Source organism: Buteo buteo, chromosome 4, assembly GCF_964188355.1.
Source record: "Buteo buteo chromosome 4, bButBut1.hap1.1, whole genome shotgun sequence".
Classification (NCBI taxonomy): Eukaryota; Metazoa; Chordata; class Aves; order Accipitriformes; family Accipitridae; genus Buteo; species Buteo buteo.
This window is the reverse complement of record NC_134174.1, coordinates 58,135,655-58,261,073: the sequence shown is the minus strand read 5'-3', so window position 1 is coordinate 58,261,073 and position 125,419 is coordinate 58,135,655. Positions and strand designations below refer to the sequence as shown.

General features: G+C 40.8%; 1 protein-coding gene across 7 annotated transcripts; it reads right to left on the bottom strand.

The window, feature by feature from the left end:
• Positions 1 to 7,734: 7,734 nt before the first annotated feature.
• ADD3 (adducin 3) lies at positions 7,735 to 110,502 on the bottom strand. 7 transcript variants are annotated; one of them, XM_075026347.1, is made up of 16 exons: positions 110,241 to 110,502; positions 74,265 to 74,309; positions 35,800 to 36,023; positions 22,363 to 22,501; positions 20,704 to 20,855; positions 20,501 to 20,581; positions 19,255 to 19,404; positions 18,220 to 18,363; positions 18,033 to 18,131; positions 16,860 to 17,042; positions 15,788 to 16,045; positions 14,574 to 14,693; positions 13,204 to 13,293; positions 11,881 to 12,004; positions 10,843 to 10,938; positions 7,735 to 10,140 (listed from the first exon to the last, which is right to left on the bottom strand). In XM_075026347.1, the coding sequence occupies exons 3-16, from the start codon at positions 35,992 to 35,994 to the stop codon at positions 9,842 to 9,844; spliced, it is 2,130 nt and encodes a 709-aa protein (XP_074882448.1). In that variant the 5' UTR covers positions 35,995 to 36,023; positions 74,265 to 74,309; positions 110,241 to 110,502; the 3' UTR covers positions 7,735 to 9,841. The 7 variants fall into 7 exon arrangements, with proteins under 7 accessions (XP_074882448.1, XP_074882447.1, XP_074882449.1 ...); XM_075026346.1 differs by lacking the exon at positions 110,241 to 110,502 and adding an exon at positions 109,847 to 109,994; XM_075026348.1 differs by lacking the exons at positions 74,265 to 74,309; positions 110,241 to 110,502 and adding an exon at positions 109,847 to 110,000.
• Positions 110,503 to 125,419: the final 14,917 nt, after the last annotated feature.

Genomic DNA, 125,419 nt, shown 5'->3' with positions numbered 1-125,419 from the left:
TAAATGATTTAATGCCTCTGTAGATATAATTAGCATGCGTAATATGTATATACAAATATACATAATATATGTAAGTATAGGTATTGGTGTTTGAGAGAGTTGTCTAGCCACATGGCAAGAGTAAGTACTGAAAACACTTTTCTCCTGCCCGCTAGAGAGGGATGTTTGAAGTCACTGGAATAAGAAATTGGTACTTGATGTTTGGGGAAGAGAGTTATTGCCCCATGTTCCCCTTCTGCCGAGTGGATCTGACAGCCAACTTCTTTGTTTTGTCCATCCACTTAAAGAGGAATTGGGGCTGGAAGCGTCCGACATCCAAGGGCAAAGCACTGTGTATAAACCGCAGCTGCTGCGGTGTGTTCGCACCATCTCCTGTAGGTCATTTTTGGCTCCCAGTGAAGACATAACTTGGGAAACGATGAGGCTTTGGTCCCCTGGAGCATCTCCGAGGCCCCCACGCAGCACCTGCCTGGGTACACATCCGCACGTTATCACTCCAGGTGATAAAGCGGAGTCCGAGCTGCGTTTTATCCGAGCTGCGTTTTATCCTCCCTGCTCTGCCGGGCTTCTGCTTGGCTCACACATCCCTCCGCACGAGTCGCTTGTCCTGCAGAGCCCAGAGACACCTTCAGCTACGCAAGCTGTGCTGCGAAGGGCTTACCTGCCCCTACTGCCTTCCCTTCTCCATCCCAAACGCCTCGCAGGTGGCACACGAGAAGCAGCAAGGTAAACGTCCTCCATTTCATGACCCACCTGGGCTTCAGGCTATAGCGTGGGCAAGGCAAGAATTAGTCCTTGCGCCTGGTCTTGCTGACAGGGAGATACCACGCGATTGCTCGCGCAGCTGATGCGTGTGCAACTGCACATATTCAATGCATTTATTTTTCAGTTTTCTCAAGGCACTGGCTCTAATTTCTTTTTAATCAAGTCTGATGTTTGGACTTTGGGTTTCATGCCCAAGGAGCCTGCAGGCAGACGGCACCTCAGCCCACGGAGGGGCACGGTGACGGCCTCCGACACGCAGGCAATGGCGCAGAGGCAAGGCAAGTCCATCCCACCGCCTCAGGTTAGAGAGATTTCTTTATGAAAAGTATTTTAAAAGCAAGCTGCCTTCACAGGCAGGTGCAGCTTGGGACTGATTTTATACAAGTTTAACGAAGTTTTGAAAGCTTGCGGAACCTCTGTTATTCAGCTGTTACAACAGAGGGAAAAGGAAGGAGGTGATGTCCCACCAGCTGCTTTATCGCACCGCGTGGCCGTCGGCGCGGGGACTCAAAGCGTCCCCACGCCTCAGTGCCGTTGCACCAAGCGCCAGCTCGTGAGACACGCTGGGGCAGGTCCCCACGCTGCCATTAACGCTCGGAGACCCTTAACTCAAAGGCGCGTTCATGGAGGGTCAGTTAGCGGCTCTCAACACCTTGGATACAGAAAATCAGCCATCTGCAGCAACCTCCCCTTTCCCATCCCGGCAGGGGCACGGAGGAGAGGGAAAGGGCTCGGCTGCCGGGATGTTCACCGGGAAACTCCATCCCCGTGAGGTCCTCAGGCACGACAGACGGTCACCATGCTGCTGGGTCTTGGGGGCTGCTTTTCCCCGTGCAGCTCCGGGGTTATTTGGCTCTCGATGCATCAAGCTGAGGGCTCAACAAGCAACTTGCTCTTCTGCAGCTCTCCCTGGCATTGGCAAACGTGCTCAGCCCTTTGAGAAAAATCAGGCTGTTACTTCAAGCACCTCATTTTAGGGGATGTTTGAACTTCCCGTACCTTTGGGAGGAGAGGGACGAGTGCCGTGCCTGGCGAGGAGGTCAGAGAGCAGCCAGCAGCTGACGTGCTGAAGGTCAAAACCAGCACCAGCCGGCAGCGTCTGCTGGGGAGCAGAAGGCTCCTGCTCAGAGCCGTGCGCAGGACAACGCCACCGCCCCAGAGCATTTCAGTTATTCCTTGGAGAGTTTAACTACTCACCGTCCAGATAACCCAGAGCACAAGTTTTGGTTTTGCAAATAACATTTGCAAATTAAAAATCTGCAAAAGCTACAGCAGCGTCCAGAGACACGCAGTTTTGTACCAAGCTACTGCTGCAAATGCAAAAGGAAAGGTGCCTGGAAATTATGACTCTGAAGTAAGCAAGACAGAAAGGTGCAGAATTCTTCAGCATCGGTGGCTACTGCATATCTCCCCCCGGAGGGATGGGGAGCCCTGGGAGGGGCATTCAGCAGCCCCTCATTCCTCTGGTTTGGGGCAGGCGAGGGGCCAGGCAGCTCTGGCACAGCCGGGATGAACGTCTCAAGCCAGTCGCTCCCCACATCCCGCCTGGGATTGACACAAAACACTCCCTCCAAAAGCAGGAAGACAAGGACACAAAGCCAGGAGGGGACGTCACCTTCCCCACGTGGCGATGGCAGCCATGCACCAGTTACGGCAAATATTTCCAGGCAAGGCGCTCATCCCCCACGCAGGCAGCTGAAGCTGACACGTCCTCTTTCCCCAGTTCCAAAACCCTCCAAAACAAAAGCTCCCCCAGGAGTTTGGCAAAAGATCGCTCAGTGCAGACCATGGCCATTTCCATGGCAAAATTTAAATGCAAGAGTAGGTTGGAGCTCCTAAAACATGAAACCGAAGAGGGAGTTTCGCCGCCCGGTGAAGCCCGAGCTCAGCCCAGCTCTCGGCTCCGCGGTGCAAACACCCCGGCTCCGGCGGGCTGGCTGAGGATATTCAGGATCCAGCCCTGAGCGCCAGCCGTTGACTGCTACGCCGGCATTTGAATCACAAAACCCCTCGCAGAAACTCCGGCAGCATCTTAATGATGAAAAAATGAAGTGGAGTCAGCCTGAAGAGACACTTGCGGGGGAATCACCGCGCTGCCGGCCCTGTGCAACTGCGGTGGGAAGCTTTTGTGCACACGCCAGCAGCCAATTCAGCCCCTAATTGATTTTTTTCCCCCCTTTTGCATTGTTGATACGCAGCTGTTCTCACACAACTATAAAGGACAAGGCATTTTTCGCTTAACTTCTTCAGTCGGAGAAGACAGGAGGGAAAAAAAAATTAAAAAAAAATAAAAATCAAACAGCGGAGAGCAGCCCTGCAGCATCAGCGTTGGGAGGGCCCTGCAGGCAGGCGGGTAGTCCGCTGGCCAGGGCAGCAGGATTTGGCCCATTTCCATTGCTCTGAACCGTGGGGATGCCATCTGAGCTGACACGTGTCTCCTGGAGTCCGGGCAGCCCGGCACAGCTGCAGGGGTGGGCAGCAGGGTGGGCAGTGAACCTCAGCCCTACGTTTGCTGGCTGCCAAACTTTATTCCCTCTCGCTTCACTTCATATAACTTACCTTAAAATAAAACAATAGCCGGGAGCTGCTGGCAGCAAAGCGACGTGAATGGCGGGGCGCGGCGTTGCCGAGGCCCCTTTGGGCACACGTGGGGCTCGGCCGCCCTCCGGGGTGGCCAAAGAGGTGGGATGCCAAGAGGGGCACAGCCTCTGCTCACCCGGGCTGGACTCCCGGAGCAATGCTCCCCTGCGCTGCCCAGAGCTTCGGCAGGAGAGGGGGGAGGACAGCCGCACATGGGGGCGAACGGCACCTTTACCTCCACGGCGCCTGCGCCCGCTGATAGGGGCGCGCGTGCAGCCCCGTGCACTTACCCTGTTGTGCGGTCAGACCCCGTGTGGAATGCAGCTTGGGACTCTGCCAGGATGACACCATAGGTTTTCCCTGTTCGGCCCACGGCACTAGGTCTGTGGCACGGCACAGTTTGATTTAAAGGCTGAGGACCTGCGTGATATGGATGCACTAATGTCACACCTAAGCATAAGATCCTAGAGGGGAAAACACCTGTATCTGTCTCACGTGAGCTTGAGCCTTTGGTTTTCTCTGCCCGAGTTTGATCCAGTACAAATGTTGACCAGGGATAAGGAAGGAGAAACTAGAAAAGTCAGGCAAGACAGACCAGGAAGTTCTGCTAAACACATGCTCCAGATGCTTCCAGCCATCATTCTTCCTTTACGTGCTTCATTTACAGGCAGACCCCAAGTAACACACTGACGAGGCCTTCCACTTTTTTTTAGAAGTCAAACGTGCCTTTTTTTTGCTCTGGGAGGCAACTCAGGGCATCTGTCCCTTTGACCTCTCTTCCCCCCCCGCCCTGATTTTCCATGCACAACAATCAACAGCACAAACAGGTTTAGTCCGTCCCTTCCCAAGTTTGACTAATACAGAAAAACAACTGTAACAAATCAGAACGAAGGTCCAGCTCGCCCAATATCCCATTTCCCACAAAGGCAAAGACACTTGCAGAAAAGCATAAGAAGAGGGCGAGCATGCAGCGATGCTTCACGAGACCTTGCCCTCAGCCTCCAGCACCGTGCAGTTCAGAGACCAAGACCGAGACCAAGACCGAGACCAAGGTGCCGAAGCGTGCCTTTGGCAGAACGTGTCTGCTGAAGAGCAAGGAGACACGAACAGGCCAGCAGCGGCAAAGCACACTATTCCCTTTTAAAGAATTATGAAGATTTAGTGCAATCTTCCAAACTGGCATGGTTGAACTTCCAAAGCAGCAGGTTTTTCTAACACTTTTAAATATCTTCCTTCACCGTAGACCTTCCTAGAGACGCAGCTGCCATGACTCCTGGCTCTCCATTCACATACCCACAGCTCACCCGAGGGGGAAATCAGCAAGGTTCTGCCCTGACCCCAAGAAATCTGAAGCTCTGCTGCTTCTCAGCCCTGTCCCCCCTGCACACGTTCCATCAGGGACTCCTGTCACTTCTGCCCCAACCATCCAGAAATGCTGAGAGCCCTCTGGCCTGTGGGTAAGCTTGCTAGAGAGAAAATATTGAACATAAGGATATTCTTCTGCTCAGTGGAGTGAGTTTACAAGTGCAAGAAAAACCAACCCCAAAACCCCAACCAAAAAGCCTCCTAACTAGTTGCAAAAGCGTAAGAGGACCGAGGGGAGCTGGAGGAGTCTTGCCTTCCGGACAAAGCCTGCTCCATTGCTGGATTTTGAAATGAATCAATAAAGAAAATGAGTCTGACAGCCAGATGTCTGCTTTCATCTTGCTGAGCTGGAACTGGAATAAAGCCCACAAAATCTCCACCAAAATACTTTCTTTGAAAGCTCTTTGTTAATGGCTTTCTGACTGCAGGGAGCAAAGGCAGCAAACGTGAAAGTCTGATGCCATCTAAAGGCCACTTGAATTTTCACCTTTCAAAGGCTGCATTTGACTTTGGGACTCAACCGCGGTTGCAGAGTGTGAGCTCTTGTTTGCCCTCCAGTTCTCATCATCAGGCTTTGTTTTCTTTGCTTACAAGTTGATGAAACTTGACTGAAACTTTCCATGCTGTGTGCTGGTCCAAGTGAAACCTGCTTGGGCGTGTTCACATGTACTGCTGGGCCACATAAAATGTAAAGCTAATGTTATCAAACACATCCGAAGAACAAGGATGTGGAAAAATACAAGTTTCTCCACATTACATTCCGGCAATCTTTTCTGTTAGAAACCTAAATTGCTGCTGGCTTTGCAACCGAGATTAGAAATTGCGGCAAAGGACTAAGCAACCTTTATATTAGGGATGGGCTTTCTACTACTCCTCGAAGAGTCTGTGCAAGTTTGGCCAATCTGCAACTTGCTAAAACCAGGAGTTTATACAGGCGCTGTGACAGCTAAAATGTCAGAAGTGCCCATCTCCCCCGAACACCCTCCTGGCCTTCCCCGCCGGGCTGCTTACGCCATTTGAGCCATGCCATGCACATGGCAATGCCCACAGCCAGGCTGCCTGCGCTCCGGCTGCCTGCACACACAACGCCAGGCAGTTTCTAATTAGTGCTTTTCAATGAGTCCTCCACCTCATTTAACATACAGGATCACCAACGGCCTCTGAAAGAGCAAACACCAATCCATGCAACAAACCCGTGGGCAAGGGGATGCATTTCCCTGCCAGTTTGCAGGATGGGAGAGGAGGAACATCAGTGCTCATGTTGGAAGTTTCCATTGGACCCGCATGCCCAGTTTGGGACACAGTGGACCTTTCTCCCTGTCCTTGGCTACTTAGCAGTACATTGTGTTTGAGAAGTTTCCACAGGCTGAAACAGTGAAAACTCAACAGTTTTGCAAACTGGACTTCCACTTCCAGAAAACAGAAAATCCTCAACTACTGAGCACCAGAGAAAACAGCAATTTATACTACATGTTCAACAGTGTACAATAACTCAACTGGCAAGGCAGGAAAATATCAGTCAAAATGGCCTATTACAGCCTTCACCATGACATTACTCTGTCTCCTTGCAGCATCTAAAACCTGATCTAAAGTATACCTTGTTCTGCCATTTTTGCAAATCAAGTGAAATCTGGTTTGCTATGCAACACTCGTCTCCAGAACTGGTGAGAGTCTGTTAAACGGCGGCAGGTGATCACCCAGATCACAATACAGATTTTAGTATGGCCATGCATAGACAAAAGTGAGGTAGAAAGACGTACAACTTCACAAATCCTTTGTTTTCCTTTATGAGGTTCTTGGGTGGTAGCTTGCATGTAATTCCTCATAGCATACACCACTGCTTCTCTGTATTGCTCGCTCTTGGGTTAAGCATCCTAATGGTAATAATTATTTCCTATCATGTCTATGATCTGTTTTGAAGCTCATCTTTCCAAGGGCTCCTACTTCACAGGATTTAAGCCTTCATGTATGTTATGCCTGTTATGAACATCTACCTCTTTCCACACTTTGGCTTGCAGAATCTCAGATCCTTCTTGTAACACTGTGAAAGAGTAAGATCTAAGTGAAAATGAAGGGTCTGCTGTGGTTTGTACACTCTTCAGAATAAAGAGAGTTCAAAGAAGAAAACTATAGATGCACTCAGCCTTGCAGTGTAAGCTCCTCTGTGTTGGTATAGTGTCACGTTAGCGCAGCACTAAGCAGACTGTCGATGTGCCTGGAGATAAATCATAGTTAGAAAATTACTTGAATCTTGGTTAAGATTTATTTAAAATGCTGAACCAAAACTACCCTCCCACACGGGGACCGAGTTCATGAAACTGCCACCAGACTCAGAGGGCTGGATTTTGGCTTTCTTGTAAACAGAAACAAAAGGCTGATTTGTGGAAGGACAATGAAAAAACCTATTTGTCAAAGTCCTTAAAGACATTTCACAGAGTTGATATAGCGATAAAAACACTGCAACTTCTGCAGCCTCAGAGACTCTGAGGTATACCATATGCTGGCAGGGCATGACACAGATGTCTTCAAATAAATTTGCATTAAAAGCCTTCCCTACGAAACTCTTTGTTTTCATTAATAAAACGAAAAAAATAGTAATTTCCACAAGCTACTTCCCTGCTGTGTACTTACAGAGCACTTAAACCACTTGAGTCCTATGTCTCAGGCCATCATATGTAAACCCATGCTGCAGAGCAGAACACACAGAACAAGATGATGGGGAAGTGTGCCCTGGGAGAGGAAAGCCCGCAGCACAAACTCAGCTGGGTTCAAACCAACTGCCTGACAACACCGTGTATTTTACCAGAGGCCTGTCCTCTTTTATCTCCAGGATCTGTGACAGAGAGAACAACTGTTCTCTAATAAGAACAGACTATTTTCTTGCATAGCTTTCAGAATAAGCACAAGCAAGAAGCCATCTTCAGCATAAATTCTTGAGAAGCAATGTGCATAATCAAAGCATCTTTTCTACAAGCGAGAGATGTAAGAGCACTGTATAAACAAAAGGCTGCTATACAAAATCCATCTATTTAAAATACTGTTTATTTGTGATTTAACATTAATTAGCATTACATCTATGAGCAATTTCAGATAACATTTATATATTTTCCACAGGACACAAGAGTTGGCTGGCTCATTCTTTATGCCAAAGCAAGTAAATAGAGGCATTAGCAAAAGGTGCAAATAGTTCACGGTTGCATTTTAAAAAATATTTATGCACATTGCATTCATTTAGATATATTTTTAAAAAAGTTATGAAAAGGGTAGTTCACAGGTTACTGTTTCTACATATGTTGTAATACAACACAAATAATGTAGAACATAAAAAACAAAGTAAGCAACTGAAAGTTTCCACTATGATTAAAAACACTGATTCCAGTATTTAGTGATAGCTAGAAAATTGTTTCCAGGATCCATTCCAACATTGCATTATCACACTTACACGGTCAAAGCTAACCAGCCCCCAAACATGCTATAATCAACATTTTTGCATGCCAAACCACTCTCCAGCCATATTTAACAATTATATATTGAATAATATTTCAACCAGCATTTTGGGAATCACATGGATCTTTAAGATGTACTTCCTATTGCGATGACTGATTTACAGACGATTTGACACAGCGAAGAAAACCCTATGTTAATTTCTATGTTTAGTTTGTATTTACAATACAGTAAAAGTACTAAAATGACAATATCAGTAAAAATGAGTAAGTGGCAGTACCACCCTTACCCACGACACTAGGCTCTGATTTGCTCTGGGTTCATCCAAAGGACAACACAGATTCATGAGACCCTCTTACAATTCAAATGAAAGTGAAGAAAAAAACACAAAGTGTTGCACTCTGTATGAATCCATACAAATTATTTAAAATGCCTAATATGGAAATGTCACTTTGCTGATTTAATAAAAATATCCCACAATCCATATCATATATTTAAAAAAAATAATCACCAAACTTTTACTTTCTTTGTCTCCTCCTATTTTCTTACTATTTCACTTTCCCTTTTAACAGTTTTGTTTCCTTCATTTGGTTATGTTAAGAGATTATTTTTCTTCATTCATTAGCAATACCATGAGAGAGAAAAAAAACCCCACAAGTAATTTTTAAACATGAATCCAGTCCAATTTTATATGCTTTTATCTTTTGATTTCTAAGTCCCTGGATTCCTGAATTATATTTAAGTATATTCTAAACCAAGCATTCTTAAATACACTCTACTATTAAATGCTTGGTTCACATGCTTATAATACCTTTATACTGAATGGTATACAAACATTTGAACATATAAAATCTTCTTTTTGTTTTGACAGTTAAACTAAATTATCAATGTTAAGTGTATAAAATCCCCTTTCTTGAAAAATAAGGGTCCCCCCCCCCCAACTGATAGAATAAAAAAGAAGTCTTCAAAAATTATATTTCACTAAAATGAAGTATTTGGCAAAAAAGTTATTGAAGAATGGAATTCTTTAGACATTTTGTATAATTCCAAATAAACTTTCTCTTACACAGTTTTCCCCCTAATATTATGTGCCAGTGTATAATATTTCTATATGATCTAATCTTAAAAAAGATTTAAAGGTGTGCTGTTAATATGCACCCACTCAAACAGGGGTACAGAAACATAAAATATATGGTCAAAATCACAATACAAAAATGTATGATCTGGTTACCAAATGAGACAGCAGTTTTAAAAAGTCATATGATCACTCAACAGTAACTTTAATAAAGACTTGAACTGTACTGAAAATTTTAAGGTCTGCAAAGTACTCCAAGCAGAACTTGCTGCTGCATACTATGATGGTATTTGATCTTGCTATGATGGTAATTGAGCACCTGCCAGTGTAGTTCTACATGAAACTAATGAATGTTTCCAACCCTCATAACAATTTTGGACACAGTTAAGTGAGACATGAATTCATTTTCAATTACACGAAAGGGTTGGTTTTGTTGTTTTTTGTTGGTTTTTTTTTTTTTTTTGGTTGGTTGGTTTTTTTTAAAGCAAAACCTCTTCCAGTTCCTTTTTGTTTAGGTTAAAAGTCCAGTTACTGCACACCCCTAACACTATGCTGTTAATGGTCAACTTAAACATTTAAAATGTGCAATGTCTCCTCACAGCAGAACTGCACTTATGCTTCTACTTTCTCCTTCTTTTTACTCTTTTTCAGGAAAGATGGGGTGCGGAATTTCTTCTTCTTCTTTGATGGGGATTTGGAAGGTGACCCTTCAGGGGACAGGGCCTCTTCTATTTTTTCAGAGCTTTTAATTGTAATCTCTACGCTCTCCACAGTACTAGTGGTTAACTGACTGACCCTCTTGGTGAGATCTTCTTCCACGTCATGTGCATCTTCCTTGCCGTTCACCACCACAACTGGCAACTCCACAGATATCAGGTTAGCATTCTGGGTATAGAGATCTTCATGATTTTCTGAAAGAACAGACAATTTTGCAATTATTTATGTACACTATCATGCAAAAAACGAGTATTGAAACAAAGTCTGTGAGGCTGGACTGTGATCCAAAGAATGAAACCCGAAGTGCTTAGATGCGGTTTTTTTCCCCTTTATCTATAGTCCTACTTGTTGTAAGCAGACAACACTGTGAAAATGTCATTAAAGGAAAACGGGCTGAGAAAGCTAACAATATCTCTGCCAGGTATATACACAGCTCAAGCTGTATACAGTATAAACAGTCTACACAGCATATACATATACAGTCCCAAGCACACTCATAATTATGCTTTACTGCAAGACACTAATTTATGAAAATGCAGCCACTCCATACAGAAGTCTTTGGAGAAGTAGCCTTTCAAAATGCCTTCTTAGAGTTTGCTGGAAAAGTCTTAGGCAAAAACCCTAATCTTAACACTTTCAGTAAAATAAAAATATAATATCTATTTCTTCCACCTTATTAATACCTATGTTTGCCCTGCATTGTTTTCTGTTTGTGAGAATTGTGTATTAGAAAAAACTGGGAAAAACAGTTTTCCGGACAGAGTCCCACCCAGACTTAGTAAAAAGAGGGCTCTTTTTGGCTCAGTTGACTTCATGCAAATGTAAGAATGCAGCACAAGAGTGAATGACTCGGGTTATCAGAGCCATTGGCATTGTACAGAAATTGCATGGAATACCTTCTAATTTTTCTGGGATATTTTGCGGGGATTGAGTTTGTGACTGAATTTGTGACACAGATGAACCGTCATCTGAGAATAATTCCTGTACAGCATCTGCAGGACAAGATTTGAATTAGTAGCCATGCAAAGGTAAAAATCAAACAAGAATGTCAGTGCTAGTGCTACAAGATTTTCAACTCTGCTAGCATTGTGTTGCTCATGCTGACAACATCAGGAAGTTACAATACACAGTTTAAACTCTATAGAATTATGGATTTACATGTTTTATCTACTAACAATCATTCTATATTAGTTCTTTAATAGAAAGCACTAAAAAGGGTGGCAGGATTGCATTCCAAGTAGCATGCCCCATGGTTCTATCTAGCTGTAAGTCACACAGCTTGCCGTTACAGTAAGCTATTATGCTATGACCTGAATGTGATATATAGCAAAATTGTTTTATTACGTAATATTAGTGAAGAAGAATGCATAGTATTACTGTTGAAAAAAATAAAAATAAAAAAATCAAATCAACCCTGAATTAGCAATTCCCTGTGGAACAGTAGTATTGGAAGAAGATGTAAAAAGCGAAAGTAGGTAAGTCTTGCGCACTGGGAGAATAGAAGAAAAATTAAAGAAGCCAAGACCAAACATCTCAGTAAACTTTTGCTCAGCTGGGCACAGACCTGAGCAACTTGATCTAACTTTGGTATCAACTTTGAGGAGGAGGTTGGACTAAGATGACCTTCACGGGCTCTTCCAACCCAAGTTATTCTACGATTCTGACAAAAAAAGCCATTATGTTAAAGTGTTTTTTTGTGAACCCCATTTCTGTGCAAACCTTTCATTGCTTTAATTTTAACAGTAACCGAAGTAAAAAAAAAAAACCCCAAAACATTTAACAAAAATTCTACCACCTCAAGGAATGATTAGTTCTCAAGTAGTTGCCAACAGTATAAATGTTAATTATTAGCATATACATTTTTTACAGTAGGTATTTTCAAACTAAGAATGAACTCATTAAAATGTAAACCCCAACATGTACACACTACTGACCTTCCAACCCTTGCTGCTTGCGCTCAATTGTTTTCTTGTACTCTTCCAGTTCCTTTTCTGTGAGATGGCTGAACGGGTTGGGTGGTGCTGGTGGTGCGTGCTCATCATCTTCAAATTGCATTGGCTGGAAAAGAGAAAACCACAAAATTTAACTGTTAAAAAAAAGAAGCAAGAAAGATATACATGGTTAATGTCTCTTTTTTGCCCAAAGTTTGGTGACGCCAGGCTGGCAGGGAATACAGAAGAAAAACATATGCATCCAGACTAAAACTACCCTATTTAATATGCTTTCACATAGTAATGAACACTGACCACTGAGCTGTAAATCACCATCCTTTTGCAGCAGCACACTGATTATTTGAGGGTTTTTTGTATCAAGGGGGACAGCTTCAGGAGTAGAGACCTGCCTCAACAGCTTACACTTCAGGGACTAATATACTCTTCAGATAAGTGAAAGTTCTTTAACAACAGGGATTAAAAAGTAAGGTTTCCCATATTTTCTGCAAATGCCTCAAGTTTTAGGATTTTTTTTTTTTTGTAGGAAAGTAACTGTGTTCATGCTCCAATTTAGGAATCCAACTGGAAGAGCTCTTCTGAGATGAAACTCACAATGACAAAAAAACCCATTATTTTCATATTGCAAGAAAACTCATTCAGAAAATATTCTTTTTGCCTGAAATAAATAAGCAAACTCCGTGTTATCTCAAAAGAACGTTGGAAACCAAAATGAGGAAACAGATGCACTAACCCATGGCTGGTGGGAAACTATAGAATTCCTATTACAATTCAGCACAGTTTGTTAGGTACATTACTAGGGGTATCTGTACTGTTTGGAAGTAAGTATATTCTACTCAAGACAAGATGGTGTAGACAGGTAAGAAACTGAAAACCCTCCCTCTCAATAAGAAGCTTGTTTCTAATGAAAGCTGCCTTCTACATGGTCCCATCCTACCTTTTAAACTCAGTTATTTCTGGGCCTCAATCATTTGCTTTAGCAGCGGTTCCACAGATTGATGAAAGGATTATTTTTGGCACCATGCATTGCAAAGTTCATCACTCATTAGCTTAAATGGTCTTAGACAGGCATCCTACTTCATTAATATTAATGGCAGGCAGACCTACCATGCATATCTCCATTTGAAACTAACATTTTAAACCTCTGAAATGAAGCATGAATAATATGTATCACACATCCAAAACCTAGCATTAAAATAATCACTTCTAACAAAGCATTTAGAAAGAAAATGGTCCACAGTGATGTTTGAAAGACAGGCAGCCAAATAATCCAAATATATGTATATCAATTAATTATGTCCTACTCACTGGACTCGGCTTTTTATCCACAACAATCCCAGCGAGCAGCTGAGACTGTGGTCCTGCTGTCTTTAGGTCATATCGGTTTTGCTCCCTTATCTACATGGAGAAAAGAAACTGGGTTAGAAACAGGTATTTCTCTTTAACAAATCCTTTGCCCATCAGCTTTGCAAAGCCAGTAACACAGGCAGCAGTGAATGCCTGGAGGATCAAGCTGTATGCTGCTGCATGTAAAAATTAACATCTCTCCTTCCACCTCTGAGTGCACTACATATGTTGTTTAGACCTTCAAGTACTCCCAAATATCCATGCTAGCCCCAGCTCCTGCACTTCATGCAAGCCAGTATTTAGAAATAAGCTCTAAGGAATAGTATGTCTCATCCTGTCCTCTCCATCCCCCCTAAACAAGTGACCCATCTTAAGCTATTAGAGAGATCTCTGATCACAAAGGTTGGTGAAGTTTTTCCTTCTGTGAATACTTCATTATTTTGCCCAAGCCAACAGCCCTAGCTTCACATTGTCAGTGCTTAAGAGATTGACGGATCAGATAAAAAAAAAAAATTCTACAGCAGAAAAATATGAGCAAACTATCTAAAGAGATAGTGACATGCATGAATTTAAAAATCATTGTCTGGGACTTGTATGATTAATCTCTAGATGATTAGAGAGTGCCTTTCCTGTTCTAAGGAAGGGAGTTGCTCCTTCTGACTCCAGCTCAGTCCCCACGGATACTGATACAGTGCTTTCCAAGAAAGAAAGAAAAAAAAGTAATCAAATGGAAAGTATCCTGAATATCTGTTAATATAGTTATGTCTAGGGTGGAGTATTTGGTCAGTCTGACAGTCAGCGTCTTATGTGCTGGACGGGAAAAGCAGTGAGATATTTGTGTTTACAGAGAGGTCCAACAATAACCTCTCATTTTCTTCACTGCCATTAGGAAGTAGACTGGACCATAGAAACTCTGGCTTAGTAAGTGCTAGGAGGATTAATACAGAACAGAGTGAGATTACCCTCTGAGATTGAACCATGCTGTAGATAACGCACAGCAATTTGGTGCACGTTGACACCTAATTATTCACTAATTATAATGCTAAATAGCAGGGACTACTATTTCCAATCTATCATTTCCAGAGTTAATACTCATCCTTCATCAAACTCGCATTCAAAATTTATATATATTGCATATGAATCTACAGACTTCATGTATATCATATATTTAAATACATGCTTTTTAGTACCAAAAATCACATACAGTGTAAGAAACTTCTCAGTAAAATCAGAACACTTCAAAATGTTATTCTACCGCTGTGTTGAACCATCACTTGAACATACAATTTTATCTGGAAATGTTACAGTTTTCTTTGTTACAGTTGTTTTACCTTATTTCTCTTTTCCAACACTTCACTTGGGTTTGTGTTTAGAGGAACAAATTGGTTTGGATCTTCAATTTTGATTGGTGTTCCTCCACTGGTCTTGGAGGAGTCATCAGCTTTCATCCACTTAAAGAAAAACAGAAAAAAAAAAAGCTAAAAACTCCAGCATGATGGGCAGGAACAATTCTCAGTGTTGTCTTACTGTTACAGAAGAGATATAAAGAAAGGACTTTCTGACTTTACTTCAATTCCACATGACACTCACAGAATAATCCCAACTCCTTACAAGTTTGTATGTCTGCCCAAGAGGCTTTAAGTTGCCTTGAACACGTATCATCAAGATTACTTTTTGTAAACACTGAAATACATTCCTGAAAAATGCAGTACGAACTGCTTACTAATGAAGTCATATTTAGAAAGGATCACACTTCCAGTAACTGGCATATAGATCCACCAGCTCCAGAGTCCTTGCTCATGCAGTCAAGTTCCACCTCTGCTAACCCCACGTTTTGTCTGCAGTATTTTTCCTTTGTAAGTAGGGTTTTAAATCAGTTGCTGAGGCTGTTTCTTCCAAACGTAAGTTTAGAAACTCGCTAGCCTGCCAGCAGGAGGAGCTGATGCTTTTACAATTGCACTATGCAACTGGGGGTATCAAATAACATGCTTCATAGTCCCACGAGAGCCACCTCTCTCCAGGCTGGAAACACAGTGGAAGCATCGTGGTGAGCCGAAGGAGGAGGAAAAATCTTGATCATTAAAAGTAGCAGCATGAACAGACTCTTCGAAGTCTGTTTTCAGGAAACTCACAAACAGGAAAGGGGCAGTTAGTGATTAATTAGAGCTTGTGTCTCCCTTGTGTAGAGAAGAAAACAACCCATTGGTGATTTAAAACCTTACTGTGTTTGGTGGATAATTAATAGCACAAAGAGATATGGTAGAAAAACTGTTCTCTACTTCAGGAATCAGAAGAGCTAGTAACAAAAGGGAAATAATTGTTAAATTTTATCATAAACTGTTAACTCTTCCAGTTCCAGAACCCTCACCCCTCCAAACAGAGGGGGGGGCCTTAATACTAATGTCATTTAGTCTCCCCAAAGCCTGTTTTTATTTGCTCAATGAACTTATTTGCTAATCCTATTAAAGATTTCCTCATATAAACTGTGTGTAATTTACTTTCAAGTAGTGCAAAAACTAAGTGACTGCCTAAAATATCTACCTACCGTGATCTTAGTCCTGGGACTGGTTTCCCCATTCCAGGACTCCTCAGGCACATTAACTTTCAAGTATGTGTTTGGAGAGTTCAGCCATCTTGTCTTTTCCCTCTGTTGCCTCTGTGCCAGGAATTTCAGGGGGGAAAGCGGGACTGTATCGTCTTCAAAGGAAAAGGCAGTCACAGTCGCTGGGATCTCAACATCACTCTTATGTCTGGGTTTTTCCCTGACTAAGGGTTGCCTATAGGCATAGCCAGTTCTGTATCCCTACAAAGGAGGAAAGGAAAAAAAAGAAAAAATGGTTTTAAATAAATAAATAAATCAGAAAAAGCTATCCAATGAAGTCATGGAAGTTTTGTGCTGCCCTATGTGCATTAAACAGGTCCACTGAGCTCTTCAGAGAACAGGCTAGTGGTATCATCCATCATTCATTCACACTATTAACATTCAAGAGACCCATTTAAAATATAGTACAGTAGCAATCGGACAGGACCTCACTCACACTTCACAGTCCTCCCACCGTTGTGAACGCGTGACCACAAAATGATCCCCTGCTCAGGTTATGACTTAGGCAGCGTTCATGAGGACATTTATCTGTACGCACAATGGCACATCCCATGACACTCCCCCATTGCTCAGTCTATTTGTATTGAAGGCTGTTCCAGAATTCATAGTGCAGCAAAATGGACATTTCAAACAAACAACAAATTATCACCTTATTTCCTAATATTAGAGTTAATAACAAAATATACAGGGAATATACTATGTCTATTTACTAGGTGGTGATCAAAATACATTTTTACTATTAAGCTTCTATGAAGAGCAAATATGTTTGTGAGATGGGTTGGACAAAATCAAGTTCAAAACATAAATTCTTATCAAGACAGAATACTACCGTCAGATACACTGACATAAAAGCTAAACCAAGCAGAAGAGGTTTCATATACAATAAAAGTTACTCTGTCTTCATTTCCGAACTCACAAAGAAACTAGAAAAAAATAATTTGATTTACAGAAGCTAATCCTACACTCTCAGAAGCTTACAGAGACTACATGGACAACGCCATCAACGTGTTCTCACCAGGTTGTCCAGCATGCGCATAAGCGCTTCAAATTCTTGCTCCCCAACTTTCCATTTTTGTTGTGAAGCCATATTAACTCCACCTCCTCCAGTTGCTGCCACAGCGTGCGTGGAAGGCTTAAACTTCTGCAGATCCAGTAGTAGGAGATTGTCTATCCCACCTGCTCCAGCTAATGCATGAACCTAGAGACATCAATGAGTGTATTTCATTTGTGGAAAAGCTTTTGAATTCTCTGCTTTTCTGAATTCATAGGAGAAACATACTTACACACATGCTGCAGTTATTTCTCAGGCTAGTTTTCTACTGTGCAAAAATATATTAAAATATATAGCAAGTGATTTGTATGGAAAGGATAATAATATCTGCTAATAATTGCACTTTAAAAGGAGTAGACTTAAACACTAGCTTTCAGAGTACCTTAAGGTCTTTCTGCATCACAAGACTAAAAATTTTTTATTTTTATATTCATTTCAAAATGAATGAGTGATTGATCTCAAAAAGAATGGCAGGACAAGGGAGGAAAGGATCACTGGAGAACAAGTAAGAGCAAAGTGAGGAAGTTTCTGGTGATGGGCTTAAGAGTTATGGAAAGTGAGGGCACTTTTAGTGGTCTCTCTCCACAGGTTAAAGATAATATCTAGGTACCTAACTAGGTAGTTAAAGTTAGACATAACGGAAACAACTGATTTTGGGACTCAAGTTATTTTTAAATATGCTACCCTCTACCATTGCCCCCAAAACCTTTTGTTTATTTGGTTTTACAAATCTTTGTGATCAAAGGGAGAAGCTTCTTGTCACAACATTCAGCTTTGATAAACGAGCTGGATGTCGAGAGATCTTAAGTCACACTTCCACATGCAGCAAGTACCACCGAATCTATTATCTGACAGATTCGCTGCATGAAGCTCACTCTCCGCAGCATGGAACAAAACCTGTACCCTTCAGAGTGTAACAACACTGATACTCGTTCTAGGAAGAGCGATACAGTATTTGTGCTGTTCATTCTATGTCTTCCTGATTATTCCAATTTCTCCAACTTTGACCTGGCATATGATTACTGGATTCCACAACTCCAAGTATTTTGTAATATTAGAGATCTTCCCATCTGGGATGTAATCTGTAACTCAGCAGCATAAGTGTTTGAAATTAAATACAGATAAAGTCCCTCTCACCTGTGTTTCACAGGCCAGTTGCACATTGAAAATATAGTGGAATGCTTCTTCCAGTGTCTCTCCTAGTGCTACCACACCATGGTTTCTCAAGACTAATACCTAGTAAATGAAGACACTAATGTTAAATGGTAGAAACTGGCGCAGTACATGAAAATTGTTAATGAAGAGCGTGAATGAGCTTGAATACCTTGCAACTGGGTCCAAGAACTTTCTGAAGCTGAATTCTCTCTTCCTGTTCATCAAGAGATCCCTGGTAGTTGTAATAAGCAACATCTCCCAGAATCAGGGCCTCTTGTGATATGGGAAGGATGCCACACTTCATAGATGAAACCTGTTTCAAGAAAATGAAATACTGATAATTAGGAAAAAATTAAACTCTTAAACCCCACATCTCAACCGCAAAGCCTTAGCAGGATGTACTTTGTATCTTTGCTAGAAGAGAGAAAACTCTCCATAGTGAAAGCTTAGAAATAACACCCCCACCCCCCCCCCCCCCCAAGTCTAATTTGCAATAGGGTGACAGAGCTGCTGCTACCCAACCTAGGGACAGATGCATTATAGGAAAAGACAAATTATCCCAACTAAGTTAATTTTAGTGAGTTTTATCCATTTTTAACTCTCTGCATAAGCCTACTTAATAGTTTTTCCTTTTTTCCCACATTTATAACTTCACAAAGCTAGTATAAAAGAAGTTATCCATTCCTTTTTTGTCTGTAGTCAAGGAATGCACATAGATGCATTTATATATAAAATAAAAGAAATTTATCTATTTATCTCAAATCAATTCTTTCAAGTCTCCTTACATTTTTATCGTTATATAGATCTTTTTTAACTTGTGTTAACTATGTCTTTTTAATAGTGAGATAAATCCAAACTGACCATAACTATAATTAAGCCACTTAAAAATGAGAGTTGCATAATGCACATGACGATGTATGCAGCATGTTATATGGTCTAAGCCATTATAAATGAAGCCTGTGTAAACTAGATATGTTACAGCCTCCTCAACCTGAGTACAATTGTATCTAAGCATCAGTTTATTCCTATCCATTTCACTGTGGTGGCCCAGCCCTCTTCCTCTGCTTATTTGATAACCTTACACCTTTCTTTACCACTGTAGAGTCTATGTTAAAAACAAAAATAAAACTGCCACAAGCAGTGATTCAGATTCAGAAATGTTCTCCAAGTTTCTTTTACTCTTTGTGCTAGAAGGAAGACTTACAGCTGCTGTTGCAGGGGTATGTATGTGTATTACACATCTGACATCAGGGCGTGTGGAGTAGATGGCCACATGTGGACTGAATCCTGCATTGTCAATACTTAGAGTTGTACTTCCCTGGTCAACTACATCCCCTAGGATGTTTACTTTAACCTGGAAAAGTCAAACAAAGGAACGATATTCAAAAAATTTGCAACAACTGCCATTACCTATAAACTACCCTCCCTTTCTTACTTGGTACCAAATTTCCTCCCACATACTTAGAGCTCAGAGCATGAAGAAAAGTAGGAGAGCAGCCATGAATCTGTGTGTCAATAAACTATCCTGGTGTCCAAGGCCTTGATAGTTGTTGGAAGTCCAACCATGGAAGAAGTAAAGATAAGACCCTGACAGAACATATATTCCTCTTCGGTCTATCTGACCTTTCCTTGTTTCTGACTTTCAAAATGAGTCTCCTTAGCATTTCCTACATCTCACTAACATTTCCTGCCTTTTAAATATGAAGAAAATTCAGCCTCTGAGAAATTTCCAATAAGAAAATTAAATGCATAGAGAATTTTCAATTTCATGGGAACGTTAAAACAGTTATTCCAGGATCAACAAAAAACAACAGCAGGGTCATATCAGATCTTGTTCTCATGTTTGTATTTTGGTTCTGTGTTTGCTGGTGTAATGCTATCGATCTCAATCTGCTACCCTTTTCAACTGGAGGTAGTTTCTTTACAGATCCATACTGACATGAAGAACATATGGCAGGTTCTGCACCAAAAGATACGTGATTTAGTAGCTACCGTTGCCTAAAAGCCAATCTGTAACTTCACCCAGCTCCTTTGTTGGGCCTGGGGAAGATTACTCATCTTTATTTCCCCACTTATAAAAATAAGAGCTGATTCTACTAACACTCCTCCTACAGAGTAATTTCGTATGTATTACCATATTGTCAGGTTATAAAAGGTTGCTGTTACACTGAGGCTATTTGATGAGCTTCATCACACAGGAAAACAAAACTTTGCTGCTCCACATTTAAGCTGAAGACAAAGCAACAGAAAGCAAAGCTAAACCCAAAAAGAAAAGCTGAGGACAAAGGATGCTAGTATCTAAATAGTTAATCAGCTTTTCAACTGGTGGGTAAAGATTAAAAAACAAATAACAGCATGATTATAGTTTAGAAGTCCATTTTAGCAGCCACAAAAGTCTCTTAGAAAACAGGCTGAGCCTTGCTGGTTATTACAGCAGGTGAATCACGTACCAAATTAGAAGCTGAAGCTTCAGAAAAGGACAGACCTCTTGGAATGATTAGAATATGGTCATGTTCTTTGCTTACTCTTACCTGCAAAGGAGGAAGAAAATGGATTACTGACCTATTTTTGAATTTATATATTTAGGGGGAAAATTTACTTGAATGACTAGGTAAGATTTCAAGTAAAAAAATTTATTCTATAAAATACTTACTGTGATATAGGCATTTGGTAAATGTGCCCACCCAAACAAGTCAGCCAATCTATATAAACTTGCTAACTTGCAACGCGTAAGTTTTTCTCCCTTAACAAATGTGGAAGTATCTATCCCAGGTAGATCATTGATGGGTGCAATCATTCCATGGCCTGAAAAATAACATAAAAAAAAAGATGACGGCCAGTTGGACAATGAAATAACTTCTACCTATGCCATGATCTTCCAGAAGCAGTCTATTTAAATTGTTAGCATAGCAGTACCAGCAATTATTAGACTGGAACTGCACTGCTGGGATTTCTAAGGCCTTTACTGAAACATCTGTTACTTTAAGACAGTAGGAACCATACCCTGGATTTAAGTCTTCATCTCTTTAATTCACCTCTCTTGTGCTTGAAAAAGGTTTCCTCTGAAGTACCATTAAGGTTTTGAGCTCTCTCCTGATTCAAGATCCTATATAAGACTGGAACTGTGCTTTAAGACATTTGCCACTAATGAAGTATCTTTACATGTTACTTTGAAAATTACAGAAGAAACATTCCTGCTGGACTTCTGACACTAGTATAACTAATCTGAAGAGATCTGTCAACCTTAGCACTTTAGTTCTAATGAAGAAATGAGGATTACTGCCAGGGTTCTCAAACCCTTAGACAGAAGAGATCACCTCTTAACAGAGAAATCACAAAGATCAATTGATCTCTTTGATTTATGACTACACAAACATACCCTTTTCCTCTTCACAAATGCATGTTATCCCTTTTGAGAGCTACAGCCTCTGCTTACAGGGAACATTACAACCAGAAAAGGTAAGTGTCATTTTGGTTTTCAACAAAAAGAGTAAGCACTTTGAGATTAGTCACCCTATCTGAGTCCCTGGGCAAACGCAGCACAGACAACAGTCGGACCCACAGTCTCACTAACCAACCAGAGATGCAGAGATGAGATTATTTGGGCTCTCTGTTGTTCCCTTCCACTTGTTTCGTTAAATGAACTCTGAAGCGCCATTTTGGGTCCAATTCTTAAAAGATGCTGAATGCTGACAGCTGCCACTGTACTTCAGTCTTGTAAGCTCCCATATGATGTCCACCCACAGAACTTAAATCGACTTTAACATTTCAGTGCTTCATGACTTGGAAAGAAGAACTTGGGTGTTAACTGGAAAATCCTAGTGATATCTTTGTAACTACAGTGCATACTACAAGCTGTTTTTAACTGTAGGAGCTGTTTGCGTAACGATTCAGTTTGCTAGGCTATTCTCCCCCCTCGTTATTTTTTTTTAATAGCAACTTATATGCAAGAGTAGAATAATAAACAATCTAAATGGTTACATATTTCACACCTCAGTTTATGCTCATGTTGAACTGCTGATAGTAATGGGGCACAGCATTTTGCTCCCTATCTCATTTAAACTTCTATTAGCAAATTCTAGAATAACTGAGCGTGAGGACTCCAAACATTTTGGATATCATCATACAAATCAAAGAATTTGAAAGAAGCCTAAAAAGGAAAGTTAAGGCCACCATCTGTAGTAATTCACAGCTTAAGCAAGCTCTGACAGAACTTCATTCAAAGAAAGAGGAGATCCCACCATTGCTAAGCCATGGTGACGATAAAAAAAACAGAAGAGAAAAAGTGCAATTATGTGTATAATTTACTTACTGAGTGAAGATGAGGAAAAACCTGCAAAAGAGCTTGCTGTAATGTATTCAGCAATCTGCTGTAACGCAAGCAGTCCAGTGGGGTTATTGCCCTTCTTCATCTGTTCTTGAATAAGGCATTCCAGATCTTCTCTAAAAGCCTGCAGAAACATTTGAGAATCATCAAGGAAACCTGGCTTTGATAGAAATAAGATTATTATAGGTGGGGCTGGTAGCTTTGCCTGTTATTAATGTTACATGAAACTTCCCCTTAGACCTTGTTTTTAGCTGCTTATAACTTTGCCAAACTTTAACCATCTGGCCTAAACTTTGTATGCTAAGTATTGGCAATCTGGGGGAGGGTGGAAGGTGTTTGGTCATAGAGGGTTAACTGTGTCCCATAACAAGACAAGATAAAATGCATTTTTGTAAATGATAACAAAACCCATTTTTATCAATAATTAAAGAGTCCTCCATATTTTGGAAGAGGTACTTGAAATTCGATCAGGATGTGTTGCTTTTAGTGCTGGATATTTTTTAATTCTGTAATCCCTCTGAAAATCCATCCACATTTGATAAAGCTTTAAACAACTGGAAAACTGGAGCTCATCCATACTCAAGTAGTATCACAGCCATGCAAAAACTAGAAGGAACGCCAGGATGTCACCTCGTCTCTATTTCTTTCCTTCTCCCAAAGGGAAAAAACCCTTTCCCTCTCCTCCTGTGTAAAATGTCCGCAACCCCAAGAGATAAACTCTTGCAGAATATATCATGAAAAAGGTTTTCACGGTATCAAATTTAATACACTATACACTGTGGATGATGTGTGTTCCTTCTAGATGATAGACAGGTTAACCACTATCCACAACAAATGCCCGTCCTAGGACTACTTCAGTTCTGACATTTCTAGATTAAGTAAATTCTATTCCTTTAAACTTTCCTTGTAGGCTGTATTTTCTAAACCTCTCATTATTTCTTGGCAGCATCTTCCAGCTTTTTTCTGAACCAGCAGTATGCAAAGCTGCACACAACATGAGCTGAGGTGTATTGCGAATGCTCTTGCTGGTTCATTCCAGAAAGACATTTGGTGTCTCTACCACGCAGCTGACTCCTATTATAACTCCAGGCTATTCCCTGCATGTAATTGCTCCTTTCAGTTTGCCTTCCTTAGCAGAGTACTTGCTCTCAATTTAAAAAGAAAATAGTTCTATATGACAAATGTAATTTCTTCACTGAATTTTAATTCAGTCCTCCAAAACACCCACTTTCTTGGGTAAAATCCGCCGATCTCATGACACAGTCTGTTCATCAACAGGTTTTGACTCTAAAAAAGAGAGTGCTACCAGACCCCCCCAAAACATCCTCAAGACTCTACTCAATACAGCCTCTGAGTTGGACAGCTGAGCATCCATAACTACACTTTAATTTCTAAGTTTTCAGACACCTGTGCTCCTCCTTGGAGTAATTTTGTCAGGATCATGTGTGCCTGAGACTTGCCAGATTTCCACAAGTAAAGCCTCTAAAAATTCACATGGACTGACTATGCAGTAATCTGTTACATGGATCTCTCCATGTAGACCAGACTACGCACACAGCATCCCTCAAACAGCTGGACAACCTCTTGCTAGCCTGAAGATACACAGGCAAAGTCAGATTCTTCTCATTAGTAGCTGCTGTAGGTAAGATCTATGCAGCAGGGGAAGGAAGCAGATGGGGAAAAGGAAAGAAACAGCAGGGAATCGAGTGAGGAAAGGAACCTAACTGGGACTGGGAGAAAAGAAGTGGAGGTATGGGAGGTGCATCAGCACTGGGAGACTGTAAGGGAAACTAATGGGAGGTAATCATGGGAGGTAATTGCCAGGAAGGCAAACAAGGATTTGTGGGAAACAGCAAGTGGTTGGAGCAAACATCCTGACTTTTATCCTCCATCTATCAGCAGATGACTGTGAAACCTACTCGCTTCAATCTGATTCAGCTCTGACGATGGCTATCATCATCATGACTCCGTGTGTTCCAATGGCAATGTGGCTGCCACCCTTACTGACAAAATAACGAGCACTGTCCCCAGCCTGGAACCCGATTGCGGCCGCAAGCCCAGACTGCTGGAAGTCAGACATGCAGAGGATGTTTCTTTGCTCCTCTTGCACACAGAAAATAATCTTTAAGCATACCACAGTCATCCTGTCCCCATGCCTCATTTGGCACACAGTGGCTAGTTCTCACTAGAAAATAAATTCAGTATTTTCTCCTCTTATCACCGCTCAGAACGTGGCCCTGTGCCTTTTTTGCATGCTACTCATACTCTGCTGAGATGACAATTATTATCTATCTGACAAGATTTTCTCTGGGCAGATAATTGCTGTAAATCCAAGTGCTTCACAAGCATTAACTCACTAATCCCCGAAACATGCCCTTAAGGTGCAGCAGGGCCCTGTCATCGTTTCCACAGAATAGCAGCAAGGAGGTCGAGGTCGGATGCTTCCACCAATTTGGGACATTCATTCTGAGAGGCCCAGAGCCCCATTTGCAGAGCACTGGGTGGTAAGTAGCATCTTACATACTCAAAGCACAACTCTCAGTGAAAACTCAAGTGCAGCACTGAGTGTTTAATGTGCGGCCGTACCTCAGGGTAACAAGGGGGATACACAGAAAATCACAGTCTGAAAAACCAGGAGACAGCTGATTCAGCATCACCCATGACAGCCCATTTTAAATCCCTCAGGTTGGTTAGTACCTGAATCTGAGCATCTCTCACTACAACCAAAGTGGTTTTGAATGAAATTCAGATGTGCGTGATTTATACAATCCCCTGTAGAAGACATAAGGATTTGTAACATAACGAGAAGAAAGCATTTTGGTGGTCAAACAGCTCACAATGCATAGAAAAAGGAGCAACCTTTATGTTCTACCAACCCGCTTGAAAGTGCAAAAAATGTAAAATAACAACAGAAATACTTCCTTGGCCCTTTGCACATCCCTCACGTTACAGAAGGCTTTCCCCACCCCAAATAAAAAGACCCAAGCCACATAAAACAGACTTTCAAGCACCAGCCATCCCAGTGCCAGCTTGCTTTTCTGCTAATGGTTCACCATGAGGCTATGCTTTTATGGCACTTTCTCCTTCAATTACTGTGATCTATTAAGATTGCAGAAACGACTGGCCATATATTTCATCAACAAGCTATACTAACACTTATTTTCAAATTCTGTCATCCCAAGATATTCAGTTACTTCTCAAATATTCCTGAAAGAGGCCCCCTGCAAGAAAGCTCTGCCATTTCACACTCTGCAAGGCTGAAAAGCTCTTTCACTCTTGTTTACAACATGTATATAAGGAAACTGCGCATCTGCAGTTTCCCAGGGGCCACGTGGAGGACAGAATTCACAAAATTCATGGAAGTATTTGCTTGGGAGGAGATGGAGAAAAACAGTTATCTGTATTACATTAAATCACTCTCACTTCAATTCAACAAGGACTATAAAAAAGATCTGCAAAAACATTTGCAGTAAGCTCTTGTTAGTCATATTCAGATTATTTTTTTTGAAACCTGTATGAATAATGTTACTTCTATAGTAGGAAAAAAGTAATGTATTTCAGGCAATTTTTGACAGAAAGATTTTTTTGGTTTATTTCTTATTGTATTTTTAATTCTTCTGCTTTCTGATCATGCTATTTTCATTCTTCTGAGCTTAGTTTTGCTCTCTGATGCTAACAGTAGCGTATTATACACTTGCTGAGGTTACTATAGATGAGGATTTAGTCTTGTATCAACAATTTTGTTAAACTGAACAAGCAGCTTTCCTTAAAAATAATTTTAGAAATAACAGAAGATAGGTAAGAGCCAGGGCAAGTATCAGATATGGAGGTTAGGGATAGACTGTAAAACAGAGATGAGGATATGGATGAAGTGCGTGAAATAAAGTATGCAATTTATATATATGCCAGTGCGCAACAATGTTTTCTAGCAGACTGCAGCCTTCAGTGTGTCACACACGTGACTCACACACATTGCTCCATGCATATTTATGAATATTTCAATACCTTTCATTCACTGCTACAGACCTTTAAAACTCAGATCTCTATGTCCTTAGATGACCATCCCGCATGCGCTAACACAACCTTCCTCCGTTTCTGATAATTCCTGATGGGCTCATATGAAGGGCATCAAATTCTCCTTTGAGAATCAAGTTTACCTTAAATACTAGCAATTAAATGAATGATATTTATTGGAGCTTTCACTGTACAGCACTTATTTCTGTAAAACCACTACCATGCAGGGCTCCAATTTTGGGATCTGACCCATTCAGCAGCAGGAATCTGCTTCTGAAAACCTAACTGCAGCCTGGAGACCAAGCAGTTTGGTTTTGCTTTAATTCATGAGACTTTATATATAGAGATATATATATATATATATATATATATATGGCATTAGACTGCAACTGCCCACAAGTGACCAAGTAAAAGTCATGCTTGAGAGATATGTTTTCAAAAAGACGACAAACACTCTGACACAAAGCAGACATTTTTCAAGCAGAAAGGTCACTAATAACTTCATAAATAGTATTCAACAAGAAAATGCTGACAAAGGAAAAACTGTACTGTCAGATGAATGAAAAATTATTCAGCTGTATGCTCAGCATTGCTCAATAAAAAGAAAGTTTCAGCTCTGGGATTTAAATAGCTCTTTGGGTACATGTGGGGTTTTTTTGTTTGTTTTAAAACACTAGAACTCTAGACATAAGATGATACAATAAGAGCACTGACTTCTTACAGTGGGGTACTGAGTCCCAAAGTGAGAAGCACAGAACCTCATGGCTGCCCATACTGCCCGTCAACACGGTCACCCTGTCAACACAGCTGCACCACTTCTGGACTCGGCCAACCTGCCTGTGGCTGCACCAGTGCTACGGCAAGGCCACCACCTGGATAACCCAGCCCACCGTAGCTGAGAATTGTTTCCTGTTTGCACAAGCATTCTTCTGCCTTCAGTGAGCCCACCTGCCCAGCTCAGCAGTATCCCCCCTTGTTTTTGCTGGAACAGCACCTCAAGCATCCTGCTGAAAGTTTTCATACAAAACAGCCTGTGGTACGAAAACCGGGGCCATGACAGCTATTGGAAATGAGGTAAAGCAACATTTCAGATAAGATGCACAATTAGGGGCAGAGCTTTTTACTCACCTGGCAGCAGAGAGGCACCTAAGCGAATAGCCTGACCTCGCAGGCTGCAAACTCCCCTTCCACAACTGCCAGTTGAGGTTGTTCTCTTCAAAACTGCAGTGAGCTGAACTACACTAAGTTACACCCGAGGAAAACATAGTTTTGCATTTACACCATGAACCAAAGCATCCCCTGCACAGCCAAGCCTGCCAGCTGCTGACCTGACTGCCCTGAGCTGGTGACGCCTGGCTGCTCTGCTATCTCACCCACCTTCTGAATGCCACTCCACTACCTTGCACTGACATGAATTTCCCCACAACTCACCAGTAAAAAATACACAGGGCAGCTCAGCCTGTTCCTAAAACCCTTTCTAGAACTCCATTGTTTCTAAACTTCCTAATTGTTTCTAAAACTCCAGTCAGCTCTTTTACAGCAGCTTAGACAGCCTTACATGGTACTGCAGCCTGCAGAACAGATACAGCTTTTCTTGATAGAGTCATTAGTTGCATGATTAGGTCAAGGCCTTTCTAATATCATAAAATTACTTCTCCAGAAGTATTTGCAATCATCTTCCAAACACACATCATAAACTCAAGCAGTTTAGATGCAAAAATCTTTCAACTTAGACCTGCAAGGGCTCTCTGAAACTCAAGAGTGGAGTTACAAGACTCAGTTCTGACTTGTTTACTTTCATTTTCTTTCAGGACAGTCCAAGTGTGAGCTGACAGTGTAAAGTGGGGCTTTAAAGAATCAAAGCAACATTTGCATGTAGCAGTTGACAACTGGTATCTTTCAGTCAACATAAGCAGAAAAACTAGAATAACCAACTTGCTAGAATAACCTATTCTACATGTATACACATCTATATATAGCACAGAATAATAATGTTGCTAGAAAATTTTAGTATTAATCTCTTCATCTTGGTAGGCAGCTCTCTGAGGATGTTAAGAAGTAAGCAGGCTCATAAGTATTTTCACTATCTTTCTATGCTGTTTCCGGTTTGTTGACCATTGATTTCTCCACATAGTCCTTATCCACCCAAAAGAAGTAGAAATAAAATCATAAGAAAAAAATTTCCTTGTAAATAGAGAAAACAATGGTATACAGGTCATCTACAAATACTCCACATCATCTCTTACTTAACTACACTCCACACTGAAAATACTCCACACTTACTTAATTACAGTAACGTCCAAACAGTTTGATATGTCAGTTTCCAGGAAAGTGGCTAGAAAAATATGTGAGGTCCCTACATTTAATAGCAGCACTGCTGTTAGCCTAAAAGCTGCAAAATAATACAACAAACCCCTTCACCCATTTTCACTTTTGCCCATTTTTGATCAGTGTTTGTATGTCTTAAATCCATTTTTAAAAAAGGTCTAATTCAACGTATCTACATATAAATGCACCCACGCAGCGTCTCTAAGCCAAATCACCACCACTGAAGAAAAGTTTCAAAACTTAACTGGTATTTTGGTCTTGAGAGCGAAGAGACCTTAATTTTAAGTCCTGTGCTGTAAACGCAGCTGCCCGCAAAGAGGAAGACCTTCACCAAAACAGGCCATACGACTTTGTAACAGGCTGTTTCAAGACTGAAGTTTAGATACAAACAACCCATGCCCTAAGTCAAAAAGGGTGGAGCTGGCCACAAAAAAACCGCCAGTGAGTTAAGGCTGGTGGGGAGAAGATAAGAGTCACAAAAAGTGTTTGTTAACCCCATGAAAAAAAAACAACCAAACAGGGGAGTGGGGAAACTTCTTTGTCAAGATGGAAAGAAATAGGCTCAGTAATAAATATGGGGAATTAGGTAAAGTTATAATAATCTATTCACTTGCAGTATCTGGGCTGGATTCAGCGACTCAATCAGCAGCAAGTCAGTCCCCATACAGAGCTCAGACTGCGCCGGTTTTTCTGGCTCCTCTAACCTGGTGCACGCTAGCTTCCCTTCCTGAGCTGAAGCAGCGTGTTTTCTCTTGCGATAAGCAGCCTAGAGATACTCTACAGTTAAAGCAAAACCTGAAGCGCCAAACTCCTTTGCAAAACCCATCTTCAGCACACCCCGCTTCCAAAGTCCCAGCGCCAGCAATCTCCACACTCACACACCCGCTGCCATGAATGGGGGTTCTGGGTATCTCCCTCGTGTTTTCTCATGGAGTAAAGCCACACTATGCATCTTGCTAGATGGAATATAACTGCTGAAACTTAAAACGCTAGAAAAAAAAATTTCAGCTTGTCACGGGTCTTATGCATTTCTGAGCATAATTGTTTTTTCAGTAAGCGCAGGACTAGGGAGGGCAGGAGCACACATAGTGGTGATGCACCAGGACAGATGACGGGCAGAGCTCTTGCAGGGCATTCTGGATGCACGTGCTCCTGCAGCCAGGGAGGAAAGTCATCAGTCACGACTTTCCAGGATTTTCCAGGGACTGTTAAGAACGCGTACTAAACCAAAAGATTATTTAACAGCCAACAACAACAAAAAAGGACTTACAAATGAATACCGCTAAGTCCTTTTAATTGTTTTTCATTACTTCTACTGCAATGGAAACCCCTCTTCCTGCTCTCACCAGACCAATTTGATGCCTTTATTGGACAGAATTTACATGATTAGTGAATGAAAGAAAAACGGTGGCTTTTGTTACAATGCATGTTATTTTATATCTCCTGATCACTTACCTAGGGAATTAATTCAGATCAGAGTGTTATTTACAGTTAATAACTTCAAATTTATAGGACCATAGGAAAGTCGTCAGGCAAAGGAAGATGGATCTGATTGTTTAATGATATGAATAATCTAAAGAATATGGCGCCGAAAGTACAACAGGATCTGCAGACACACCCCAAGACAACAAAAACCCAAACCCAAGCAGCAACAACCAGTAAGAAGATCAGAAATAGGGGGAGGTGGGGTGGGGGGGGGTTGGTAGGGGGTGGAATCAATTTGGAAACTGTTGGCATTTATATCTAATGAAAACCACAGTTCGAACTGAATGGAAAGCAGCAATATGGAAATAAGAGAGGGGTGAAAGGTAACTCATTTTTAGTGTAAGGAAGTAGGGAAAAACTCACAATTGCACTTGTGGTGCAGGACATGGGCATGAATTGACCGTGCACTGTTGCAGCTATAGAAATGGAAGTTAGGCAATAGGATTGTGTGGATGGCCTTGATTTAAGACAGCATTACGTTGAGGACAAATTCCCCCTCACTTAAAATGCTGAACTTGCCTGGCCCCCCACTCTGCCCTGGGCTCAGCAGGATATTGTCACGGCTCAGAGGGGATCTTTAAGGGACATTTTGTGGCATGTCTTAAATGATGTGCCAAGCTGAGCTTATCGCCCCTGGTGAACGAAATGCTGCACTGGTCGTATGATGAAAGCATGCAATTAAATGAGCTATTCCCCAGCAGGAAGTCAGGAAGATGTCAGAGAAGACTGAAGCCAGAGGAGAGAGCTGCAATGCGAGAGGCCTGCCCAGCAAGGAGGTTCCCCAGGGTATGTAGAAGATTGTGAACCCTTCAGGGCCAAAGGGTGACTCTCCTGAAGGATCTGAAAGGCTTTTGAACTTGTGAGGAAAGAGCAGTGGAAGCTGAAATCTGTGAGGAACTGAAAGGACTTTGATATTTTAAGAAAATAAATTGCCCTAAAAGGGAGTGGTGTTGCAAAAATACTGCACGGTCACTCAATACAAAATAAAGCAAGCTAGACAACTGCAAAAGCTGGGGAAAAACATAAATCAAACCATCCTTCATCTCGATCCTGATGGTTTGAAAATAACATAGATAACATAGTCAGAAAAAAGATGGAAGTGTGGGTGGGTTTGCTTGTTTTTGAGGAGAAAAATCTGCCTGCGTACTAAGGCAGACCTCTGAATAGATGAGTTGCTAAACTGGACTGTTATCTCCCCACTTTCCTGGGCAACACCAGCTGGCGTGGGAGGCAGGGGTGTGTGTGCATATACAAGGCAGGAAGGAAGAAAGGCACAGGAGAGAAGTACATTTTTAACCTCAGCATAAAAAATGCCTGATTTTGCAATCCGGTTGGCTAGACCTGAACCAATGCTCTCACGTAATGGCAGCACCGAGCCAGAATCGCCCCAAACACCCTGCAGAGCCATGATGGATTGGTAAGCGCTCTCTACATCCAACATGAAATTAAAGCAATGCATGGTGAGATCCCGCCAGCAAATTGCTCAACTTAAAACCAAACAAGCTCCAAATAACTGTGTTTCATATGTAAAAACAGCAAGTGCACATTTAATGGGTCTTGACAAGCCACATGAAACTTTCACTTGTAAATTCAAAACATAAACCGGGCATTTAAATTCCAATAACTGGGCATTTTTATGTTTACATATTTCAGCTGTTCAACTCATCACTTCATACACAAATTTGACTACTCCAACTTTTTCTTACATCAGTAAAAATAATGAAATATATCTCATATAACAGTATATCTTATTTATAAGAATGCATCCTCTCCCATTTCCACTCTGAACTGTAGCTTTTCTTCAAATACAGTGATACAAAGTGGATGTAAGGTACTCCTTGATGCAGTTTAAGCAGTGATCATAATTTCCTGTCAGGTTACACACACAGTCCTGTTAGCTAAGGCCTGTAGTTAGCTTTCCTGCTGGTTAGATAATTGTTTCACATGATCTCACTTCAGTGGCACCAGTGTGGCATTGCTGCCTGCCTGCAGAAACACCCAACACTTTCCCTGGCCACTCCAGAAGGGCTGCAAGGAGTTTCTCCCTTCTATATGTTCATGCAGCTCCTCAATGCTGAACTGACTGTTCAGTCTTCACACACCATAACTGCGCAACCATTGCCTTTTTTTTAAAAAAGTGTTTTTGAAGCTTCTGGTTGCCATGGTGAGGGCACCAGAGAAATACCAGAAGGACTTGTACACCATAACTGAAATAAGGGTTTTGATGATACAGCCAACAAGTGTTCACTCTTTGAAAGAGATAGTTACTCTGCGTAACAAGCAATATATTATTGTTTAGCATATAAAGAGACAAAACTGTTTCTAATTTCAGAGTTAAGCTGGAAAATCTAAAAAAAACCCCAAAAAAAACCCCCTACAGCCCCATCTTTCCAAATTTTGGATGTACTTTAGGTCAAGTATCTCAGACACCATGTAAAGCAATAAAATTAATCCACTGCATAGATGGAGTACCTTTCCTTTAAAAATAATGACACAGTACGTGAACCTTTTCAATGTGCAGACATTACTGAAATAAACTTAAATGGCTTTATCTTAAAGATTGGCCAGCAGTACCTCTGGATGCTATCAGGCTGCTCAGACCCAGCTGATCTTACTTTGTTTCCACCTTTCTAACAAACACAGAACAACAAAGGCACTAGTCCTATCAGATTCTCCAGGCTGTCAGATGCTCATAGGTTACATGCAGCATTAAGCAAACATGTCTGAGAATTCACTGATAACGTCAGGACATTCTTCATGGGCAGCAGTCATAAAACTCCTATAATTTGTTTAAGACTTATTATGAACAGACTCTAAGACATTAGCAAACATGGGAGGTAATGGGAATAGCTTTCCAGTAGCTTTTAAATTATTTAATTTGGGAAAAGGAAATTGCACATCAGAGAGGAGTAGTCAGATTGCACATCAATATGTGCATTAAACAGCACATCAGAGAGATGCAGCAGTTTGATGTCTGAAGATGTCTGGTCAGGGCTGTAGCCCTTACGATAACATGCACTGCACAAAATATACCATGGTTCGTGAAATATATTCTCTAATTTATTTTCTTGCTAAAGGATTTAGATTTTCCTACTTGAAAGAAAGAAAAAAAGCTTGTTAATAAAACAGATTAAATCAGTACCTAAGCTTCCTAGTATATGACAGTGATTAACCCTTTCGTTTTACACCATAATCCTTGGCTCAGAGAAAGCGCATGTTCAAACAAGCTCATCGCAAGTCCATACATGCTTGTGTAAGAAAGGTATTATCCTTGCTACTTACACCTCATATTTACTAATACTTGCCAGAAGATGAGTCAATGACTATTTCTCTGATCTAAATGCATATATCTAAGACTGGGTGAAGACCAGCAAGCAAGCTCTTCTTTAAAATGTGTCTGATAACCTCTCTTCCTCTTCTTCCAAACACCTTCAAACCATTTCTTCCTTGTTGACTGGAATAAACCAGAGAAGGAACAAAGTTCTGTGCAAACTTCTAATGCAATGTAATTCTGCAGCTATAGAACAAAAACATTGCGCACAATACTTGTTAGTTCAATCCTGAATCTGTGTTACACAGACTAGTAACAGGAAAAATGCTTTCTGGCTCTTTTGTGACAAATATTATATTCAGGAGGAGACAAGGTAATTGGTTTCAGTCCTGACTCTCAGGAACACTATGGCACATCGCACCTGAAACCTGGAAGAAATAATGCTGTTTCTATCCCCAAATCAGTCATAAAGTTTGATGGACATTCAGCCACAGATACTGTATTAAAAATGCTTTTATTTCCTCACATGAGAAATCATAGCAGGGTTCCTCTGAATTTTCCTGTATCAAGAAAAGAAACAATAAAAGGAGATACTTGAGGGGAACTAGTAGCTCAGACATCTCCTCTTTTTGCCTGATCACACACTCAGCTCCCCTGTTCCTGCTTCTCCCTGGCAGATGCCAAAAGCCAAGCAGGCAGCAGGCCCCTGGCTTATTTGGACAACTGTTCCCTTGCACAACAAAAACTTGCAACTTACTGGCAGTTCCAAACAGCCAGTTTCCAAAAAGTGCTGGGCTCAGCTTCTCTTGCGGCAGGACACTAAAAGCAGCCCAGCGGCTCTTTGTCCCCTAACCTTCTGTTAAAACAGTCACCTAGACTCAGGGGTTGCTCCTCTTCATCCCCCTTCCTAAAATCTGCATGCTGATGCTGCATCTATTAAAAAAAACAGAGGCTGTGGCAATGGTATATTTATTGCGTTTGGCAGACTTGGCAAAAGGTCCCCCAAAATGTTAAGGAAACAGTTATGCTCATCAGATTCAATACTGCCATCGAAAGGACCAAAAAATAACACACATACTAACCTAAACAAGATCTAACTTATTTTTATCTGTTAGGCTAAAGATCTAGTCCTTCCTGTGAGTCCTGGCTACTCATAATGTGAATATTTTAACAGGAAGGAGCAGACTGAGATCACATTTTACAATGGCATGTTTAACATAAAATTATCATGATTAAAGCATTATGCAATACCTCCTTAGAGTATTTTCTTTATAAAAGAGCTTGGCTACAAAACCAAGCTTGCACAAATTGACTTGAAAGTAATAAATTCCTTAGTCAACAGGTTCACATTATACTCAGAGCAACATGCAGATCCAAGAGACACTCCACAACACTTCAGCAAACAATCCTGTTATTCATGGATGACTATAATAGGGTGATTACTAACAGCTGTTTGCAATCTCATTACATATGGAAAAGCTTCAAAAAAAATTACAGAAGAAGCACCCCAACTTACAGAGGAACTGAAGAGAGAAGAATCTGTAAAGCTTCTTAACCCCTTCCCAGTCCTGTTATCCTCATTACTCGTGTTACACCCCAACACCCCCAAAGACTCACCCTAGCAGCCCTTAGTCACTCCCTATGGCTTCAAAATACTCAAGGCAACAGTATTACTTTCCAATGCATTCATCAGGTTAAACCCAAAGCATACATGTATTAAAATATAAATTAAAACTAATATTAAAGTGGTTCAACAGATTTAATAGTTTTATATGTAGCCTACACAAGTACTGAACTTACACAACCAGTAGGTGAGTGCTAATATGGCCAAGTATAGGTATGATCACTCCCAGGGACATGAGAAGAACACATAGTCTAGCTTTTAAACAAACTTAACCCAATTATAAATGTTAATTAAAGCATTCCTGATGCAAATGATAGGTTAATATTCAAACACAGAAAGCAGAACACCACGTAATGCTCTAATTTGTTCCTATTTGACCAGTGACTCCTTCACTCTCTTCCCTGCCCCTAAGTTTTAATTAAGTGCCCTGCAGCCAGCCAGATCTTTTTGTAATACTGCAATGAAGCAATGAAGAATATAAAAGCATCAGGAGAAAAAAACAACACAACAAAGGCTGCTTGTTCACAGACAAAACACTATGCAAACAAAATGCTGGATAATCTATTTGGTGACTCTTCTTAGAGGACAGTCCAGAGATATTCTAGCTAGCTGTGACGTAGATTTCTAAGTCTCAAAAAGTTAATCGGGAATCTCAGAAAATAACACTCTCTTGTTCTCACCCCCCCTTAATCCCACTCACAGGGCTCTGCAGTATCTGAGTGACCCTCTTCCTTTGCTCCATCATATTGAAGTCCTGTCTCAGGTCAGGAGACATATTTCTCTCCCGAATATACTCTGGGTCATTCTCATTGATGCGATCAAAGTACCGCTCTTTGTGAGGCATCGTGGCTGGGGGAGGAGTAGTGATCACCACCTGACTGGCATCAGTACTCATGCTTCAACCCTGCAGATGGTAGGCTTCACCTGAAACAAATAAAAGAGGGAAGAATGATTAACCATCCAAAGGAGGGCATTGAAACTAACTTCCAAGTCTGGACACAAATAATGTTCTTTTTCATCTCTGCAGAACAACATCTAAAATGAGAGGAGAACAAGTGAATAATTATCATTATTAGAAAACCAAGGAAAAATTCTAGAAAAGTGTTTAAAAACCATTCATGAGTTCTCTGATACCACTTAACCATCTTTATTCAAGTTCAAATAAAAAAAAAAATCAACAGCATACAATTAAAAGTTATGACATTTGAAATGACCATAATATATTTTACAACAAACTTCCCTGTATCATTTTATATTGCACTCATCACCCCCTCAAGGTTTTTATATAGCTCTCCTTCCTGACATGTTCAAGGAAACACACCCAGAAGACGGGGCCTCTGTTTAAAATCTGCTCAGAGCTCATCTCCCAACTCAAATGAAGACATTCCTCACATACAGCATTTCCAAAGCATCTCGTAACCCCAGCTTAAAGACAAGACAGTGGGCCACTGAAAGGCTGCTAGGGGATCTCTGCAGAGTACCAGCTGGTGCCTGCACTTTCAGGAGACACTCGAGACACCGAGGGAATTGCACAAAATATATGTTGTATGTTAGGTTGCACAGGACTGAGGCTGCATCCACGGCAAATAGCTGAGTTTTAGATTTTCTCCTCTTGTGTGCAATTGTATGCAAAGATCCTCACTGAAGCTCGTTACAGTAGGAAAAAACCAACAACAAAACCCCCCTTTCATGTCTTGGTAGAAAGCTATGCTTAAAATGTCATTAAAAAAACCCTGATAAGCATTTGTAAACACAAACAGTACTGGATCAAAAGCAAAAAAGCAGACACCTGAATTTTCATACAAAGAATCAGGCTCAGAAGCACACTTAGGAACACCATTCCTCAAATGGGTACTGAAGAAGGACGTTTTTCTCAGGTTTGAGGAACAAAGAGAATCAAGATTTGTAGGAAGAGATAGTGTATTATGAAAATACATTTTAACATGCAAATATCTGCATTCAATAATATATTTAATATAAAAATATTTGCATGCAAATGTATTTAGTACATAAATAATTCACATCTTCAGAGGAAAAAAAGCCAAACATGAAGGAATGAGAGTTGTCGAGCAGTATTAAACAGTGTGGTTTGACATTATGGTATCAGTGGTTTAAAGCGTCCTTGCTCCATGGCACAGTTCACCCATTCCTCGTTTGGGTCAGTACAACTACTGTTTGGGGTATTCTGCGAATAGCAAACTGACATGGAGCAACTGAGCTCCTCCAACTACAACCTCGCGTATCTTCCAGACGAAACAACTAGAAGCCCTGTTAAAACCAGTTTCAGCAGCCCAAGCCCTCCTTCTGCCTGCAACAAGCCCTTTTGGTCCTTATGCTGCACCCTCAGCTGCTCAGCCATGTCATGAACCAGGCTGGCAGGAGGATGCAAATTGGTTTTCAGCCAGTTTCCCACACTGACACCCAAATGGCTTTGCTGGCACGCTGCAAGGGAGAGCGCAAGGATGAAATCCTGGGGCACTGCAGCACTGTACCAAATATGAAACCCCAGACAGAAAACCAGACAGATATCAGCTACAGAACAGGGATAGCATTAGCAGGTAAGGTGTAAGAAAACCATGTCTATGATTTTCTCATGTATTACAGATTACAATAAAATTTGGGATTGAGATGCAATACAACTAACACCCTTCTAAAAAAACAATCACTACAGGTTGTAATTGTTTTTGTTCTTATGCCCCCCTGCCCCCCCCCTTTTTTTGAGGGAGAAAACACAATCTGGGATGCAACATTATCCAGCTGCGCACACAGAGCTTCCAGGAGGTACCTGGCATGCTGAATGAATGTACCATGTACTGGGATGTATAATTCGCATCCTGGAGACAAGCTCCATGGACTCCGATGACTTTGTTTCAGAGGCTGTGGAAGCGTACTGGTGAGTTTTGCATTTGCTGCTTGGGTGCAGTACAAGTTCGTTCAGTATTTGCTGACTGACCACCAGTAAGCCCTCTACATGTGATCAATTTGGGGATGCTGGGGAGAAGATAAGGGACTTGCTTCAAGGAAGTGAGGGTTTGGGAAAAATCTAGTAGAAGTATAAAAGGGGCTAAAGTTTTTCTAAAGAATGAACTATTGCCTTTTCTAGCTGGGAACACTGAAGCAGAAGGATAAACCTCTTGGGACAGCATTTGGGGATATGACCACAGCTCAGCTTCCCTCTGTTCAAGTTAGAATAGATACCCTTATAAATGTTACTGTATTAACATTAAGGTCTTCTCCCCCTGCCCCAAATGGCAGGGTTTAAGAAGCAAAAGAAAAAAAGCATCATGAGAAGACACAAGATGATGGGCACACTCTCCAAATGCCACAACTTATGAAGAGCTTGAGACCAGACCTCTCAACCTACACTGTTCTCCATCTGTGTTGGGGTAAATACCTCCATCTGAGTCAGAACAGACACCTTCCAGCACCTGCTGGTAACTGAAAGCAATCTAGAAATGCAGATGGCAAGAACCTTGCTTGAATCCGTGACTCCTGCTCTTCAGTTACATCTTCCCAGGAGTTACCTTATCCAACTGTTTTTCCTAAAATGCTCCTGAATCCCGTTAACCCCAAGTGGCAAACTGTTGCTTAACTGCTGATCCACTTGGCTGGCTGCACCAACTACACGCATGTCTGAACTTCAAAAAACTTTTATAGTTATTATTGTAGGTTTACAGAGCATAATTAGTTCAAGTCCGTTACTTTACAATTCATTCTTACAGTGACAGAAAAGCTCATTCATCTGTAAAAAGACACAAATGTGGCTGGCAATACCTAAAATCCACAAAAGAAATTTTTCTAATTGCTTTGGGACTTAATTTTTTCCCCTTTCCTTTCAGACTGGTTTGTTACCTCTAGCCATTAAGATTACAACATTAAAGTCCTTGGACTACAAAAACTCCTCCATTACTGAACATAATATGGGTATTGGGTCCAGTTGTTCTTACTAGGTCCAGTTCAATGCCTACTATGTTGTGCCCAGGCTGACTCTCATATAACCCCTACTATTTGACTGGAAAATTTTCAAACAAATCAGCCATTCTTTTATTATTTATTTGCATCTTGCATTGATTTTTTCTTTTTTTAAAGAGGATATTTGTTAAAAATGTGCTCAGCTTTTGGGGATCTAAAAATCTGTACCTCCTTCTCAGCACAGGACTGGCAATGACATAGAAGTAAGTATTTACAGAAAATCCAGAGCTCAAAATCTATGAATTGTGATAAAGGATTCTCTCCCCCTCCACATTTTTGGGGAAGATTCTTTTGAATAGAGAAAAAAAAAAAAAAAAAATCAGCTTTCCTGCAAGGCTACTTTTGGCTTCCACCCCTTCCAGCGATGTTCATAGATTACAGAAAATGAGCTACCATCTTCCTGAGCAGTACTAGCTGATGTTTCTTATGCATGCTATATGGCATAAGTATAAGTGGTTCCAGAAACTGAGGCACAGGTGGAAATGAGAGACCATACGCCCCTATAGCAACAAGACACTGTATCTAGACGGGTCAGAAAGGACAAAGATACACAGAGAAATCAAACCTAAACTGGGATCTGATTTTGATCTGGTGAGAGCCATCACTCTTACTCAGCTGAGACACATTTTAGCCCACATTTTGGCCTAACATGCATATGCTGTCATGTCAAAAGAGATTCCAAGTATACAGAAGAGCAGTTTTCCCACCTATGGTTCAGCTACTCCAATGGGGGGCAAAAGAAACTAAGAAGAGCAAGTCAGCATGTGTAAGTTTTTGTTATACAGAATCTCCATCTCTGCTGAAAATACTTTTAGGGACCTGTGAAACAAAGAGGCTTAAAAGCTCTTACTACAGGGTAACTTGTTAATCTAACTCTTGCTTCCTCCTGTCTAGTTATGCCCTCCTGGTTCATGCTGAACTGAACTCTGATACTGCTACAAAAGAAAACAGGTCATGTCCTCCTGTGCTTTGATGCCTTACATAGCGCTCATGGGTTTTGGCCTCCATGTTCCGTTCTGTATTTTATACCTGTAACTGGGCTACAGAGAGAAAGTAGAATGTTCCACCTCTGTCAGGAGGCTATACATTTCTCTGCTTAGAAGTAAGTTTTATTTAACAAAAGCTTCCAATTTATTCCAGGAACTTGGAACTGTTGATTTTAGGCTGCAACATTAAGTTCTGAGCATCCCCACCTGACACTTTGTAAAGTCCAAGTAACATGCTGTGCTGCTTTTGTTGGAATAACTGTTTTCAATGTCAAATCAGAAAAGCAGCTCAAAAATAATAACGAGGTCAGAGAAACAAGGAGTACTGAAGAAAAAAAGAAAAAAGCAAAAGACCAGATGCAAGGAAAATTCATCTTGCCAAAGAACAGCCCAGAAAGCACTGACTTGATATATTTATATATTTCATAATGTACAGAATATATGTAAAAATAAATACCACCATCAGACAGACCAACAGAAAAGCAATCAAATCATTAAATCACCTAGCAACGAATCATTAACCTACCTTTTATGCTGATTTTTTTATGGCTGGTTTCAGACATCCTCATTTTCTCTATGCAGTACAATCCATCTGTTTGAGAGTTTCCAGCACTGCAAACCAGCAGTGTGCACACTGTATCATTAACTGGTATGGCTGATTTCAGGTCTGAGCACTCAAGCTAGACTATACAGCATCTGAGCATTTCTTTTTTAAGGAGCACATTGTGTTACTCTGTTCTTGCTATTTCTTGCCTGCTTGTTTTTAAGGAACAGTCTGCTCTTTCTTCCCCCCTCCAGTATCTTGTCTGCCAGCAGACTTGTTGGAAGCAAACTGGGTGTCTCTTGATCTCAGTTCCAGCCTCCCTATGAAACAGGCAAGTTCCAGTCTGAATCAAAGACTTGGCTTTAGCCAACACTGTCAGCTACATAAGCAAGCTGGCAGAAAGAAGCACGCTTAAGGAATATGAGGGAATGGTTAAGAGGGACAGGAAAATACATAGGAGAATAGGGACCAAGATGAGGGTCATCATCGTGATCTTCTGGCATTAGAAAGTCAACTGTTCATCCTCCCTCCTATAAATTTTAGCAATGACATGTAATTGAGTAATTGCATCTGTTCTAGGGCAAAAAAAATATTTGAATAAACACCTCAAAATTAATTTATTTTTTTTTATTCTCCTGATCAGAACATCAAATACCATAAATATCTGACAATGCATCGACAGATTTTTCTTTTTCTTTTAATGTTGCAGCAGGTTTGGGTTTCATTTATCAGTCTCAGCTTACACACTGGTAAGATGACTAAGTTGTATGTTCAGACATTAGCATTTTGTAAATGCAGTTTGTGGAACCAAAAATACTTCTGCTACACTAGATAGGTAGCATTTGTTCAAAATTATATTAACTGATTTTACTAATATACAGTGATTCTGTACGCTAGCACTCAAGTCAAACTATCAAACTACACCCTTAAATTGACACAAGGTAGTATTTGCATTAAAAAATAAATTAGTCATACCTTCTCCCAACCCTCCCAGCCATTCAATCCTTCTCCCTGTAACGCCTCTTCAGATTCATATCAGCAAATGTTTGTAAGGTCAGATGGTGGAATTGGTAGAAGAAACTACTCTTTGGTCGGGTTTAAGGTTTTGGGGTTTTTTGTTTTGTTTTGTTTGGTGGTTTTTGGTGTTTGGTTGTTGTTGTTTTTTAACTTCTTTTTTTTTAAAATTGATTTATTTTCAGCTGTATCAGTTCCCCCAGCCAGTTAACTGCATAGCTACACAAATGTTTGCTCTGAAACAAAGACAGTGATGATACGGGGGTGTCTAATACAGCTTCTTCCAGTAGCAATGCAGCCATAAACAATTTGTCAGCCCAAACTGGTTACAAATCAAATCTTCTAATCCAGTGCTGCGTATTTATTTAAATCCTTCTGTTTTTAAACAGAGTAAGCTAATAAAATAATCATCTCCTTTCAGATGCCACATTAAAGAGACTATGTCGCAGCAGTATACATTTTTCCTAAGAAATAAGAACCTGAGTGTATTTGAACCTTGTTTTTTTGTGTTTCTGTGTTAAATCCAAAGCATTATTTTTGCCCAATTATATAGTGCAATATTAAAGTCAACATAAATATTCAAGCTGTGCAACTCATACTTTACTCAGTGTAAACTGGACCTGAGCCAGCTACTCTTTACTATCAAAAAGTGAGATAACATAGTGGGTTGCTGACAGCCACCCAGAATATCAGGGTTATACCTTTACCTTTAATTGAAGATGTAACATTTTACCTCTGTTAAGGAAGGCTCCTTATAATGCACCTGTCCTGTAGCAGGTGCAGTCTGCACCTCCACATTTGCAGGCCAGACTGCCAACATTTTGCAGCACAAGCAATGGGGGAAAAAAACCCACAAAACCCAAGCCTAGAATGATGGTTTGATGTATCCAATATGCTCCACCACATGGCTATAAATGCTATTTGCATGTGTTAAGTCTCATAAATGAACTTGTATGCTTAACCCTGTAGAACCAAACTACTTTAATCATTCACATTTTGTTATTCCTTCACTGCTGCGTGACAGTTTTTAATGATGGAGAGAATCCTTGATGAATGAGTTATCCAGTTACCTTTTTCTGGGTGACAGTATGGTAAAAGACAAAACCAGTCTCAAAACAACAACCTCTGGAGTTCAGATCCAAGGTCTGTCTTGCCCAGTATCAAACCTCCTGTGCTGAGGAAAGCCTGTACGTAACTGGGCTCTTTCCATCGCTGTATTGTGTGACCCTTGAGCCATCAGCAGCATAGGGCCTTCCTTGCTTCACTCCATAAAATGATGTTTTCTTGTTTTACTAGTATTGTTTTACTTTAAGGTTGTGCAGACAGTAAGAACATTTTGAGATTATACTGTTCTTCACACAAAACATTAAAGTCAGAACAAACCCTGTCACACAAGCAAACTGTTTACAGAGAACTAACAGAGGAGGAATTCAGAGTTTGTTGGTGAAGTGATGCATATAGGTATTCCTGCATCGCACCAGGAAGGGGGCAGCTGCACTATGAGAAACATGAGAAAGCACTGAAATGTCAGAGTGGTAAAGGGCAATTCATGTGACACGTTGATTATTCACTATAAATCCTCTTCTACTGCTGGACACAGTTTGCCACAGCAGTTAACAGTAACAGTATGATACAAGCAAATAAAAACAATTAATTTGTAACTTTAAAAAGAGACACAATAGATTCTGTCACTAAAACCTTGCTTTAAGAGAAGAGGTCAGTCACCAGCAGATATCACAATGGTTTGGTTTTTCCCTTTCCCTAAACTTGTTCCTTTAAAAGAAAGTTTTCTCTTCAGTAGTTATATTTCCCCCTTTTATTTATTTGTTATTTTTAATAACTACCTGTTTCACTGCAATTTACCAGGAACAGTTTTAAAGCCAAGTTATATTTAGCTCATACGTAAGTTTTATTTACATATGTAACTGTATGCACATTCTTTGAAACAACATTAAGCTGCACTTTGGAGTGCTGATAGTTGTCACTTCTGCTTGGGTACACAGGGTGACTGGTCCTACGAAATGGTGTGGAGTCTGTGGACAGGAACTATTTCTAAGGCAATTTAAAAAAAAGCACCTCCTTAAATTGAGTAAAAACACCAGAAGAGCTAATAAATTAAATTATTTGTTAAACTGTAAATAGTTTCTGTACTCACTAGACTTGAAAAGCGTGTCAGTCCTACCTCACAACCACTTTTCCTCCGTTTTTCTTTCATCTTCTATGTTATACTGAAGTTCACAAAAAAGCACAATAAGAATGAGTTCCATGATGAGAATGTAAGTTTCTCTTGGTTTAAGCTGTTTTTCTATAGCAGCATTAAATTAAAATCTCATGCACAACATATGAGATCACTCAAAAAATATCTGAACACCAAGCTTAATTAACCTGCTTCTACACAAAGGCAAGACTGCTGTCTTGGAAGAGTGTCCTCACTGTAGCAGAAAGCTAAGGAGACGTACAGAAGCTGCCAGGGAAAAGGAAACCTCTCCCTATGGTACATGCAAAACGCTGCTCTCACACAAAGCACTGAAAACCAACAGAAATTAAGTTACTTCCCCCCCTTTAACATTTTTCTGCTCGTTTCCACTTTCCTCCAGGGAAAAAATTCACCTGCCGCTCGCAGAAAACCTCCTCCCACTTCCACTGCTCCAGAGGATTTGGTAAGGACCACAGCAGCATGAATTACTGCAGATTTTCAAGCTGCAAGCTTTCTGAAGCTGTATTCCCTTACAGTGTTTAGGACTTCTACAAAGAAGAAGGATCTGAATGCAGCAGATCTGTGGCAGAGGAGCCAGCCAGCACAGCGATGGCAGCAGTGCCACTGCTTTGGTGCAGCATTTGCTCATGACCACACTCAGCCAGCTCACAGGCAGCAGGAGTGCTCAACTTGCAAGACTTCAAGTCTCCTCTGGAAGTGGCAAATCCAAATGAAAATAAAAGCACTAGCTCTTTCCCAATGCTACCTTGAAGCTTAAACACAGAGAATAAACTATGCATCCAAATTTAATCACTTTGAGAAGCATATTAAGAACATACCTATTACAGTAATCTCTCAACAGTAGCTCTAGCTGATGAAAGCACACGAATGCCTGCGTAACTCCAGCGTGCCAGCAGGCCACGGGACCACAGGGGGGTCCAGACACTCCTGCATGTCTCCCAGCAGCGCAGCCCATTTCAGAGAGTTGGCTCATGGGTCACCACGGCCCTGATGGGCTCTCCCAGACTGGCAGTGCATTTCAGTTCCTGCTGACCCTATTTTGTTACCCCCCTTTTACAGATGACAGCATTTACCCACCCATGTCAAACCCATTTGGATGCCTGGAACAAATGTAATAAATATTGTTAGCAAATATTTACATATTTCAAAGAATCCATCAGTGGTCTCAGCACTTACTGGGAATTAATGTCCTGTATTTATCCATTCCCCACACTAACTGATACCCTGCAGAGTTAGTATCAATAAGGGATGCAAGTAAACTATACTTGCAGAGCAAAAATTGTATTATTTGTGTTTGACCTTACGTAAGTCAGGGAACCCCTCAAAATAATGTCAGGGAGATTTAACCCCAAATGCGTACTTCAGTTTTATTATAAAACCAGAAATGAAGATGTAAGACATAAATATCAGTTTTCAATAGGAATAACTACTTTTTGCTTTTGATTTTAAGGATTCTGATGAAATGCAAATGCTGCAGCACCAAAGCAGCTCCAACGTTTGGTTCTCATGAACCTGTTCATAGTCATGCTACAAAGGGACAGAGTAGATTACAGGGGAGGTGGGGGGAAGTACAGTATTTTGACTTCATGTGGTTTCAGAAATATCTGGGACCTTGGTAATGAAAAAGTAGGGTAGTGTTTTCCAAAATATTTCAACTTTAAGACAATAAAAAGCACCCCCCCTCCTTTTTTTTGGTTTTTTTTTTAAGACTTATCTCTGCTTAGCTACATAATCACTTGTGGCTAAGTTATCTAAAAATATTTCATGAGTCAGTAGACAACAGAGAGCTAAATTAAAAGATTACGTTCTGTTAGTACTTATCCGTATTAAGCTGTGAAAGTACGCAAACACATAACCCCCACACATAGACAAGCAATGGCTGAAAAATCTCCCTAAATCCTTTGAAAAAGATGAAACCTAGGTTCCTCCACAGTATAAACTAAGAACTTATCTGTGAGAAAAAAAACATGTAACTGGAAAAGCTGATTGCAGCCAAAACCTTTCGCATTTTGCAACGGTCTTCCTCTCCCTCTTTTGCAATGCGAAGCCTCCAACTTCCTCTGGTGACTTTTTTCTTGGGCTGCCTCTGAGCTGCACAGATGCAAGGGGAAACAATTTCACTCTTTACGCAGAGCTACACAGAGTTATGGAGTAGAAGAACCAAGTTTGTTATGTAAATAATTTTTAAAAAAATCCCATTTACACGAACCTGGAAAGCACCATTTGGAGTAACGAGGGCTACTCCTGGCAATCTGCAAGAGCCCTCCTTGGTCACTGGTACAACGTGTGACATTGGATAGCAGGGAAAAGTCTTACTGATCCCATGGCACATCAAAAGCCTTCTTGATTTATGGCAGTTTGATTATCCTGAGAAATGTCATGGCCAAAGCAGCTGCCTCCTGGGTTTTGCTGGAGGGTCAGAGACTGTGGTGGTGGGTAACCCTGATGATCGACACGAGGCAACTGCTGGATTTTACAAATGTTTACATGAACAACCGATCTCGTGCATGGGAGCACACAGCCAAACTTTTTTATACCCCAAACCCCTGGAGTTCCTCCTCTTCACATCAAATCCTAACCTTTACCACCACTGACAGCTCAGTCTACACCCCATTTAAGACCACCACCACGCAGTGACCATACACAATTGCAGCTCAGCACCCTCCGTAACTCATTAGCGAGGAATGGGAAACCCAGCCAACAGATAACCTCAGTGGGGACATTCGTAACTGGAGACTTGAAGAAAAGGTGAAATTGCACCAGGCCTTCGATCATAAAGTTCTCAGGACAAATTGTATCTTTATTTGTATTATGTACCACACCCTGCACGATTACCCCCAGTTCATCGTGGGATCTCTGAATTACTCTACTATAAACTTTAAATAAGGAACAATAACACAAGTCACATTAATACACCAATATCAGCTTGACCATGTCAAAATAAATTGGGTAGCTTCTCAAAAAAGGAATTTTAACATTTTACTGACTTGTACATACATCCTCATGTTAAACAGAAAGCTACAGCATTTCAAAAAAGCTGATTTATGATAGCTATAGTAAAAAACTAAGGAAGTTTTAGATAAAACAACACAATTGTATATACTGATTTCACATATGAAGAACAGGCATAGTTGGAACATTATTGTTGTCTCAGGGTTTTTAATTGTAGTTTAAAAATAGTAATTTTAGGCATCAATGAAAGTGTGAGACAAATTATGCCAGCCAAGCCCAGGCCTGACTGTACAGCAAGCACATTGCCACTGACTGGCCATGAGAAGCATGGAAAAAAACCCAGGCGTCTCGAGAAAAAAGCTACACATTTACTCTAGTAAATACTCAAAAAAAGCAAGCTACAAATTGAGGCACAGAGAGAAGGCACTGTTGGTAGGGCTTTAACAGCTGCTATCAGCCATGGGATGGCATAGGGGACAAAAACCTGTAAATCGCTATTCCCAAATTATGCTGACACTGTCTTTTCTCACCTCATTAAGTCTCCAAAGAATCTTGCTTTTTTTCTCCATTACCAGAACTAGTTTTGCCTTAACATATGGGACAATTTTTCCCCTCCTTGTCCATTTGCAAACATAAGTGTTGATGTATGTTAAAACATAACGTGAAAAAAGTTAACAAATATGCAGAATTTGACTGAGGTTATGGTTGCATGCTTAATACATACTAAATTAGCATCTTTAGAGGACTTAAGTTAAGCACATCTTATGCTACAGTTCTTTATGTTTTCCTGGCTGGCTTAAGGCAATCCTGCCCCTCCTAACTCAAGTGTTTCAGCTCCCCACCTCTCAAAATGCCATCCCCTAGGTGTGCCAGCACATCTCTCTATGAATCTAGGGTCTAAACTGGATACACAAAGAGATCAGGGTTAAAAATATCCGGGGGAGGAGGGCAAGGGGAAGTATGGAGCAGAGAAGGGCCACATGGATGTTGAGGGGGCAGCCAGGCCCTTCTTGAAAGTTCAAAAGGCAGCTACTTAATTAGCTGTGTCCAAAGCATGTTGCTTTAATTATCCTTCCCAGGAATCCCTAGAATTTATGGTGGTGCAGCAACACTTTTTCTGTGTTTACCCACACTGCTAATACTGTCTTCAGCTTGCTTCAAAATAATTAAAAAACCCCAACCAACTACCTAACTAGCGAATACAAAAAGTTTCATTTGCAGTCAAAGTTTAACCTATATAAATATGTACACTAATCTCAATTGACTTGGCCTGCATTTGACCTGCTTCTTGTCTCTGCCACTTTTTGCTCATGGTACTAGAAAAGCAAATTGAATTTAGAGAGCCAAAGGTCTTCTACACCTTCAGGAATGGAAAATTACTGAATTTCAAGCAAGCCAGTCTGAAGTCAGAGGGTCATTTTGGACTTAACCACAGCACTGAACAGAGAAGCCGATATGCCCAGAGCAGTAGCCAGCACGACCCCGAACAAGTGCTGAAGACTTACTAACAAAAGCTTTGGTAGGACACACAGTGAGGGGTATAATGAGTCAGCATTAAGCACAGTAGAAAGAGTAGCTTTTTTAAAGTCAAAAGCAGGCTATATAAATATTTCATAATTAGGTTACTATTATTTTCCAGTGCAAGCAAGCAATTATCTACTTTTATCCCATAATTCTCTTTCTCCATCATCACTCATAAGCACTGAAAGTCTGGGTAAAATAAAAGACACTCCACAACAAACTATTCCAGTATCACAGAGCATCGATGCATCCTGGCACGCTACACAAAATCCTGGGGACTTGCGAACATCTACAGTGGTTGTTTCTAGAATGCAAAACCAGCCTGGCATTGAACACTTCTCCTCGAGATTTAAACCATCCTCTCTTTTGTCCTAAGCAGTTGCATGAATATTTTCATGTCCAAAGAGGAGCCAGACCAATGTACCAGGGACTGAATTTCCTAGCAGCCAAGGTGGCACAAACAAACACCATCCACCACAGACCACTTCAGAAGACACTTACTTTCTACTAAAGCAGTCTTGCAAGTGAAGAAAAGCTTCTTCATGGTTGCTCTTAGAGGAGAAACAAACTAGGCACTTGCATGAGTCGCAGCACCAGCGACTCAGAAGACCAAATGCAAAGACCTTGGTTATAATTTTGAAGGCACAATTTGATCAGTCACACATGCAGCATGAAAGACTCTCCCTCAAGTCCTTCCCCAAACAATTCTTCCAGTTTTGACTTCTACTGGTTTTTTGTTTGTAATTTCAAGAATATTCTGAAGCCAACAAATATATTAGATGGATCTGTGTCTTAGATAAAACTATTTCAACATCATGTATTATGACAAAAATTCATAAAATAACATAAAAGTTGTTTTACTTGAATTTCCAAAGCCCATTTGTAAACCTGGCCTGAAAACGGTATTTGCCTGTTTGCAATTAAACCTGCTTATACTTTATACTGAATGCAAATATCAGACATGTTACTTGTGCTGGAGTTCAGAGTCTGAGCACAGAGAGATGTGGGGGCAAATTTTTCTCTTAATGATATCATTATGAATCAAAAGCAACCAGTTTAAAAATCAATTAACAATTGCTGTAAAAATAATATTGTGTTCTGAGCTTTAGTAATGCTTATTTTTGAATATTTGAATAACTCATGGAAATCATCCTAGGTAAACACAGTATTTCAGTTTATAACATAAGAAAATTACTGATGATACAAAAAAATATCTCAGGCTATACAGATTACATCTGGTTGAGGAGTGAAAGTAAATCACTTTTTTTGTGTGTGTCTTTCAGTTATCTTCGCTTATGTGTTGGGTGTTTGGTTTTTTAAATATCTGTAAAAACCTAACACTGTTCAAGGAATTAAAGATCTCTGTATTAATGTAAGAACATGCCAAAAAATACCACAAAACTTGATTAAGTGCTGAATAATAGGTGATTAGGCGCCTGCCAAAGACTCATTCATGACAGCTTCCACAGACATGCTGGAATGCTGTGGAGGACGACACTGACCCAGGGGAGCCAGAGCACTGCATTAGCCCCAGTGGGGATGTGGATGAACCGCATCTTTTTTGGAACTCATTTCCTAATCCAAAAAGGAAAAAAGGAATCTGCAGGTCTCAGGAGTCTGATCTCAAAGGTTTCTGGGGGAGTAGCAGTGGATGCTGCTTTTAGAGTATTTAGATTCCCCCCCCCCCCTTTAAGATGCATTGTTCTTACTTGCTAATTTATTGCATTATTTTGGGCAGGGAGATAGCTGGATTTCTATTTTTTTAATCTTAATTATTGTGTGACACTTCCAGTATTGGAACAAGCATCTAAGATGCCATTTGTGGCTTGCTCGTTTTTTTTGTTTTGTTCTTTTTAATCCTCTGGCAAAAAATTGCTATGGGATTTTGATTTCTGCCTGCCTCATCAGTACTATGTTCTCTCTCTGTGATAAGTTATCAAAACTGATCAGAGTTTGTACTGCAAAGCAGTCAGGAAGAAGTGATGAAAAGCATGCAAAGGTTTGCGCTATATGAACAGACTTTTTCCTGAGACTTCTGGCTTCAAATTTGGAAAGCTGGAATTCATAATGAAAAACACTCCTACCCGGTGCACAACCCCTGTCTTACAGAGTACAATTATACAATTATGCTATATGAAACTTGAAAATAGGTTTTCATTACGTCTATCCTGTGCTTATTTTCAAGTTATATTCAAAGTGTTTGTAATCGGGTTATATTGGACCAGAAAACTAGTGGTTTCTAGAAGACTAAAATGGATGGAGCTATTCCAACTGATTATTTTTTTTAAGTTATTTTTAACTGTCACATTAATGAAGCACTGGATACAAAGCTTTTAATAATTATACATCTGATATCTAAATAACAAAACATGAGAAAGAGAGAAAGATAAATAAGTAAATAAACAAATCCATCCCTTCCTGGCCCCTCCTGGCATAGCGTAGCAGTTTATGGGCATGCCTAGCTGCCCAAAAGTAAGTCAACAGCTATCCTGAGCTAAGGGTGCATTTCACCTATTCAATCTGTATTAGAAACTATTGTCCACAACATAAGTACTCCAAGTCAGCTGTTTCATCCTTGCATGGGACATACACAAAAAGTAATTACTAAGTGCTGCTTCATGTATTGTGACAGCACAACCGTGAATGCTTTCAAAACTACGTTGTCTGGAAATGCAATTAATGTCTCTAGGTTACTTTTCTATGTTAGACGGGAACATCTTATACACCAAAGAGGTTTTTGTACTTTTTGCAGCAAAGTATAAAACACTTTAAAATTGAGAATTTAAATTGTCTCTTGGTTCTGCAAACTTGATTACAAGTTCAATTAATTATGTATGCTTATACTGGACTTTTTTTTTTTTTTAGTTATTGCCCTATGATCAGATGGAATGAGCAACTTTTACATCTGTTCAACCTCAGCATCAAAATCCTACATCCTTGTCTTCTAAGCAGATATCAACTTCTGTAATGTGCAAAAGAATTATTTTTTTATCTTTGTACCAAGTTTGGCTTAAGGTAACTATGAGGTTCAAAAGTTAAATGGCGGGAGTGAATATGTGCACAGTGCGATCAGGTAAGATCTCATTTTCATAGAGCAGCAGGTGAACAACAAGCAAGTACCTGCATCTCTCACTAACATGCAGCATGAGCCCAGACACAGCACAGAACTGAGTTCAGTCATTTAAAAAACCCTCCCATGATAATTAAGCTGAACCTATGAACAAGCACAATTTTGCAAATGTGGACAGTCAAATGGGTACTCGGATAATCATACAGAAGAGCTGATACTTCTCTTTCTTTTAATAAGTAGCGTCTGTGCCCATGGTGGTAGTACTTCCTGAAGCATGAACAAACAAAGCACTAGATATGTTTGGAAATTTAAATCTGTAGTATAAATGTAAAGACAGCACCAACTGTCAGAGTACTAAAGGCTAGCCTGTCTTAAAACAGGTACCTATAAATAGCATAGGTAGGTTCATACTTCTGAGAGGAGACAAGTATTCAAAATTCCCCCAAGTGCCAGTGAATGATGACCTGAAGGAGTTAGTTCTACCTGAGCGATAAAAGTACTCGAGAATTGGGACCTGTACTAGTAGGGGTAAAATAGCTTGCACTTTTTTCCTTCATGCCCTGTTCTTCCATTTCCAATTGCATCACTATCACTAATAAAGAGATAAATCAATTCAAACCATGACATTCAAGTGATTCTATGTAAAAAGAAAAATAAAAATGAAAACCACATTTTCATTGTTATTCTTGCAGCTCATCTGACCTTCTCAGCACAACCATGACAAATGCTCAGTCAAAAAAAAAAAAAAAAGCCCAAACCAAAACAAAAATCTGAACTAACTGTTAGATAGGCTCAGAGTATCAATTAAGAAATGTAGCTGCTCTGAAACATTTAAAGAGAATACAAAAGGGCCTCTACAATAGTATAACCTTTGCCTCTGCCTGCTAGCATCACAGTTTACACGGTTTCCATGGAAACCCTCTGCAAACATATGAATGTTCTTGTTGCGTTAGATGTTGAACAGAAAATCCTTTGTGGCAACTCTGGAGGGCCATGGCCAGTGCCAACCTCCCAGCAGAATAATGCCCTTCACTATGCCTTGCCCAGCAGGCTCATGACACACTCGCTCACATGGCACAGCTGCCGCCATCGCTTGTTTTTCCTTGACTGTTAAAAAAAAGAGAGGTGCACATCCTAACTTTTATTTCTTCCCACATGGAGAACCCGTTTTGGCCCCCATCAAACTGATGGCAAAGTCTCTGGTACTGGACCCTCTGATGCAAGCCAGGAGCTGCAGAGTGAGGGCACTGACTCGGAAGCTTCCAGCAGGCTTCCAGTCAGGACACTGGGGAATACATTTACATAATGAGTAGACAACTACCCAGAAAGGGAATGCCACAATTCTTTGTTATTACATATTTTGAGAAAACCACATACATTTTGAGAGAAATACACATAAAATTCTCAGCATGCGACAGGTACACCAGTCCAGATTAGAAGACTAGGTTCATCACCTTGTTGTTTCCCATCATGGAAAGATCAACTGATCTACAAACAACTCACATACTGGATGGGTTCCTCCCCCAGCCATGGAGGCAAGAAAACTCTATCCAAGACAGTCTGAAATGTCATCAGGAGGGCTCATTTCTTTTTTTGTTGTTAAGGGGCATGTGTGCATGTGAAAGCAGAGGGCCTAAGAAACTTGTTTCTGTTTTACAAAGGAGGAGCTACTGACAAACATCTTAATGTTGTGTCCCACCTGACGTTCCTCAAAATGCATGTCCACTCTGCAGTTCTACATATTTTACCGGCATTGAAATATGAGTGCTTCTAATAAAAGTGCACCTTTAAGACTAATGGCACACATAGCTGGAGCATATCTTGCTTGTAGATTAAAGCATTCCCCTATATCCTTATTCCTCTGAAACAACAAATTCCTAGTACAGCAAGTTTGATTCTAATTTCTGAGATATCAATGGTATAATTTATCTAATTGCTTACAGATGTGCACAGTCTCAGGAAGGATGACGGCTCCAAAGGCTGCATTCAAGATAAAATCAGGTCTGCGGACTCTGCGTGGGAAGTGAAAGCCTGTCTGTCCCGTTCCACGTAGAATTGGGGACGCAGGCACCTTTTTGCTTGCAACTGGACACTTCACCTGCGATTCAGCCATTTCCAGCCACTCACAGTCACAGTGACAAAAATCAATGATGTAATAGTTTTGTCTTAAAAGCTGAAGAATTAAGGAAGACAGATTTTGTACCAGGAAGGAAAAACCAACCAAATGCTTTTACTTTGCCAACACTATTTCTATGTTTATTTCTTTCCCTTTCACGAGGGGCAGCCCCAAGGGGAAGCCTTCCATGCTCCCTCATGACCACACTCATGACCAGCCCAGGCCCACACACACCAGCCCACAAGTTAGCTCTGAGGGCAGCCAACCTCTCCTCTTAGCCTCTCCTGCACAACAGAAGTAACGAGGGGGTCAGTTGCAGCCCGCGTTGTTCTAATGCTCTAATAGCCTATTGTTTCCTTGCAGTTGCCGCTGTGAGATAAAACAAGAAAGCCGGGGTTTCCTGAGGGGAAGCGAATTCCCACTGTGTGTTGCAGGACCTTGGCAAAGGGCTTGACTTCATGGGGGGCCAGCCCACGCCAGGACTCAGTGGGGAGATGGCGGGTTTGTTTTTGTTAGTGGGCAGTTTGCAGGAACATATGCTCAGCGGAACAGTGGTGTGGCTCTTGCCCATCACAGCCTGCAGGCTCTTCCCCATGGATCTGTGCAAAACCATGTTTACTCCCTCTGCACGTGGCTATCACTATAAAGATACTATGCTGACAGTCACACAGCTAAAATTTTGCTCCTACCTGAGCAGCATTTATGATCCGCTCCCTGCATTAAACTGTGGAAGGACTGAAAAATACAACGGTTGCTACTGAGCTGCAGTAAGTTTCTATGGAGAAGGGAGGCATGGCATGGGCTCAGGGCAGAGCAGCCTGACCGCAGGGCTGGAGCACCCCCAGCGTCACAGCTTCACGTCCACCAGGTTACAGGTAATAATGTTTAAGTATTAGGATGGGAGAAAGGACACAACAGACAGAAATTAATCCAACGATAAGGAAATGATAAGATCAAGAAGTCGCTCGTTTTATATTTTCACCACATCCTCTTGTCCAATAAAGTAGTACACTGAACATCATTAACGTCCTGCTAATGAGACATCCAACTGCCCAGAACACAGCAATAATGAACATGAGCTCTGTTTCCACCAAATCTACCAGAAAGATTTGTAAGGGTCTGCTTTCCCACTGACACGAACACATGACTCCCATTAGCCTTAATGAAGGAAGAGTACATTCAGTGGGAGAGAAATTTCCCAAGGTTGCGTAACTGAACTGTGGCATGCTGAAGACACAGTATAGACTGCTAAGAGAAGTTGGCCATCCCAAAACTACAGTGACAGGCCAAATTATTTCATAATTTCCCCATTAATTCATTCAGCTTTTGTCGTAGTTAGGATTTCCTCGCTTTAGGCCAGCAAAAATACTCAGAACTTTTCTTATGCCAAAATTATGGAAAAGCGAATCAGATAGTAGGATGCTTAGCTCCTATTTTTAGGCTGAAAAAATACAACTTCAGATATGCACTTCCTTTATTTTAATGCATTGTCCCCACATACTATTCTTGACTCCACAAGTATATAAATTCTTACTTTTGTAACAATGCAAATTTGTTGACAGGATGATAGGTTAAAGTTTATCTTTCAGGCTTCTTCCCCTTGCACCAGTCAGAAAAATCTAGTTATGTCAATTTATGTCTCTTTCAGTGCTCAGCGAGGCGAAGAAACAGAGTGGAGGGCCAGAATGTGGAAACAATGCAAAAAAGTAATGCCAGAACTCAGTATCTGACTCTTAGGCTAAGCTCTGTGTACCCTCACAAAACTTTGGGATTAATACTGTGTATCTCAAAACTGTGTTTATGAAAAACCTTAATTCCAGATGTTGAAAGCATGATTAAGTAAAAGTTAGAAGCTTTTCCTTCATCTTTTCTCCTCAGTTCAAGTTTTATGTATTTTAAAATACTTGGGTGCTTTACCTTTTTGGGGGTTTTGGTTGGTTGGTTGTTGTTTGGTTTGGGTTGGTTTTTTTTGACACTAGAAAATTGAATTTCATAGGCAATTTAAAAATAGTTGGTCATGTGTTTATCATAAGAATCTATCTGATGTAACCCAAGACATTCAGTGCTATTATAGTATACAGTAACGAAGGCTGCTTCATGCATTCTGCTATAGCTTTAAATGAGAACAGACTTCTCTATTATCTCCCACTGCAATGACTAATACAGGAGAGTGTCTAGTCTGCTACTACTCACGCACATGATAAAAATCCATTAGCACATATACAGAAGTTGAACTACTTTGATACAATAAACTAAGATAGGGAACTATAGTGCAACAATTGCTTTAACTGTATGACTGATGCTGTGCTGCGTTTTAGAGCCACATGTTAAAAAAAAATCTATCTTCCAAATTAAATCAAGATTACCTACCTATTTGTGCTCAGCTGTGGAAAAAACTCAAAACAAAACAAACAAACCAACCACAAAACCAAACCAAACATATTTGATTTATTTTATTTCATAGAGTTAAAATTAAAACCTCAAAGGCCAGTACAGCAAATCATGGCACTGCACCACAGCAGAATCAGCCCTGTGCCCGATGCGGCTGCGCTCACTTTAACTGCCAGCATATACTCAAACCCCAGAGCCCAGTCCTACTGAGGCTGGTGTTCTCCTTGACTTAAGCAGAAGCAAAATCAGATCACATTTCCTAAAAAAAACCACCAAAAAGTAATATGCAGAACAACTAAGGCAAACGGAGTAACTGATTTATGGATTACAGAGATACTAACTACACTGGAAAACCCCATTCAAACACAGAAATTTTAACTCACCAATCATGTCACGACACTGAAGATAAAAATCACCCAAGTCTCAGATAGAAGACAATCAAAATACAAGACAACTTTCTGCAGCATCCATCCCCAACCGTTCTGTCAAATACACAACGGCAATAGCACAAAGCATCTTTATGACAGGAATAAAAGGCTCTTTAAATGCTGCTTTTATTTTTTTATTGAATGAACCCACTCTTACACAAAGTTCATGCAACGATGTCTCGAGCTTTAGTACTGCCAAATTGTGTATTTGATTAGTCAACTATAGCTTGTAAGTCACACACAGAACAATTTGAAATATTTATTAATTACATGTAATTACTTCATGTAGTAAGTCAGGTGGTTGATTAAGACGTTGAACTTTTTAGTATGTTAAGATATGTAGTTGTCAGGAAGATTAAAATTTTTTCAATGTTTCACCATAACTGACCAAACACTTCTCTGCTCCAAGTCACTGACAAAACCCAAAGGAGTTAAGAACCAAAGCCACAGACTCCTCCCAGCTACAGTATTAGCATTTTGTGCAGTTGACTCTTCTCACAGAATTAGTAATCTTTACTAACAGTGTTCCTCCCTCCAAGGAAGCACATTGCACCACACCTCCCAATTGTTTTAGAAGTACATATATACAAAGACCATAGCTGAAAAAGATACCATCAGATGTGGCGAGTCCAGAGAAATCTTGCCCTAAATATTTTTCAAGTTTATTCATGAGAAAAGGGTGGAGAAAGAAACCACAGCTACAAGAAACACAAACTCATTTACAGGTTTGCAAAGCAAATCATGCCACCAGCCTGTCACATAACCCATAGGAAAATGCAGCTGCAGACTCTCTGGATCAAGATTTTCACTGTTGGATGAAATTAAATTGCGCAGCTACTATATCAGTTCTTAAAAACTGGGTGGGTTTTTTTGCTACTTTTAATCTCTTGGTCAGACAGGCACTAGATTAAAGTGAATTAGGAACTAACAAGAAGTCAGAGCAGAAAGCTTTAAAGTTTCTAAACTTTAACAACTTCTTGCGCTACCGAGCGCTGTTCTCATACATTGTTTAGTGCCTTGAAATGGACACAGCTGGTTATGGGCCATAAAAACAACTGCAGCTCTATCATTTCTTAAATATTTACTAATAAGATACACCAGAGTACAAAACCCAGAACTGTATTCCTGATATTCAGTCCTTTCTGTCAAAACACAGATTGACAAAAAGACCTACCTTCTGATAAAAACACTCCAGAAAGCTTTTACACTCTTGTTTTAAAGTACAGATCTGCCTTTTTTTCCTACCCCAAACATCACTCACTCTTCCAAACAAATAAGTAATCCAATGTTGCATAGGAATTTTAATTGTTTCCATAACTTCCGTTACCTGCCAAAAAAGTACTTAGCATGGCATATACAGGACAGGGTGCTTATGATACATGTATATTTAAAATAAAGTATGAACATACATAGATATACACACATACATACATATGTATAACATACGACTTATGTGATAGTTAACTTCTGTATAGCTATAAAAACTAGGAGCCTTTGAATGAGGCAGCTTTTATTCTTTGAAGTAACAGCTACGGTACAAGCATACTTGACTCTCTGGCTCAGATTTACAGTTGAGTTACTACAGCTGAACTTCCTGCGTGCCATGTGAGCCAGGCTTGGTTTGGTGTCTGTCTCCTTGCGCGCTACTAGCCATGACAGATGCAAGTTCGCAGCGGAAATCCCTTGCATGAAAGGCTAAGCTAGGATGCACTCCTTTGTAATTGCTGCAAGTACAGTCACACAGATCTCTGCAGCAGTCTCTGCAAGAGTTTGGCTGATGCAGGTGCCGTCACTGAAAGCCTGGCTCCTTTCCAGAGTTGTGTTGGGGGTCTTTTTTTTAAGATCTTGTTCTGTCAACCCTTCCTCACTCTGCACAGTATTTCTTACCACAAATAACAGCCCTGGTTTCAGTGGGACCTTTGAAATACTCATCTTGTGGTAGAAGTAATTGCACAATACAAGCTGGTGGGGACATTTTCAGCATATTTGTACAACTTCATTTATTTAGTTATTAGGACCAGGTCTTAAAACAACAAAAGCTTTCTCTAGCATTTGTTTAAATAAACAATCCATTCAACATATCAGACGATTTATAAGTATGCAATATGCAATTACCGTGTATCAGTAAAATCCCTAAGGTAGTTGTAGTTATTTTGGCAAAAGAGCTTATAGATACTCCCCTGAGTAAATTGCATGGCAGCATAAGCCTGCTAGTAGGGGTGGTGTAACAATTCCATAAAACAAAAGTGCATTTAGAACAGTTTAATAAACAAGGGGAAAATATCTGTGGGACTTACAGGGTGGAAGCTAACAAAATATTATCTTCAACAATAGATACTACATATTTTTCCACCGATTTTTACAACTAAACCCAGCACACTGCAGCTTCTGACACCATTAGTGCTCAGAATTTACTTTTGACAGCATTTTTTGATTTGTGATGGGCGGTTTGTTTTTGCATTGTTATGGGCTGGGTGAAGCCTCAAAGTAGACATGCAGCCCTGTTGATAACATGTGTATTTTCCAACCCCGTGATAAATTTCCCATAACTGCTGGCCTGGAATATGACTTTCAGCAACTTGACTGTTTCACATTTGGCTAAAGCAGCATCAGTCCATTTAATATAATAGCTCCAAGACTACAGATGGAAGACAATCATTTTCAGAACAGATTACTTTCAACGCTCAACTTCAGACTCCTATTTTCAGAAAATACTGACTGTTGCTTTCAGAAAGCCAAATCTGCCCTAACAGATTTTTTCAAGGTGGAAATCCAAAGTCAGAAGTTACTTTTGGAAGGTGCAGTTGGAATTTGAATAACAATGTCAACGGTGCTGGATGTTAACAGCTTAGCAGAGGTTTTATTTTGTATGCAAATCCTAATAAGCGTACATATTTCAGTACTTTTGCATCACTACTGCTAAGAAGGTCTGTGCTGTTTTCAAAGCCTAAAAAACTTGCCTTTCACAGCTGCAAAGGAAATGACAAGAGAAGAAAAACACAGCCAGTGTATATCAGCAATTAATTCCATCCACAACTGCCCAGCTGTTTGCGCATGGAGGAACCGGCCTGTTTCCTCTCCGAGCTTTTGCCACTGAAAACTGATACGGTGCTTTCAGAGAAGCAGGCTGCTGGTAACGCATTAGGAATGCGCACAAGATTGCACAGAGCTGAAGAAGAAATGAAATCCAGACCAGAGCGCTGTGTTTCTGTGTTATGAGAATAAAGTTATCTGGGGGAGAGGGCGGTGGGAGGGGGGGAATGGGAATGGGGAGCTGCCGGCAAAAGTCAGGCTCAGCACACAGGATGGACACAACTGTCACTTACTGGCAGAGACAAGGTGGGACAGCCTCAGAAATCCACGTGTGTACATGAGCTCTGCCAAGCTGTTTTTACCTTGGCTGATGCCAAACAGGTAGATTTGGGGGCACGTCACAAAAGCTGTTACTTTTACTTGGGATCAGTGCTTTTACAATGAAGTTGCTGGAGACTTGGCTCCATCTATACTAGAGTAAGAAAGACTTACTGGTAAGTAATTACTACTTATTGGTAAATAATCTTACCAATGCTTGCAGCCCTGAAGCCCCAGAACTTAAGGCAGAATTCAGCCCTTTAGAGTCTTTCCTACGAATAAAATCCCCTCATGCCACCCCTGGGATTTCAGGAAAGGCACAAGTATATAAAAGGAAGATGCTACCAGTAACATCTACAAACCCCGCCCTGCCGAGTGCCTGGAAATTTCATCCCACTCTGGAATAAACTCACCAGGCTACCTGCACAGTTCACCTTTTTCCTCTAGCATATTTAAAAAACCAAACACAACATGTATTTTTTCCTCCCTTAACCCAAGCCAGCCCCCATTTAAAAATTCCAAATTATCCATATGGATTCCTTATTGCTGGGTAAAGCCACACAGAGCAAGACTCTTCTAATATATATTAGTGGCATTTTTTCTTCAGCTCCAATACCACCAGTTAAAAAGAACTCCTTCGATCTTTAGTAACAGCACGTCACCTTTTGATTTGCTGGACCACTTAGCCTGTGGCAACAACTCAAATTGCACACATATTCAGAAGAACAACACTAACAAGAAAATATTTGCACCTGACAATTTCAAGATCAGTACCTAAGGTAAGAAATAACTACTGAAGGGCTATTCCCTTTACAGAAAGGCACGCTGAAGTACCATCTTGCATATTTTGCTGACTAAATTGCGTCTGGTAAAACTTGTGTCCCAGTGAGCGAAAAGAAAAACACTCTGCAGAAATAAGACTGTGATATTGTGTCCATACAGTAATGAAACAAATATGAGAACAATATTCTTTTAGCAAAAGAACCCCTGATGAAATATTTAAACATTACTTTTCAAAATATGGATATCTGAAGTTTAGACCCCTGCTTCAGGAAGACTGGTATCATCTCAAACACTTACACAAGTATGCAGTGTTATCACTGGGAAAATACTAAAAGCAGAGCACTTCCAGTAATTTACAGTTTCCCAAGGAAAGTAAATCCAAATCCTATGGCTGACTGGAAAGTATGAACTTGTATGAATGGCTTAAAATACTTTTTACTCCCTTGGAACCAATGACTTAGTTATGGGTAAACAGAAGCAGCACATTTTTTTTAAAATCAAAAGTATAGCACACTTTAGACAGCAAGTAATCTCACTATATTGTTGCAGGGATAGTTCCACTACTGCTAGAAAGCAAGAACCAAACTCATCATTCTTCCTGTAATTTCACTTTTAGCTGCCCAACATCAGGCAAATCCATCGGGGGATGATTTCTTACATTGCTTACTGTCAGCCACAGCAAAACCTCACTTTCTCACGTATTAGAAACATACACAGAAAGTTTCTGTATGTGATTAATCCAGTTTTATGTTGGGGAAGAAGGCACGGGCGGAAGGAGGTGGAAGCAAGGGCACACAGCAACAGTTGTACTGAGCAAATGCCAAGACCTCCAAGGCACATAGGCCAGCTCTCCAAGACTGTTAGTTCTTTTCACATGAAGTGTGAAATATAAATAATAATAATATATATTACTTATTACTTTTCCAAATATTGGGCAATACAAGGCAAAACTATACTTAAACAGCAAAACACAGAGAAGATTTTAATCTAAAAATCCCAGAAAGATTAAAGGCTTTATTAAACCTACCTCAAAATCTAAGGTATTTCAGCAAACTAGGGGATGGTGACAGTGCTGTAGCTGCTTTAAGAAATTATGTAGCTTAAAAATGACTCTTACCACACTAAAACAGTAGTTATTGATTTCAAAATTGTTTCTCAGGCTGTTTTCAGCAACAGTTTGATAGAAGGCTGTGAAAATATTGATACAACGTTAAAAAGTGGCAACAGACTAAGTTTTACATCAGTAAAACTCAGCTGAGCACCACAAATAGAAAATGTTCAAGTGAATCTTGCAGGTGTATGTATGCCAAATGGCTCATAAAACACAACTGTTCATTGACTAGTGTCTTCTCTTTTTACTTTTTCTTTTCCAGAGCAAAATTCTTTCTTGTGCAGCAAACCTATCCATGATCTATGCATTGCTTAAAAGCATGGAAGATGTGTCCCAGAAGTAAATACCACAATTCTTCTGCTCTTAAGGATTTACCATTTAAATTTAGGCATGATGCTTCAAGCTGGAAATAAATTTAAGTGACTAAGGCTAAAATTCAGATGCAGAGAGGACTACCAAGCCTGCGTACCACTTACATCCCAAAATAGACTTACGCGTGAGTAGTAGTGAAGTTTTACGTGGTGCATAGCTCTCAGATTTGCTACACAGCAAAGAATTTCACACAAAAAGAATGCAAAAGGGATTTAGAAAATCCCTAGTTTTCACATTCAGCCGTAACATGAGGAAGTTGCATTTGCACATGCCGAGAAAGTGCCCACATGAATGAATAGGCAATACATATCACTTACGTTGGAATAATTACTGAAATATGGAAGGTGCTTGATAGTGCCTAGAAATACTTACATTACATAATGGTTAAGGATAAACAGTACCCATCTGAACTTGCACGAGAAGTTCATGCTTTATCATTAAATAATTTGTGAGTCACTTGGGATGATTTTTCTCTCTCTGGAATTTGAATCAGGAACAAAGTTGCTCAATGTCTCAAAGTTCCCAGTGTGAAAGGAAAATTCCTAAGTCCTGAAGTAATAGTTTTCGTTTATCATTCATACTATGTATGAACTACTGAAAGTTAACATCTTCGAACTACTGAAAGTTAACATCTTCGAACTACTGAAAGTTAACATCTTCAAACTACTGAAAGTTAACATCTTCGAACTACTGAAAGTTAACATCTTCGAACTACTGAAAGTTAACATCTTCGAACTACTGAAAGTTAACATCTTCGAACTACTGAAAGTTAACATCTTCGAACTACTGAAAGTTAACATCTTCGAACTACTGAAAGTTAACATCTTCGAACTACTGAAAGTTAACATCTTCGAACTACTGAAAGTTAACATCTTCGAACTACTGAAAGTTAACATCTTCGAACTACTGAAAGTTAACATCTTCATGTTCAATATTTGTATTCATGAATTCATTAGGTCCTAGACCACAATTCTTTTTACCTAACTTTAGATATTTACATAACATTTTAATTCATTGTCTAATTAAAGTCTCCCTCTAGGATGAAGTGAGTCGTTTACTAGACTTCACTGGCTGCACTGTGTACTTACAGTGATTACAACAGAGGCATATAATTCACAAGTAGACATCCATATTGCAGACATCTCAAGTTATGCAAGATGCATACTGCTCTAAAACACTAGCAAGCTACGTGCAAGACTGAGGAAACACATAAGAGATCACTTAGCTATTTTGAATACCAAGGGGGAAAAACCCAGCAAATGGTACATTTAAAAAAAAGAGCCTACTCATTAAGTTCTTGCAATTCACATAGCACGACAGGTGCTTTCTACGCATCTCACTAACTTCAGAGGCAAAGGGGTCTTTTACATTGCTCCAGTCAACAAGCCATATTACATACTAATTTTCTGCATTGCAATACAACACAGTATAAAATGAGTATCTAGTGCTACCAAGCAAATACCAAGATCTGGCAACAGTAGTGTGACTGTAGACTAAAATATGCTGTGAGAAAATGTCACCAGGCACAAACAAGCTTTCAGAATACCAAGTCCAGGAGCTGCTAACATAACAAATGTTAAGTGAAAATACATGTCTGATTCCTTAAAAAATACAAATTAAAAAAAGGTCAACATGCAGGGAATAGAGTGGGAGGAAAAGTGAGGGGAGGAGGAACAGGGGAAATGTAGTTCATTTAAATTTTATTGGGTTTGTGATCAAAATACAAGCTTACTTGATCAGGAAAATGTTTGCTTTATAGTAGTCTCCATGGACATATAAGTTTGAGAAAACGATGTTTAACAAGTTCCATAAAAGATTTTTAAAGCAACGATAATGCTTTCCCTGCCACTCCCAGTAAATGCTTAAAGCTAGCGTACATCTCGAAGACTGTCTTCTGTATTTTATTATTGCTATCAAGAAAGAAAAATGAACGAAAAATTTAGCAAATGCATTACACAACTCACACTTCTGGACATCAACGTGGTACTAAAGTCTTTACATTTCAATGTTAGCATGACATGAAAATAAGCAAAGTACTCCTTTACACTAGAAATACTTTAACAGTCCATGTTGAAAGTTGACTTAAAGCAACAAACCCCTCGCATCCATAAGCCCGCTACAAATGCCTTGCTATACTCACTGCAATACAGTTTACTGCAGTGAAATATATTAAACGTATTGCACTGAAGCGTATTTGGTAAAAGCTAATTTAAGCTCACCTCCTTATATGGCAGCTAGATGATCTGGGGTTGAATTGGCACGATTCATGGCAAACATGCAACATTGTAAGTTACAGTGAAGATGAAAGGATTTTTGAATACTTTCCTAAATCATGCAAGCTTATCAGTACCCACCTACAAACATATGCTTTCTTCCATATGACACAACATGCACAAAGTAACAATGCAAACTTGGTGGTTTATGCTTTAAAGAGAATAGAATAAATTTATCTACAGTGTATCTCCCCAAAGCCTGAAGGACAGATTTGGTCAAAGACAATGCTTCCGTAGAAGTAACCTGACCTCTTTGGTAACCTTTCCTCATTTTATGATTCCTTGGTACCAAATTGGTATACAGCTGACAGATGTAGGAGAAGGCCTTTCGGCTGATCTAGTGTATGTTTCACTGTAAAGCCACTTCACCAAGGTATTACAATTTTTATATGAATCAGTATTAAGGGGGTTTTTTCCACAGTTACTTAGCTTTTCAAACATCCAGAGGTCATCAGCAACTTTATACACAATTGGTGAGATACAAGTTCTTCCTGCTTAGGATAAGTAGCTGAAAAAATCCTCACAGCACACAGCCTTATTGCTTTGTGTAACTGCTTACTCCTTTCAAGGGCGATGTCATTGAAACAAGTGTATCAAACAGCTCTTTATTTTAATCAGGTATTTTACTCTTTTGCAGAGAAAGTGAAGTTCATAAAATGCCCATTTCCTCTTTCAGCTCATGAATTCATATACTTATGATGAACTACCAGGAAAAAACTGATTAATTCCAGTGCAAACTTTTTACACTGAAGAAACTTAAAACATATTCAGTCTGCATGCAAAGTTAGGCACCTTAAAGAGGCTCTACCCATGAAATAACTTGCATGAAGCCACTATTAGTCCAAAGAATCTTTGTTCCTGAACCCTTATATCTGATGCCAGGATGACACTATACCTTACTCATTTTGTATCATCTTATCAAGAAGTGTGTGTTATCAGCAATGCAAAAAAAAAAAAAAAAAAGTCACGCACATCCAGTCTGATATGTGCCAGTCATGAGTCACGTATGAAGGCAGGAGAAAATTCAGATTTGGCAGATTTCATAGTAGTCTACTTACTGATGATGCCATATTCACCACAAACTATGCTTCACCTACATCTTGTGGCCAGAACTTGACCAAAACTGAACATTCACATCTAAATTAGCACAGGTCGGCAGTCACAGATTTTGACTATATACAGGTCATTTAGTGCACTTAACACAATATGGTCAATTTCAGTCCACTATTTCTTATGATCCAATTATTTATTGACATCCATCTAACTTAACAAAAAGTTACATTGTGGTATATTATACGGTTTCTGGTTATTAAATAAGTATATCTTTGACAAAGTTATATGATTACAGAACAAATGATTTTTTTTTTGCATTTGACACCACTGGCAGTTTCAAGTCTGCAAGTTGAAGGAGAGGAAAAAGAACAGACCCAATTTACTGCGTGTCCCACCATGAGCCTAAAGACCACTTATTTGAAATGTACATGTGCACTTTTCTCAAGTCATGAGATAAATTATATATGCCCACATGTTTACCAATTCTGTGGTCTTTGTTCCTAATGAAACATACCAACTTGCCTGTACAGACCTGCTGGTCTGTGGTACGCTGACTATTTCTGGAATGCTTTTAATATCTTGAAATTGCGTTTGCCTATTTTCCTGCCTCTGAACCTGCTACAATTTTAAGTAACAGATTACAGTTGCCAGATCAGCCTTGTCCCATGCAGTTACCTTCAGATCTCTTGGGCAAATGTTATCTACTCCTGGCAATTTGCTACTTTTTCTTTCTTTTTTTTTTTTTTAAGTTCTAAAAATTTTTTCTATCAACATTTCAATTTGAGTCCAATTCCCAAAATATCCCCTACAAAGTGAAGTTCCTGCATTAAAATCTCTCAGGAAAGTCAACATGGATACAAATGATTTAGCTTTCATTCTGTGCTTTATCTTCGCTGAGCACTTCTTTTACACTTCATTCATCTATTAGCTCTCCAGTCTGTCTGGCACGATGTCCATTTCTGATTTACTTGAAATGATTCAATTTAAATGATTTATTGTAGGCTCTCATATCTTTAGCAAATTGTTTCTCAGAGTATCTTTTGGCCAAACTTATTATACTTTAAAATTTAATTTGCAAGGAGGTTGGGGGTTTTTTTCCTCCTTTCTATTTTCTTTGGAAAAAAATTCAACTTTGAAAGATGTCTCCTTGTTTCCAAGAGATTCCTTAACTCTGCTATATAACTCTCTTTACTTCTCAAAAAGAAAACATAGCAGCAACAACAAAAAAAAAAGCTGGAAGTCTTTGATAGATGGTATATATTTTATCCAACTTCTATTTCACAGTCTTTAAAGAGCCGCTCTACTACCTGCAAGCTTCAACTTCCTTATAACAAGCATTCTCACTTTTATGACTGGCAAAGGCAGAAGGGTGGCATGGGAACCACAGTGTTCAGTTCCCCAGCTCAGATGTTACCAGTGAACTTGCAGTTCAACCATACAAACATACTTACTGGGAGCCAGGTAAGAACCAGCTTTGCTATCCCAGACCCCATATGCCAAAGTACTGAAAGCGACACTGATGCTTTCTGAAGTCACTGCTTTCTACAAATTTGAGACTGGTATTAACAGGCTTCCTCCTTTGAAAACACTCATGAAATTACCTCCTTCCATACCTCTATGGTAGCAGGTTACTGCTCCAAACATCAAGGCGATTCATTCAATGTATTATAACTAGGATTGGAACTCTTGGAATTACAATATGTTTCATAGTTTTTTGTTTGTTTGGAGGTTTGTTTTTGTTTTGTTTTGTTTTAAGGAACACATATTCAAAAACTGCAAACAGAATGCAGAATTGTAATATTTGGGGGTTTGACTGCTTTAGCTCATTAGAAGAACTAACCTGATCTTAAGTTACAGCCTGTGTCAAGGATAAATGGTCTATTGCCATCCTTGCAAGCTGAGAATAAACACATTTGATTCAGCAATCATCACTCACTGATTTGTGTAGTTGCACTACTGTTAATCCAGAAACATGGATAAATTGAAGTTAAATTTAAGAGAACTAATTATAGGTTACTCCAATTACTTGTACAGACAAGCTTAAACTGAACCATTTGACATGAAACCCTACATATCTCTGCGTTAAGGTGTAGACACTAGGCAATAGCAGCAACTGTTGACCACTGAAAACAGTTCCTGAATGCAGAGCATAAAGAAATCAGATTTGCACTCCCACTACGTTAGAGATTTTTTTACTGCCATCCCCTTCAACCAAGACTCTCCTCAGCCTAAAGATGACACAACACAAATCATGTTTGTTTGCTAGCACTCCACACTGATAACCAGCGGAGACTGTAGTGTTGGAAAGTCTCAGTTAACAGCATAAGCCCTATAGAAGGAACAGAATCAAGACAGCGTCAGCTGCAAATAACTCAACTGAAATTGTTTTAACCTGATGTGCCAAGGTACACAACTAAGCCAAATCTTAAAACTAGTTCCACATTTAACAGATCCTTTTCTATGAAGAGTCACTGGTCATTAGCAGACAGAGAAACCCCTCATGTTACTACAACTAAACTATTAAGAAGTAAATCCAGCTTCAGCAGAGGGGAAACAAAAAGCTCTATGTTTATTAAACTGACTTTCTAAATATCAACATTTGCTAAGGAGGTCATCATTACTGAATACAGTTCAAAGAGTGAAGGGGAAAAAAGAAATCCTAAAAACACAGGCTGTTGTTGAAATTATTAAATCAGTATTGAGTGGGAGAGAGTTTTAAGGCCTATAACTACTTTGGAAAAAGTTCAATTTTTAAACACTTATTCCTCATTCACTCCACTCAGCTCATGAATAAAGCCAAACCAGACTAGGCTGGATGAAAACCCAACAATCTCCACTGTAAAGTCACAGTGATGAGCTGATACAAGTCCAGCTACATTTTTTTAATGCTCACAGAGATTTACCACTTTTAAACTATCAGGGACAGACTTACTCCTAAGCTAAGGAGCAATTTAAAAAATTAAGTACAATGGTGTTAGAGATAGGCTGACACATTTAAATCCATTTTGTTAATAGTTATAATGCTAGCAAAATAGAATGATTTTGCCTTTTGGAAATGGTATTTAATTTTAAGCTAGATATGTTCTCTTGTAGTTATGAGCTTACTGATTTAAAATATGCCAGTCTGCAGTTTCAATCAGCATTTTCAGCTTTAATTCCAGCATCACACAGAAAGAGCTGAAATCTGATCACCATGTCACAAGCTCTGAATAATTATATCAACTTTTTCTTAGCAGAGCTGTTTTTCATTAATTCATAATTAACAGGATTTGATAACACATTTCGTACTATGACCTTTGCTTCTTGTGTCAATTGAAAAGGGACAAGTCACAGCTCCCACGCTCAGCAGCACCCACTCCCTACAATTCCTTCTGGACATGCCCACCAAGCTCCGCTGACCCCTGCTGTAATCAGAGACTTTACACGAATGCTGTCCTCTTCCTCCTCCTGCCTCACATGAAACTGCTTTATCACACAGACTGAAGAATTTGACAGGGAATGAGATACAGAAACTTATCTGCTGCCAGCAAACCGTTTCCACGATAGGGGCATCGGAAAAGGAAAGGGAAAACAGTGAAGAGCAATCCAACATTCTTCAGCATGTTCCAGGCACTCATGGGGGGGAAAAAAAAAAAAGAAAAAAAAAAAAAAGGAGGCGGGGGGAAGAGCAGCACCAACAATTCAGGATTTTAACATAATTAAAATAATGCCTTCAAAAGATAGGCTGGCTGGGAAAGCCTGAATGTCTTTTTCATAAATTCACAACAGAAGTAATATCTACAGAAATTCTGCACAAACCCAAGGATTAGCAGCATGCCTGAGGAAGCAGGATCTTTGCTTCAAGCACCCTATTCACATTTTGAAAGGCTGCGTGAATTTGGATAAGCCTTCCTTGCTACTATGGATCACAGAAGTAGCAGTAATTCTGAAAGTATCCTAGGGTGGTGTTTTGCTGTTCTACTTTAAAAGCTTCTTCATCCTCAACTACTAAGCTCTCCTCCTCCAGCTTTCCATCACAGTAAGAGAAGCAGTGCAAGTGCAAAAGCTTAGTCTGATCATGCCAGAGAAACTTTTGTTTTGGCTCTTTTGAGACAAGACAATCATCAGCTTGGTGCTGAGAATACAGAGGAATAGGTTCTATTCTGTAATGGCAATGTTGAAAATTATGGTGTTTTTAAAATAATTAAAACCACAATCAACAACCACACAACCCTTTCACATGTGTAATAAAGCAACAGGAGCTACACACAAAGCAAGTGCTTTTTCAGGAGAAAGGCAACAACTGTAGAAACATTGAACAAGATCTCCTTTTGTCTTTTTTTTATATTCTCTGATTACTTTAGCTTGCACAATATATATTCCACACTGTATTTCATTTGTTTATGAGTGTCTGGGCAGAGCTCCAGTGCTTTGATGCAAGTGGTCACAGTGAACAACTCAGTTCAGTGTGAGCACTACCACCAGCAGGGAAAGCTAGAGAGGTGGAGGAGATACAGCACTGTCGTCACGTCCAGTACAGGACAAGGCTAAGACCAGGCAACAGAAACAGAGTTCCAGAAAGTTTCTTCAACCTCAACAAGAAAGAAAGAGTTCAACAAATGAAGGTCTCCAGAAAAATACAATTGTCTTCATAATGAATGTACTTATCTTTTTCTAATCTGAATGAGAAAAACGCAGAGTGCAGATACAGTATGAACAAATATTACAGCCTGCAACTACAAATATTTAGTGAGAAGATTAAGTCAAAGACTCAAACTTTTCTGCACTGAAACTTCTCACGCTAGGAACAAAAAAAAGCTTCAAACTGCTTCACTGTAGAGAACAAGGTATCAGATTACATGTTCTTATGAAATGTGCATGAGCCCAACTGTGTGTTTAATTTTGTTTTTGTTATCAGACTGCAAGACCAACTTCTTTTTATGAGTATTTACTGGAAACAGGCATTTAAGTCAGAAATACACTTGGATCACATATTCTGCTTCATCATTCATGCAGACAGGATTATCTAGAGTCACCAATATTTGAAGAGCTCCACCTGGGTGACTTAAATGGCCCCAATTAAAAATCTGACCAAGATAAGAAAGTTCACCCTGACCATGAGGCTCAGAGGGGACAGTAAAGTCACATTTAACAGGAGGATCCCAGGCCTCTAGGATGCTAAAGTATGGTTCTGTCAGGGCTGGTAACTGATAGAAGAGAGAATATGATCTTTCCACATTTGCATGAAATGTTATATATGCAGGAGCAAACACTTACTAAACAGTTTCCCTTGCTCAAGCCTACTAAGGGGTGTGCCTAAACAGATTTCAAGCCAATGTTAATCCCAATTCCCCCTTGCTGGACTGGAAGGGTAAGGGCTGGTAGGAAAATGGAGACAGATGTGTTGAAAGATGCATTGGGGAGAAAAAAACAAACAAACAAAAAACACTCGAGAGCATGCTTAAAATAGTCTCACAAAAAACATCTAGCCTCTCTCTAGGCTTAGAAAGCCCAGGGGCTCAAAAGCACCAAGCAGCCTGGTTAGAAACATGACCTTTACCAGTGCTGCTACAGTCATCCTGCAAAACAGGTATGCCCCCGTTCCCTGTGTGTGTGCATGTGACAGGGAATGGGACACTAAGGACTAACACTTTAAGTAGGGTAGAGACAAATTTTCGTCAACTCTACATTGGTAATGTGCAAAAATGCTTTGGTAACTGTCCTACTCTGCCCTACCTTGACCTCTTCCTTAGTACTATGTATAAGGGGATTTTAAAAGTCTAATTTCTAGCAAAATGAGTAACTGGGGCATAGAAATGTGCTTCATATCAGAGAAAGGCATTAAAAAAGCATTTAAAAAAGAAGAAAATCAACTTTACAAACTTGCTGAATCTTAAAGTAGAGTTTTGTGAGATCGTTTCAGAAAATGGCCCCAACAGGTCCCTTGAATGTTTTAACAGTTCAAGGTCTGAGCCCTCCTCACATGAACCATGTGGGACAACAGAAGCTGAAGGGAACGCAGCTTGCCAAACAGCTAAGAGCCAATACAATTTTATTTAACCAGGTTAAATGGTTGGGGGTAATGCATCCAGCCTCTCTGTATTTCAGGGAGAGCTTGGGTTATTTTTTAAGAAAAATCAATTCAGGTGATAAATTTGAACACAGATTTAGACTAATCTTTCATCTTACTGTATTTTTGTACCACTTGCTTTTAGACTGTTCCTTAGAGCAGGAAATAAAAAGGCAGTCGTTTTACCACGTTATCCCATCGTTATAATGCGATGCACCAGATTGGAGTTATTGAATAAGCTCATAAACCCCCAGGTTACATTCTTCTTCATCTGCAGCCTTGCCTTTCAAGTGAGCTCTACTCTTATTAAAAGGACCAGAGGCTGTCCTCAGGCATACCCTGTCTTTGAAGATGAAGCCCCAGCTACATTTTATGGAAAAGACCTCTCAGTTCATACCTTCGCCAAACTGCGTAGCAGGTTTAAACAATTACACAAGACAGTGGATTTAGATTCCAGGCTCCTCTTACTCAGTCTCAAGTTTTAAAAAAATAATATTTTTCTTTCTGCTAGGGCACTCCTGAAAAAATGTTCCAAGCAGTGATGATCCAAAGGCATTGAAGAAAAAAGCTACAGCTTGAACAGCATGACAGATTATGAATAAAGAAACCCTTCCCAGATGGAAAAATTTTTAAAATTTGACATTTCTTTTCAATATGCATTAATCAGAAAGACAGTAGTGAATTCTGACTGCTTCAGAGAGAAGACAATCAAAACTCTTGGGACATATTACACAAAAGAGCAATTACAACGAAGGAAGAACAATCCTATAGTTTCTTTTAAAACTTAACTATTAACAGTGTTTTCTTAAATGGCTGGGAAAGTCTGCAGTTTGGAGCCAGCCACATGTTACTTATCAATGCTTCAAATGCAGGGTGAGTAAGAAAGGCCATGTCTGGTTCCTTTTGCAATAGGGAAAAATCTCTTTTGAAGTCTTTCTGAGGGACTGACGGGGGAGAAAGTGTCAGGAAAAGGATCTGACAGGTTTTGCACAGTGAGGGGCAAAAAAATGTCTGGAGTAAAATCTCTTGTCTAAATTGGGCAAAGAGATAGAAACCTCTCCTTCAGCACTAGAGACGCCAGATAAAAAGTCTGGACTCCCTTATATCTTTTTTCCAGCCACACATTAATTCCTTTTTATGCTTTTTGCCAGCTTCTCATCTTACCAGGAGCCTGCAGGAGAGGCTAGTCCAGCACCGAAGGGAACGCAGCCACGCTGGGGCTCCATATACAGCAGTGCATCTCCCAAGATCTCAGGAAAACAACTTGTATTTTTAACACCCCAAGCATCACAGAAGACCTCAATATAAAGGTGGAAGCGATTGCGTGAATGATCTTAAAGCAAAAGTCAAAGGACCAAGAAATTACTCTGTTTCTTGAAATAAAAGGCATTATCAATGAACACGTCACTGCCAATACCACTGTTTCGCTCTGGGACAGGATTTCTCTCCTGTATTTTCAATTCTGTACAAACAACTAACCTGAGGAGTTCTGCATCACCTGCAATGTAAGCGTAATTATCCACCAGCAGGTCCAGAACTAGACACATTTCGTTTTTACCAGCACTGTAAATTGCTCTGCCCTTTCTTTTAAATTCCCACGCTCTTGAAGACACCAAACAAAAAGAAAACATCCGTTAAATTTCCTCAATCACAAAGATAGATGCTTGATATAACCAGTCTGTATTAAAAGTAGAAATTTGAGAGGTTAGTTCTATATAAACTGTACTCTTATCTGTAGCAAACTGCTTTTGCATGTGTTGCATGAGCAACCTACACAGCTAAAAATATGCAAACTTATCATTAACTCCACAGGGCAGAAAACTCTAGAGTTCACTACATCACTCACAAGTAACAATTTCATGCACTCTTAGTGGAAGAAGGCAGCTTAGCACTATTCAATTTGAAGTGCACAGAAGTATGCACTAAGCTTTATTAATAAAAGCCATTTTCTTTACATTTTGATAAAGAGATAACGTTTTGACTCCTTCCTTGCCTCTGCCTCATAGCATTGCATTTACAAGGTACGTGTAGCATTTCACAGGCAATATTTCACAGCAAATAAAGGAGAAAAATTTTATCCAACACAAAAAAAAAGTTACCCCAAAAGAATCCTAGCCAGGTGTTAGCAACAGGATTATTTTAATATAGTCTTTTTAGTTACATAACAGGCATGAAAATGTAAGTTGTAACACTGTCTTATTTTAATGAAGGACTGGGGAGCTATAGAAAACACCAGTAGAAAAAAAAATACTTCAGATGAGAGATTAGGCACTGAAATCCCGAAAAGGCTGCACTGCAAGAATGTTTGCTGCCTTTTATAAAAACAAAGGCTACAATACAATATACACTAGCTATACCACAGTAAGACTTGTAAGACATAATAGTCAGAAGTGTCTGAAAAAGGTATGAAAAAAACCACAGTTCCTCACTTGTGAAATATAGGCTACTGCTCAGGTTTTGCTGTCTTCATACTCCTCCTTTTGCATCCTTACGAACTGTACATGTAACGGTTAAATAAAGTGCTGAAGTCTGCTAATTACTGTGACAAATGTCAAAGCTGCAAGCACCACATTCACTCATCTTCGATGATACTTATCATCAGCTGGCCAGTGTACCCAGTTGTACAAACAGGGAATATCCACCTCACTGTGGCTGGAACTTGCAGGACACCTCAATACCCTTACACATAAGACGTTCCATTACATATTTAGAGCAAATATTATGCAGTACTGTTCAGACTCTTGCACACATACCAAAGCTAAGGTACAATTTCATCCCACAAAAGTATTTTACACAACATTAATAAGATTGAAATTATTGTGGGTTTTGTCTGTGCTTTTTAAAAACACCACTAAAGTGGCAGTTTGCCAATTCAGTTCCCCTCCTCTCCCTTAAAATCATTACACTAAATGATGAGCAAGAACACAGCCAAGAATTCAGACAGCAAAATGTTTTAGGTACCTTGATTTTTTCAACAGCTCTCCTTGCTCTAGTAATGTAGCTGACCTGTAAAATAAAACAAAGATTACTGACTCCTGGTAGGCTTTGCAATATTACTGGAATACAGTGTACATTTAAAACTTAAGAAAGCATTAACACATCATTTAGTTTCTTGAACTTTTTTTCAGAATATTTCATTGAATTGTTTTAATTTGTTATCCTGTAATGCATTTTTCATATACAAAAATCTCAAAGGGAAGTCTCATTTAAGAGTGCCTCGTTGGGAATTTTGCCATTTTGCCTCATGCACACCAAGTTACAAACCAAAGTAAATTCCAGCCTACCTACTGCATTTTTAAAATAGAGCATAACAGCCACAATCCACAATCCTCTTCTAGCCCAGCAGAAGTTAAACTCCAGAGCAGCCGCTACGCTGCCGAGTGGGCAGGCTCCGGTCGGGTGGGGAGCCGGAGAAATGAACACAATACCTCTCTTTGAAGGTTGACAACTGCTGGTGTGCAAAGTTCATAAGGAAACAATTGCCTTGCTCTGACCCTTTCCCACCACTGAGCAGCTATGGGTTTTCCTCTTGCCTTCATCTTCTAACATGAAAGTAAAATGAATAAATAAAATAGCAATTGTTTACTTCTATCACCTTTTGTCTTCTCAGTCTTTGAGCACAAGTTATCTTCAATCAAACCTGACAAATCTATTTCCATCATCTTCCCTTTCCCCTCAACCACTCCTACAAGGAAAAGCAGTTATTTCCTGGGGGAAGAGGGCCAGACTCCTTGACTTCATACATGCATACGAAACATATGCTACATTTTCTTTTTTAAGATCTATACATCGCAAATTAGACATTTTATGCATTGTGAAAACACTGAGCTCAGCCTACCATCAGGCACAGGCAGTACTTCTCACCAACCTGTTAACCCATTTTTAAGCATCAGGTTGTAACAGCCTCTTTCAACCATCACCAGCTTTTCCTTTTTACTCTTTCATGACTTCAATACAGCATCCTCAAGCATTACTGTTTAGGTCTTCTCAGTATATTGTACTACATATACTTCATCAGTTTCAGCATTTCAGCAGGCTGGCTATCCCATTCCCCATCATCACTAAAGGCTGGATTATTCGATGTTCTCTATGAATTTCGGCAGTAAAGAATTGACTTCCAAAAAAACAGTGTCCACAAAAAGAAGGCAAGTAGAATTATACAAAATTACTGTAAGACATTATTGTCACATGATACCGTGAAGCAAAAAACCAAAACTTCCAAGAGAACCACGGTTTAAATAAGATGTTATTGCATGTGTGCTCAAATTGTCTATTTTCCCTGAATTACTTCGTTACAGAAAGTCAGTTCCTTGCTCACTTGAGAAATATATGTTGCCACAAATATGGCATTATTTTCAGCAAGTTCATGCTTAGGAATAAACAATGTACTTATACTCAGTATTAATACAGGTAAACAGCCACAAAACTATTTTAGACCTGACAAGAGAACAGATTTAGGGGACAGAATCAGCTCTAGCCAGGTGCTCTGCATGGGGCTTGGGCAAATTTGCTTATTTTGCTGTCCTGCCAACTGCTCCCTGGCAGAGCATACAAAGCAATGGCAGTGACTGGGGAAAGAGGAGGAAGTATATTGGCACCAAAACGTTGTGTTAGAGCAGGAGCCCTCCACAGCATCAGGAATTTAAACACTTTAACATGACTGTTTATTCTTGGCATGAGTACAGTTTATTTTTCATCTACTTCACACTGCTAGAGATAAGGGAATGCTATTTCTATGCAAGTTCCTGATAGGCTATTTTAAGCATAGCCGTCACCCACAAGAAGAGATCCCGTCTTGCAGGCTAGCAGCTACTGTTTCTAGAGGGCATGAGTAGACCACTCACAGACACAAAAATTTCACATTCTCTCCAATTTTGTCAGCTCTGGGTCCAATAGCATTGGTTGGCAGAACGTAGAGATGCCCGTTTATGATGGTGTTTAACACTACTTTAGCTCCCTTGGAGTTGCACAGCACTGCTCACTCCCATGGGGACCAGCATAGCCCCAAGTAAGCGATGGCCAGCTTGCTCAGCTGTCTCACCACCTCTGGGTACTGGAGAAGTTGAAGACTCCACAGCTCTCAGCAAAAGGAGGCAGTGGGGGAAACAGCTGAAGCCAGGAACTGTGACACTCCAAACATCATAGGCTTTTGAGCAGATTTTTTTTCTGCCCTTTGTCACAAGCTCTTTGCTACAATCCCTTTCTTCTTCTTCATGTCCTTTCTCCCTAGCATCACTCAATGCAATTTCACAAGCTCTTCCTCTCTCCCCAAATCAAAATTCTCATTATTAAAAAAAAAAAAAAAAAAGAAAAAAAAGAAAACCAACAACAACACCCCCCCCCCCCCCAAAACAACAACAACAACAAACCCCACAACTGTGAAACTACTATGCCATTGGTGCCATGACCTAATTCACTCTGCTTAACCCATCGGGGTCTTTTCATCCCACTCTACACAGCCCTTGAATATAGGCAAGAAACTCTTTGACACAGGCACTGGCCAGCAGTTGTCTTCCCTGTGCTTAGCATTGTTTAGGCCATATTCTCAACTCTTATTCATTAATTAAATGCCTCTGTGACCAAAATAAAATTATACACCTAGTAACAAAGGATGTAGATTGTATCAAGAATGGGAAAAAGAAAATCTGAAAAGGAGTAACAGTCACACAGTAAAGAACCAACTCAAAGCCAGCTCTCAGATCAGGGAAAATAATAACTGAAAGACATTACTGAATGAATAAATTAGGAAGAGAGATGGATTTTAACTCAAGATATGACAGCAGCAAGATAAATATTGAATATGAGCAGCTTCAAAAAAATTTGGAATACATCTGAATTAATGCATATGTCAGAAATCAGACATATTACACAAATCCTAACAGGATATTGAAAATGCAAGTACAAATTAAATGTTAAATGAGGGCGTCAGCCTGTAGGACAAAAGGATTTGTCTGTCAGAGGTACCATTTCTCTTCTTGAGAATTAAAGTGCTATCTGAGAGCTAGCTCTCTCCTGCTCAGAGAAGCAACATTTCAGAGCTGCATCCAGAAACTATGAGTAATCACAATGATGGATAGTCAAGGAACTGATGGGATATCCCAAAGAAACACCTCCTGGAATGAAAATACAGTCTTCTTCAACTACTCCTATTATAACGGCTGATAAGAGTATATTAGGAAAATACACTTCTGGTTTGAATCCAAACCTTGAGTATAAAAAGCAAAGCCCTAATAAATATTTAAGAGAATTTTGAATTCCAAACTGAACAGTTGGCAACTAATTTCTTTTTTTAACAAACAAAACCATCAAAAGATTGTGCAACTCTAAGAGCCCTTAGGGAAACAATTGGGAATTTTTCATAACATGGTATTTCCTTATACCACTGACCACAGGAATGCAAACAGTTCCACCAAACAGAGACTTCTTCATTGGAAACAACTGACAATCTAACAATGTTTCCATCTTTTCTACTCTCAGCGCTCAGCATACAAAATAGATGCTATAATAGGATAGAGAAGTGTACCAGGGCCACAAGGTATCTTCACTAAAACTCAGCACCTGAGAAGATTTACAAGAAAGTATTTCCCAAGGGTTAGAGAGAGAACTTCTGTTTAATTATCAAGCATCTTTGTCTAATCAATTTTTTTTTTTCTGTTGCAATATCTACTTATTTGTTGGATTTTCCCAAAATACTGTTAGCATCCCTATCAACCAGAAACAGACCCCTAGCCCCAGTCATAACTCAGTATATCAGTAACAAGGCTCAGTCCTGCAGCATTCCATGACAGTAAGGCAGGTGATGCTAGTGAGGAGCACTGGCACGAAAACATTGGCTGTTAATCAACTTGCCAAGTGGAAGAAAAAGCAGTACTACTGGTAGTATATCCCTTGTACCTTACTCAATATCCCTCATTTTAGTCTAATGAATAGATTTCCTCACCGACTTCTCTGTTTGGGATTATTGTTTGAGCAATGCAAACTCACACTATGAATCCCCTCAAAGGAAGCTGGAAATGTTGGTGTATGGGTATGGGCAATGGTACTCTTCGTACTCTCAGCCTACCAGCCTTCAGACCCTGCATGAGGAGACCAAGTATCAGAGATACCCCAAGGGAAAGGCAAGACAGGCATTACAATGGACTTAATTTTCTTGACAGCTAATTAACAAGTAACTATCATGGAGAAAGCAATTTACACCCTGTGCTGAGCTTCATGCTGCGAGAGAAGAGAAGGAACATAAGCAATGATAAAAACAGAGTATCATCAGAATTCAGGAAGGCATCAGGAATGCTAAAAGGTACTAATGGGCACCCTGACAAGTATCTGTCATTGCAAATTTGCAACTCAATTAAGCCAAGATTTTAATCAGGGCTACAACTGTACTTCATTCTCTCCATTGCAGCTGAAGGAAAGCAAGGGGAACAAGTCATAAAAACAGAACAAAACTGAAATGTGCTACAAAGAGACCAAATTGTTTTCAGAAGGAAAAAACAAAACAAACAAAACCCATTGAAGACAAAGCTTTATGGAGTTAGTGTGCCAAACAAGTCAAGAATTTTGGATGGTAGAAAAGACAGACAAGTGTCTTAACTTCAGATAGAGATGATAAAGAACTTTGCTTGTGTGGAAGAGTGTTTACAATCTATAGCAGAGGGATTATTACCCTGGTAGTCAAGGAAACCACTCTTACAATTACAAGATTTCAAATTTTGGAATTCCCCTTTTAGGGGGGAACATGGAAAAATCCTCCATGCTCTTCAAAAAGGAGAATGGGATATGGCTCTGGTATCCCATGTGCGGGCGAACAGGGCCAGATGGCTTTGACAACAAACTCAACCCAATGGCACCCTGGAGGAAAAGGTCACTGTCATAAATGAAACGTGTCTGTACTGTACTTTATCTTCTGAGACAATAAGTGATAAAATAGCCATTGCAAGTCTCCCATAATATTTTCACATACAAAACCATTTATCAGGGGTTACTGAACAGGAAGCTAAAAATCTCAAGCTAGGCTTTGTTTGAACTATTGCATCTCTTGATTTTTTTCTTTCAGAGATGCACACTGAACTCTCAAAGCGCTGACCTTGCATCACAGCACATTCTTGGTGTTGCAGAATTCAACTTTAGAACTAGAGTTACAAATATATGAACGCTCCCCCTCCTTTTTAGGATCTAAACATAAATTATACAAAGAAGCAGCTTGGTTTAATTACAAATAGTACACCAGAAAATTATTTTTCCAGTTACTATCTTAACTAGATAACCAAAAAACCACATCAGCTGATATGCCAAAATCTGTGCATTTAGAAGACTACTCAAAAACTATTTTTTATTTTTATTACTGTCAGCATCCTAGAGAAAAACATGCACCAAAAGCTTTTCAATTTAATCTTACTGGTGATGCTATAGAGAACTACCCAAACTCTGCAGACTTTAAGGCAGGGCAGTAGTTAGAGCACACCGCATATTTCCACAATTAGAACATAGTAACACCAAGCTACGCAAGAAATGATTTGCTGGTTTTCATTAAGATGCACAGTTCATTTTTATTTTTTCCTACAGTCGCTACACCAAGATGCATGTTCAGAATGGCAAGAAACTATTAGGCAGAGTCTATGTAACACTTCCACTCAAGTTGAATTGGCACTACAATCAGTGGAAGCTTTGGTCCTGATAAGGAAGCAGAGATTGATTTTAGAAAAATGTTACAAGTCAAAGCTATTGAAGAATATCTGAAAAGCTTTAATTATGACTTCTGGCTGAATGAAATACATATGAAAATGAAGATGCTCATTCACACTTATCTCATGGTTTATAGTTTATAATAATACTTGCTATTCTATTTTACCTTTGTCATCTGATAAATCCCACTACTAAAGGCTCAATGCTCAGCAATTCAGTGTTGTAAAGAATATAGCTGCTGTCTGGTATTACTCTAATTACTGTGTCTCAGCAAGACTGCAAAAATAGTTTCAGATGGGGTATTTTAATTACTGCATTATTGAATTTTCACATAAATACAGTCCGAGCACTGGGAAACGGCAGTTTCAGACATCATCTGAATGGTCTTAAGGATCTGGATGCTGGGTACAGTTCTGCAACAGGCATCCTAACTGGCCTCAGGAAAACAAATTTCAGCATTAAGTACTTCTGTTCCCCTCGCCCCCTTAAAATGAGATGGAGTCCCTCCTGAGACTGGCATTAGTCAAGCTGTATTCATTCATATTTGTTAATACATTGCATCTCTTTCAGTGACAGGTACTTCAAGCCAAACAAAATGCAAGTGCCAACTGTGGCTTCAAAAAGCCTGTCAAGGGGAGGTGGACAGTGTTCCTTTAGCCTTCATTATGAAAAATGAAAAAGCATACGTTAAAGCTACACACAATACATCTAAGCAAAGTCATTTTCAAGCTATGCCCAAGGTTTTGGTAACTGTGAACAAAAAAGACACCTAGCATTTTCCAGCTGCTATTTAATGCCCCTGAACTTGCATCCTAATCTTTTTTCACCTCTACTTTTTTTGCTGCACTCTATATATATTCTGGTATTCAGACTCTTCAGATTTTAAATCTCTACTGGAAGAAAACAACCCACATATATCTTACATTCCTTCTTTTTAAAAAGAAAATGAAATGTGAAAGCCTGGCATGACTCCTTTCTCACCTTTTGTTAGCACAGGTTTCCTGCTTTCTTCTTGTCCCTGAGACAAAATCTCTTTTCTCATTTTCTACCAGTCTTTCAGTGTGTACTCCAACTCATTAGCTTTTGCTACAATCTCATTACTGTCATCAGATTTAACCTATGAATATGTCATACTCACTCCACATTTTTAAAAGTTGCTCTCAGTTTCTCACCTGAAACCATCCACTCCAACCACTCCTACCTAGCGGTTTACAGGATCCCACCCTCAGCAAAACATATTCATTCAAAAACGCCAAGACTGCTAATGGTTTTAAGAAATCCCACCCTCCACCCATTGCAGGTCCCTCCTTTCATGCTTCGCTCCTACTTCTGCAGTCAGTTTTCAGCACCATCCCCTGCACTTACAACACTTCATCTTCGGCCCACTCCTCCTCTTCCATTGCTACGTGTGCTCTTGGTATGAGAATTGCCCATAAGCATTGCTTTGGCTAGCCTCCTATAAATCATAAATACAATAGCTTACCACTAGGAAACAGCCCTGCACCTATTTAGCCCTTTCTATTCTCAATCTGACATCCACAAGAGAACATTTTTACATTTTACTCACCTCAAATTTGCAATTGGAAGCAACTTTTTGGTGCTGTATGCAGACTATCTACCTCCTACTCTGCCCAAGACACCCACTACAGCATCAAAGCTTCAGGAAAGGAATGGGCACTTCAGGGAGCAAGACCTCTGCTCCCTTGGGCTCCACCTCTCACACAAGGAAAGAAGACCAACTTCCCAACTCACTCAGGTATGTACATTTGATACACCATTCTCATTCGACTTGCACGTAAAAAAAAACCATAGTTAAACATTTGAAGTTATAGTACTGGTATAGCGATAGTGGTGTGCCTAAGGATAAAAAGCAAGGCAAGTTTCACAGGGCATCTTTCCATGCTTTTTCATATAAAGTAACAATAAGATCTAGCACATTCTCACACGACATTTCATTTCACAGCATGGTTTTTTTGCAAACTGTCTTTGCCACTTCACTCCTAAAAATGTCCACTCAGGATGTTTTTACTAAGAAGAGATGCTAGCTAACTTGATGCTTCGACCACCTGAGCAGCCACCAATTCCTTTCTAATCTCACCTTTTCCTTTAATACTATGTTGTTTTTATTTCTAAGCCATCAAATCTACAGCATCTCTACACCTGCACCAGCACACAGTTTTCTCTTTCGGCTATGAAGCTGAAGCATTACTTCCGTTCTACTTCAGTAACATTACTTCTGAGCATTTCCAGCAAGGTTACTGGCATTCTGCATCTCTTTGAGACAGTCAGAACTTGCCTCATACCGTGCCCAAAAACAAGAAGAGAAGAATGGAAATAAAAATGAAGCCCTGCAGCTGAAGTTTCAAGGGGATGGACAGGATTTTCCCAACACTCCCAAAAGTGATTGAGGCAACCAGCCCAGTCGCATCAAGGCACAGCACAACCTCCCAGAAGGAATCTCTGTGCCTGATGACAGGTGATCAGAAGACATTTCACAAGATAAACTTCAAATGTATGGTATTATTTTCTTTCAGTATTAACTTATGGATAAAGCCATAGCTGGATTCATGATGCCACTATTGCTGCAAAACTAATAATGACCAGTGCACATACAGATCTTTAAATATTTTTCCTCAGCTACAAAGTACCAAACCCCTTATTTATTGAAACAAGCCATATTTAGAAGTTAAGATTATGATTTGTTTACAAACTGACAAACTCCATTGGTGAAAGAAAAACAGATTTTTATCAGTATTCTTCCTACTCTATTCTGATATTATAAACAGAAACATTGCCTCTTTATATTCTTTAATTTAATCACTCTCATTAAATGCTCAATCCAGACCACAAACTTGAGAAAGAATAGAAACCAACTAGACCTTTTTTTTTTTAAAACTCTGTATCTCACTTGTTCACTTTTGACTTCTACAAAGCTTAATTCATCCAACCTCCACCCTAACCCCTGGGAGCATCTTGTACTTTCCAGCCATCTGGACTGTATTTACTTTACTGAGAAGAAAGTTAAAGTTGTTCATGAACAAAGAAAATCCCCTTACTATCTTCCCATCTTGTCTGTACAGTTATTTTTTAAGTTCTTATTTTCTCAAAAAAATTATTGTGCCCTCTGGGGAGCTTGCACAGTCTTCCTTGTGACCTCTACTGATGTCAGACAACTTCTTCATTTACCATTTTCTAGTGCTGCCTTTTTTCTTTTTAAAAAGTGAAGTTACTATTTTTCCCCTCAGTTTCCACCTTCTCTTCATAAAAGCCCTTACAAACAGCACGAAAGTTCACATATGATGGATTAGGACAGTAGCAATTGCACCAAAGTGTTTATTTAGAAAGTAAAAAGTGACAATTTTGCAAATAAAATGAACTATTGCCAAACTAAGATCAGAGACAAATTCAAAAGGAACAAACATTTATTTTTGAAGTTGTACTCATTTTGATGGTGTCCCTCCCTCCCCCAGTAGCTCACTGCTAGTGCAGGACTGCTGCATCTCCGTTCCTCCACCTTTCATCAAAATATCCATGCTGCAACTCCCCTCCCAACACTGCAGATATAAATGTGCCAAAGACGACTTGCAGAAAAAGTGCAAACTGCAGAAGACAAGCAACTACCTCAAACTGGTTTTTACTTTCAACCACATGTTCTTAAAACCTGATAAAAGTAGGTGGGTTTTATCTGAGCTGTTGTATAAGGCTTCCCTTTTAGTGCGTTTTATAACCCTATTTTTCAAGGCAAACCATCTCTTTTGATCAAAGGTAGTCAACTATAGCTTATTATTAAAAGCTATTTTGCAGCTTTATTCTACTGCACTTGACATGCACCAGAAATCTGCATCAAGTTTCAATGAAAGCCAGATTGGCCCCTTTGTTACAGAGAAAATTAATGAAAGCAGTGTGCAATGCATGACATGCAGCTAACTTTTTAATTAGGAATTGAAGATTCCCGATGCTTTGTGATGCTTGACTCAAACATCTGATTAATTTCAAAACTTACTTCAGTTTAATGAGCTAATTTAATACCTGTGATAAGGGAAAAACACCAACGTAGAACTACACTGTACCATAAATTAGAAAACAAGTACTAGAAGAAAAATACCTTTCTAGAGGGATAATTGCTTAAAGAGAACTACCTGCTGTTGTTTATTTTCAGGTTGAACCTCTGAATTTAATTCAAAAAAGCAACCCTCCAGAGGCATAATGATTTTTAATGATCACGTCAAGTATCTTCTTGTTTCTTCAATGGCTCTTCTGCAATACCAAGGAGTAGAAGTCCAATCACAAATGTGCAGGAGGCTTCACACCACAACCACTGTAAATCCATTAGAGTAAGAAATACAGTACAGATATAAGAATTACATTTTTAATTCATGGAACATGTCTATGTGAAAAAATAACTACTGAAATAACTCACCCAAATACCACCACATATGAAATAACGCAAAATAGATTTTGCGTAAAGCTCTGTGGCCACACAAATGCTTGGACCAGAATAATTAAGGGCACAAAGCCGGGGCAGAAACACTTCCCTTGCTAACATTTACCTCTTCCACATCCACGAAATGAGGACTTAATGCAACATTAACAAAACCAAACATTCTGCTGTTGCCAGTTTCTAGACTGATTCAACATTACTCCTTCCCAGTTTTTTGCCTCCTCATCTCCAAAACCTACAAAGGACCATCAGTATAAATAAACACATTATTAAAATTAGCTGAAGCATAGTGAAGATGCAACACATCTCTGCCTTAGGGAAGCACTGCCAAATTATTTATCAGAAACAAAACACTAGGAGATCTGTTACCAGTTGAGCAATACCTCCACTAACAACGACTTTTTTTTGCCCCTTTATGTGATTTCAAGCTGTTCAAATTTTCCCCAGAATTTGTAATATTTTTCTTTTAGAAGTGAAGACATGGACAATAATCAATTAGGCAACTGAACTTCCTTTTCTTGAGACACAAGCTGAACATTTCATGCAAGCTACTAAAAATAAGTTTTACTTCCAGCAAGGACAACTCCTCGCAGCTTAATCAAAGGAATAGCAATCACAGCCTAATGGGCTCTGTTCTCTAGAGCATCCGAGTTGGCAAATGATCAGCAAGAGAAGATTCACTGCAGAGAAGATTCACTGCAGAGAAGTGAGGACCAATATATTTGCACTTAGTGTGCATCAATTTGATTCTACATGTTTCTAACAGAGAGAAGATGAAGCGACTTGATTCTCAGTCCACAGTTATGGTATGAAATCAGTTTCTAAGGAAACAGGGCAGAATCCGAGGGAATAAAATTTCTGGGTTTGTGCTGCTTCTGTAGCAAATGGCATCATCTGCAGAAGGTGCATATAGCAAAATCCCTCCAAACCAATTAAGGAATTGAATCTTGAGTATCCTAAACTAGCAATTTAACTAGCAACCTCACTGGCGAGGCACACCCATCCATTTGAGGAGGGAGAGCAGAGAGGCATAAGCAGGATGCACTCCTGCTCACCACCAGTACCAGCCTACTCCTCTCAACAGTGCAGGAAAAGACACTAAAAATAACCTGTAAAACAGTTGGCACTTACTATAGTCTGCTCGTTCATGTGTGCCACAGTTCCCCTATGACTTTTTAAAAACCCAACTGCCCACATCTCATGGTTCCTCTTTCAGAGGGAAAACAAATTTTTAACCAGTGAGGCAGCAAACATTTCTTTCTTTCCAAGAACTCAAAGAGGGCCAGGTAAAAGGTACTGATTTTCAGGATTTTCCACACCATGAACCCCAAGCAGGTTCCTCTGCTGCGATGAGTACTGGACTTCGGAGGGGGTCCCCCCGAGTCTCTCCACCAGTGGAGCTGAAGACATGGGGCTGCTTCAGATGCTCTCCCCAGCCAGTGCTGCACCCCACGTGCAGGGATCACAGTCAGGATGCAGGCAGACCCAAAGGGCAGCTATACCAGGGAACTCCACAAGATTGGTTCCTCCAAGCCAAAATAATCAGAATTCTTTGGAGAATTTAAAACTTCGTAAGTATGTGGTGCACTTCCAAAACTTTGAAATGAAACATTCCTTCTACCAACCAGCCACATAACCCACTGCTTAGCAATGGAAGTTGGAATGTGTGTATGTATCTGCAAGAGGCATAACAAGTCTTGTTATCCATCACTCTCACAATACAGCAATAGTTTCTCTCTGGGTATACAAAGGGTTTTAAAGAAAAAAGTTATCTTAAGTGCACATTTCCAAATAAATCCAGGTCTCCTTTACATTCAAGAAAAACTGAACCATGAATTGAAAATAAAATCTTTCTAAAGCAGTTTCAATACAGGTGTTCAAGTGAGCTAATTTCAGCTCCAGAGAGAATGCTCCACAGTTTGCATATGTGCTGCATTGGTTTGGGCAGGGACAATTCTTTTTGCACAGCTGTCCACTTTCAAAAGGAAAAGCCAATGCAACTCAAAACACCAGTATTAAGAGCCTACTACCAAAAGTGTTTGCCTGAAGGCCAGCAGCCCAGAGATAACAGCCCAGGCCTAAAATCCCGGATACATTACCACAGGCCAGAATATTACTTCACTATGCTATTCCACTGCAGACTGCACGTCAATACCCATCTCTATAAATTAATGGAACCTATTTTCAGCACAAAAGCTTCAAAATAAGTCCTTCTGACCAACCTCCCAAATTAATTATGCAAATGCTGTATGAAAGTGCACAGATCATTATTACTTCAAATTTTTAAACCCTTGCACAGATACTCTGAAAGGAAAAGAGTAAATGCCTAATTATACACATTGAATAATCCAGATAATGGCCTGTCACATGCATCACGCTGAATGCAAATCAGAATAATGGTTTTATCTGTAAACACAATGTGGAAATGTCAAATAACTTTGATCTCCTCTTTGGCAAGACAAGAACACGCTTCTTTAAGATACCATTCTGTATTTAATGGGATATATATATATATTTAGCATTTTTTTCATGTTGAGTTTCAAAGCCTTTCCTTACAAAACTTACTCTATAAGATATTCCAACAGAGATGAATAATCATATTTCTCCAAACAGAAGAATGCTGCCATTTATTGCCTTGCTAAAAACAGTAGGAGCAACAATACTTTGTTTCCTTGAATGACAATAATGCAGTAAAGTGTGATTGTTTTTGTATTCAAAATGTCCATAAAGGCTGTACTCAAAAATTCCTATGCTGAGGGGCACTTATCGCTTCAGAGAGAGGAAGAAAGGCATACCCACAGCAAGTAGCTAACCTCCTAATGCCTGCTGTGGAAATGAGTCCCTAACAGGCACTCCAGACATGTTTAGCAGGTAGGGTTTTCTTCATTTCAGACTATGTCTTTCTTACAAAGCAAAAACCATGCAGAAATTGAGAGAAGGGCTAAAACTGAACAGGTAGAAGCAGATGAGAATGCCCAGGTGTCATGATTTAACCCCAGCCAGCAACTAAGCACCACACAGTCGCTTGCTAACTCCCCCCCAGTGGGATGAGGGAGAGAATCAGAACAGTAAAAGTGAGAAAGCTCGTGCATTGAGATAAAGACAGGTAAAGCAAAAGCTGCGTGCACAAGCAAAACAAAACAAGGAATTCATTCACTGCTTCCCATCGGCAGGCAGGTGTTCAGCCATTTCCAGGAAAGCAGGGCTCCATCACACATAACAGTTACTTGGAAAGACAAACACCATCTCTCTGAACATCCCCTCCCTTCCTTCTTCTTCCCCCAGCATTATATGCTGAGCATGACATCATACGGTCTGGGATATCCCTTTGGTCAGTTGGGGTCAGCTGTCCCAGCTGTGTCCCCTCCCAACTTTTTGTGCACACACACACACACACCCCCCAGCCTATTTGCTGGTGGGGTGGGGTAAGAAGCAGAAAAGGCCTTGACTCTGTAAGCACTGCTCAGCAACAGCTAAAACATCCCTGCATTATCAACATTGTTTCCAGCACAAATCCAAAACATAGCCCCATAGTAGCTACTGTGAAGAAAATTAAATCTATCCCAGCCAAAACCAGCACACCAGGTTAGACATGCCAGGGAGGCAGCAGGAACCACTGCCATCCTCTTCATGTCTGGTACTAGAGAAATTCTTTATACCACTGCCCATTCTATAAAGCCAAATTTCAGCATGTGTTAAAACACATTTCAAAACAGTACTATTAAGAGGAGATTACACTTTAAAGGAGACAGTTCCACCACTCAAGAAATTTAGGTTATCAGTTGGAAAAGAACAAATAAAGAATTTCAGTGGCTACATGATGACAGTAGCTATTTCAGGAATAAATGCAACAAAAATGTCTGGCTGGTGTATGGCACAGCAGTGTTTGCTTCCTCCCCCCAGGCTTTGCCTTCAAAGACCTTTTGCTGCTTACAGGTAAAACACAAGATACTAAATTTCATGTTGAGATTATACTAATTCTAAGGTATGAAGAAATTCTATAAAAATAACAATACAGGAAAATAAATGCTCAACTTCTTAAATGATAGATAATGAACAGATTTAGGGGTCAGTCCAATGAAAATACTGCTGCTGCACAGTTTTGCCTGGTTGAATCACCACGTTGAGTAAAAAGACAGATCCTGTCAGATATTGCTGCAACAGCTACTATAACAAAGTTTACTGACACAATCCTTGTTTGTCATTCACCATAGGGATTCCAGTTTTCCAAAGGGGAAAAGGAAAAAAAAAAACAAAAAACAAAACAAAAAACCCCAAAACCCAGGACCATTAACACTATACCTAAGTGTTACAGTCAGTTTACAGAAGATGTAAACAAGAACAATACCCAAATTTACTTACATTCAGAAGACAAATCCCTATTTTGATGAATGCCTGGACCATGCAAAACTTCAGAAGATTGCTCAATTAGTTTAACTTATTTTGCCAAAAGCAAAAGCAAATTCTTACATTTCGATGCTGGAAGAGACTTCATTTCACAATACACAGGTCAAGCTTTCTTGAAAATAGAAGTTATCAGGATATAAGAACATGACCAGTTAACCTTTCTTTCCCCTTCAGAAATCAAGGGGTTTTCTTTTTTTCCTCAGTTGAGATGGAACATTATTTGCAACTTAGTCAAACTGACTCACTTCCACAGGCTCCTCCAGCACACTTCTAACAAAGCCCTTTTGGGATGGATTGGTTTTCCTCCTTCAAAACCATAAGTTGAAATGATACTCAAGTGTAGAGTTAGAACAGTACAAATGTAAATTATTGCTATGCAAAAAGGATGCTATTTAGTTTTATATGTTCCTCCCTCAAGAAAGTAAAGATTAGACCTCATTTGGTTTCAATTCCCCCCTCCCAACTCTTGCAAAGTTAAATCAAACCATGCCATCCCCCTCTTCACCTCTCAGTAGCTGCCCTTCTAACAAGATCCTCAACTTTGGCTAAGGGCATTTATTGTACACACTTAGATCCCAACAAAAATTACTTTAAAAAAGGGAAGAAAACAGGCGCTGATCAAACAGAGCACTACATAAAGTGGTGATGCAAGACTGCACGAGGTATATGTCGACGGCCAGCAGAATTAATCCAAGTCCAGGTCTAAAACAAAACAGTACTACAGAAGTGTAAGATTTCCTGGGTATGTGCACCTCAGTCAATTTACACAATCTTTGCAACTCATTTGCTTCCACTGCTAAACTCAAGAAACAAAATAAATAGTCATTTTTATATGCTGCTTCTACAACACTGCCACATCAAGAACTTGTACATCAAATTCAGTTAGAAAAGAAAGCAAAACTAGGATAGAATTGACATCTTCAACTTGAGTCCAACTGTTGAATGTTTTAATGATTCAAGTCTAATCTTGAGGTTTTATCTAAGCTTTTCTTTTTACTCTTTTATAGTAATATTTGCCTATTCAGATTGGGTTTGGAAATGTAAACAGAGACTTGTTACCTAGTTAAACAGAAATCCTATCCACTGTAGCATTTTATTAAGTCAATATGCTACTTCACACACCATCTGTATCCTCCCCTCACTGTCTTCCCAGCCATCCGGCCCTTCCTCACTTCCATTCAACAAACTCTTGTTGCTGGTTCCATTTCTGTTCAGCAAAATGCACAAGTTTGTGTCTTTGTATGAAAACAACCATAACTGCTTGACAAACACCTTAGGAATTGCAAGTTGTAATATCATAACATCTCACAAACTTTCTCCTGAGTTTGCATCAACCTATAGGCTTACTAGCAAAGTGCAGTCATGTACTCAAGTTTCCTGTTTTAATATTTCCCCCCTTCCTTTTTAAGCGAGATTATTCTCAGCCTTAGAAACAGGAAGTCATTAAGTTCAAAATGTTTATACTAAATGAAAACATACATATTGGCATGACTGCTATCCACTGACTATTGGGTGGTCACAACCTGAATCTACTTTCTGACCAGCAAGAGCTTCCCTTGGAGAAATTATCAAAGCACAGCCTCAGAGACCAAGGATTGGAAAGGTATAACCTATCAGCTATTATAATTACGGTTCAGGATTTTTTAAGTTTTTTTTTAAAAGACTTTAACATACCCACAAAAACCTCCCAAACATCTGTTTTTGGTAAGTATTTAAATAAATGTTTTCCCCAAATTATATCACAAATTGCCTAGTGCTGTATGTTTCTTGGGCTGAGGTCAGTAATGTGCATTGGTGCAGCACCTTTGTTGCAGTCATTCCCATGTTTACTTGTGCTAGAGAGTGGTTGAAGAGGGAAATTCATAGCCCGCTGCCATCCTCCACTGATAACCAGATAAAGTGAACATCATCTGCAACTGCCTGTGATCAGCATCTCCAACATGCCAACTTCTGGTCATTCTGTTCTTATTCATAAACTCCTAAACCATTTCAAGTTTCCTCTTAAATTTGGTAAGCATAAAAAAATAAAAATCTTTAATTTAGTATTTTGATAATACTACATTAACTGGTGGCCCACAAAGATTTCCCATACACAGAACATCTGACTATAACTCTCCCCAGACTAAGAGAAAAATCTGTCACTCGTGATTCGAGTTTATTGTCATACTAATCCCAATTTACTACAGCTCGCCTTTTGCAGATATAAATTAGATTCCAGGAGAAATCAAACTCCAGTCCATCAGCACAAATTTTCAATTGCTTTTTCAACACCATCTGTCCTTATTACAAGAAAATATACTTCCTCCCAACCTTAAGATTTTAATTATTAAATAGTATTTGGAAGAAGTGAAGAACTCTCTTCTCAGAAGGGAGCTGCAAAGCAGTTCCTCAGTATTCATGAGCACTTTCAGGGAACTTGAATGCTCCTCCAGCACGCCCACTTGCTTCCCGTGAACAAGCAGTGTTCAGAATTATCTGGAGAGGTCTTCCGAAGTGCTGAGAACATGATTTCTGTGCATTTTGATGCTCTATGAATCACCAGGAACAGAACATGAAGCCAAGAAACAGTAAAACATGCACATGTACAAACAACAAATAAGAGCTGCTAAGACTAATATTAGACCTACCAAAATATATCCTGAACATACCAGGAAAAGACCGACAGGAACGTACACATTATGCCACTTCCACATGAAACTCTTTACTTTTGTTTGGACCCACAGATCAATACGAATGTCAGGAATTAATAAAGCTAGCAGTACAGATCAGCTCTCCAGAGACCAGCCACATCTGTTCAGCAATGCCAAGCTGCCAGCTGGATAGAGTCCCAAAGGCCTTTAAAGGGTCATCGTGCACAGCGAAAGCTTGTACTTGTCTAAAAACCTTTTAGCCTAGCAACTAAAAAGGTAATAGGTATTCTGTTAATTACATTAAGTAATTAAGTCATGTTTAGCTCTGTTAATTAGGATGCCTAATTTTAAATGGTCTAATAGCCACAGTATTTAAATTCCTGTTTTGTTCTGGTATTGCAACAAAAATCTACCCTAACCACTGCCATTCTCATGACTGAATAAAAAAAAAAAAAAAAAAGTATGCTGTTAACAGATAAGCTAATCAGTTGAAATGGAATGAGTCAGAGAAAGTATTACTTGTTGAATACTGCATATTCTAAGCAACTTTAATGTATATATAATCAATTAAAAAATCCCAAATGAAAGACACCCTGGATCTCACATAAGACCGTTAACCACACAAGGATATTTTATCTAAGTACAAATTGTCAAAACATCCTTTCCTTGTGCATGTTTAATCAGAGCCTGTTAAGGAAAGAAATAAACCCTACAGTAGATGACACTTGCCTCCCTCCCCAGTATGTCCCTCACTGACATACAAGGTCTTGCAGGGCATAAAAGCTCCCATCAAGTTTTTGGTACAAGAAGCTATTTCCAAATTAACTATCTGCTGGCCTATATGGAAATTGCTCCTTCCAAATGTCTCAAAATCAGGAGTACAGTACCACGTATGCTCAATTAAACACTGCTTCATCTACAGCTTTTTCCACAGCTGCAGGTGGCCCAGCTTTCATGTGGGAAAGACATGACTGACACCCTTAAACACCTTGGTAGGCATGTGCTAAAGAGATCTGTTGTTTAGGATTACAACAGCCGAAACCCCACTGCGTAGCTCCCCTTGCTCTGAGGGCATCACAGCCCAATACTCTTTATTACAGTAAATCATGCCTCTGATGTTCGCAAGGTATTCCCAATTCTTACCTTTTGGCTGTTTCCCAAGTTGAACCCAAAGGGTGAATCCAAGCTGGACCTCTTCACAAGCCCCACAGACAGCTTGTTTTGTAAGCAAAGAAGCCACTTCTATGAGCATAATTAAGATCAACCTGCTGAAATTAGTCCGAACAATTCATGCAAACAACTGCTATGCAGTCTGTTTTATTAAAAGCAAGTCATTGCTCCCAAATTTTACTCATAGCAGTGAGCAGTGCCAGGGGTTTGCTACCAGTCCTAAAATGTGCCACATTTGTGAAGGTTTGTCACTGCACAGTATTGTTCTTTCCAACCTCATGCAACACTTTAGGAGGGCTATCAGCATCTCAGGGCCACTACAGGATGTGGGACACTACCCATGAAGGCACCTGGAACTATTAGCCCCCATTCAATTAGCAATTTGGCCACTAATTTTATATCCCTTTAAGCAGGGCTTATTAACCACACTACATAGTACCCCAGACTGGCCATCTGGAAATGCAGATGTCATCTGCTCACCTTTGTAATCTGCTGTAAGTTTTTTCAGATGAAGACGTATTTCATCCTGTGGTGCTATATAAATAAACAAAGTATTATAAACAATCATTTTTATCTGACTGGGTTATGTCATATGGTTTGCTTTCTTTCTGAAAGAAAACATGTACATAAAGTGCAACCAGATGCTGTTGGCAGAGAATCGATTTAATATGGACTGATTTCTAAAAACATGATTACAGATGTGGCCTACATCTTGAACCCAATGTTTAAGGAAAAATTCCCTCTGTGTATTATCATTTCACTTGTCTTCTATATTTTCTCTAAGTCTCTTAGCTCACAAAAAAATGTTTCCTAGAACTAAAAAAGTTACACACCCTCCCCTTTCACACACCTACCACAAAAATAATTCAAGTATACCCTTATCAAAGAAAAACTGAATCTGTTACTGAAGAAACACTGCTTTGTAGCAGCTCATTGCTATACCAGCTCTCAGAAGGCAACATTGCAGGTTAGAACCAAGTCTAGACTAAGCTTCTTTACTACAAACAATGGTTACCTAGGACTGCACCTGATTTGTAATTTGATTTTCAAAGTACAAAAATAGTTATTACAACTCTGCCCGCAGGATTGGAGAAACTTAAGACACTTTAATCAATTATTTTTAGTGTTTTGAGAAAGAAAAAAAAAATCAAGTGATATATACCTAAGTTTTTGGTCACTGTTGTCTTTAAAATCTCTTACCAATTTCTAGAGCTCTCAGTAAGGTAACTCAAATATATGATAACGATTTAATTGGTGTGCTCTAGCATTGCTTAGAACATAAAAGTTAGTTTAATTCTGATAAAACCCTGAGCAATCAACAAATTGAATAGAAATAAGCAAGCTTTAAATTCAAAATTAGTAAAGTCTGAATAAGAATTTTCATGCTTGCTGATTTATAAAATCCTATCTATTTACCTCAAGAAAGTTTGAATAAAACTCTTTGCAACAGGATAGAAAAAGCACAGAAAGACTGACTGCATCATTCCACATCTAAACCCAGAAGCTTTTTACCATATTCGATATCCAGGTATTGAAGTATTTAAGACCAGTCCTCTTAACAAGTGCACTCCTGAACTATATCAGACAAGTTCATATTCATATGAATAGAGAATTTACTGTTTAAGAAAAATTCTCTCTAGATAGAATCACTTTACTCTCACTCTACATTCATGCTCATAAAATTAAACTAGTAAAAACCCAAATGGTTCATGGTTACTGAGGTTATTGCCTTGGCAATGTATTTATTGAAGGAACTAAAGTACTTGAAGCTAGGTTAGTTGACTACCAGCGACATCACTTAAAAATCAACAGTTGAAAAGAAAACCACCCCCTCCTACAAATTATCTTTTGATTGGGCCTTTGAAAAATAAAACTAAATAACTCTTTCAGAGGACATTGCCACTTAGGAGCATTACATTTATTGGTAAAGCTCAGGTATTTGATTGATCTAGACTGTCTTTTCCAAGCAAGGCACTAAAAAGGTCATATGAAATGATGAAAAAGTTGAAGAATGAAAACCAAAGCAGGGAAAAAGTTCTATTTTCACCTAAGAAATACAGTGTCAGATGATGTGAACGGAGCTTCAATTTTAAAATCCTATCACAACCAGCCAATTTCTAATCAACAGGTACGTAACTGTATTTGCTCCTGGAGGCAGGAAGATTGGACAACTGGATTTTTTCACAACTATTTAGAATGTCCCAAGCGACCTTTAACAAGAACTTTAAACATCCGTTACATCTGAATTAGCATAATTTTCAACAGGATTAAAAAAAATATATAGTTGTATAAACACTGTCTTTAGTGGTGGAATCAGATTGATTTAAAGTGCGGTTAGACCTAACAGCTTGTTCGGAGAGGAAACTTTGGCGAGGATGGATAAACAAGGCAATCTGAGCCCAGAGGTGAGTAAAGCACTTGTTTCTGCTGCACAAGGAAAAGGTTATTTCAGCAAGAGAGGCTATTGCAGCGTCTGAGCGCCAAGGCTCAGCTATGCTCTCACCCAAGCATTTCCAGCTACTTCAGTTAGGGTGGGTGATGCAGGTAAGCAGCTCTGCCCACATGCAGACTATCTATCTGGTGCCCAAAAATTGCTTCTGAACTTCAACTGCTACAGCCTCACTCAAAAAGAGCAGCCCTGCTGGGTAGGTGCACTTACCTACTATTTATAACAGAAGCCTTGCTAGCAAAGCTTTTTCGTCAAACATAAAAGAAACTCCTATTTGAGAATATTTTGATTTGAGTGACTCTGAAGCCTACCTATGGATGGGGAGTTAGGAGAAACAAATGAGGATATATGTGCATTTGTTTATTTTTTTAAGATGACAGACAAAAAAAAAATTGAACTGCTTGAGAACCCAAAACATATAGGTGGTTTCTGGACATGTTAATAAATCAATGGCAAAACCTTCATTCATTTACTAAGTGCCAACTATTTTGCATGAAGGGTCTCACTGTCCCCAGAAAGGGTGAACACCAGCAGCTGTTGCATCAGTATGGGATAAAATATCTTAAAAGGAGAAAGATAGCATACTGTAGCATTTACACAGCTTGTATTTAAAGTTTTAAAAAAAATAAACAAAAAACACCAAAACCTCACAGCCCAAGTCTTTCCAGAGGTTAAGCCAATATGCAGATGGAATATTTAAATATGACAGCAATCTGAACAATGAGCTGAGAACTAAACAGAGAATTGTTATCAGGGTGTTATCTGCACAGAGACGAGAGGACTCACGTATCCAGGCCCCACCATCCAAAGAATTTGTATGCAGGCGTAATAACCCAAGTGTGCTATTCACTACTCTACTGGGGCACCTTAATTAGCCAGCCAAGCCTGAGTTGAGTTTGCCTTGTTTTAAGGCTTCCGGCATCCACAGAGAGTTCTCCAAAAAGCAATTCAAAGCAGGAATGTGATTAAGGGGAAAGACTCAGCTGGCCGAGCTGAGTGGTGTGAATACCTCCCGCTTTTCCGCTCCCTTATGGGCCGAGCCAAAGAAAGATGCTGTGGCTAAAGAGAAAGTCTCAGTAGCTGTGGATCCAAGTCCAGTGCAAACTCCCCCCCCCATGAGATGCTAGAAGGAAATCACTGCATCTCACAACCAAGATAGTTCTACTTTTCTGCTTTTATACCCCACCCCAATCTATCAAATACGCTAAAGAGAGCACTCAAATTAATTAGAAAGCTGAACAATTGCACACTTTCAGTCAAGTCTGTGCTAGTTCAGTTTACTGCAAAGAACAAACAACTAGAAGATCAGATCCTCTTACACTAAATACTGTCACTCAGACCTCTCAGGAAGCTTAATTTCACACAACTACAAGATAAATAGCTTGAAGATGTCAGCTGTAACCTTTTATGTTTTTCACACCAAGTTACACAACCTTGCAACCCTCAAAATCCACAGGCTCCTGTAGATGAATATGATTTTACAACGCATCCATACTCGTCTTGCCTCTGGTCAGAAGTGGACATTGCAATAAATTTCTAGACAGACAAATCCTACTTTTACAAATGCTTTAATAATTTAGGCACTTCAGGGCAAACTTTTTTTCTTTCTTACGTAATACCCATTGCTGTAATCCACAGAAATATTTCCAAAAGTTTATCCTTGGGGCAATATGTAATTTTACCCCTTCTGTCAGCTTTCTTTTTTCATCAAGCAGAATCCTATTGTACCACAAGCATATTATGGTACAAATAAAAGACTAAAAATGCTGTGTTCATTAAATTTGACCATAATGCACAGAGCTAATGCACTGCAACTGCTAATCTCACATCACATACAGCTTTTTGCTCCATGAGGAATCTAGTTTTCATCTTCCGAAGTGCTACATGATTAGCCACTGTAAGGGCTTTCATTTCTACTAAAAAGTGGCTTCTAACATGGGTAGGAAACACATAAGAATAGAACAGGAGTTAAGTTATGCAGCTGAACCTGAGTGAGAGAAAGAGCATTAGGAAAGTTTCTCCCAGATGCCTATGAATAAAGAAGTATATAAGGTATGTCGAAGAGCATGTGCAAAAACAGATGGGGAGAGGAAACGGTTTTGTGTATCGGGTATGATTCAATTGTTGCACCCAATTTCACCAATGCGCAAAGACACAGAAGTTATTGAGAATAACAAGGGGGGGAAAATAGCCCCAAAACATTCTACAAGAATTAAAAGGACATTAAAACGATGGCTACAGTTTTGACTTCAGCAGCTTTACTGTGGCATCTATTAGTTTGCAACTGTCAAAGCTAATACTATGGGTTTTCCTCCTCCTCTCTCCTTGAGAAGTATCTGCAGAAAACTGCAGGGCTGCACACTCTCTACCCTGAAAGACCAATGTTCTGGCATCACAGAGGCTGTGAGAAACAGATTCAGGATCATTCCTCTTCTGGCAGTGCTCAACATCAGAAAGAGAGAAAACCACTGGCATACTCTGCCTTCTTGCTTCACACTGCGTTTCTGGCTGGGAGGCACTGTCATTTATTTATAGAATCTCTCAGCAAATTTGCTTGCATCCTGAAGTATGTTTTGATGATTCTATCCCTATTTTAGCATATTACAATTAATAATATTTTATAACGGTAGTAGAAGGCAAAAGATACCATTAACAGCTAGCAGACAGTCCTAGCAAGTCAGAGGCAACAGCAATGAAGGTCAGGTACTCACTGTGCCAGAAACCAGCACTGCTTCCCACCAAGCACGAGCTGAACACTTGGAACAAGGTTTCAGGAACCTCAGACACAGCCAGGTCTATTATACTGGCTTCAGTTATAGTCCTTTCAGTGAATCTGGATGTCTCCCATTGAATTTACTGCTCTAGTGGCATTTGAATCAAGGAGACTTCCTGAGTAAGCCAGAATTCAGGATAAATGCATGAAGATAGGATACAGCGATTAAAAGTATTGCCCCAATTGTCTGCTATTGGTCTTTCAGTTACTTTGGGCACTCACGCTGCCTCAGTTTTAAACTCTGCTTAAAGCAAAATGAATAAATGCCAGTAAAAAAGTTTGATGGAAAATCCACCATCAGCCAAATCTGGTATTGTTTGTTTCAGTTATATAGAATCATTATGTCCGGTCCTTGGATCCTCTTTATTATACCCTCATTTCCCCTGACTGAAGAAACCTCTGTAACAGAAAACCCTCAGGAGCCATAATTTAACAAAGAGAGCATCCAAACTTGATACAACAACTGTATGAATGAAGCCAGTAATCTGGGTATGGTTAGAGTTTAAAAAAAAAAATAATTCCAATGGACAAAATGAAAAACTACATTTGATAATAAATCTTCTTTTTATGAGTAAGCTTAATACCCTTCCTCTTGGTACAAGAATGTAATACTGTCTTCCTTGCCAAGAAACAAAAAAGGACAGAAACCCACACAGAACAAGAACCATAAGAAACGGAATAAACATCAGATACACATAGTATTTTCAAAAAGTTTTACTTTTTTTTTTTTTTTTATATGGCCTATATCTTATTAACCAAGACTTTTTAAGAATACTAATGCTTGAAACGAGTCTTCAGAAAGGCAGCAGAAATCAGACCCAAACCAGGGCTGGGGTGAGACAAGACAATTGCACAGCAATTACTAATGAGCTCCTCCACACACTTTACTATTACAAGAAAGCAACAGCCTACACATGTGCAGGTGTGGCAGTCACAGACAGAGCCCAGGCTCGTAGAGTACACACACCACCTCTTTCCTACAGAAATCAAATGGCTGAGAACCCAAAACGAGTGAGCTTAGATGAGGACAGTGTTTGCACCCAGCCCCAGACACCACTGCTTTGATGATAAGAACAAGAGCAGAAGTGCTGCTACTCCTGTTTGTGCATTTAAAAGGTGCCCAGTATAACAAGCACTCTCTGAAGCCATTTGGCTAATCACATTTAAAAATCAGGGCCTCTGTTTTGGTTCACCTAACACTGAAATGCTACCAACAGAAAACAAGTTCACACTGGAGGAGATACGTGCAACAGGCAAAGTAATTTTCAGAAGCTCTTTCTGTTGAAGTCAGTATCAGGTTGTCCAACGCGCTGACACAGCCAGAGCTGTTATTTTTAAACACAGCCATAGTCTATTTAACTAAAGCATCTTTACTGACTGAGCCAGTATTACTTTGATAAGACTCCTTAAGTATCTACACTGAAGCCTACATATGACATCGAAGAGAGAAAAACTTTTGAAGATGGTACTTCATTGCAGCTAGTAAAAGAGAAAAAAGGGAAAAGAGGTCCGGAAAAAAGCTAGGAGGACTCAGCACTGAAGACCATAAAATGCTATCTGCAGGACAGCTGTTCACACTGTGAATTTGTATCATTCACCACCTGCACAGAGACTAACTGGAACAATTTCAGTCAACTTAAACAGCAAACAGCTTTCTGCTGTTGGAAACTCAGCATTACACTTCTAAAACAATCCTTCTGCCAAATTTGTTGGTAGCAACACTAGGTTTTCTTACACATCATTCAACTGACGAGAACCTGGAGGGAAGGAGAAGAGAGGCAATACCATTTTCAAAGGCATGTAAGAGACTGCAAGTTATAGTTACACAATATTTTGGGAGGCAGGCTGAGCTATGCTAACCAATTTCTTTGTATACATTTTCTTCAGTGTAATTCTTACTTCTCTATATATAAAGTTGTCTTATAAATGTATGCATAAGTTCATTACTAGAACCAAGCAGAACCACATCATTTCCTCTCACCAAAGAAATAATTTATTCTATACGTTCCTGAACATACAGACACTGTGGTATATTAGCCTCCATTTCTTATGCATGACTATGAAATAGAACCAAAATAATAAAAGCAGCAATGGTACACACTGTTCAATAGTGAAAACCTTTTTATTTTAAAATAGAAAATTTAGTTGTGCACCTTGTGCTGTGCACATACAGTGCAGGCTCTGGAGACAAGGGAAGGCTGTTACAGAAAGCAACCCCAAGCTTCCAACACCTCCATGCCACCCAGGACTGCCACTTAATGGCAGCCTCATGGAGTTGGGATATGGGTGCATGATATGGGAGCCAAAGAGCAGCTAAGCCCAGCATGTTGAGATTATTTTAATTAAAATAATTTCAAAGCCTACATAGTTTCTCCAAAATGTTGCATTTATCCCAAAGAGTCTCCCTTTAAACATGACTTGTTTCCCCTCAGATTTTGAGCATACTGGGAGGGTAAGGGGAGCTGCATAACCTGGTGGCTGCCACATCATATCTCAGAGCCTAGAGAAACAGCTTTTTCATTCTTTCTTTCCTACAAACAAGTCCCCTTGCAGAAGGCTCAACTCACAAACACCTTCCAGTTAATTTTCGCGTTGCCTCCCAGTACTGCAGGTGGGACCCTGCAGAGCTGTCACCACTTAAGGATTAAGGAGCTGGAGCCAACCTGAAGCTCAGCACTGACAGTCCCCCTTCTCCCTGTTCCCCGCTTTCCCCACAGGTTCTCACCGCTGCCTTCAACACCTTGCACCCACTCAACCCTCTCTTCAGCTAATTCAGCTTATTAAAGAGAGCTAACACAGACGGGGGGGAGAGGAGGTATTCTGCTGCAATTCACAGTGAATTGCATAAGTTCAGCAAGCAGCAGGGCTTACACAAGAGGGGATGAGGCAGGACCACATAGCCAGGAGGGAAGAACAGGATATCCCCTTCAGCTGGGTTGTAAAGTACAACCCAAATATTTTCACCAGATGGAAATCAGAGTCCTAGAGAGGAGTGACTATATTAAAGAGGTGATTATATATATATTGGAACAATGACATACAGATTTCTTATTTGACTGGGTTCTTAAATAGGATTACAGGGCTTTGATTTGTTTCTTTAAATTGGTTTTGGAGAGAGAGAGTAACCCCAAAAAGTTTAGAGAGGGTGGAATAACCTTGGAGGGAGTATACTACATTATGCCATGTCAACCATGATAGTTTCCCCAGCACAAATATATGCTAGTACACATTCTTCAAGTTAACTAATAAACAGAAGAGTCATAAAAAGAATTATTTACACTATGCATTTGCACATTGTAACCGGTAATTCTGTAGCTTTAATTTCATCTTTGAACTATCAGTTATATTGACAAGCGACAGTGGCAGCAGTGTATATTACAAAAGGAGTAAACAAATGACCTTTATCTAACTTTATTAAAGTAATAAAGGGCAGATTATTTTTTTCTTTTAACTTTCTTCAAAGAGAGTTTTATAGCTAACTACCAGCAGGGTGTGGACTGAAGCTAAAAACTTTGAAATAGGTCCTTGTGAAATCTGAAACCAAAATACAGCAAAGGTCACCTCTCTGTGAAGAACCGTCTTGTCTGTATGTATACTATAAGCAAAGCTCTGTTAGCTCAGCCTCAGTAATAATGTAATTCAACTTACCCCCTGGGAATAGCAACATCATCAGGTTTCTACTACAAAGATAAATTTACTGCACACAATACCTGTTACTATACATACGCAGCATGTTTGATAGTAGCATGGTATACCTCAAGCTATTTTTTCTTGTTAAAGGCTAACTCCAGGTTATAAATATGACATTGTTATTCTTACTCCCACCATTAAACTAATTCTTTTTAGTCAACATTGCACATACAGCAGAGTCTTATGCAACATACCAGCCAATATTAATAGGAAAGGAAGCAATACATATGATTTTTAAAATTTTTTACTATTCCCCCCCCCCCCAAAGGAGAGAATTTCAACAGTTTTCAACAAGAAAACAGAGAAATTTTCCAGTGGAGAGCCAGGATCTCCTAACACAAGTATTAGGACAATAAGACTACTATACTTTGTTCTGTCTTATGGGCTCCTATGAAACAGTCCACAGACCCAAGCTTAGAGACAAGTGCCATATAGCAACTGAGGTTCTTGAAAAGGGTTGCCCATACACACATTGTTCTGCAGATACATATGGGCTACGCATATTTTTCCAGCTATAGGAAAAGACCAGGCAGCCGAAACTGCTGGCACCAGAACTACTGGGTGAGCTTGGGCTCCTGCTCACCGTGCCTATGGAGCAGAGCGTTCCTACCTCCTACGTCTCCACTAAGAGCTCTCCCTCCCTTTCACTCCGAATTATGTCGTATGTGTTTGCCAACTGAGGAAAGATGTGGCAATCTTCACATTTAAGCAAAGATTTCACAAAGCGTAGGACTGAAATGTTGACCACCCCTGCTTGAGGACACTTTTGTGGTATAGAAGACATCCCACTACCCTCAATGGTCTCCATTGGCCACTTTGGGTCCATCGCTGAAAAGACAGAGGAACGGCTAGAAAAAGAACATTTTCTGCTGACCAGACAGCAAAAATTTCTGTCTTTAATGGCGCAGTGCTTGAGAAGAACTAAGCAGTCTTTGAAAGCTAGCCCTTAACCAGGAGTTGTCTTAGGGCATGTAAAATTAGAGACACTGCTGTTTAAAAACATCTAAGCTTGAGCGAACATACACAAAGAACATAACATGTATGCAACAACTATTTGAAGAGGAAGCAGTATTTTAGTTTTTCCCCCAAGTGCTTGGCCCACAGGAAAACATCTGATGTAAAAAGGGAACGCCCCTCTACCACCTAAGGGCAAATTATCCAGGCACCTTTAAAAAAAAAAAAACACCTCCTGATGTTTTACAGCTTAACCATTTTATATAGTTAAACGGAGTTGTCTTGAGTTCACAGGCTTTAAGTTATTTGATACGTTTTAACTAGGAAGCTACCTGGATTCACTTCAAGATTATTATTATTTTTTTAACTAACCTGTTTTTGAGTACAGACTCACTCATGCTAGCACCACACAGATGTATTCAATCTCTTTGCATGCTGCAAAACTATTTAAAGTTCAAAACAGAGTGAAAAAGGATGGGGGAACCCAACTGCCAGACCACTAGGTTTGGTTTCTCATTTGGGGGGGTAATTTATTTTAAAACGCCACAAATTTCAACATATTTGCAAGTTCTTCTGCGCATTTCTTATTTTTTTGCTCAATACCAGACCCATGATTTTGGTCAGATTGATAAGGAACAAGCCAAACATATAAAGACAGCTTTGCTGATTACAGGCATACTTTGCTTTACAGAACACTGTACTAGCCATTATTAAGCATGTATCACAACTTCATTTTTCTTCCTCAGCTGCTCAGAATTAAATCTTTGCAATAAAAATATTTATGAAAATTTGACTGAGCGATCTACTTCGGACACTTTGTCTGAGAGGATAGAGTTTTTTGTTCCAAATCATGCACATGCAGAGGTATCTGCCAAGCTCTCCAACTGTGTCACTCCAGTCCTTAAGCCATTTAACACAGAACATGCACGTGTCCTTTGAATGCCAAGTCAGCTGTGTATCAAAGACAAATAGCTCTGGATAGTCAACCCATAACAATCAGCATGTCAGTAAGAGATCCGATTTGTATTCAGTATTATGTCCATTGATGGGATTGGAAAAAAAAAATCCACACATACCCATGGATTCTTTCACAACCTAAATAATTTTAGGAATAAGAAAATTACACAACCTTTGGCCTGAAAATACACAGTTTGCCCTAAGAGACAACAGCTTCTGTTTAGTAAATGAATTGAAGACCATGAACATCTTCACTTTCTGCCTTCTACCCTGACAGCTAGGCCAAAAATATTTGAGTCACCAGAAGAGTTTTGCCTTTGCATGTACATTTAGACAAAAAGGCATTTAAAGCCAGCTGCCATTGAAAGCCAGAAATTGCACAGATTACCTGTGAATGTTACAAAGACAATTACTCCTTAACTAGGTATTTAGTACAAGACTTCATACACAATCAAGATCTGAAACAGGATGATGGGCTTGTTGTAGGCACTATCACAATTTAATCATAATAACAGAAATAGATATTCGACTAGTTATTCATTTATTATGGCAGTAATACTACATCAGAAGGGCTAATATTGCATTCAGTTAACATGCAAGTGCCAGATACTAATTTTATACACAGTTTCTTGCATCCTAAGTTTCAGCACCATCATGGAAATTGCAGATAATACAGCTGAAAACAATAATAAGAGAATACTTGACCTTACCCTCCACAGGCTACTGTATCATGCAATCTCCAAATAAAGTTTGTACATTCCAAGAATGAAATTTTTTGCGTTAGTTTTTGTGGTTTAGGATACACAGCAAATATGGTAGGTTGTCTGGTGTGTAGTAATAATTGGTGTATTAAAAGAGAGCTGGCTTAAATTGTGTTTTAATCCTGTTTTAGCATTGACCAGGAGCCTGGAGAAATTGTTATGCAATTCATTAGCACTCCTAAAAATGGTGTGTATCTGAGTCAGGAAAACACAAAGGTACTTGTGAGGTCACTACTTTTGTGTCATTGTATTCAGTTCTAGACAGAGCTGGATGCACTGCCTAGTATTGTCTGCTGTTCCTGTCCCAAAATCCTACTTTCAATTTCACCTAATTTGTCATAAGATAGGCTGAAGGTTGCCTCTGCTAAGTGTCTGCTAGATCTGAAGCATCTGAGCCAAAACATTCTACTCTTCCTGACATGAGGGCTCATAAGTATACTCTCCAATGCTATAGTTTAATTTTTAAATCAAGGATATTTTCTTTGGAAAGCACTACCCAGCTTTCAAATACTTGACTTTGTGGCCTTAATGATGCTCTTTATAAATACAGAGGTTTTTGTATATAAATCCATAAAGACTAAAATATCACATGGGTTGCTAGGGAAGTATTGGGATACTGAATTATATGAAACAACTTATGTTAGTATCAGCAGTCTCTCTGAACACAGGCAACTTATGATTTTCATTAATCTAGAAATTATTTATTTGAATCACACAGACAACTTCAGTACCAAACTGCTTCCACAGCATTCTGTCAAGACTTCTAAAGCTACCAAATAAAGCATTTCTTCAACAAAAGCCAGTCCACATTTGGAGGCGGGGGGGGGGAGGAATTAAAAAATTTCAAATTATATTTTTCCTTTCTTGTTTTTACTGTATTAGAACAAGTAAAGCAAGCTTTATCCAATAAGTAAGCTTTTCTATTTTGCACTCTATTTACCATCAGAAGGACATGCACAGCAACACTTGGTTGGGTGATAAGCAGCCTGCTTCCAGAACTGACATTTACTGTGCATGCACAAACAGCAGATGCAGGTCCAACTGGCCTCTAAACTATGTCATATTTAGTGTAATAGCTATGGATGATATGCATAGGAATGCTTGTTTTCTACCAAAAACCCACATCATGTAATAATTAAATACATGGCCCAATAAAAAAAAAAATAATAATCTTGAGACCAATTGTTACAGGTATAGATGAAGACAACAAGCACAGATTTTTCAAAGCAATTCAACAGAATCCTCTTTCTTTGACCAACACAGCAGACAGTTCAGCTCTTGGCTGAAGTGCCAGCTACCATTAACACCAACACTGTGCTAGGTACTCATCGTCACTGCACTGTCCTGAACAAGAGCAGCAGTAAGCTGCCATCAACTCTATGATATTCAAGATTGCCATGTACTTCAGCTGGAGAAGTAACTTCAGGAGGTTCTGACTGCACAAGGGAAAAGGGATTTACCAGCTGTTAGCTGCTGTGGGTCACGAAAACACAACGTGAAAATATACAAAGCAAGCTGGAGCTCTCACACCAGTTTGCAATTTACTGATCTTCACCTCAACCTGCTAACTCCCATGAAAACTACCTGCTGCTTTGATGTCACTAGGATTTTAACACATTAAACAATACAAGGCAAGAAAAGAGTTTCTTCCTAAGCCAAGACCAGAACAGTTTAAGAGACCAGAACAATGAATGAGGCTATTATAATATTTCCCTAATTAGCACTTTGTAACAGCTGACTGCATCCTTGTCAAGCAGAATTGACATCACTACCATAAGACACATACTACATTTAATATGCTCCCAGAGTCCTAACTAAATAGGTACCTACGTCGCATTTACCAAACTGTGAAGATCTGTGGGGGAAAGAAACAACCAGAAGCCATCGCCCTCACACTGAGGTTTGAAGCTCTCAAGCCTTCTTTCACTATCTAACTTTTGAATGAATCCAAAGAAAATCTCCAACTTTTTAGTAAACATTTTCCAGTTTACTGATTATTTTGAAGTGACACGCTCCCCGTAGCCTACATTAAGAGCATGCCATAACTAAAGATGCTTTACCTAAACAAATTTATTAAAATTGGTGTGTCTTAACTAATAACCCAGACCACAAATTATCCACAAAACAGCCATATACTTGCTAGGATATCTTTAAAAGAAATACCTCAAAATCTCATTTGCGATGACATACAATGACTTGTGTTATCTTGAATATGAAAAAGAAACAAAAGAGTTTCCCCATCTGCCAAGTGACTCAAAGTTAATATAGGAAGCAGAGTAGACTCTGTGGCAAACAGATCTAACATTAACACACAATGAGTAAGTTACTGCTTGTTCCCTAAGGGTGAAGTAGCTTTTATTCATCTTCATCTGCCAAAAACAACTACACAAAAGACAACTACCCCCCAAGAACCCTGCCAGAAGCCACACCACCATCTACCACCATCTCTCATACAGCAACCAGCATTTCAAAACATAGCTTGAAGAAAAGCCTGTGACGTAACGGGAAGCAACGTTATTAAATAATATAGATTGCATTCTTCTAAGTCAATACCAAAACAATGACCAACTTCGTTTTTGAAACAGCAGCACTACAAAAATGCAAAATTGATTTACAAGAGAAATAATAGCCAGGGGTTGCTATGGCTGCTGAAGTTACAGGACTTTTTTTAAAGAAACAAAAATGTTTATCTAGTTTAAAAAAAAGGCTATCAAAGGCAATTTTATGCACCAGCTCAAAGTCACACAAGTTATTCTCCTAAATTAAAACTCTTTTTTTTTTTTTTTTTAAAGCATTACCATTCCAACACCATCCACAGTGTGGCCAGTACATTTGTCACAGTTTTAACTAGCAACAATGATTTTAACAAGGAAAAAACTAGCAGCCTTCTGCCTTCTTTCACTCCAGTTTCTGACCTGTAAAACATTCCACTTACAAAAGGAAACTAACATTGGCCTATCTGAAAATATTTTTCATTTTTCATCTCTTACGTGTTAATTTCTGATGATTTTCACAGCAAATAGTGTCTTATGCCAGGTCATCCGGCCTGCAACAAGTTGAGCTGAACAAAAGCGGGCAGCCTCGCGTGCAATGTCACCTCTAACATCACATGCAACAGGAACAGTTCCAGCACAGTTACACTGAACACAGCTGGGTTCATCCAGCCCTGTCGAACAACCAGCGCTTACTTCATAACCAGCAAAGGGTTGACAGAAGAGCTGCAGGACACCTCACTGACTGACAGTGAAACATGCCCATTCACAGAGATCACTCAAGTCCACCCTCTTCATAAGCAATGCAAAGTCCCTGGTGTAAGAGGCACCACCTGGACCTAACCCATCTCTTTGGGTTAGATGATCACGGTGTACACGACAGCTGAACTGCACCACCCTATAATCATCATTTCCTTAAATAAAAATGTCAGCTGCCTCAATCCTCAGGGAAGAGTCAAACATAATGACTGATTTAACCAAGAGACCATTAAATCCCCAGATATCCTAAAGCGTAGCAGCACTCCATCTATTGGTCAAGAATTAAGGACGTGCTTCATCATCATCATCACGTACTAACCTCGATCATCAAACACACAACCCCTAAACAGCCCACCCCTTCTTCCTCCCTGCTCAGGGCTTCATGTTCTTCCAGCAAAAACTAAACACGAGTAATAATGTCTTCTGAAAAACAACATACCACTGGAAGTGTTAACATGAAAACTTCTAAACTTAAAACTGGTACACGCTATTAACCACACAATTATCATTTTGTTTCATTGAGGAGCACATGCACTCCTTATTCAAAGCAGCATTGAGGAGCTCGTGTGATAACGGCCAAAGAGCCCAGAGCGTTCCCAGAGTTCACACTTTCTTTCCCTGTAAGTACTGGACACTACCAAGGAGGCTTGAACGAGGAGTTTGCACACCGCTTCCAGCCAGGCCACTTACATGATGGGATGTGGAGACCAGAGAACTCCCCAGTACAAGAGACATGCCGGCAAACCCTGGCAGGGAGGTGAGAGGGAGATCTGCTGCCAAAGCAGCCACTCGCAGAACTGCCCCTGGCTGGCGCTGCTCCCCCAAAAAGCCACCCCCGTCCCTTCCCAGAGATCACACAGAGCCATACATCTGCCACACCTATGCTTTATTCCAGTCGCCAGCAACCGGACCAGGAGGCAGGTGAGACAGCCTGAAGCTGCCCCAGGCATGCCGAAGCCCTTTTTTAAAGGCTAAGGTCACATCTATCAGCTTCGTTCCTCTGGTACGAAAGCTGATTTAAGCAACAACTTCTCCCACACTATTAGTAATTCAGCAATTTCACACATTCATGCTTTTGTAACCCTTGCCAATTATTTTCTGCCCAGATATCCATTGCCATTGATTTCATCTATTTGTTTTAAAACTTAACTCCTCCACATAGTGGCACCATGCAGATGAAGCATAATCCTACACATTTTTCCTCTGCTTGGTATCACATCACTACCCTCCAGACACGAGTCCAGGACCCGGGGATGAAAACCAGCAGATTCAGCCTCAACTCGCCTGTAACATAACGATGCTGAGAAGACAGAAACGACCCACCCCCATGACCGGCTGCAGCGATTGCTGCTTTTGAGGCATGCTCTACCCTCCTTACAGAGCCAGTCCAAGGCTTCCCTGCCGAAATCACATCATTCGGCCATGCAGACCCTGCCTGCCTGCCCTGAAATCCAGGATGAACACCGATTGATAAATCCGCTCCGAGTTCCTAAATAAGCTTTTTAATGCGAGATGAAAATTGTCTCGGGGCGAGACCAAAACTGAGGAACAAACCCCCCAGAGGCCCATCCTAATCCTCATTTCTGGAGCCTAAAGTTCAAGGCAGCAATCTCGAATTCTGTCCTGGCTCACGTAAACACACAATGAAAATAATGCCAAACCGTTAACAAAACGCCGCGCTGCGTGACCACAGCGGATGCCCCAGGAGCGAGCGGCGCAGGGCAGATGCTCGTCACGCCGGTAAGTACGCATTGCCGTGACCAGAATGCGTGTGCCTGCACTTGGAAATCCCATCCCCGGCCTCCCCGCACCATTATCGACGGCAAAGGTGGAGCCGGGCGCGATTAAACGTATGAAAAGCCTAAAGAATACACATTTCAAGAAGTTTCCCGAGACTCGTAGGGAGTCCGGAGCCTTGCGGTGGACCAGGGACAGTCCGTAATTATTATAATTACTTTCGAGGTTTTATTTGATTAGCAGAGTTTCCGAGCAGAGGCGCATTATTTAAAGCCCTCTCCTTTTCAGCTCAGCGCTGAGGCAGAAAGACAGCACTGCAGCATCTCCCCCGGCCGGAGGGGCTGGCGTACACCCACGGAGAAGTTCCCCCCCCCTTCGCCCCACGGCGACCGCGGTCCCGCGTGTGTGTGTCTCCCCCCACCCTCGCCTCAGCCCGCCGGCAGCCGCGGCCCCGCGCTAGCCTCACAGCCGTGAGGCGGCTGAGGGAACGGGGCGAGGGGAGCGCGCCAGGCCTCCAGCCGCCCCTTCCCCCTCCGCGGCAGCGGCTCGGCCACGGCCCCGTAACGGCCGTGACCGCCCGCCTTCGGCGGGAAAGGAGAAGATCCCCACACACACACACACACGCACCGCGGGAGCGTTACCTCAGCGGGCCCGCGCCTTTGTGCTTCAGTCCATCCCTCCTCGCCGGCGGCGGGAGCCCCAGCACCACCGCGGCGGAGCGGGCGGGCGGGGAAGGGGCGGCGCACTATGTGGCAGGAAGGGACACCTGGGCTCCTCCCCCCGCGCCCGCCCGCCCGCTGCGGCTCACTATCTGGCAGCGAGCGGGGAGTCGTCCGCCTCCCTTCCCCCGCCGCCCCTCGGCCAAGTTTGAAGCCGGGGGAGGGTGAGGGGGGGGCGGCGGCGGCAGCCGCCGCCCCCCCCTCACCCTCCCCCGGCTTCAAACTTGGCCGAGGGGCGGCGGCACCGCCGATGTTTTTCCTCCCCGGCCGCCCTCCATTGTTGTCCCCGGCCCAACTCTCCGCGCCTCGGCTGTACCTGCAGTGCGGGGCGGGCAAGGCCGCTCGTCCCCGGCGAGGCATCCTGCGGGGAACGTTTGTCTCCGGAGGGCCATGGCGAGCCGGGCCTGACGTGAGGAGATGGACGCCGCAGCGCCCGGTGCGCGGCTGGGGGGGCGGTGGGGGATAAAATGAGGTGTATGTGGAAACAATGAATTAAAAAAAACCAACAAAACCCCAGCGGGGAAAAAAAAGACCTGTTCTGAAGTGAAATTTTGAGAGATTTAAACAGCCGTGGGGGGCGGAAGGCAGCAGAGCTCAGCAGAGCTGCGGAGGAGAAGGCTCTCGCGCCATCGGCGGGGAGAAAGCAGCCCTGGCTAAAAAAAAAAAAGCTGCACGAAATGCAAATCTCATTTTGGCAAAAGCTGCCCGTCCTTTTTTTTTTTTTTTGGCTTTCTGTAATTGTTCTGCTTTGTGGCTGAAATCATCTCTGCCTTGGTTCCCCACCCAAAGTTACTGGTTTCTTGGTTTCGGGGCTGGTTTGCTTACATCTGAGCGGTTCTGGCCAGCTGTTTGAAGTTACAGAAGCACTGGGTGACAGCTGTCCTTTATATGCAAAAAAGCCTATATTTTAATTATATTCTTAATTATTTATAAAACTCAGGAGTTGTCTAAAATATGCTTGAAAGGCTTAAAAGTTCCCTTTGAAATCGGCAATTTTGCTTACAGGTGTAGAATTACACAACTAACTTCATGTAGGTTCGGGGACAAAACCTTTTAATTCTGTGTGCTGCTTGCTCTTAAAGAGCCTCTCGGGGACTGTAATCACAGAGAAATGAGCAGGGCTGGAGCGAGGGCAGGGTGAAGACACAGCCTGCCTGAGACCCTCTTCTGATGGAGTCACCGAAGAAGCTCCAGCCCTGCTGGCTGCTGCCACCACATCAGTAGAAGGAGGTACAAGTCCATCATGGAAAGGCAAGCAAGGGCCCTTGGGAGCTAGAGAGGTCCTCGGAGAAAAAAAGTGCTTGAGGCACCAAACTATCCAGCCACGGGGTATTTGATTTGGAGAGGGAGAGGATGCAGAACATGTTTGAACATTGCAAATATATACTCAGCGCTGAGATGGCTCCACCTGACTTGACGTGTGCTATGGGAACCTGTAGGTACCAGCCACTAATAATGGGATGATGTCGTAGCGCATCTGTTATTTAATACAAGACCTCTAACTATCTGGTGACTGTAGGAAATTAAAACTTACCTTGGGCACAGGAAGAATATATACCTATATGCGGAGTGTGCTGTGAAGGTTGAAGCAATTGGCTTTCTCCAATTTGCGTATTTATTCAGTATAACACTCGTGGAATTAGTAGGGCTGTTCCTTGCATGTTCATCCCCTCTTTTTTATTTCCTTTTAGAACAAATTACAGCTGTATCATGTTTTAATAAACTTTCAACCTGAAAAGGCCAAGAAATGACAAACTTGAGGTGTGGTTTTGAAAGTGAGGCTCAATGAAATCAGTGGATCGGGACTTGCCTCAACTTCTGTGCTCTGGCCCAGACAACTGCTTAGCTAGAGACAGTGCTGGCACAAGAGCAATTTGGTATGAACTGGCCACACACAGATTTCATCTGGAAACTAGAGGAGGGTTGTTAACCATTAGAGCAATCAAATTCCACCTTTTCCAGGGGCAGCATTGAGAATGGAAAAATCTCACTGCTTTTGGAGATGAAGTTTATTAAAGTCATTATAAGATGCATTGTCTGCAACAGCGGGGGACAGACTTGATGTCTCAGGAGCTTGATTTGAGTGCTAAGGTGCTGCGTGACATTGATCATGCTCCTTGAGATTTGAATTTCAGAAGCAGCAGTTGCTATATCAGCAGTATGCTTTCAGGCATGTAAAGATGTCTTTCGTGTTTATTGTAGGGTGAGTTTTCTTCTCCTGGGCATGTGGATGAGTTTTACTTTAGTCCTGGAAACATTATGGAGATGACAAGTCCTCATGATTCAGGCCATAAATGGATTACAAGCAGGATCAAGAAGAAACTTACCTGCATGGAAGAGACTTCTCCCATTAGTTCTGGAGGTTTTGTTCCCTCCTTCCAAACAACTTCCAGGTGCTGCTGGAGTCACTGGCCTCAGCCAGTTCTAGTTAGGCAGGTCTCCGTGCTGCAGCTCCTGCAGATGGTGCAGCAAATGGAGATCTCTGCCTGTGCTGCCTGCCTGCGAGCTCCTGCGGTGCCTGGGGGCCACCGCATAGACATCCTTCTGTGGAGTAGGAGAGGTAACATCTAGAGCAGGGAGGACAGATGATAGCCAGGACTGTTCTTTTGGGGTCAGACTGTAGTTTAGTATTAAAAAAAAAACACTTAACGAGTGAAACCAAACCCATAGCAAGCTACCACAGCACTGCATTTTTGGAGAGTGGGTCCTCAGACATACACCCGGCTCTGTTACTCTCTCTGGACCTCACAGCATTGCTCCCTCTCTGCCATGTCAACAAAACCCTCTCTCTCTACGTTTCCTGCTAAATACGTCGCAAAAAATCTACACAACAGGTAAAGCGTTTCCTTGCTGGGGACCTGATCTGGCAGAAATACTTTGCCACTTTACTGCAGCCTTTCCACCCTCCGTAAAGCCATGTGTCTAATCAGTGGACCTAGCTGAGCTACTCATTAGAAACTTGGCCAAACCACAAACATTTGTTTCCTTGCTTTATGCCAAACTCTGAGAAAGGAGGAGGGAGTGGCATGGAGCTCATGTTAATGAGTTCTTCATTCCCCACAGAGAGATAATCAGAGCACTGCTCAGAGATTCATCAACATTTTTTTATTAGCACTTTAATGACCTACATGTTGGAGGGTTTTTTTAAGGAGTTACTTCAGCTAAGAGCTAGATAATTCCTCATGCAGCTGTGGTTTAGGAAGCAGCTCAGGGGACATGCATGCCAAATTACTTTAGCTCTAGTTAAAAATATATATATCTATACCACAAGGTTTCCTGGGTGCCTCCTTTTTCAATCAAGGGCATTATGTCCTCAATCCGTCTCTTCTGGGTTATATGTGGGGGGGTTTGGTTTCTTTTGCAATCTTTGCAGCTTCAAGAGCTGTACAGCAAAAGGCCAAACACTGGTGGCACTGCATGTTCCCCACAGACAAAGGACCGTAACAGCTCCCTGACCCTGGTCACTCCGGGAGGCAGGCTCCCTTGGGAGCGATGAAAGGCGTTTCCAGGCACCAGCACTGGTCCTACAGATCCCTTCAGGTTCAGCTGGCTGTATGAGGAACAAAGTTTCTCAATGTTGAGAGCTGGAGCCTTTTCAATGCTGCTGCAGGGTGAACCTCTGGCCAAGGGATTCCCCAGTATCTGCTGAGGAGTCTGCAGCCCCACGCGTGTGGTGGGAGGCCTCGCCGCAGCCATCTACCCATTACGGTGAGAGCTGATGGCGAGAAAGCCCTCTGACGGGCTTGGCGGAGGCTGCTCAGAAATTACCCAAAGTTTGGTATTTGCAGCTCTCCTCCCGTAAGGAACTGCCATGGTGACAGTCAATAATTGCAGCTGCTCTGGAGTCCCTTTGGTTTAAAAGGGAGAGAGCTGCTGGACTTTTGCTGTCACTTAGGAGGGCCGTCGGCTGGAAATTGCTGCACAATTTCTTCCCATGCCTCCCCCGCTCCCCAGTGGCCAGATTTCCTTCTGGTCTTCTGGAGAGAGCTGTGAGAATATATGAAGACAGGGATGTAGTCAAATACTGCAGGATAACCGGAGTTATGAGAGTATTATAAAGGGATACTATTTACTTTTTCCTGAATCAAACCCCAAGTGTTTCCTGTCAGACCTCAGTACAATGGGACACAAATGTACAGTCCATTACGTTCACATTTCCTCCGAACTGCCGACTCTTTCCTTCAAACGCAGGGGACAGGAAAGGATGCTTTCTGCCCCCACTCGTGTCTCTCAACTATCTCATTTGAAAAGGGATTTGAGACATTCAGCATTTGCCATCTTCAGTAGGTTGCCTCCCTTCTGATGCCTACTGCCTCAGGATGGAAGAGGTTGTAAATATGGAGGAATTCCTTTGAAATCAGAGAGCTTCACTGGGGTAACATCAGCATGAATGGAAGCAAAATGAGGTCCATGGGGAATGAAATGCTAAGGCTAGGGGAAAAAAAATCAAGATTCACAGCACTAGTCCAGAAGAATAGTAGCTCATATCATATAAAAACCCCCAGAGTTGTCATTTCCTCCTTATCCCTTCAGGACAGGAAAGAACATCCTGCTCTTCTAATACGAGCAAAATACAAGTTATTTTTGGAAGCAAAAACTCATGTTCAGAGCACATTTTTAAAAAGACATCTCTAATCTGTGATTCTGATGATGCATTTGGAGCACAGCACATCCTTTTGCATCAAGAAACCCACATTTGTCAGCTCAGCACCATCTACACTCGAGCAGGTTTATGGTGGTTGAACAACAAGTTGAGAGTTCTTTGTCAGCACATAAACTGTGACTTGAAAATAAATTGCCATCTCTGATGGGGTATGCTGTTGCCAGACCCACACCTGGTGGGAAGCCCAGTACAAGTGTCTGGGAGAGAGGAGCATGGAAGTACAGGATCATGAGGTCATGGGCTGGGGGATGTGATTGTTGATTCAGTAGCTCTGAAGAAGGCTTTCTGTACCTGTCCTGGGCTCTAGGGTAAGCTTGCACTTTCTTCTTCTTTATCGCAAGAGAAATTGGACACAGGACAAAGCTAGAGTCACCCCCCACCCTCAGTGGTGATGTATCTCTGCATGCTGTGCTTGTTGTTCTAACTCTGGACCCACAGAGGAGCATGTGGTGTAATTTCCTGGAAAAAAGTTTTGAAGTTAGAGCATCAAGTCAAATTCACAGCCTTTTGGGCAAACTTGCTTTTCATGTTTGATGGATCACTTGAAAGGACAGCACAGAGGTGAAATCAGCCTCAAATTTGTTAATATGCATAAACAATATTAATTCATTATTTGATTTTGGATTGTGCATAGGTAACTGTTACTCCCAAAGCCTTTTCTGAAGCAAATAAAGTTGAAGAACATATGTTAGCACAATCTCTAACAATAAGGATAAACAAATTGTAACGTAGTTAATCGTTTACCAATGCAAGATTAACAAATGGCTAATGTACTATAAAAAGAGTTCCACTTTCCCTTTAAAAACCGTTCACAGAGTGTAAGATTTTAGCTCCTCTCAGTGTCAAGGGCCCCAAATACCTTAGCAGACTCTTGGGAATGACCTCATCTCTATTTTCTGAGTGTATTCCCAGGGATGCGTAATGCTAGGAACGGATGGATCGAAAGCCGGGGGCAGGAGCTCGCTGTCCCAGCGTGGCAGGGCTCCCCAAAGAGCAGCATGGGCCAGCAGCACCTACGCGGAGCTCCCTGGCACTCGCCTGCAGCGTGCAAGCGTGTGCTTAGCGCAATGTCTTTCTGTCGCTGCAGCCATTGAGAGCATGCTTAAAAAATCCATCCAGAGATACTCCTATGAAGTCAGTGGGTTACTCACATACTTAAAGCACTGATTTCCCTGGCGGGACAAACTGTGTTCAGTGATTTTCATACTAAAGGACGTGAGGTTGCTTCTGCTGACTGTCTCGGTTTGTTCTCAGACAGGAAGCAGAGAAGGGCAGTGGGACCGATGACCAGGTCTGTGCAAACAGACACTGGAAACTCAAACCAAATCAGTCACAGAGGTATGTGCATAGTGTGTGAGAGAAAAAACTTTACTTGTCTTTGCCCAGCAAATCCTGGTAATTCTTCAGAATGTGTTTTAACCAGCTCCAAGTCTGTCTCTTTCTCTGAGGATGACTTACCCTAAATTGCAAAGTCAGTGGTTTTAACTAAAGTATCTGAAGTCTCTGGGACTCTGCAGGGGAAAGATAAATGAATCTACACAGCAGACTCCAGTGTCACAGCCGTTTTGCTAAAGGAGATAAGGAAACGGTGGAGGAGTAAAAGCACAAATTCCCTTTAACAACAGTAATGTGTAATTCTACGTAGCACCACTTATGTACTAGAAAATAATACACAGATCCACGAAGTAGAGTTCTGAATGTGTGTCAGTATTATATGGTAGAAGAAGCAGCTCAAACTACAGTGCAGAAAACAGACCTTGGATTGTCTAAAGATAGATGGCAAAAAGCTATCAAACATCAACAGAGTTCCCTAGGCTTCACCAGAGTGGGAGATAGATCAGTACAAATTGAGTCTCTGGCCCTCTGTAGCTCTGCAAATCATCAAAAAAGACATTAATGTCATTAGCAAAACCAACAAACGTGCCTATACTTATTACTTGTTTGTAATAAGATTTGTCTAGTGTATAATTAGCAGGCTGCAGAAGCCTTTTACGACCTCCGAGAACAGTCTCTCTGCCACGCTGAGGTTCACCGGAAAATTCCTGTTCTTTCCATGTAGTTACAACTTCCCCATCAGTTTCTACCCCCTCAGATGGACTGACATTAGCATATGCAATGTCACATAAATCCATGTGAACTATATATATACACATACACACACATTAGTTTGGTTTGATTATTTATTCTACAAGGATAGCCTTTGATCAGGACTGCTTGCTTCCCAAGAGGCAATAACACTCTTCTGCCAAGAAGGAGAGTGAGTTATATTGTGTATTTGTGGTACGTACACACAGGATTACCCATTAGCTGGCTTGAACACATCTCATTGTGTATGGTTGATCGAGCCGATTCTTTGTCCTTCTGCTGGATACTTTTTCTCAACGCTTAAGCATGGCTGTAGTCGGTTATTTCAACATGTGCCTAACTAAGGATATGTACAGCTCAAGGGAGGCTGGAATGGGACACATCCTTGAGTAGCTGCTGAACTGGGGTCCCCATTTGGATCCCGGTGTCAAAAATATACTGCAATTTGCGCCACCTCTCCGCACAAAGCTGGGGGGACTTCAGTCTTTGGTATAGGCTTGGATGGTGCTGGATGGGAAAATGGCACACAAATGTTCAGCTGACATTAAAGCAGATGAGAACTGCGGTGTTGGAGTTGGCCCTCTGTCAAACCAAACTGCAGCTATGGATCCAGCATCCTGCCTGGCTTTTGGGTAGGAAACCAGCTCCAGACCTCGCAGCTCTGCTCCGTTTTTCTGCAATCGGGGGGCTTTTCAAAGCTGTTGAACGTACACATGAGAACTGGCTGTTTCACTTCCTTTTCCAACACCAGAGGTGTAAAGAGGCCAGCATGCAGCCAAGAAATGGGGCCATGAGTCAGCTGGGAGTTTCTGAGCATCTGACTGATACCCTTACTCAGATCAAGCGCTCCAGCCACCGGGACCGGGGCTGGCTGCTGCTGCTGGGGGCCAGCTCTCAGGTTCCATTGCAGTGTCCTCTGTGCTATGCTCTGAAGCTCAGCTCAGTGATATGAGTGCTTTCGGAAGCTGGCATGGAGGGACCTGTTTTGTGATCCACCCTCTGTCACTTGCACCGGTGCTGTGCCCCCCACATTTTGAGAAAGCTGCTCCTGGTTTAAAAAATGAGTAACTCAGACCCCGCCTCTCTGCCTTGCGAGCGGGTGCTTGGGATGGCGACGTGCTGGGACTGTGGGAGTGGTTCTTCCCCATCTCATGGATGAACAATACAGTCCCTTCACTTATGATGTTGTTATCAATGATTCAAAATGAGATAGCAAAAATACTTTCCATGCTGTGTAACTAGCTTCCTAGCAGAGAGATCCAGCTGCAGATATGATACTCCTGCTTTGGTGCTTTCAAGGGTTATCAGTGTAATTTTGGACGCTAATGGAAAGATAACACTAAGTGTTAAAAAAAAACCCCAAAACAACAGCTGTAAAAATGGGACTGTAGTTCTGTAGCTGCTACAAACTTTGTGTATGAACATGAGCAGGTCTTCAGGAGAAAACATCAAATTTGCATCCCCACGTATGAGAGTCCAAGTTTTCAGATGTCCTGACGGATGGTCTTTCAAATCCCAGTATAGCAGGTGTTGCCATAATTCATAACCTGTCTTCCACCTGGGTATTCATTTTCCTAACCCTTGACTGAAGTGTCCTGAGCCACTGACTTCTCTAATTGGATCTGACACTTTGTGTTTCTGTTTCAAAGCCTGCTAGCAGGCAGGCAACACCAGACAGCTTTACTTGCAGACTCCTTCTGGTTTGTGGGGAACTTTCATTTCTCTCTAACAAAGTCAAACTGGTGATTCAAGACTAATGAACTGCTGTGAATACTCTGCTTTATCAGAGGAAATAGTTGGAGGCTGAAGTCTTGGTCCCTAACAAGTCTTTGCGAGGATATTAACATGTCTTGCCAAGACCTAGTAATTCCCTCGCAGCCAATGCAACATTCCTCAGAGGCCATAAGGCAAGACTGGAAAAGGGGATCATGTGGCTCCATCCAAGCTGAATTAGCTACTCCAGAGAAACACCCCGAGCATATGACTTCTTTGCAGACACAGATCTAAAGTAACAAAACCCACCAGATTTTGGTGAATCCATTCAAGACACCTATTTTCAAGATGTCTCATGTAGCAAAGAAAGGAATAGATTTTCAAAAAGGAAATGAAAAACTGCCTGTACAGTGTGATATTCTTAGGAAAACAAGTAACCTTCATGATTGGGGTTAAAAAAAGGAATTGGGGAAGAGGATATTGCACAGCTATGACTAGGTTTTGTTTGCCTGCTCTCCTGTGAGAAAAGTGTCAGGAGAAGAAAAACAGAAAAATGCTAAACATATTCCCTGCAATGTAACCGATTATGCAAAATACTGTCCTTCTGGGAGCTGCCTACAGTAGGTTAAACCTGACTTTCAGAAGATGAACAGCAGGTTTTCAATTATGGCATTTAAGACCTCCGGAGTGGGGATTATGAGAAGATAGTATAAGTCAGATGGCCCTTTTAAGACATGCTTTTTTTTCAGCAACAGGACGAGCCCTCAGACTGGTACTCTTGCAAGCACTCGAGGTATGTGCAGTAAAGGGCAGTACAAAGATCCCTTGAACAGGCTCCCCAAGCAGTGGTGCATGGTTTGGGCTGGGGGGGGAGCAGTGCCTTGGATCCCGGGGTGTTACCATCACTGTGGCCCTGCTAAAATGCTGTGTGGCTAATTAGTTGTGGGAGAAGCCTTGGTGCCTGCTAGTTGGGTTACCTCTGTGACACACACTATTGCTGGGCTATTTCTCCAGCCTGAAGGGCAATGGGAATTTTACCAGCAGCTTCAGTGAAAACAGGCCAGCAGGCAGTGCTTTGCATCTCCTACGCTAAGGATCTTTACTTGGTTCACCACTCATTGTTCTGACAGTTGTCTCATTTATTCACTTTTTACATCAAAATCCATTCCTCTAAAGCTTATGTTCAGCCTTAAGCTTCAGCATGTGCTAATAGTATTAATCATTCTGCAAATAGCTCTGTCTACTCTGCTATCAGTAGCTATCTTGATGACCCACTGTCCCGGCTCCACGTTCCTTCCCTGCTTTCTGGGGGTGGCTCTCGAGCAACTAAACAGGTGCACAGCAGGGGAGACGGGTAGGAGGCAGAAGAAAGCGGAGGGGGTTGTGCTTCCATGGTTTGGAGCCTGTGCCAAGGTGCACTTAGCTGCAGGGCGACTCAGCCATAGTTTTTTCTTGGGGGGGTCTGAGCTTCCCCTATGCATCCCATCTGTCCTGGAGGAGACATCACACAACACGCTCGGGGTGGTAAAGATGGTCTAGAAACCTTCCAAGAAGGGTCCTACTGTCACAGGCGTCAAGGGCAGATGGGACCTGCAGATAGCAGAGCCAGGTCTTGGAAATGCTCTGGGATCCTGCAGATCAAGTAAGTGTTGATGTGGCTGCGTGACCTGCCCATATGGTTTTGCCTTTTTACTAGCCAGACTTCTGTGTGTGCATCTCTTCAGAAAAAGGAAGGATATTCTGGAGGGCTTTGAAACCTTCTCCTGGATATATTAAGAAGTAACACCATGTGTGGAATCACCAGCAGAGAAATTCAACTGAGACTAAAAACAGAGTTTCCTTTTGCTTTTTTATTCAAAAAAATGCTAATGCCCAGTTCTAGGATTCTCATGTTTCTTAATCTAACGGACAGGCTTCAAATAAAAGCATCCTCTGGGGCAATGTCATGTTCCCTTCACAATTGCCTGAACCAGGTTTTCTCTTCTTTCTGATCATATAATATCTCACGGCTAGCTATGGCGACTGGAAAAATGCCAGTAACAGTAGTAAGGTTGCAAGTAACACATTGCTAGCTTCTTTGAATATAATTTAGCTGCTGAAAAACAAATGATGGTTACAAGCATATGACCAGTCACCTGCCTGCTTCCTGGCCTGTGGCTTAAGAACTTCAAATTAGTACAAAAATATTTCACAGTTAATTAAAAGCCTTACTTTTATGAAGGTCAATAGAAATGGCTCTGCCCATGATTGCACACAAAAAATTCCCAGTACAATTGGCAAATCACTTCCCGTGTCTTAGTTTCCCATTTTTGAATAGCACAAAGTACTTGCAGACCTGACTTTTCCACAGTCCACAGCAGGTGCCAGGAGAACAAACTCCACCATGGGGCATTTTGTAGTCTCAGGTATACTACTGTACACTGCTGCTGTACTGCAAGATGCACATGATGAAACAGTCCTTGAACAGGAAAACATGAGGTCATTTTTAGCTATCGATAGTCCATGAAAATGTAAAATGCATGGGACATAAGTAGGAGTGGATCAGAATACTGCTATGGTAATTGTTTAAGAAATATTATGCTTTTACTCACAAATCAATAGACAAGCCAACAAGTTCATCTGAGATTGTTATGTATCTATTTGAGGCACTACAGTAGTACTTACATTTTAGTACCCTAGTATCCCATAGCACATGTCAAAATATTGTATTGGTAGCTGAAATTAACTTAATTACCTGACTTCCTTGGCATCGATCATCTGGTTTGACTCTGTGGTCCTTGGGGTAGTACTCTTTCTTCAACTCAGAGCATACTGTCAACATTAACAGTGAATCATAGTCAGGGGAGAATAATCAACTTGCAGCCTCATCTTTTATCCAGCTAACATTTTGCCACGAAGCATGTTTAAAGAGGCTGGAAATGAACGTAAAATTGAAAGCTAACTGAGCTACTTCAAGGCTTTTTACTACAGCAGCAACAATACCTGTGTAACTGAACAAATTTACTGAGAAAATGATTTTTGCTGTCAACACCATTGGGAAAAAGCCAAAGTTCCCATTCAAGTCACAGCAGCACTGCCCAAGTTAAACAAATGTGAAAAAGGAGAATTTTGTGATTTTTTTTACTCCCTCCAAAAATGTGGCGCATTTCTTGCATTACAGGCCAAGACATCCTGTTCAGCCACATTGCTTTTTAACCAAACGCTTTCCTTTACCTGTTGCTCGACATTAAGCCACTGCTCGTCCTCCGGATCCTCTCCTCCATCTCCATGCTCCCCTTCCCCTTCTGCTGCTGCTGTGCTGTTTAAGTTAATATTACTTTCAAAAGTTCCCTTTTAATCAGACCGAGCCTGCTGGCACGAGCTGTCAGCAGTATTCATTTCTCTAGGCTCTTGCCTTATGTTGCATTGCCTTGGCAACAAGATTTAGCAGTGAGGCAACAGCCTTGAACTTGTCAGAGTCTGTTGCAATGCTCCGAGCATGTATTACTCTCTGGCACCTCGGGTTGCTATAACAACTACTAACAATAAAACTCATCTCCCGGCTTTAAATACAGGAACTTTTACAGTCTGTTTCCTGGCAGGGCTGCAGCAATATTATGTGAATCGTGGCTGTGCTTGTTTTGCCGCCTTCTTCCTTTTTGCACGATAGCAGCCTCCAGGAGTGAGGTGCCGAGGCGCGGGAAGGAGCTGGGCGATGGGCAGTGCGGCCGGTGGCAGCCAGCGTGGGTGATGCCGGTGCTGAGTGCGGTGCTGAGTGCGGGGCTGAGCGAACGAAAGGCCGAGTGGCTGCAGGGACAATATGGGGCACAGAGCCCCAGCAGCAAACCCCAAACACTCCGGACTGCGGGCTGCCCCTGGTGATGCTCAGCACCTGCCCGCACTAGGGCTTTGGCTGCGGCATTTTGATTTTTCCCTGCTCCAGCAAAATACGACCTGCATGGCTGGTAATGGCATCTTGGGGAGGAGACCGCAGCCATCAGAGAGGCACTTTTGGTCTCTGTCAGCACAAGTGTTTTCTCCCACTCTTGCAAATACTCAGCTGGCATTACCGATGAGAATAAAGGAGCAGTGCTAGTGTGGAGATGTGTACAAGGGGCCGATGATTGTCCTCGTGTCATCCAGGCCTGCTCAGCACAGGTTGTCAGGACACAAACATCACAAATTAGGTCTGAATCACTGGTGTTAAGTGTTAAAAAAACCCTCTTAGCAGAGACAGTGCCAGACAAGCCCATTACAAGGAACATTTTCAGTCAATGGAAATGCAGGGTGAGGATGTAAATTGAACCAGTGCAGCATCAGGAACCATGGAAATTTCCCAGCAGCTCACCCGCTGCCCTGTCACACCTCCTTCCTGTGGCTTCATTCATGAGGACAGTGCAAAGCACTCATCCTTTTCCTGTATGTCACAGCCATGAGTATCTCGTGCAGACTTAACATCATCCTCACTTTTCCATAGCACAGGCCATATTTCTTCAAAGGGACAGAACTCATAACCCGCAACTCAAACAATGGGAAGGCTTGTTTAAGAATAACTCAGGATACAGCATGTTTCAAGCGTGGCGAGGGATGCAAACAGGAACAGGAAAGAAGCAGCAGATCTTTCCTCCTTAATGAGTGAAGCTCAGTTCCTGCAGCCAGGCAGCACTGGCAGTGATACGGTGCTTGGCGAGACGCAGGAGGAGGCAGAGCTCTGTCTGAGCGAAGGTCTGTTTCGTTAGACAGATTTTAAAATGTAAAAATGGTGCTTTTCATTTTCCACAATTGCTGCCATCTGAAGGACAGTGGTTGCAGGTGGCAGGAGCAGCTGGAGGTCTGGTCTCATGCTGCTTTCCAGCACCTGCCACCCTGCGGGGCCAGCGGCTGCGATCCCTCAGGGACTCCTGAGGTACAGACCACCGCCTGGACCCACAGGTCTTTTAGAAATGACCCCAAACAGGACCCACGTGGGCAGTAATTTCCTGCTGATGATAATAGAATTAGTGCATGGCAGAAAAGTTGCAGGTAAGGAACATCCCTGGATATACACCGTCTGTCTACAGGGGCCCTTTTCATTGCTTCATTTGCTTTTTTCAGGCTCATGCTTTCTCCTGCACAGAGTTTTGCGTGAACATTCCCCGTACTGAGTTGCTAAGAGCCAAGCAGCTGACCCGACAGGGATGCCCCAGCCCCCAAACTTCTCTGGAGCTCCTCACATTTCATGTTTCATATGGAAAAAAAATCAGCCCAGTTTTTCTGATTCCTAATCTACAATTTTGGTTTCACAGATAAAAACAACTAATCAAGCATAACAAGCTTTTTTTTCAAGGAAAAAAGCTGATTTGAAAAGCCCAGGGCTCAGTTCTGCAGTTAGATCTCAGGACAGCAGTATCCAAAGACCTGAAATATCATACATGGGGTCTCAGATTGTCCCAAACCTCTGATGGATATGGGCTACAGATCACTGTCCCTTAGGCATGGCAGTTAAAAAATGTGGCCAGGCACCAAACTAAAGCACCCACACAGCCTCAGAATTCGGTGTAACATGCAGGGCATATGCCAGCACCCAGGTTTGTGCCTGAATGCTGATTGCAGCCTGGGACTGCCGCACCGCAACTGCAGAGTTTGCTCCAGTAAGGCCAGTTACAGGACCTGGGCTACATTTTTAAGTTTCTACATGGGACACATGTAGAATGCTTAATCCCAACTTTTCTGCTTTGTCCCGTTATCTGAAACAGACAGTAACCCAATACTTTGTGTCTGGACTCCTGCACCCACTGGAATAAACATCTGTTTCTTGTACTGTGATTTGTTTAATATATTGCACAGCACGGGACACCAAATTATTTCAACACATTCAGGCCCAAGGGATTTTTTGGCAGGTGAGTGGGCCTCACTCACAAAGGCGGTGATTTCGGGTGGGAGTTGGGGCTTGTAAAATGTGGCCCTTATATATGTATATATATTTACAAATAAATTTCTACTATACTGCAAATGTTAATTAGAAACAAAATCCATGTCTGGTCCCTCACTGGCAATCCCAAATGCCAGAGACTTAGGTCAGCACTGCCCAGAGGAGATGTGCCACTAACCCAAGCCCTGGCAGGAGCTTGCAGGAGGGTTCCCTCTTGCCCCCTGAGTGCACAGGGAGAAAAGCAGGACCTAGCAGCGTTACAGAAGGTGAAGACACCTAGCTCCATTAATTTTATTGCTGGAGCAGATAAGGAAACCTTGCGTAATAAAAATGCTTCCCAGGTGTCAGGCCAAACCACAGGCAGGTCACTGCACCCTGTTAACGTTTGTGCTAGTGAAGACTTTGAGGAAGAATGGTATCATATGAACTGAAGAAAAGTCTCTGTTGTGCAATAAGCATGATTTTCATATTTAAATACAGAATATATCCATAAATATATCCAATTCATCCGGATATACTTCCTTAGCAGCATGGATTTTTATGTAGGCTGAACAAATGATCTCCTTAAGCACTTAACAGGCCACCAGTGACCACCGTGGCCTCTTTTGCATGCATTAGATCTAGCTTTTCCCATTTTTTTTCCTGCTAGAACAGACAAGGGAAAACTAGGAAGTCCTGGAAATGGCCACGAGGCTCACATTTCACTTGCAAACAGGCAAGTGCAGGTGAGCAGGGATGTATGCGCACTGTTTGGTGTTGAAACAGAGCCAGGCAGAGAACTCAGCAAACATTTCATTTTCATCCTTGTCGTGAAAGGTTTACAAGCGAAGTCCTAACATCTGGTATTTAACTGAAAAGAGCAGACATGGAAGTACTCGGATATCTACCTGGCCTGCTGCTGCCTCCCTTTCCTTTCCAAATGCAGCTGCTGGGAACCACCCAACCATGATCAACTTCCAGTGCTGGCTGGATAAATTGTCCTCCCAAGAAAAACTAAGATAAGATCTCTAGATAGGCTTGTTTCTTCTCTCCCTGCTATCTTTTCCCCCAAACACACCATTTGTTGTTGTAGTTTCTAGTTTCACTGTTTCCAAACATACAAAATTTATTTTAAATGTGATTCAAAAGGACTCATGCCACATGT

Excerpts from the sequence above, each read along its gene's own strand:
- ADD3 (XM_075026347.1), bottom strand. The coding sequence starts at position 35,994 with ATGAGTACTGATGCCAGTCAGGTGGTGATCACTACTCCTCCCCCAGCC. Across the intron at positions 22,502-35,799 it reads CTCAGATACTGCAGAGCCCT|GCTTTTAGAGAAGATCTGGA; the intron begins GTGAGTGGGATT and ends ATGTTTCTGCAG. Across the intron at positions 18,364-19,254 it reads ATACCCCTGCAACAGCAGCT|GTTTCATCTATGAAGTGTGG; the intron begins GTAAGTCTTCCT and ends TTCTTGAAACAG.